Source organism: Felis catus, chromosome A1 (genome assembly GCF_018350175.1).
Source record: "Felis catus isolate Fca126 chromosome A1, F.catus_Fca126_mat1.0, whole genome shotgun sequence".
NCBI lineage: Eukaryota > Metazoa > Chordata > Mammalia > Carnivora > Felidae > Felis > Felis catus.
In genome coordinates, this window is record NC_058368.1 from 137,299,886 (window position 1) to 137,421,781 (window position 121,896).

Genomic DNA, 121,896 nt, shown 5'->3' on the forward strand with positions numbered 1-121,896 from the left:
AGGCTTCCCCAGAATGCCACCAAATGAGGGTCTTTAAAACAATCTCGGTGAAACCTCCAAAAATGTCCAATGAGACCATCACTCAACACATGAAATGAAAAGGCTAAACTATTTGCTTCTTATGGTAAGAGATGCCAGTTAGTCTATTCAAGTGGAACAGATTGCCGGTCTTGGGTAAGAGGGTCAGGAATGGGTAGACTCTCAGAGGCGTAAGTGAGTTGCCATCATCTGTAGAAACATGCCTATTCCGGGGAGGCTTTTGTTGGTTGGGTACCCCTCAGAGGTGTGCTGTTGGAGTGAGCCTGTCCTTGACTGGCTGAGTTTCAGGAGTGAGAGACTGACAGAGTGGTTGGCTTATGAAAGTGTGTTTACCAAAGTGACTTGTTGTTTGACGGAACAGGTTTAAAAGCAGTGTGATGGGGACTTGTTACACGACTTCAGGATCATCAGCCTTTCCTACATTTGTAAGAACTTTCTTAGTCTCAAGTTAAAAAACGAGATAAAAGAAGGAAGAGAAAGTAAGAGAAATACTGGAATCTACTCATGATATCAAAAATGGTCCAGCTTACCACTGTTGAACAGGTGCCAGACTTGGAGTTGGACAGCGAAGTCTTTGGTATGAGCAATACTGCTGTGTTTGGGTACTTTATGTGGTTGAACTAGTAGAAGGAAAAAAAAGGGGGTGCTTCTGGAAAAAGAGTTGTGATTTAAATTGGTACATATTTACATAATTCCAAAATTCCATTCCCTACTGTCATCAATGCTTATTGTACATAATATGCCTTTTTGTGAAATATATTTGTAAAAAAAATACATAAATTTTTAGAAAAGAGGAAGAAAAGACAGCATCACTATGATTAACATCTTGATCTTTGGTTTCAGACAGATCTGGGTTTAAGTCCTGGCTCTTCCATTTATGAATTGGGTAACCTGGGGCAAGTTACTCAACTTCCGCAAGCTTCTGTGTTCTCATCTGTAAAATGGCGATAATAAATAACACCGACTTTGCGTGGCTATTGAGAGGATTAAAAGCAGTAAATTATGTAGAGAGCTTCGCATAGTTCCTGGCACAGAGTAGACATCTAACAAATGGGATCTATTATTTTTGTAATTAATAGGAAAAAATATGAAGAACCGCACTAAAATAATTTATGTGTTTTTCTTCTCTTGTTTCAATTTTGTTACTGTGTAAATAAAAATTACTTTTACTACTTTGAAATTTTTTTCCTAACATTTATAACACAAAACCCTACTTAGATCTTCATAGCCCTTTAAGGTAAGAAATATGTTGATAACTATGTTAACATATTAATAGTAAGAAAGTGCTTTACTTGGGTAAGGTAACAAGGGTGCGAATAGGAGGTCAAAGAAATGTATGAATTCATTAAATGTAGCTTAAGTATCCAGGACAGATGGTAATTTATACTCCTAAAGGACTTTCACTCCAGCCACACTTAGTCCCTCTAATGACATAATATGTGGAGGCATGGGCTTCTGCAGCAGAAAATAACAGAGTGGCCAATTAGGACTTGGCCTCCTGATCCTTATGAATGGCTCTAAGATATAGGGACAGTGAGAAGGTTTGCAAAAGGACAAGTAATACTTTTGTGAAGTTGGTGGCTCGTTCCATTGCCCCCTGGGAGAACAAAACTTCTGCACAGCTCTGGTTGAACAATTATCGATTGAATGAATATACTATAATATGTTTAATCATTTCCCTTGTGGAATAGGTAATTTTCCCCCAACTTTTTTATATTATACATGATAATGGTACAAGCATCTTTGTGTATAGAACTTTTTTCTTCCATTGAAGCATCATGTTGCCCTGATGATGAGTCCAAACCCTGGAGCTTCAAATCTCAACTCTGCCATTAGCCAGCCATGTGATCCTAAGCAAATTTTTTTTAACCTGGGGCATCCTTCAGTTTCCTCATCTCTAACATGACGAATAATCAAAGTATGTACTTTATATGGCTACTGTGAAGACTAAATGAGTTAATATATATGAAACACTTAGAAATGTCCCTGGCACAAAATAACATTCTAGGTGGTAATAACTACCAATGGTGACATTTTGTCTTGGGATGAATCTGAAGTTGCAAAGGCATTTATATTTTTATGCTCTTAATATTTCATGCTAAGTCACTTTTTAAGAATTCCTGTTATTCCATCGATTTAGGCCGACATAATTTCTTTTTATTTTTCTACAGCCTTTTTATAGTTTTATGATTTTCCTTATACTTTTAAGTTCATTAAATGTGAGATAGCACCTTATTGTTGTTGTTTTTTAATTAAAAAAAAATTTCTTGGTGTTTATTTTTGAGAGACAGAGAGAGACAGAGAACAAGTAGGAAAGGAGCAGAGAGAGAGGGAGACAGAATCCGAAGCAGGCTCCGGGCTCTGAGCTGTCAGCACAGAGCCTGATGCAGGGCTCGAACTCACAAACCACGAGATCATGACCTGAGCCGAAGTTGGTGCTTAACCGACTGAGCCACCCAGGCGCCCTATTACTGAAGGTATTTTTTAAGTTTTCCCTTGTTTGAATGCTCCTAGTGTCCTTTTTGCTCTTAGGGATTTGGTGTTACACTTTAGCTTTGACTAAAGACTGACATATTTAAAATGTTATTAGCTTATCTGTCATATTTAGCACAACTCTCTTAGTTTGTTTTCCTCTTTAGCTTCCTTTATTAATTTTCATCTTATAGAGATTTGAAATGTTTCTATAGTCATATAGATCTATCTTCTATTTTTTTCATTTCTGTTTCCTCTCCTATTTTTCTTATTTTCTTACACTTTGACTTGTTAGTATTTAACTTCCTGGAGTTTTCTCCTAAAAGGCAGAGACTCACTTAGTCATCATTGTATCTATATGCCTAGCCCAGTCCCAGCACAGGGTGAACAACTGAAAAATACTTGTGGAATGTATGAATAAGTGAAGGGGCAAGTTCACAGACTACACAAAACTACGATTGCTTAATAAGATCACGTTTCCTTCCTCTAGGAGTCCAGAGGGTCCAACCATCTGATGACCAGGTTCTCCAGAATGCCATTGTCCCCACCCAGTGTCTCTCCCAGGACTGGCACTGATTTCTCCCTCAATTCACCAAGGCACAGTTAAGACAAGAGTAAAACAGTTAGGAAAAATGTACTGTAGATTCAGGGACGCAGTAACAGCACAATACAGTATAGGTTACAACCACTTCTAGGATGTATTACTTTCAGAACACCCAGTACGGCAGTGGCCAGCTTACCTCCACCCACAACAGAAAATCTCCAGGCATCTCCAAGCACTGGAATACTGGCCCTAACAACCCATATAGCAGCAATGGGAGTGTGACTGAGTACGTGTTCATCATTGTATGCATGTGGGTGGGTGTGTACTTGCATATACAGGAAAAAGAGAGACAGAGCCAGAGATAGTCACAGAGAGATGTCTCCTCTCAAAATCCATGCCCTGCTTCATATGATGCTTGTGAAGATTCAGTGAGTAAAATAAATTATACAATTGACAGTGGAAACACCCATTCATTCAGAGTGTAATCTGGTTCCCATGGCTCACACAAGGCAGTGATAAAGGTCAGCAGTGTGTTTCCCAGATCGGAGTTTTTCCATCTTAAATAACACTATGTGAAAGGCACCAATGGTCCAACCCAAGTGTTACTGTACCAAGTTCAATCTTGCTGATTCCCTTTCACACTTTTTATCTCTAGTATAAAAAGATCAGGCCTACCCAAAGGTCCAGTATCACAGTCTCCTATAAGCAATCAGTTAGCCAAAACACACACACACACACGCGCGCGCGCACACACACACACACACACACACATGCATGCAAACTAGCTATCTAGCTATCTAGCTATCCAAAAAAAAAAAAAGTACTTGCAAGGGCAGGTCAGCCTAAATCCACATTCTAAGGTGCTCTTGTTTGAATATTTGCATTCCTCCCCACCAAAATTCATATGTTGAAGTCCTAACACCCAATGTGATGGTATGGAGCAGGTGGGACCTTTGGGAAAGTACATAAATTAAAAGGTGGAGCCCTCATTGAGGTGCCTGGGTGGCTTAGTCAGTTAAGAGTCTGACTTCAGCTCAGGTCATGATTTCACAGTCCGTGGGTTCAAGCCCCACATCGGGCTCTGTGCTGACAGCTCAGAGCCTGGAGCCTGTTTCAGATTCTGTGTCTCCCTCTCTCTCTCCTTCCCTGCCACCCCCCCCCCCCATGCCCATGCTCTGTCTCTGTCTCTCAGAAGTGAATTTAAAAAAACATTAGATAAAAATTAAAAAAAAAAAAAAAAAGGTGGAGCCCTCATGAATAGGATTAGTACCTTATAAAAGAGGCTCCAGAGATACTCCTGGGCCTTTCCACCATGTGAATATACAATGGGAAGTCTGCCACCAGGAAGAGGGCCCTCATCAGACAGGCTGACACCCTGATCTTGGACTTCTAACCTCCAAAACTGTAAGTAATAAATTTGCCTTGTTTATAACTACCTGGTCTGGTGTTTGGTTATAGCAACGTGAACAGCCTAAGACACAGGGACATATTTTTCCCCCTTGGTTTCAAAAGGACATACACGAGTCAATACAAACAATTTATGCTTCAAAATTAAACTTTTCAGCTTACTGGAGACTTCCGTCTCCTCCAAAAGCAACAATCATGTCCTTGTTCTACATTTATGTAATTAAAAGGGTTTATTCTGATGCTTTTCTCAAAACTAAGAAAGTCTTCCCCAAAAATGAATAGATGACTCCATCTCTACAAGAAAAAAACTGGAAACTTTTCAATAATGCCAGCTTTCGAAAGTGGTAAAATCCTGATAGCCTCTTGAGGAAGGGATAAAAATGCAGTTTGAGGTGAAGGCCTAAGTTGATTTTTCTTCATATTAATATCTATTATTCTTATGAGTTCTTAAATCATCTCCTTTCTCCCTCATTTGAGAAGACTGGGTTTATGTATTAAGCATCTGTATAAGCTAGGTTTTCTATTCCTTTTGGTTACCCTTAATTTCATTTATGAACTCATATCATATCATTTCCATTCATTTCCTTTAAAATTCTAGTATCTACCAAATATTGTTCCTCCTCATTGTTCTTTTTTTATAGAGAGAGAAGGTAATATAGTTGACCTTTGACCAATGTAGGGATTAGGGGCACTGAACCCCTGCACAGTTGAAAATCCACATGTAACTTTGGCTTCCCAGAAACTTAACTACTAGTAGTCTACTGTTGACTGGAAGCCTTACCCATAACATAAACACTCAATTAACATGTATTTTGTATGTTGTATGTATTATATACTGTATTCTCACAATAAAGTAAGCTAGAGAAAAGAAAATGTTAAGAAAATCATAAGGAAGAGAAAATACAGTTATAGCACTGTACTGCATTTAATTTTTTTAAGTTTTTACTTAAATTCCATTTAGTTAACATACAGTGTAATATTAGTTTTAGGGGTACAATCTATGTACTGTATTTATTTTTAAAAATCCATGTGTAAGTGGACCCACCCAGTTCAAACCTGTGTTGTTGAAGGGTCAACTATATTTGATAATTCTGTTCATTTGTTTTGCCAAAACAGTTCTGGAGTCATTTTATTGAACTCTCTAAAATATTCTTTAGTTTTTAGGGGCGCCTGGGTGGCGCGGTCAGTTAAGCGTCCGACTTCGGGACTTCGGCTCAGGTCACGATCTCACGGCCCGTGAGTTCGAGCCCCGCGTCGGGCTCTGTGCTGACCGCTCAGAGCCTGGAGCCTGAAATGTTTATTTATTTTTGAGACAGAGAGAGACAGAGCATGAACGGGGGAGGGGCAGAGAGAGAGGGGAAGACAGAATCGGAAACAGGCTCCAGGCTCTGAGCGGTCAGCACAGAGCCCGACGCGGGGCTCGAACTCACGGGCCGTGAGATCGTGACCTGAGCCGAAGTCCCGAAGTCGGACGCTTAACTGACCGCGCCACCCAGGCGCCCCTATTCTTTAGTTTTTAATGGGAATATGTTAAATTTATATATTTATTTGGGAAGTGCCATCTCTACTATCCACAGTCACGGTATGTCTCTATATTCATTTGGTTTTTTGAATTCTTTTGTTAAAGTTTTTTTTATAATTTATTTTATGTGTCTTACATTTTCCACATTAATATCCATATATTTTATAATTTACTGCCCTTGTCAATAAGATCTTTTTAGTTATCTTTTCTAGTTGGTTTTTACTGATTTTTAGGAAAGATATGTGTGTTTATAGATTTATCTTGTGTTTTCCCATCTCATTAAATGCGTTAGACATTTCAAATAGTTCTGAGGAGGGTGAGAATGGCTTAATTTGGGTCTTTTATTTCTTCAAATAACATTTCTATTTCTCCTCCCCCACCCCACCTATATTTAGTTTTCATTTCTTTTGGAGATCCTTCCATAATAAAAATAATTTTGGGGTACCTGGGTAGTTCAGTTGGTTAAGCATCTGACTTTGACTCAGGTCATGATCTCATGGTCCGTGAGTTCAAGCCCCACATCAGGCTCTGCACTGACAGTGCGGTGCCTGCCTGGGATTTTCTCTCTCTCTCCCTCTCTCTCTGCCACTCCCCCACTCACCCTCTCTCTGTCTCTCTCTCTCTCTCTCAAAACAAATAAGTAAACTTAAAAAAAAATAACTTTGAGGGGCTCCTGGCTGGCTCAGTTGGGAGAGCAGATGACTCTTGATCTTTGGGTCATGAGTCTGAGTCCCACATTTGGCACAGACATTATCATATATATCTATATATCTATATATCTATATCTATATAGATATCTATATAGATATATATGATAAAATAAATGTTTTAACATTATATTGGCAAATACTGAAGACAATTTCTTAAAGGAAAATATTGCTAGATTTGCTCTACATTATAAAATTGACTCAATATTAAATTCTTTTTTTAATGTTTATTTATTTTGAGTCAGAGAGAGAGCATGAGCAGGAGAGGGACAGAGAGAGAGGGAGAGAGAGAATCCCAAGCAGGCTCCATGCTGTCAGTGGAAACCGGATGTGGTACTCAGTCTCACAAACCACGAGATCATGACCTGAGCCAAAATCAAGAGTCAGCTGCTTAACCGACTGAGCCACCCAAGGGCCCCAATATAAAATTCTTTTTTTTTTTTAATTTTTTTTTTAACATTTATTTATTTTTGAGACAGAGAGAGACAGAGCATGAATGGGGGAGGGTCAGAGAGAGAGAGACACAGAATCCGAAACAGGGTCCAGGCTCTGAGCTGTCAGCACAGAGCCTGACGCGGGGCTCGAACTCACAGACTGCGAGATCATGGCCTGAGCTGAAGTCGGCCGCTTAATCGACTAAGCCACCCAGGCGCCCCTAAAATTCTTAATTTTTCCTTTTTTATGTCAAGAAAGAGCAAGCCTACATCTCACTTTTAAGGTGTTTAAGTCTGAATATTGAATTTTATCAAATATCATTTGGGGCTTTTATTGCTGTGACTGTATGGTTTTATTATTGAAATTATCGATATGTGGCTTTTATTTTGATAATTTCCCTTTGATTGAATCACTCATTAATTCAGAGAGAATGTCTTTGATTCCCCAGTCTTCAGTAACCTCCCACCTCTCTGTCACATTTCTCACTATATTCTCTTCATAGCAGTTACTGCTATCTGGAATTATCTTATTTATATGTTTATGCATTTATTGTCTGTCCCCTACACGTAGAGCCCTAATTGGCACTGCTGCTTTGAAATCCTGACTGGTCAGACCATCGTGGCCACATTACATTGTCACATACCATGATCTAGCATTACAGTGCCATCTTGGAGCTAAGGAAATCCAAAACTGCTTCCTAAATCCTGGCTTTTCCTGCAGACCTATTTGCAAGGCATCTCTGTGCAGAAGTGGCCTTTGACTCAGGAGACAGCACTATGTAGAACTGACAGTTTTCAATTTCTGAGCTAAAGTTCTAAGCTGCTGTTAAGTCTTGCCGCCACTGGACACAGAAAGATCCAGAATTTATATATACACTTTTATTCAGAGATTGTACAAATAAGAAGACATCATCCTTAAATATTTTTAGCAAAATAGAAACCATTTCTAAGCCAATAATAAGATCAAGATACCCGCACTGGATAAGAAGTAACACTTGGATTCCAGCCCAGATATTTCCATTTATTTACCATGTGACCTTGGTCAAGTTATTTATCCTCTTAGATTTCTCCTCTGTAGAATGAGGGAACTGCATTAGATTTATCAATGCCTTCCAGCTGCAATTCGAAATGAATAATTCATTAGAGAAAATTTATAAAATTAATATTAATAAACTACTCTTTTTAAATCTAAGAAGTTAAAATAAACCTTGGTAAACCTTCGGGTACTGCCATCTTACCACAATATGATGGTAGCTTTGTGGGATTTTTATGCCCAAAACCATCAAATCATCTCTTCAAATTAAATCACATGAATCAAACGATTTAGAGATATATTTCTGCAGTGGAAAACTCTGGTCATTGCCTGGGCCCTAATGCTTATTCTAGAAACTGCTCCTCCCTCTTTTGTCCCCCCTCGCACCGCAGTGCAGTCACAGCAGGGCAGTCCTATTGCAACATGACTCTTCCTTCTGGCCACAGTTAATCACCTGTGGTCCAAGGTGGACACCTCATTCCTAAAGGCCAGGAAGTCCCATTCGCAGGAATTTGGGTCTTAGGGAGGAAAGAAAATGGAGACTTGGTCCCGAATGCTTGAAACCATAAATGTACACCCTGGGGATGCCAGGCAGGCATGTTCTCCATGGGAAAGATGGTTTACAGAAACAGGAGGCAAGCAGAGGATCTAATATTTCTGGTCCGTAGACAAACTGTATTACTATCCCTAGAGTAGACTGTTTAACTCTTCTTTGAGAAATACCCCAGTGTACTTTCAGTAAGTTATTTTTGCCTTAGCTGGTGAAAATCTGCTTTGTTGCCCCCTACCCTCACCAAAAATCTAAAGTAATACAACTTCTATCCAAATAGATCAGAATCCCTTGTCTTCAGATAATCTCCCTGCCAGGGATGACTACTTCTCTCATAGCCTTGTTCATCTCTGTGACTTCTCTAATACTGCCTTGAGTTATCTGTTGATGCCACTTCTTTTAAATTGAAGGATTCCCATTAGCTTAACTAGCAAAAGATGTACTTTCTGAACTACAACTAAAATTGACCTGTATGATTTCGAGACATCTTCACCTTGTTTCTTTCACTACTGAGTCCTTCTCCTTCAGATTATGTTGCATAGAGCACTATAGTTTCCTTAAAAGAAAATTCTATAGACGCAGATCAGTAGATGGTATTTATATCTGCTATCTATATATTTCTGTTGCACTTGTAAGAAGGGCCTTAACTTCATTTCCTTAGATCTTGAGGTGAAAGAAAAAAATAAAAGATGTGTAAGAAATCATTATTGAGGGATGCCTGGGTGGCTCAGTCAGTTAAGTGTCTGACTTCAGCTCAGGTCATGATCTCACCACTCTTGGGTTCAAGCCCAGTGTTGGGTTCTGTGCTGACAGCTTAGAGCCTGGAGCCTGCTTCGGATTCTGTGTCTCCCTCTCTTTCTCTGTCCCTCCCCCACCCATGCTTACGCACGCTCTCTCAAAAATAAACAAACATTAAAAAATTAATAATTATTTGAAGCAAAACAATTCAAGATATACTAGAATCATGGTAAATCATCAAAATAGCACTGTGGTGGCATCCTGCCTCCTCAGCAATCCAAATTCCAGTAATACATCCATTTTTAACAGTGTAATTATGCACTCCATCTATTGGAACATTCTTCTGAGGAGGGAACACAAATTATTTGAGCAGAAATATTACTAACAGGCACAGAAAAAAGGTTAATGAGGAAATGGGAAAAGTGTTAAGGGATATAAATTAAGGGCTTATCCACAACTATTATTGAAATTTTCCTTTGTTTTGATTTTTTAGACATATTATCAGCTTACATGGTCTTCATAATAATTCCCTAATGGTTTTCTTTCTAATTGATGTGAATATGCATCCCCTCAGAAAAATCCGATTCCAAGATTAGAAAGCTTTCCTTCTGTTTAGTCCTTAGAGACCATGAGATATGTTTTCCCCCATAGGCAACACACGTCCTGTGAAATGGAAGCAGAGCTTTTATGCCTTAAAATTCATTTATCTGAATGTACAATCATGACCAGCGTAGGCAAAGCAAATCCAAATTACCACTTCTACTTTACGCCAACAAAACAAGAGATAGCCCTCATTTTAGAATTCTCTAAATGTTCCCCGTCAGGGGCACTGGGAAGCATAACATACGGAATCACAAATGGGTCTTCTGACAAGCTGCCAATCTAGTGACTCTTATAGGAAGAACAACAGTGAACACCAAGGACGAGACAAAAGTAACAGCTGAGAGATGCGGTTGAAAATTGAACTAAACAACCAGAGAAAGGTCGAGGTGGGAAGAAGTCAGTCCAGCATAGATGTAAGTTTAGAGCACCAAGGGAAAATTTCATAAGGAAATCTTATATTGCTTTAAAATTTATGAATAAAAAGAGCAGAAAGTCTCTGTGGTTTGGTGGAATGCTTAGATATTATAACCCCTGAATTGCTGGTGCAGAAATTAAAAGTTAGAAAAAGATTTTCCTATTTTCTGTCTCCACGGAAATGATTTATTCGAACAGATGTGCATATGTATTTAATTTATAAGTTTTGCTATGACCGTCTATGTTTAAAAACATAAATCTGTCTCTGGCCCCCCGGGTGGCTCAGTCAGTTAAGCACCCGACTCTTGATTTGAGTTCAGGTCACGATCTCATGGTTCATGGGACGGACTCCCAGGTCAGGCTCTGTGCTGACGGCACAGAGCCTGTTTGGGATTCGCTCCCTCTCTCTGACCCTCCACTGCTTGCTCACTCTCTCCAAATAAACAAATAAACATTCTTTAAAAAACATAAATTTGTCTGGATACAATGTCTTCCTTGTATGAAAGGTGAGGATTCACTTGTAAATTAATTTTGAGAAGAATTTTCATGACATACAAAACATGAAAGATTCATCGGGATTGATTTAATGTAATCCCCAATGGGCTATAATACAATCATAACACTGACTCCTAAGATATCAGTGGAATTAAGCCTAAATTTTATTTTCTTAATATTTAATTCTCAGTTGCTAACCTAACCTGACTCAAATTACATACACTGAAATTAAAAAAAATTTTTTTTTTTAACATTTACTCATTTTTGAGAGTGAGAGAGGCAGAGCATGAGCAAGGGAGGGGCAGAGAGAGAGGGAGACACAGAACTGGAAACAGGCTGCAGGCTCTGAGCTGTCTGCACAGAGCCGGACGCGGGGCTCGAACTCCCAGAGTGCGAGATCATGACCTGAGCCAAAGTCGGACGCTCAACCAACTGAGCCACCTAGGCGCCCCAACCTTACTCAAAATTTAAAATGAAACCATGCCCAGTATCTCATTTAACATTTACTTTTTAAAAGTAGGATCAAACATTCTGAATTAACCTGTTAGACATATTTTTCTCCCTCTTAGGAAATCCCCTAAAAATGGCAGAAAGGGAAACTTTCTAAAAGGTCTGTTAAATCCACTGGCACAAAGAGAGCTGGAAAGCCACTACCGCAGGCAAGGAACGTTAACAAATGCGTGGAGATGGAAAGCAGATGAAGAAGTGGAAACCGGCTTAGAAGAACGGAGAAACCTCAAATCTAAGTGCCGAAATACCAAACTGAAGCATGCTGACTCTCCATAGACCCAAGGAAGAGCTCAAGAATTGGACGTAGTGAAACAGGCAGAGATGCAGAGTCTGAATGACAACAGGAAAGCCCATTGATAAGAACTCTGGAATCCTCTCCTGGGAAGCCAGATGACAACTCCTGTCTTACCTTAGAAAAAGGGGGAGGTTTATTCTCTCTAGTAATTGAACTAGAGAGGTCCTAGACTGGGGGACTCTTTTTATTTATTTGTTTGTTTGTTTATTTATTTAACTGTTTATTTTTGAGAAACAGCGAGCACGATTGGGGGGGGGGGGGGGAGGACACAGAATCCGAAGCAGGCTCCAGGCTCTGAGCTGTCAGCACAGAGCCCAGCGCGGGGCTCTAAACCCACAAACCGCAAGATCATGATCTGAGCCAGAGTTGGAATCTTAACCGACTGAGCCACCCAGGCACCGGTAGACTTGAGGATTCTAGACACAGTAGAGGGCAGGGATGAGGCACCAAAATGAAAATAAATCTGAGTTAGGCTTAATGAACAATGCAAGCTCCCACGTCCATCCCTGCAATCCTTCCCAGGGCCTGGAACACCAGAAACCATGCTTATTCTTCCCAGTCAAGACATGAAAAAAGTTGTCAACGTACAAGTTGTCTCAGAGCCCTACCACACAATGAAGATGCCCACTTGTCCACAATTTCTCCAGCACAGCAAGCTTCCAATTTGCTTTTCAGTGCCTTAGTCTTAAACATGCCTGAATGGTGAGCAAAGTCTCACCAGACATTTGAGGAAAGCTCTGAAGTGAAAAGCTGAAAGGCAGAGAGAAAAATAAACAAAAGGAATCAGGGCGGGTGGTGGTGGGGGGAATGCAGGCAGTAGAAGATGATTTCAATTTTAAATTTTTTTTTTCAACGTTTATTTATTTTGGGGACAGAGAGAGACAGAGCATGAACGGGAGAGGGGCAGAGAGAGAGGGAGACACAGAATCGGAAACAGGCTCCAGGCTCTGAGCCATCAGCCCAGAGCCTGACGCGGGGCTCGAACTCACGGACCGCGAGATCGTGACCTGGCTGAAGTCGGACGCTTAACCGACTGCGCCACCCAGGCGCCCCTCATTTTTAAATTTTGATTAATATCCCTCAAGAGATGAGAAGACTAACCCAGAATTTTTCCTACAATGCCCTCCATAAAAGAGCTGGGTTTGAGATCCCTTTAGGTACCACTGTCACTAATTCTGCCACTCTTTGCCACTATTTCTGCCTTGTTGGGACTCGACGATCTGCCCAACTCATCTTTATCTTTACTAGAGTAGAACACAATTACTCAAAACATTTATCAAAACAGAGACATTTAAAAAAAAAAGTTTGCATCCCTCTATTATATGGTTAATAATATTAGTAGAATTAGCGTTATTTTCAGTTCACTCGGCAAAGATCATTACCCATTCCAAGCAGTAATAATGATGATGATGGTGACGATGGTGATAGCTGGCATGTAGCGAGTGCTTACTTGTGCCAGGCACTGTGACAGACTGTGTACAAGGACAGTCTCTTTTCATCTTCTCCACAGCCCTAGCAGGTGGGCACCTACTATTATTCTCATCATACAGATACAGAAACCAAGGTTTCCAAAGGTCACTCGACATCTTCAAGATGACAAAGGATTTGAAACCACCTATTCTGGGCATTAAGGCTTTGCCTTTAACCTCTATGTGCATTACTTCTTAAAGAAGAAAAAGAAAATCAAAGTTATATCGTGAGGGAACAAAATGGGGGGGGGGGTTAAATGGTACACTGGTGACATATGTCACGTATTCCTCAAAATTTTTACAAGTTGAAGATAAACGTAAACCTAGAAATGTTACAGAGGAAGCAGAGCTGTTCTCCTAGGCAAGGCCTCACAAGGGCCTCTTCCTTGATATGGTGTTGATAGGTCCAATGTTGGCGGTCCTGACTGCTGTTCTAAGAAAAGGTGTCCAGCAAAATCAGGGGTCACCTGGCAAAACTCTAAACCCAAAGAGAGATCTGCCTCTCGGGAGCAAACTCCCATTAACCAAATGCAGGGAAACCTATGCATTATGAACCAGAATGTCAGTCAATGTCCAAACCTGCCTAGAATGTTTCTTTCTTCATTAACCAAATTTGTGTGGAAAACTAGGCTATAATCAGAAAGTTGCTTAGTGAGCATGGAAAAAAAAAGCCAAAGAGTTAGATTCTCTTAATACCTAGTTTCACCAAGTGTTAGAAGGTGGAGACGGGGACAGTAAAGTATCCTCCAGACTGAGAAGGCAGTTTGAGCCCCAGAAATGAAGCAAGCCATTCCATACCATTTACAAGGAGTTTTTCTCAAGGTAACTTACTGATGAAGTAGGGGAGGGGATTGGGTGGACAACAATCTAGCAGCTACACAGCTATTCTCTGGAAAATTTGGACCTTAATCCACATATTTATAGAGCAAAGGGATGTAGTTATCTAAGATGGCATCATCCACGTGCCAGAGGAGAAGGAGGGGAAGCTACCTCTATGAGCCATCTAAACTTTACACAAGATCAGAACAAGCCTTCCTGTATTCTGGTCAAGGCATACATTAACCTCCAAGGAGCTTGGAACATTATAGCCCAGAGGGAGGTCATTGAAAGCACATGAACAAGATGGAGGGCCGAAGTTGGAGACAGCATTGTCAGCACTCCTACACCAACCTAGTCATACACTCATCCATTAGTCCACTCAATTACGATTTACTGAGTACTTACTTTATGTGAGGACGTGATTGTTCTTAATGCTGAGGATGTGATTGTTGATAAGAGAGACAGAAGTTCCCATTCTAATGAAGTCCACAATTAAGTGAAAGAGATGGACAGTCTCAAACAAGTAGAGAATGCAATTTTAGATACTGATAAGTGCAATGCCTAGAATTTCATGGTAAGAAGATAGAGGTTTAATAGGTTGGTCAAGAAATATCTAACGGGATATTTGGCATCTGAAGAGGTAAGAGAGATTAATTGTCTTAAGTCCTGGGGGACAGCAATCCAGCAGAGAAATCTTCAAGTGTAGAGAGTCGAAGGTAGAGGTGAGCTCAGTATGTTTAAGGCCAGTGTAACTGCAGGCAGGTGAGCAAGTAATGGACAGGTGGGAGCTGAGGTCAGAGAGTAGGCAAAGGCTAGCTCATGTAGGGTTTTGTAATTATCATAAGAATTTTATTCTCGGAGTTATTGGAGGCCATTGGGGAGGTTTTCAGAAAAATGACAGAATGCAATTTCTGAGAGATAAGCCTTGGACTGGAGTAAGAGATAAACTTGTACTTTCCTTTGGCAGTGGAGTTAGGCCGAGATGCCAAGCTAGGTATGTGACATGTGACAAGTGACAAAGTTTTAGCTGATAACAAAGGAAAGTGGTATGTGCAATTTTTTAAAGGGTGGGTCATGCACCTCTCCTTATTTTTTCTCCTTCCCAGTGGCTGGGATGTGGTTGTAAATCGCTAAGCAGAAACCTAGGAATTCACACTGAACCATGAGGAGGGAGCTTATTATTAAGGATGGAAAAGCAGCAAGATGGAAGAGCCTACTCCCCTGATCAGATTATTTTGAACCTTCTAGACCAGCTGTGAACTGCCTATATTTACAAGAGAGATAAATTACTATCTTGTTACTAGTTTTCTGTCACTTGCAGCAGAATCTAATCCTAACATGCTTTGTTCTTAGCTTGCTTGAGAGTGCATAATGACTAGAAACTTAGGGCCAAGACACTTACTGGAATCTTCCCAGCAACGCTGATGGAACATACTGAGCCCTATTTCTAGTTTATAATAAAGAGGCCATAACTTGGCAGAGTGCTCATTGGGACACCCAAACTCCACTTAGTAAGCGGCCCTGATCTATTCTCTTCTGGTGAACCACTTGAAAGACTGTTGTGTCTGTTTGACATAAGATTTGCAAATACAATCTCTCTCCAACCCTAGAAAGACTTTTGAATTTGATAGAATCTCGCTCTCTGTCTTAATGTAGGACTCCACAACTCTTAAAATATTAAAATATATCCGGTTTAAATTTGGAAACATTTTAGGGGCGCCTGGGTGGCTCAGTCGGTTGAGTGTCTGGTCGTGATCTCACAGCTTGTTAGTTCAAGACCCCCGTCAGGCTCTGTGCTGACAGCTTGGAGCCTGCTTCAGATTCTGTGCCTTTCTCTCTCTCTCTGCCCCAACCTACTCGCATTCTGTCTCTGTCTGTCTCAAAAATAAATAAACATTAAAAAACTTTTTTTTTAATTTGGAAACATTTTGGATCCAATGAAGAAAGATAGGTTGAAGATAAAGGAGAGAGAAGCCTGGAAGGAGATCAAGCAGAGGGGAGTGGTCTTTGCTAGAAGAAACATCAGGTTGTCTTTTCTCACTCACAGTTCTGTGGAAATTCTTCCACGTTGTTGTGCATATCAGTAGTTTATTTCTTTTTATTGCTGAGTAGTATTCTATGGTAACCATTCATCCACTAAAGAATGTATGGGTTGTTTCTAATTTGGGGCTGTTACAAATAAAGCTGCTATCAACATACAGGTTTTGTGTGAAAATAAGTTTTCATTTCTCTGGGATAAATGCTCAAGAGTCCAATTGCTGGATTATATGGTAATTACATGTTTAGTTTTTTTGTTTGTTTATTTTATTTTATTTTTATTTTATTTTTTATTTTTTTAAAATTTACATCCAAATTAGTTAACATATAGTGCAACAATGATTTCAGGAGTAGATTCCTCAGTGCCCCTTACCCATTTAGCCCATCCCCCCTCCCACAACCTCTCCAGCAACTCTCAGTTTGTTCTCCATATTTATGAATCTCTTCTATTTTGTCCCCCTCCCTGTTTTATATTATTTTTGCTTCTCTTCCCTTATGTTAATATGTTCTGTATTTTAAAGTCCTCATATGAGTGAAGTCATATATTTGTCTTTCTCTGACTAATTTCACTTAGCATAATACCCTTCAGTTCCATCCATGTAGTTGCAAATGGCAAGATTTCATTCTTTCTAATTGCCGAGTAATACTTCACTGTATATATATATACCACCTCTTCTTTATCCATTCATCCATCGGTGGACATTTGGGCTCTTTCCTTACATTGGGTGCATATACCCCTTCGAAACAGCATACCTGTATCCCTTGGATAAATGCCTAGTAGTGCAATTGCTGGGTCGTAGGGTAGTTCTATTTTTAGTTTTTTGAGGAACCTCCATACTGTTTTCCAGAGTGGCTGCACCAGCTTGCATTCCCACCAGGAATGCAAAAGAGATCCTCTTTCTCTGCAGCCTTGCCAACATCTGTTTTTGCCTGAGCTGTGAATGTTAGCCATTCTGACAGGTGTGAGGTGATACCTCATTGTGGTTTTGATTTGTATTTCCCTGATGATGAGTGATGTGGAGCATTTTTTCATGTGTCGGTTGGCCATCTGGATGTGTTCTTTGGAGAAGGGTCTATTCATGTCTTTTGCCCATTTCTTCACTGGATTATTTGTTTTTTGGGTGTTGAGTTGGATAAGTTCTTTATAGATTTTGGATACTAAGCCTTTATCTGATATGTCATTTGCAAATATCTTCTCCTATTCTGTCAGTTGCCTTTTAGTTTTGCTGATTGTTTCCTTCGCTGTGCAGCTTTTTATTTTGATGAGGTCCCAATAGTTCAATTTTGCTTTTGTTTTCCTTGCCTCCAGAGATGTGTTGAGTAAGAAGTTGCTGTGGCCAAGATCAAAGAGGTTTTTGTCTGCTTTCTCCTCGAGGCTTTTGATGGCTTCCTGTCTTACATTTAGGTCTTTCATCCATTTTGAGTTTATTTTTGTGTATGATGTAAGAAAGTGGTCCAGGTAAATTCTTCTGTATGTCACTGTCCAGTTTTCCCAGCACCACTTGCTGAAGAGACTGTCTTTATTCCATTGGATATTCTTTCCTGCTTTGTCAAAGTTAGTTGGCCATACGCTTGTGGGTCCATTTCTGGGTTCTGTATTCTGTGCCATTGATCTGAGTGTCTGTTCTTGTGCCAGTATGCATGTTTAGTTTTTTAAGAAAGTGCCATACCGTTTTCCAGGGTGGCTGTAGTGTTTTATATTCCCAACAGCAATGTGTGAGTGTTTCAGTTTCTTTGAATCCTCACCAGATTTTAGCGTTGTTGCTTTTTTTTTCTTTTTTCACCAGCCATTCAGATAGGTAGATAGTGATATCTCATCTCTTGTGGCTTAATTTGCATTTGTCTGATGGTTAATGATATTGACTAGTTTTCGAATATTGAATCAGCCTTGCATCCCTGGAATAAACCACACCTGGTCATGGTATACTATTCTTTTCATATGTTGCTTAATTTTATTTGCCAATACTTTGCTAAGAAATTTTGAGTCTATGTTGAGCCTATGTTTGCATCTGTAAGAGATACCAGTTTATAGTTTTCTTTCTTATGCTGTCTGTCTAGTTTTGGTGTCAGGGTAACAGTTGCTACATAAAATGAATTGGCATGTGTTCCCATGTCTTTCGTTTTTCTTGAAGAGGTTGTATATAATTTGTATTAATTCCTCAAATGGTTGGTAGAATTCTCCAGTGAAACCATCCGGGCCTGGAGATTTCTTTTTGCAGACTTTTTAAATTATAAATTCAATGTCCTTAATAGTTATAGGGCTACTCAAATGATCTATTTCATGTTGGGTGAGTTATGGTAATTTGTACTTTTTAAGGAATTTGTGTATTTCATATAAGTTCTCAAATTTATGTGTGCAAAGCTGTTCATAACATTCCCTTGTCATTCTTTTGATATCTGCAGGATCTGTAGTGATATCTTCTGTTTCATTCCTGAGTTTGATAATTTGTGTCTTTTTTCTTTTTCAATCTTGCTAGAGGTTTATCAATTTTATTGATTTTTTCCCCCAAGAAGCTTTTTGTTTCATTGATTTTTTTCTAATGTTTTTCTGTTTTCAATTTCAGTGATTTCTGCTCTTATTTTTGTTATTTCCATTTACTTTTAACTTGCTTTTATCATTATATTTGAAGTGAGTTTCTTATAGACAACATACACTTGAGTCGTGTCTTTAGATCCACTTTATCAGTCAAAATACAATGTTTTAGACCATTTATATTTAATGTAATTATTGATATGTAAAGGCTTTAAGTCTGTCACTGTACCTTTTATTTTTTGTTGTGTTTTTTATTTTTTTCCTGACTTTCTATGGGTTACTTGTATATTGTTTTGAATTCCATATTGATTTATCTATATAATGTTTTTGAGTGTATCTCTACATAACTTTTTGACTTGTTGCTCTAGGTCTTTAGTTATAGTTGTTATAGTTAGTTATATAAATGTAATATACATGTTGTATATATAATATACTTTATGAACGTATAACTTATCCCAGCATACTGGTAGTGTCATTTTACCAGTTCAAGTGAATTGTAGAACCCTTATCCCCCTTTATGTCTCTTTACCTTCTCCATTTAAATACTATAATTGTCTTAAATATTTTTTCTTCATACATTTAGAATCACATTGGACAATGTTATAATTTTTGTTTCTACCATCAAACATAATTTAGAAAACTCAAGAGGAGAAGAGAAGCCTATTATATTTACCCATATTTTTGCTTAGCCTATTCTTCCTTCCTTCCCAATGTTCCTATACACTTTCTTTTATAATTTTCTTTATGTTTAGCCATCCTTTTAGGAAAAGTCTGCCAGTGACAAAAATCTTTTAGTTTTCCTTCATCTGAAAATGTTATGATTTCCCTTCCATTCCTAGGGATATTTTTTCCACGTACAGGATTCTGGGTTGATAGTTCCTTCCTTTCAATACTTGTAAAACATAGTGTTATTTCCCTTTGGACTCCGTGATTTCTTATGTGAAATCATTGTCATTCAAATTGCTTTTCCCTTATAGGTAAAATGTCATTTTTTGCTCCCTGTTTTCAAGGTTTATTTCCTTTGTGTTTAGTTTTCAGGAATTGAACAGTGTGTCTTGGCATGGATTTCTTTGGGTTAATCTTTTCTTCAGTTTCATTTGTTTATTTTTTTTTAATTTTTTTAATGTTTATTATTACTTTTAATTATTTTAATAATTAAATTAAATTAATTTAATAATGTTATTATTACTTTTATTTTTTTTAATGTTTATTACTTTTTTTAAAGTTTATTTATTTGTTTATTTTTTTTTAATTTTTTTTAATGTTTATTACTGAGACAGAGAGAGACAGAGCATGAGTGGGGGAGGGGCAGAGAGAGAGGGAGACACAGAATCCGAAGCAGGCTCCAGGCTCTGAGCTATCAGCACAGAGCCCGACGCGGGGCTCGAACTCACAGACTGCGAGATCATGACCTGAGCCGAAGCCGGACGCTCAACCAACTGAGCCACCCAGGCGCCCCTGTTTATTTTTTAAAATAACAGTTATATTGATATATAATTCATGTACTATACAATTTGCCCTTTTAAAATGTACCATAAAGTGGTTTTTCGCATATTCACAGGATTGTACAATCTCTACTATCTAATTTTAAACCGCTTTTGTCACCCCCAAGAGAAACCCTATATCTACTGGTAGTCACTCTCTATTTTCTCTCCTCTAATCCTTGGAAACCACGAATCTACTTTTTGTCTCTGTCTTTGCCTATTCTGGAGATAGATGGAGATTTATGTACATCTGTATAGATATATCTAAGGAGATATATATTTTACATATGAAAATTATATACCCATATATTTTTGTATATCTCTCTCTATATATTTTATATATATCTCTATAGAAATATAGAGAGATATATAGTGGTGTCACATAAATATAGTCCTACAGTATGTAGTCTTTTGTAACTGGATCTTTTCACTTGGAATGATGTTTTTGAGGTAGCATGCATTAGCACTTTATTCCTTTTTAATATCAATTAATATTCTGTTATATGGATATACTATATTTTGTTTATTCATCCATCAGTTAATGGACATTTGAGTTATTTCCACTTCTTGGCTCCCACAAATAATGCTGCTGTGAACATTTGTGCACAAGTTTTGTGTGGACACATGCTTTCATTTCCATTAGGAGTGGAATTGCTGGGTCATATGGTAACACTATGTTTAACCGTTTGAAGAATTGCCAAACTCTTTTCCAAAGCAGCTGCAGCATTTACATCCCCACCAGCAATGCATGAGAGTTCCAATTTCTCCCCATTTTTGTCAATACTTGTTATTATCTGTCCTTCTTACTATAGCTATCTTAGTGGGTATAAAGTGGTATCTCGTTATTTTGATTTGCATTTCCCTAAAGGCTAATTATGTTGAACATCTTTTCTTATGCTTATCAGCCATTTGTACATCTTCTTTAGAGAAATACAGATCCCTTGCCCATTTTTTTAATTTGGTTATTCATCTTTTTTATCATTGAGATGTAAGAATTCTTTATTCCAGACACAGGTCTCTTCTCTGATAAGTTCTTTGCAAATATTTTTTCTTAGTCCGTGGATAGTCTTTTTACTTTCTTCCTTGATAGTATCCTTTGAAGCACAAACATTTTAAATTTTGATGAAGTCCAACTTATCTACTTTTTTCTTTTGTTGTGTGAGCTTTTGGTGTCATATCTAACAAGTCCTTTCCTACTGAAGGTCATAAAGATTTATTTCCATGTTTCCTTTTAAGAATTTTCTAATTTTAGCACTTATATTTTGAGTTAATTTTTGTATATGATATGAGGTAGAGGTCCAGATTTATTCTTCTGCATTTGGATACTCAGTTGTCCCAGCTCTATTTGTTGAAAACCGTCTTTCCCAATTTAATTGTTTTGGCACCTTTGTTGAAGCTTTGCTCAACTTCTTAAGTCTGTGGGTTTATGCCTTTTGTCAAATTTCCGAAGTTTTCAGCTATTATTTCTTTGAGTATTTTTTAATGTCATTCTCTTTCTTTTCTCCTTCCAGGACTCTGAGGACATGAATTTTAAACCATTTGTTAATTCCATGAGACTCCATCCATTCATTTTTTCAATTTACTTTCTCTCTGTTGTTAAAATGGGTAATTTCTATTGCTCTGTCTACAATTTCACTGATTCTTTCCTCTGTCTCCTCTACTGAGAGAGTTGTTGAACTCATCCACTTAGTTTTTTATTTTGATTATTGTATGTTTTAGTTCCGAAATTCCTTTTGGTCCTTCTTTATGTCTTCTATTTCTTTGCTGAGACTTTCTATTTTTTCCCTGTGTTTCAAGTGTTTTTGTAGTTGCTCAAAAGTGTTTTATGTCTGCTTTAAACTCTTTGTCAGACAATTCTAACATCTCTGTCATCTTGGTTTTGAAATCTGTTAGTTGTCTTTTGTTTTTTTAAGTTTATTTATTGAGAGAGAGAGAGAGAGAGAGAGAGAGAGAGAGAGGCAGAGAGAGATGGAGAGCGAGGATACCAAACAGGCTCTGTGCTGTCAGCGTGGAGCCAGACCCTGGGCTTGATCTCACGAACCATGAGATCATGATCTGAGCCAAAATCGAGAGTCAGATACCTAACCGACTGAGCCACCCAGGCACCCCAATTAGTTGTCTTTTTAAATACAGTTTGAGATCTTTCTAGTTCTTGATATGATGAGCAATTTTCAACTGAGACCTAAACATTTGGGGTATCATGTTATAAGACTTTGGATCTTATTTAAATATTCTGTTTTAGCTGGCTTTTTCTGACAAAGCATTGGAAGAGGAAGTAGGGGTGGGCAGCAGGCTCCACCTCATTACTGCCAGGTTGGAGAGTAGTCTAAGTTCCTCCATTGGCCTCCACTGACACCCAAGAAGAAAGTCTCTGTCTCTGTCTCACATTACTGGCCAGCAGGGAAAGTCTGGGCTGCCTACTTAGCTTCTCTGACAGCAGAGGATGGGAGGTAGGGTTGGGGCACCTTATTATATAGTCTGGTGAGGGTGGGAGTCTGGGCTTTCCACTAGGTCTTTGTTGACTTGAGTTGGGGAACGAGGGGAAGGGGAATCCATGATTTTTTTCTGTAGTTTCCACTTTTCCTTAGTTTTAGCAGTTACTGTCTAAATGTTTTTGTTTTTGTTTTTGTTTTTGTTTTATCTCTCATACTACCTCTTTCCTGGTTCTTCAGCTAAAGAGAGCAGTATTTTGTGGGGGATTTTTTTGGTGTGTCTGAACCATTGGCATTTCCAGGTTACCAGCTCCTTCAGTTTCGAGTCTGGGATATATGAGGCAAAAACAAAACCCTGGGGAACTAACTAGCGTGTTGTTCCTTGAGTCCTGAGGGCACCGGCTGGCCTGTCTTCTCTCCATCTTTCAGAGTCTCCTTATGTTTGTTTTATATGTAATGTTTAGAGTTTTAAGTTGTACCTACAGGGAGGAATAGGGCGAAAGTAGGTCTACTCCATCTTCCCATAAGTAGAAGTCTAAGTAGAACTTTTCATAAATAGAATCATATTTTAATCACTAGGGGATATTAATAGTTAAAGGAACTTTGAAGTTAATCCTTTTAACTCCCTAATAACTCTCTAATTTATCTTTTTTGTACATTCAAACTATATAGGGGGTTTGCTTCAGAGGAAAATGCCTATAGATTATTTACACATTTCTAACTATTGGCTATCACTGTCCTCTTTTGAAATTTGAATTACATTCTTCTAAATATCACTTAAAAAAATTTTTTTTCCCTTGATGTCAGTCTGAAGATATTTCAATGAAAGGCAATTCCTTAAACTGTCTACTATTAAAGAATATAATGAGAATTCCCACATCTTTCAGAAGTGTAAGGTGGGAACATTACTCAGAAGCATTCTGTTTTTTAAGATCACCTGTATCTAAAAGATGATTTTACTTCTTTTACTGTGTTTCTGTACGCTCACCAACAATTGCCTATTAAAGATATTTAACAATTTTTGGACTTTCAAACTTGTAATTTTTATTCAATCACCGTTCCTCCTTCTCAAACATCTGTTCTTTCATATGTATTAACATCTAGTAATAGTATCTTTTATTGCCTTCTAACTATCTGCCAGGCACTCTGCTAATGAGCTCTTAATATACTTTATCTTATTTAATCCTGTTTAAGACAAGGAAGTGAAGCTCAGAAAGACTGAATTGGAAGCATTCAGAAGAGGTGAAGCCAGTATCGGCATACAAGCCCTGTGCCTCCCAGTTTCATGCTTGTTTGACAATGCTACATCTGACAGAGTGAGCATCTTTTCCTTCCGAGGGGAAAGCTTATAGGTAGGTTTCTCAATGTATTTTGTAATTTCTACCATTCTTTGATTTTTATCCTCACCAATTTGTTCACCTAAAAAAAGAATTAATACAGAAAATTTAAATATGAGGTATCTGTAGTAGGGTTGGGGGTTAAAATCTAAGGCATTTACTGTTTTTAATTTAAGTGTACGTCCTTAAAAAATACGGACCAAGTTTTACTACATGAGCTTTGCTGCTTTGTATTCGGGTCTAAAGAGAAAACACTGCTGGGCAGCTGCTATTTCATGTGCACACTGTGCAAAGGATTAACAGGTAACAGGAAAAGTAAAATAAAATAAGCCATGTTAATAAGCCCTTCTTAATGGTAAGAAGATTTACTGTTTAAAACATGTATTTTTAATCTAACCTAGAACGTAGAGACAAAAAGGCTATACGTACAAGCAGCTCTTCATTCAATACAGAGCTATTCATACTAAATTTTAATGCGCTTTCATTTAAGTTTCATAAAAGTGTGGATATTTAATTTTCTTAGGCTCAATTTCACAACATTTGATGATCAGTATTTTTTTATTTCAAAAGATTTTGGTCAATAAATCCTCTTACATACACTAAATAATACTTCACCTTTTAAAATTAATTTCATTTACTTCCAAGGTATTATTCAGGTGAATTCCTGACTAATTGCTTTGTCAGTAGTTCTTTACATCTGTCATTATTTGCTAAACCTTTACATTTAAAAAGTATTCCTGTTGTTTTTCCTTAGCAAAGTAAATTGCAGAAACCACACATCCCGTGATTTGCAAGGATCAGGGCTCCCTTGATGTCCCAAAAAAGTCCCATGATGGGACTTTTCAAATGCAGAAATAAGCTCTTTTTGTTATTTGGATAAATGTATGTATTCTGGGTAAATTTTCCTGCAGATACACTAACCTACATTTCGGAAGGTTTACATTAAGTTGTTTTCTTAGTAATATACTCCCATCTGGAGACCTCTTTTGGTGCGTGATCCTGTATCTAACTGCTATCAAATTAACATTAGAAAATGTTGGAATCCTAATTATGAGTGTCTTAGTTATGTAAAATATTTTTTCTTCGTATGTTCCATTTCCTAATGATAAAAAATAGTCCTTCTAGATTCAAAATTTAAGTGAAATAAATTGTTTTGTAAAATGACTTGTTGCAAATGAAAACTATTAGCAAGTTTGTTACCAAATAAGCTTTATCAATGTAAATAAAAAAAACCTTTCTAGTATTGGTACTATAATTTTACCTCCAATAAGCCTGGAAGGCAACAACTGCTACACATTTTCAAAACATAATATATACAGCACTTACAAATAGGACAGTAAAAACTGCCGGCATTTTACACACGTTGATCTTATGAGGAAGGATATTATCAGCAGCAGCATCACCATGGGTTATAATGATCATCTAGGTATGCAAATTTAAAATAATAATACATAGGAAATTTATATATAAGAATAATGTGGGGAAAGGAACTGTTATTTATCAGTTCATTACCATTATTATAATTGAGTATAAAAACATCTATGTCTCCCATTTTGGATTATGCTCTGTTTAGAAAACAGAAGGCATTTTAATTTCTCATGATGGCTGCTTACAAAGAGGAGGGCTTCTTATTTCTAAAAGGAAGACACTGGTTTTAACATACACCTGGACATGTAAAACTTAATTTTATAAATCCTTTAATTTTGCATAGAAAGCAGTTGACATGCTAGATACAGCATACCTCAAAAGTCAATCATGCAACATTCGCAGGCAGCCCTCTGCCCATATCCATCTACTGAAGTCGTTCCTGTTTTTTACCAGCAACGTTGGAACTGTATTATTGGGGGATATGCGGCATGTTCCGTGTTAAATAGGCTCCCGGGGCAGGGCTGTCACTTTGGAGATTATCCGGAAGTATGGAAGTTCGTCTGGGGTAGGGTCGTCACGCTTAGGAGGCCCTGGACAGCCCCTAAGCGTCCACACTTGCAGGGCCATTTTTGGTCGAGGCCTCACGGCGCAGAGCAGCCGGCTGCAGCGCGGCTTGAGCCACCGCTGGCGCGCGCCGCCGACCGCAGGTCAGCGGACCTAGCAGGCCCAGGCCGCGGTTTTCCCCGCCGCGCCGCCGTTGCCTAGGCGACCGCCGCCGAACGTTCCCGCGGCGGGCCCCGCCCCCCGGCCAATCGGACCAGCGCTCGTCCGAGCCCAGATTCTCTTTGTTCCGCAGCCATTTCAGGCCCCGGACGGGAGGCAGCGCCGCTTCGGCAGAGGGCCCGAGCGCCGGAGGCCTCTGGGATGGTGTGGGACCGGGTAGGTGGCGTGAGGGTGCGCGGCCCCTGACTGGAGGGCGGGAGCGGAGGCAGGCTGTTCCGAAGCTGCTTGAGGGGCCGCGGGAAGAGGCGCCCGACCCGCCGCCCTCCCGGCCGTTTGGAGCCCGGCGGCGGCGGCGGCGCGGTTCTAAGGCCAACAGCTGTCCGGCGGGACGCCGGCGGCGGTCGGGCAGCGCCTCCTCAGGTGTCCGAGGTCGGCCTGGGGGCCAGTAAGAGCGGCGAGGAGGGGAGCGTCTTCTCGCCGGGGAGCTGTTACACCGCGGCGTTAGAGGGCCTTGGTGCCGCAGTCGCTGCGCCAGGACGGCTGCTTCTGCCGGTTCTCGGCGCTTTGGGGCACTGCCTGCCTCTGCCCCGGATGGCCCGTCTTTGTCCCCCGCCCGTTCCCCTTTGCCCGGGTGTCCCAGGCCCGCACACGCCTTCCTCTCCACACTCCGCTCGGGCGGATCGCTTTCTCTGGGCGGTTCTTGCCCCTTGTGGCCTCTTGGCCTCACGACATATTTACATAACTTTAATGTTAGTAACTGCACGGGCTTTGCGTGGGCTTGTGTTTTTTTCACTTCCACCCTTTTGTACTTCTCCCACGCGAACACGCGACAGGGAACAGCTGCCGAGGAGCAGACCAGCTACCGCAATTAAGCCAAGGCTTTCTTCCTTTAAAAATGATCGCCTATTTGTCTACTGATGTAAAAACCAGCTGGATGCGGCAAGGACTGCTTGCTACCTAAATCTAAGTCCGTTTTCTTAATCACTAATTAGTTTGGTCCATCAACAGATTTGGATGTAGAAATGTAAACTTGGCGGGATTCACAAATTGGTTTTGACAGTTGTTTTAAGAAGCTTCATAACAATCCTACCTTGAAACAGTGATGACTTCATTGATGAGTTTATAAATGGTAATTTTTTTAGCCTAAAGAAAAGATGTCTATAAAAAAAACAAGTTGTATTGTCTAATCGGTATTTGGAAATATAAGGTGGTAAAATGGCTATCCTTGAAAGGCTTATTTTCATTTAGGGTAACAAAAGTTCCTTTTAGATTTTAACTTTCCCTTTTGTATCAAAGCTTTCATACTAGAATGGCAAGTAAGTTCCACTTACTGAAGCAGGGAAGTATTCGGTCTTGGGGGAGAAACGATTTTGTTTTCCACTTGAACCCTGCCCTGCACACCCTTCTTCTTGAACAATGACTCCACCAGGTTGAAAACTTGCAGTCGCAAAAGGGGAATGTTAGTTTGAAGGTGCAGATTTCTCTTTTACTCCCCAGCATATGCATTCATAAATGCCTACCAGTTTACCAGTCCAGTTTTTACGTCACCTGAGTTAATGTTAGCCTAATGAACTACTAGTGCTCCATTTTGTTTTTCCTAAAAGGGCCCCACCTGGGTCACCCTTGAGGTTACATTTTTGTCTCAGGCATTCAGGGAATTACTAAATTCCTCCCACAGAAATACCTATAAAAATGTTTTAAAGTAATCAAGCTTATTACCAAAATATGTTATGAGCAGGATAAGATTTTGGAAAAAAATGCACATGATTCTGGTTGTAAATATTTCCATTATCAACACTTGATACTGTATTCATTGTTTTTATGACTAGTTTTTCTTTTTTATATAACGTTAAATCCATCACATGAGCTCAAGTTTTCTAAATATTGTAAATGAACTTCACTGAAATGTAAATGTACTATATTTAGAAGAATTGCTTGCTTTTATCCATGTTGGAATCTGCAAATACTGTTTTTAAAAGAAATTTGATTAATAAAGGAAGGCAAAACAAGTAACAAGTCTTGAAATAAATTTATCAAATGTAAACCGCAGAGAGGAACACAGCAGTAAGTGGGAGTTACGTTTATTGCCTGGAGTATAAATTGTGACTGTTTTGTCCTGGAGTTGATACTTGAATTTATACTGGTGCCAAAAAGGTCTTTCTCCCAGAAAAACAATTTGGTCTACCAGCAAACGGGTGAGAAAGCTGAAAGAATGAAAGTGATTGATTAACTGATGATTGTTTTCAAAAACAGTGGAGAATAATGCCATCTTCAAAAATCGATCAGAGACAAAAAATTCCCCAAATGTTGGGAGTCTTTCTTAATTGGTGCCGTTCATCCAGTGTCGCGGCAGATATCCAGTGAGTGTTGGCAGGTGAAAGGAGTCTCCTGGGTTGCAGGGTGAACTTTATGATGGAGGACAGGTATAGTGGTAACTGTATAGATTTGTAGTTCTGTGGTTGGGTGTTGGTGTAGGAGAGTTTCTAGAAGCCTCTGTTCATTTGGTTGCCTCAGGACCTCCTTACTAGAATTCTTTGAAGTACTGAAAGTGGGTGTAATAACTAAGAATGGTTAAATGAGTTTCAGTGATTAAATGAGATATTGGAACAGGAAATAGGGATGCAGATTTGTCTTGGAATTTTCTGGAGTGGATAGAACCCATACAGGAATGGTGGCTACATCTTGTTCCAAAATGGCACCTGATGGCAGAGCAAATAGTTGAACTCAGAACTAAAAGAATGCCTAGAGCTAAAAGAAAGCTGTTAACTGAATGACCACAAGATTGGAGTTGACATTTGCCTTTTTAATAGTTAAAATTTAAAAGCAAAGCAAATCTTCAAATGTAGCGGTTAGGAACAGGAGCTCTAGAGCCAGACTCCTTGGATTCAAATGTTGGCACCTTCTGAAATCATGTGTGGACTTGGGCAAGTTACTTCATTTCACTGTGCCTCAGTTTTTTCATCTCATAATGCTGTGGGGATTAACTGAATTAATTTGGTAAACTCTTAGAACGGGGCCTGATGTGGTAAACACTCCATAAATAATAAGTGCTATTATCATCATGATCATTGATATTTTAGAAAATAACCCATCAAATTATAATCACTAATATCTAGACTTTGAGATAATTACTGTAAACCCATTGATATATTTCCTTTCAATATTTTTTCTCAGTTTATTTGATTTTTACATAGTTGAGACTTTATGAATAGCTTTTTTTTTAATTTTTTTTTTAATGTTTATTTATTTTTGAGACAGAGCATGAACGGGGGAGGGTCAGAGAGAGAGAGGGAGCCACAGAATCGGAAGCAGGCTCCAGGCTCTGAGCCACCAGCCCAGAGCCCGACGCGGGGCTCGAACTCATGGAGTGTGAGATCGTGACCTGAGCTGAAGTCGGACGCTTAACCGACTGAGCCACCCAGGCGCCCCATGAATAGCTTTTCATTCTGTTTTTTCACTTAGCAACATTAGCATTTTCTCCTGTTAATTTGTTAGCACTTAAAATTTTTTTTTATTTTAAATTTTCTTTTTTATAAGTTTATTTATTTATTTTGAGATAAGAGTGCACATGAGCATTGTAGGGACAGAGAGGAGGAGAGAAAGAATCCCAAGCTGGCTCCTCACTGTCAGTACAGAGTCCGACACGGGGCTCAAACTCATGACCATGAGATCATGACCTGAGCCAAAATCAAGAGCTGAACACACTCAGCCAATTGAGCCACCTAGGTGCCCCTGTGAGCATTTTTTAAAAATGACCTCATAATGTGATTTTCTCATAATTAAACAATGTCCTAGTGGACAGTTAGCAAGTTTCTAATTTTTTTTTTTTTTTGGCAGTCTAAGAAATGTTACAATGAACATCCTTTTACATCAAACAGCTTCTGTGTTTTAGCTTATTTCTTTAAGATAGATTCTCCAAAGGGAAAATACTGGGTTGGAGTATATGAATATCCAAAGCTCCCATATTGTTTTTACTTAAGAAAATTTACTAATGGACTTAAAACTGAGGAGCACAGCATTTATTGCCCTTATTGCTTGAGATGGGAAGGAAGAGGGAGTGAAATAACATTTTTTCCATATACTATACCAGGCATTATTTGTAGGTATTTATCATACTTTTTTACTTTTATATACATGCTGCTCGGTATCATAGTTCTTTGTTACACTTGGGAGTTACCTGTAGATAAGCAAGTACTTTGCCCATGGACTCAGAATGTTCAAGGCTGAATCTGAATCTAGATCTACCTGATTGCAAAGCTCATATCCTTTAATGGTAAAATTTCATGTAATATACATATTCAGAATCTTATGAATATGTACACATTGAATAAATACAGAACCTTGTGATGAATCTTATAATTCACTATAACTTAGTGGATCTACACATTATGAAAATAGTAAACTTGAGCTGGAGGTAATGAATGGGTAAATTACAAAGTTAAACCAGGAGGCCTTAACTATCTGCATATATTTTACAAAAGGAAAAAATATCCTTACCTGAAAGAAATGTAATGAGGTGTACCTGAATGGTTTCTAAAATGAATGCAAAAAGTATTTGTGGTGAAACACTCTTTGTAATGACCTCAGCACAGATAGGGGAAGAAAAAACAAATCCATCAAATTTGGGAGATCTGTATAAAAAGTGACAATGGCCTGGGTGACTCAGTTGGTTGAGCGTCTGACTTTGGCTCAGGTCGTAATCTCACGGCTCCTGAGTTTGAGCCTCATGTTGGGCTCTGGGCTGACAGCTCAGAGCCTGGAGCCTGCTTCACATTCTGTGTCTCCCTCTCTCTCTCTCTCTGTCTCTGCCCTGCTCACCCACACTTTCTCTCTCAAAATAAATAAAACATGAAAAAAAAAAGTGACAATGGCCTATTAAGAAACCAAATTGAAAAATAAACTTAGTAAAACCCCTGCCAAACTAAAGTCTTAGTAGAGAAATAACAAAAAAAAAATAGTAATAATAAAAGATACTCCCGTTAAGGAGAATAAGACTGCAAGCTGTAGGGAATTAATTATATGCTGAAAAGTGAAGGGAAAAAGTTAACTGCGTTTTATAGTTGACCATGAAGGACTCTGAAGCCTTTAATAAAATAATATTCAGCAGAGCCTCTTAATCCTCAGGTATAGAAGTGGCTGTCATAGATAAAATGGTCCATCCCAGAAAGGCCAAGTTTCCATTGCTTTTGTCTTTACTAAGGAAGGGATTAGAGTAGAGAAATACTTCACCAAATCGTGACCGTACTCAATAAATAAACGATTAGGAATAGGTGGTATCCACTAAAACTATAAAGAAACACTTAGAAAATTGATCACTATGCTGTCATTAAAAATAGTATTTTTGAAAAATAATGACATAAAAGTAAACATAGTTACTTTTAGCTGGAGCATAGGAAAACAGGAAAATGATGAGAAAGATGGCAAATTATGAAGGATTGATTTTGTGTGCCATTTATTCATTTACTAAACATTTTTTAGTGCTGGGATTGTCCCTTGTCATTTAGGGATTTACATACTACTGGAGAGAGAGATGTGAAGAAAAAAGTGTAACAAAGTGTAGTTACAGCTTTACAGTATAAATCTGTGGCCATATCTAGCAGGGCTAGTAATAGAGTTCATGCAGGGAATAGGAGCAGCGCTTCAGACACTGTCAGCAACGATAAGGACCTACCGTGTTCTTGAAACTGCAAGCAGTTCAGGGGCCCTAAAAGATACCGAGCAGGAGCCCATGAACTTTTTCTGTAAAGGACTAGACAGTAAATATTTTCTGCTCTGTGGGCCAAACCACCTCAAACGTAGTGCAAAAACAGTCATAGTATGGAAACTCATGGGTTTGACCAGTAAGACTGGTGGGCCTTAAATGTCTCTAGTAGATAGTAGAGGGATTTGAGGAAGAGATAACCTACTGGGCCTAGCATGAGCCATAGGAAGATTTGAAACAAGGAATTTGTAACATTTGTGTGAATCATTAAGAGCGGAATGAATTAGAAAAAGTTTCTTTCTAAGCACTATAAACCATTAAGAAAAGAGAAGAAGGGGCACCTGGGTGGCTCAGTTGGTTGAGCGTCCGACTTTGGCTCAGGTCATGATCTCCTGATTTGTGAATTCGAACCCCGTGTTGGGTTCTGTGCTGACAGCACGGAACCTGCTTTGGATTCTGTGTCTCCCTCTCTCTCTGCCCCTCCCCCAGTCACTCTGTCTCTCTGTCCCTCTCAAAAATAAACAAACATTAAAAAAAAGAGAAGAGAAGACAACTCCGTTTCTTAACAGCCATATTCACAAAAGAGGGGCGCCTGGCTGGCTCAGTCTTGGTTAAGCGTCCGACTTCAGCTCAGGGCATGATCTCGCGGTTTGTGAGCTCGAGCCCCGCGTCAGGCTCTGTTCTGACAGCTCAGAGCCCGGAGCCTGCTTCGGATTCTGTGTCTCCCTCTGTCTCTCCTCCCTCACTCATGATCTCTCTCTCTCTCAAAAATGAATACACATTAAAAAGATTTTTTTTTTATTTTCACAAAAGAGAATCTCAATACAGCTAATGCTCTGCCCCACCAGTAGAGAAGTGCAAAGTAAAACGGCGATATTTTGTTTGCTGTCATACTGGCAAAAGTGAAAAAGTTTTGCTAGTGTGTATTGACAAGGTTGTAGTGGAAACTCCTACGTTGAGTAAGTCAGTAGAGCCATTTTAATTTTAAAGCAAAAACATTTTGACACAGCAATTTCCATTTCTTAGAGAAGCATGGGAATGAGTGTATCAGGGGTCCTGTGTGTTCGAGAATGTCAGTAGCCACAGAACCTCCAGACTTCCATCCCACCTTTAATTGTCTGCACTCCAGTTCATAAAAGGGTCTATATATGTCTTTCTAAAAAACAAAACAAAACACTAAAAATCCCTCCTAACTCTTTATACCCTTCTACTGTGCCCACTGGAATTTACAGTCCTTCATCTGCAGAGTCCGGTCTCAACCTGTTCTTAAACATTTCCTTCACTTCCTTGCTCTTCTGGAAAGCTGACTTTTTGTGCTGTGCAGTTGTGGGTGTTGTTTTCTATAGCCCTTCTAATCAGTGTTTCTAGAGGTGGGAAAGATGTCTGCCGTGCAACTCCTTGCTGCTTTCAGTCTCTTCTCCCTTCGTCCTCCCTAAAAATCCTCAGATTATATAATCCATTACTCCTCATGGTGGTTATTTACTGTTGATAGTATAATTGCTATCTGTGACCTCCAGATCATTCCTCTTCATTTTTCAATTGTTTTAGCTCCAGGTTCATTGCCCCTCTCTTCAGTACTGTCTCAGTCTTTATATTGAAATTGAAAAAAATGTACATAACTGATATTTCCAATATCCTGGCCTCTCATTCCTAGACCTTTCCTCCAGTGCTCGTCTATCCTGTCTCAGTCACTCACTCCCATAGTGACACCCTTCTGCCTTGTCAGTGACTACAGTCCTTACATAGTTACAATTTTATGTGTTCTATTTTGTGACCCCACTTTCTGTTTTTGTAGTTCACTCCTTCTGGTTAATATCTCAGCCCCAACCATCTTTTGACCCCAGCGTAATCTCCATTGTATCGATCCTGTTATTGTTTCCCTGCCACTCTTGATATTTTCACTCCCCTTCTTAACCCGGCTGAAATTTCATGGTTAATCTTTTTTAATTTTTTTTTTTTAATTTAGTTTTGAGAGAGTGAGCACATGCACATGAGCAGGGGAGGGGCAGAGAGAGAGGAAGACAGAAGAGAGAGCCTGATGCAGGACTCAAACTCACAGAACTGTAAGATCATGACCTGAGCCGAAGTCAGACGCTCAACCAACTGAGCCACCCAGGCACCCACAGTTTATCATTTTAATCACTCCTTTGGATCCACTTCCTTGCTCTTTGCTTGTTTGGTAGAAACACAGGCCTACGTAAAACCAATTCTCTGCTTTGTACCTGCCATTATGCAACTTAGTATAGCTGGAAGAAAACACACAACCATACCTGACCACTTTACTCAAGGGGACCCTTGATGCTGCCTGTTGGTTGCACTGTGTTTTCTTAGTCTGTTCACTCTCCTATTCCTGTATGACTATTTCATATCTTCTCTTTCTCAAACCTTCAGATCTCTTTTCCCATCCTCACTTTTAGCTCATACGTGACCTTGCTTCCTGCTTTGCTAACAAAATAGAAGCAATCAGAAAACTTACACAGACTGCCAGCACCCTGTGTACCTACCAACATCTGTGTCAGTACATGCTGTCTTCCTGCTTATTACTTAGGTTAACTGTTCATGTTCTTGTGTCTGCTTTTGTACTAGATCCCATCCTTGTTCATGTGCTCAAGGACATTAATTCAGCTTCTCTCCTTCCACATCATGTTTTTCCTTTATTGAATTATGTCTGTCAGCAAACAGACATGCTATTATTTTTCCCAGTATTTAAAAACAAAAATCTTGATCCATTCCTCACCACCTGTTTCCCCATTTTGGGGGTTTCCTTTGCAGCATTATTCCTTGAAAGAGTTGTCCGTACTTGGTAATGCCAAATTCTTCCCTTTCGTATACTACACCAAACCCACTCCGATCAGGCTTTTGCCTGCCCCATTCCTGCTGAACGGCTCATGTTCTCCAGTAACTTCCATGTTATCAAATGCCATATGCCATCGATTCTGTTCATCTTACTTGGTCTATCAGCAGCATTTGACAGGGCTGTTTGTTCCCTTATCCTTGAAACACTTTCTTCTTTGCTTTCCAGTATACTACACACCTCCTGCTTATCTTCTACCTCCTTCCTGGCCCCTTGTAATTCTCCTTTCAGACCTCGTTTGTTGAAGAACCCAGGGCTCAGTCCTTGCTTTTTGTTGTCTTGTTTTTCCTATCACTTCATTCATAATTTTACTCAGTCTCATGGCTTTAAATACCATGTAAATGCCAGCAACAACCAAACTAATTCTAGTCTCCTATGTACAGCTGCCTCTTCAACATCTCTACCTAAATGTCTAATGATATACATCAAACTCAGCATTTCCAAACTAAACTCCTAAACATCTCCCCAGTACCTACTCTACACATAGACTTGCCCCATTTCTATCTGTCAGTAGCCACTCCTCCTCCTCCCAGTAGCTCAGGCTGAAATCTTCGAGTTATCCTGGACTTTGCTTTTTCTGTGACTCTTCACATCCATAGTTTCAGGACAACCTGTTTTTTCTATATCATCAAAATATATCCAGAATTTTACAGTGCCTTGTCCTCTCCACTACTATCACCTTGATGCAAGCTACTACTGTCATAAATACTGTTTAAATAGGTTACTCAGGTGTCCCCATTCTACCTTAGTCCTTCCCGATAGTCTTTTCTTAATACAGTAGCGAGAGCTAGTCTTTTGCAAATTAAGACAGCCCCAGTCACTTCCTTATTCAGAGCACTGCAGTGGCTCTTCTTTTGATTCAGAGAAAATCTAGTCCTTACAGTAGCCCACAAAACTTTTTATAATCTGCCCAAACCACTCCCCTTTGTCCCTTACCTTCTTGACCTTATTTCCTATTACCAGTTTCCCTCTTTGCACACTGGTCTCCTTGCTCTATCAAAAACATATCAGTCATGCTCCTACTTTGGGACTTTTGCTTTAGCTACTGGTTCAGCTATCTGGAATCTGCTTTTCCCAAATATCTACTTGGCTCACTGGCTTTACTGTCTAGTCTTTGCTCAGATGTTACCTCCTTTGAACACCTTCTTTTTTTTCCTTTCTTCTTTTTTTTTTTTTTTTTAATTTTTGAGAGAGAGAACGAGCATGAGCAGGGGAGGGGCAGAGAGAGAGAGGGATAGTGAGAGAACACCGAGCAGGCTCTGTGCTGTTAGCCTGGAGCCAGATGTGGGGTTCGAACTCAGGAACGGTGAGATTATGACCTGAGTTGAAACCAAGAGTCAGACACTTAACCGACAGAATCCCCCAGACACCGTTTTTAATATGGTATCCTACCTTCTCCCACCCCCCGCCCCTTATCCTGGATTCTTTTATTTTTTGCATAGCTCATACTACCTTTTACACTGCTATATCAGGGGTCAGCAAGTTAGAGCCCCACTACCCTCTGGCTTGTTTTTGTACAGCCTGTGAGCTAAGAGCAGTTTTTACATTTTAAAGTGTTGTAAAACAAAAATAAAGAATCTACAACAGACATGTGCTCTGCAAAACCTAGAATATTTACTATCAGGCCCTTTGCAGGCAAAGTTTAATGGTATATTCTGTTTATTTTCTTTCTCTTCCCACGCAATTGTAAGCTCCAAGAGGGCAAAGGTCTTTGTTTTGTTTATTGCTGTATTTACAGCAGCTAGAACAGTGCCTAGAATACAGTAGGCATTCAGTAAATATCAGTTAAATGAATGAATTGCTTGTAGTGGTACAAAATTATAAATAGGTTAAGTATTCAAGGACTCATACTGCAATTAGTAATGAAGTAGAGTTATATATAATGAGTAGGAAAGCAAAGGCATATTTTAAAAGAATTTTTTTAATTATTTAAGTAATCTCTGCACCCAAAGCAGGGATCATATGCTCTACCAACAGCCAACCAGGCACCCCTGAATTTTATAAAACAGAAAACATTACTTCTATAGAAACATACGTATTTAGATGCACAAAATAACCGCTCTATAAGCTTATGCATCAGGTGAATATTAGAATACCTCTGGGGAGGAGATCAAGGTTAGGAGAGATACTTCAAGGGAGCTAGAATTTCATTCATATTGTTTCCTTTTTTTGTATACAGTGAGAAGCAGTCACATGTCTATTTTTCATTTAAAGATTTTTTTTTTTTGAAGAGAAAGGGAAAAAGAAAGAAATAGGTACTAACTAAACCAGTAAGAGAAAATAGTAATGCAGTGGAAAGGGAAGAAAATGTTGCCTTTCTTAAATACTGTATTTTGCCAACAATCTGAATTAGAAGGAATGAGCATTATGAATGCTGAGGAAAACGTGCAAAAGTAAAGACTCTTGGGTAGGGATAAGCATAACATCAGGGAACTGCCAGACAATCAACATGGAACATAGTGAAAAAGGATCAGAGACTACTAGGAGATTAGTTCAGAGAGAGGCAGGAGCCCAGATTAGTTACAACTATGTAGCTGTGGTAAGGATATGAGGTTTTATTTTAAGTGTGATGAGAAACCATTGGAAAGTTTTGATGGTCAGAAGATGTGATTTAATTGCAGCTTTAACATGGTCATTTTTGCTGCTCTGTCTCAGAGAATGGGCAGTAAGGGAACAAAACAGAAAGGTAGGGAAACCTATTGTAGTAGACCATTCTCTTGTAGAACATGGTGGTTCCCAGACTAGGGACGTGAGAAGTGGTCAGACTCAGAGTGTATTTTAGAATATATTCTGATAGCCCTAGCTGATGATTTGGATGTGGGATATAAAGGATGATTTGGATGTGGGATTAGTATTTTGGCCTAAACAACTGGATGAACACTTACTATAGGCAAGTGGAGGAGAACTAGGTTTGAGCAGGATGAGGAAAAGAATCAAGAATTGTGTTTTAGCCAGTGAAGTTTAAGATGCCCATTTCTCGAACAAATGAGTATGTCTTATAAAATATTGGGTGTTTGAGTCTGGAGTTCAGAGTGCTATTTAATGGCACAGACTGGATGAGGTTATGTATAGGTAGAGAAAAGAAAGGGATATTTAGGGGTAGGAGAGCCAGCAAAGGAGACTGACAAAGAGTAGCCAGTGATACAAGAAGAAAACCTGGGAGATGTGAGGCTGGGAAGGAGAAGAGTGGTTGCCTGTGTTCAGCACTGTGGAGGGATTGTGATAAGGCCAAGAAATTGTTGGGTTTGGCAAAAAGGAAATCTCCGTCTCATTGGAGTGGAGTAAAGATGGGGAGATGGGGACTGTACACAACTTTCAAGATGTTTCTGTGAATGGAAGGAAGTGGATCAATGGAGTAGTAGTGGAGGATGAATGGAGTCAAAGCTGCTTTTTTAAGACCTTATTTTAAAATAATTTTAAACTTAGAGGAAAGTTGTGAGAATAATTTAAACAGTTCCCATGTACATACAGCTTACCTGGATTGACCGGTTGTTTACATTTTGCCACATGCTTTCCTCCCACTCCTACACACACACACACACACACACACACACACACAATTATTTTTTTGATCATTTCAGAGTAGGCTTTATACATCTTGCACTTTTATCCCTTAAGTACTTTGATTTGTGGGTCTTAAGAGCTGGGATATTCTCTTCTAAAACCACATAATAGTTATCAAATTCTGGAAATTTAGGGTTTTTACAGTCTATATTACAGTTTTGTTGCTTGTCCCTATAACATTCTTTATAACATTTTTTCCTCCAGTACAGGATCCAGCCCGTGGTTTTATATTACATATAATTGTCTTTTTTAAACAGAGTTTTGGGTTTGTTTTTTTTTTTTAATGGAACTTGACCGTTTTATCCTCTTAACTACCCCTTGGTTAATTATTCTTTCTATGACTAATAAGTGGCAAGACAGGAGCTCAAAGTCAAGCAGAGGAACTCCAGGGTTTGCACTCTTAAGCTCTGTCTTAAAATGCCTCTCAAGTGATGCACAGAAAAATGTGAAATTCCCTGTTTGAAGTGGACAAATAAGTCAAAGATACAGATCAGAGGCAATGATCCTTATATTGAAAGAGTGATTGTAACTTTCTAGATCTGGATTATACTGTTTTAATGGTGGACCAAAGTTTAATATATCACCTCGATGAGCATTAGGACAGAGAGAAAAGCAAGAAAAGTAAAGATATTTAAACTTTGTATGTGAAAGTTATCAGACTTTGGTATAAATTATATGTTTTCAGAGTTCTTGGTGCTAATGTTTAGAAAGGTAAAATGCTTGGATTAATTATTTTGTGATAGAGTTCAGTTGGCACTGTCTGGTTATAAAGAGTTCTGATCTGTGAAAGAGTTTGTCTAAGCTCATAAAATGCTACCTGTCAACATTTATTAGAAAATATTATGAGACGTAATTTAGGGAAAGAGCATTAAACAGTGAATCATTGAAACCACAGGTGCTCCAGAACAGGAACTAGAATGCTCCATTGGCTTTTAAAAAAAATTTTTTTTTCAACGTTTATTTATTTTTGGGACAGAGAGAGACAGAGCATGAATGGGCGAGGGGCAGAGAGAGAGGGAGACACAGAATCGGAAACAGGCTCCAGGCTCTGAGCCATCAGCCCAGAGCCTGACGCGGGGCTCGAACTCACGGACCGCGAGATCGTGACCTGGCTGAAGTCAGACGCTTAACCGACTGCGCCACCCAGGCGCCCCTCCATTGGCTTTTTAGTTGAATAATGCTTTTACATAGTTTCTGTTACAGTTTTAAGGAGATAATGGGTAAAAACTTGTGTGGGATAGAAACCGAAGTTATGGTGAAAATTTTTCTTTGGCATTTTCAATTAAAGATTGTTCTTACTATTGAACGTGATTTCTGTAAGAAGTGACCTAAGCCTGACATGGGAACCCAAGTATTTGCTGAAAGAATCAAATGACATGTAACTTAGTAATCCCGCAACTACATTTGAACAGTTGAGTTCAATACAAGTTTCCCTGAAGGCTTGGAGAATTTCAGTAGCAAGTATAAAGGAAAGAAGAAAGTCTGGCTTTTGTACGTGGAATATGACCAGACTGATTGTTTATAATCAACTAAATGTTTCACTTCTAGAAGCTGAAAGGACCACAGTCTTTAGTTGCTTTATAGGTGAGGAAATGAGTAGAAGTGATTTGTACAGGGTCGTCCAGCCAGCTCTTCTGTCTGCAGAGAAGAACTGAGACAAACATGTCAGATCTCTACCACTCCTTTTTTTTTTCTGATATTATTTTGGCTCTTCATGGCACAGAAGAGTTAAAAGACCCATGGTCAGGGGCACCTAGGTGGCTCAGTCAGTTAAGCGTCTGACTTCAGCTGAGGTCATGATCTCACAGTTTGTGGGTTCAAGCCCTGCATCGGGCTCTGTGCTGACAGCTTAAAGCCTGGAGCCTGCTTTGGATTCTGTGTCTCCCCCTCTCTCTCTACCCCTTTCCTGTTCATGTTCTGTCTCTCTCAAAAATAAATTTTAAAAATGTTAAACAAACAAACAAAAACCATGGTCAGAGACAGTTTGTCCCCAAACCCCATGGAGTTAACAGTGGTTTTTTGTTAGCTCCAGAAGGGCTTTGGCTGTGATTCAAGTGTCTATCGCCCATCCTTCTCCTGACCTGACACTTTATCCTTCCATAGGTCAAGGATGAAATAGGGGAGAAACTGTAAAGGTTAGGAGGTTTTTCTGGACTCTTACTTCAGCGTAAATACTAAGCTCAGATTCAAGAGTGTGGTATAGTAGTTTAAGGTCTGAGGTAGGAATTTGATGGGGAAGCTTAAAAGCCAGTAGAGAAATAAAATACTGAAGCGTAAAAAGGAAAAGACTGTAATAAAAATCCTAGCTTTACTTGCCCCTTACATCCTAGTGGGCTAGAGGCTTTTGTGTTGGTGTCAGTATTTGCTGATCAGGGACACAGCAGGCAATTTTTATTTATAAAACAGATTTGGTACAGTCATACTCCCATGAGATTCTAGTAGAGTTTCATTTGCTCAGCAGGCAGGACAAAATTGTGATCTCAGGTAAAAGTATCATTTTCTGAATTGTGGAAATACAAACTTCTGGCCATCTCAAATGTTTTGGGTCATGTTCCTCAAATGCCCCACCACACATTGAATTATTGAACTTAATAACATAAAGAAACCTTAGGAATTTTGTTTTTGTAGTTTCCAGCTATAAAACCCTGCATATATCAGTGGTTAGTAAGTGTTGGCTTATTGATTTCATTTCTGGAGTTCCTTTCTTCTAGAATATGCATACTACTCCTGTAAGAATACATAATGAAGAGTTGACTAGAGATTGTGTATTTTATTAACTGTAAATAATAATATGGATTATTTGCTGTATGAAATTTTTTTAATTATAATATCATTTCATGTGACTTAAAGATTTGGTTTCTGTGTACCTAACCCAACTTCAAGGAAATTATGTAGGAAAAGGTTTTTTTATAATAAATAAATAATTTTTTTTTAAGAATCACTTTGGTGTAGGGGTGCCTGGGTGGCTCAGTCAGTTAAGCGCTTAGTCTGACTCTTGATTTATGAATTAATTTTAATGTTTATTTATTTATTTTGAGAGAGAACATGCACATAGGAAAGGGGGAGAGAAAGAGAATCCCAAGAAGGCTTCACGCTGTCAGCCCAGAACCAGACACTCAGCTCAATCTCACAAACTGAGGTAATGACCTGAGCCAAAATCAAGTCATGTTTAACTGACTGAGCCACCCAGGCATCTCATGAATTATTTTCTTAAAGAGTAAAATAGTATGTGACACAAATGATTGAATAGCAAAGTAAAAAGTACTAGAACTCTAACCTTTATCAGTTTAGTATATGCTCAGTGACAAATTTATTTGTAGAATGTACTTATTTCTGCAGTTAGAATTTTCTTTTTTTTTTAATTAAAAAAAATTTTTTTTACCGTTTATTTATTTTTGAGAGAGACTGAGACAGAATGCGAGTGGGTTAGGGGCAGAGAGAGAGGGAGACTCAGAATCCAAAGCAGGCTCCAGATAGTGAGCTGTCAGCACAGAGCCTGATGCCGGGCTCAAACTCAAGAGCTGTGAGATCATGACCTGAGCCGAAGTCGGATGCTCAACCAACTGAATCAGTCACCCAGGAGCCCCTGCAATTAGAATTTTCTTATCATACATTAGTAAATTTTGCTTGTAATATTTGTAGTTATGATTAGTGAGGGAATCTATAGAACTTACTGCCACAGAATTTTTAAGAATCATTGTAGAAGAATTATAGACCCTCTTTTCTGAGCTATATTTTAATTTGCTTTTGGCTTTTACATTTTCATGAGATTTTTTTCCTTCTAGTTCAATATAAGGTTTAATCAAGCTATTCATTGATTTTTTCTTAAGTGGTATTTCTGGAATTATGTGCCAGTGTTTTGAAAAATTAGGAAGTTGATGAGAGGTGATTGGAATTTTTTTTAAGGAGTTTCTAGGTCCAATGTGGGGCTTGAACTCACAACCCTGAGATCCAGTGTTGCATTCTCTACAGAGTAAGCCAGCCAGGCACCCTGAAACTTTTTTTATGTTAAGCAAAATTTTGGTATTCTTGTTTTAAATTTTGTAGTAGTCTTTTCTGTATATCTTTTCTTAGTATTTAAACAGTTTAAAAAGTCCTAATATTAATTTATCATAACATAAAAAATTTTCCACACATATAAGATATTTAAACTGTAATCAAATTAATTACAAATGTAGAAATCGTAATAATTTCCATTATCTAGGTAAAAGTAAAATTTCCATTTTTTCTCTGAAACTAGGTGTCTGGGGTTATAAAACATCTTTGTTGGTATAATTCTTTTGCTTTGCAGAAATTGAGTTTTTTTCCATTGGTAATAAAGATATTTTTCTTAATTTCCAGTATCTTCTTTATATCATTATGTCTACTCATTTTAAAGACATGATCTGGGGGAAAGTTCTGCGAGTATATCAATTTTCTGTAACTAAGATTTAACCCTTTAAGTGCCACAACCTTTAAGCATTTTCATATAAAACTTTCTAAATTATATTTCACACGTTTTTGCCTTTTTAACAAGTAAAAAAGGTGTAATTTAAGCTCTTTGATGATTCTTTTTTTATTATGAATAGCAAGCACTGTATCATAATATGGTAACATTCCCTGGGATCTTTTGCCCTGTCCTATTTATGACTTCCAACACTTACACTTTTGGAGATCATTATTATTTATTTTCATTTTAAAGGTAATTTAACCACAGTAGTGAAATTTTTTTGAATAGAAAGGAAAAAAGGCTTATAATCTTAACCCTCTAATCTGCTGCTAGCTTTTCATTGTTTCCTTCTGGTCTTTTTCATTTAACAATTCTGACTTTATCTTATACATATGTTTTACTTATTTGTTATTGTTCTCTACATACAACTTTTGATTAGTTTCTTTACTTCCTAACCATAAACATTTTCCATGTCATTACAGAAATTAACTTTTTTTTTTTAATGTTTATTTATTTTTGAAAGGGAGAGTGTGAGCAGGGGAGGGGCTGAGAGAGAGAGGGACAGAGGTTCCGAAGCAGTGCTCTGTGCTGACAGCAGTGAGCCTGACGTGATGCTCGAATTCACTAATCGCGAGATCATGACCTGAGCTGTATAGTTGGATGCTCAACTGACTTGAGCCACCCAGGTACCCCCTGGGATTACTTCTAATTCAACAATAAATATATGGGTAAACATTCAACTGTTCGGTTATTATGCGGTTATTAAAAAGATGACTGGGGCACCTGGGTGACTCAGTCAGTTGAGCGTCCAACTTCAGCTCAGGTCATCATCTTGCTGTTAGGGAGTTCGAGCCACATATCAGGGTCACTGCTGTCAGCACCGCTTTGGATCCTCTGTCCCCCTCTTTCTCTGCCCCTCCCTTGCTCACACATGCTCTCTTTCTCAAACATAAATAAACATTAAAAAATAAAAGAATCCCAGGATTAAATCTTTGGGAAACACTTTTTTTCCTTTATTTAAGATTCTTAGGATATAGTCTAAGAAGTATAATCATGAGGTCAAAGGTTATTAAAATGCACATGGCTCTTGATACAGGTTGCTGAGTTGATTTCCAATAGGTTATATTAGTTTACCTTCAATAATCTGTTGGAGGTGATTCATATCTTCAGCACCATAGGGTGTTATTGTTAATAAAATTATCTTTGTTAATTAGTCTAAAATTTTTACTTCATTACATTTATTGATTATTAATAAGATTCAGTATTTTCCAGGGTTTGTTTACTATTATATTCTGTGAATTTTCTTTCATGTATTATCTGTTTCTTCTAAACCAGTTTTCCAGATAAGTAATTAATATATTACTGTCTTGTTGCATCATCTCACTTTGTCTAACTTTCTCTAACATCTCACTTTCTCTAACATGAGAGGAGCTCCCTTTATATTTGCTCATATAAGACATGTGTTTATCTTCCATACTTGTAAATAGTGGTGCCTCTGGAAATGTTTAAGAGATATTGTAAGTTCTTTGACATGTGGACTGTCTTAGTCTTGGGAAGCCAGTATTACTTGAAAGCTAACATCATAGTGAGGGTAAATTGCCACTATTCCTACATCTCTCACAGGTATAAATATGAATGAAACAAATATGAAGCATTTTTTCCCTTGATGACAGCAGAAGCAGTGATTGCTATTGTTCAGAACCAAAATAGTATAATTTGGAATAGGCAAATTATAGGCAAGGGAAGGGTAGAAGTAGATGAATAAGGAATTCTGTGTCTGGAAAGAGGATGTACACCTGAACTGGCAGCTGGCTTTATTGGTTTTCTCTGTTTTCCTACTCAGTTTATTCTCCACCCATTTTGATATATTCATTATACTCAGTATCTCCCAGAGACTTCATGTCAGCTCTCAAATTTACTCTCGTTGTTCAGTCTAAGGAAATTGATTTCCACGATAGTCATCAGCTTCACTATACCAACCCTACAGTTCCTAGAGAACTCCTTAAAAAGTTTAGTTCCTTCCACTTAAATACATTTTGGGAATAGCTTGTTATAATATAACATTTAATATATAATCATGTGATTATATCTATAATATTTAATATTTCTATTATAATTAAGCTCTTTTGGTTCCAAGGAAGAGAAACCCATTCGGATTGTCTTAAGAGAAAGGGAAAGGTTTATTTTAAGTCATTTGTGAAAGTCGAAAACCATCAGAAAACACGACAGCTCCCAGGAGCAGTTACTTCTCACTCTGGTAGACCATGTAATCTTGCTCAGTGCGTCCCTCCTCCTCTGTGTGCTGTCCGTTCTCCTTTCTGCTCACTTAGAATTTCTGCCCCTTTATAATTTTGTCTTGGCATACGGAACCTAATGATGGCCACATCACTGACATTTTAGCTTCTTTGAGTACTGGTAAATGATCCTAGTGCTTTCTGTTCATATTTCTGAGAAAGGAAATCCACTTGATTGAGCTCACCTTTTTATGCCAGGATTCATCATATGGAAGGTCACGTACCCAATCTTGGTTTAATCAGTTGCATTTAGGAAATGCAAAGTGTCAACCTTGCCATTAGACCCAACACTTAGGCTTGGCCATGGACTATCCAGTTCCCTTTAGAGAAAGGGTTTGAGTTTACTGGTAGATACCTATCAGAAAATCGGTGTAGTATGCAAAAATGAAGGACGAAAAGAACTTCATAATATAGAACTGAATGTTCTATGTTTTTATTTATTTTATACTTTTTTTTTTTTTTGAGAAAGAGGGAGCAAGTGAATGAGGGGCAGAGAGAGAATCTTATGTGAGAGAGATAGCGGGAGAGAAGCAGGGCTCACCCAAAGTGGGTCTCAAGCTCACCCTATGTGGGACTCAGACTCACGATCTCTGAGATCCTGACTCACGCCAAAGTCAGATGCTTAATGACTGAGCCACTCAGGTGCCCCTGTAACTATGTTTTTAAAAGTTGAAGTTAGGGGCGCCTGGGTGGCTCAGTCGGTTAAGCATCTGAATTCATCTCAGGTCATGATCTCGTGGTCCGTGAGTTTGAGCCCCGTGTCGGGCTCTGTGCTGACAGCTCAGAGCCTGGAGCCTGTTTCAGATTCTGTGTCTCCCTCTTTCTCTCTCCTCCCCCACTCTGTCTCTCTCTTCTCAAAAATAAACGTTAAAAAATTTTTTTTGTTGAAGTTAAATTTTTTCCCTTAATTGAGTTGTAATGTTTCTAGGTCTTGATTTCCCCATTTTTGTAAATAAAAGGATTGGATATAATGTTTGCATTCTGAAAATGTTATGATTGCTATTCCCTAAGGACAGTTAAAGTTGATGAATTCCAATTTCATGGGATGAGGGGGATGGATGGTGATTAGGACATGATATTCAGTTGGCCAATAACTCAGTATCTCTGTTTGCAAGAGGACAATAAGCTTTTTAACACAAGATTCACTTTTAAGGGTATATTTTTATAAACCAAACACTTTCTTAGTATGTATAGTAGATTAGTATTATTCTTTGCGTGTCCAGTATGATCTCAGATTCCCTTAGCTTCACACATTTCATTCTAGATTTCTATATTCATTAATTTGTTTATGTCTCAATCTTGGTTGAGTCTCGCTGTCACAGTAAGAGAAAAACAGACTTGAACACACAGAATATGTGCTACTGTTTTTTGTGCTAAATTGTTAGTCATATAGTACTATTTGTCATACAACATTATTTCTTGCTATTTTTTTCCATTTGTGAACTATCTCTATAGAATTTGTTTTGTGATATTCTTTTCCTCTCTTCATACTGCGAAGACTACTCTCAGTCAACTACTTAATTTTTGCCCTTATAAAATTTTTGCAGATTGATTACATTCATGTCTGATTTAATATTCAACATTTGAGGGGCGCTGGGGTGGCTTAGTCAGTTAAGCAACCGGCTCTTGATACCAGCTTAGGTCATGATCTCACAGTTCGTGAGTTCGAGCCCTGCATCTGGCTCTGCACTCACAATGCAGATCCTGCTTGGGATTCTTCTTCCCTCTCTCCCCCTCCCCTGCTTGCACTCTCTCTGTCTCTCAAAATAAATAAGTAAATAAACTAGAAAAATATATATTTAGCACTTGATTTCTGATACTTTTATTTCTCCTTCAATATTTCTATTTTGATCTTTACTTCTTTAGACTCTCATCTCATTTAAGTGATTCAAGCAGCCCATTTTGTTGCATATTCTTTGATAATACAAAAATAATTTCATCTTTGGCATGCCTGGCTGCCTCAATTGGTGAAGGATGCAACTCTTGACGTCAGGGTCATAAGTTCAAGCCCCACGTTGGGTGTAGAGATTACTTAAAACTAAAATCTTAAAAAAATGTCATCTTCATCTTAATGGGTATCTGGTGGTACAAACTGCTGTCAGTAAATCTGTTTTACTGATAATTTTAGTGGGTGGTGAAGTGAGAAGGGAATGAACATTACCTACTATTGCAGCAGTTTCCATTCTCATTTAATCTTCTCTTCAACCCATTTCACAGAAAACTCAACTGTGGCTAAGAAAGTTAAGCTACTTTCCTAAAAAAGACAATGAGGAGGATTGGGATTTCAACCCCTGTGTGTATGACTCTGGAACCCATGCTTCCTGAACTCTATCTTCCTGCTTAGCAACAATAAATAGTGTAGAACAATATTCAGCATAGGAACAAAAATTGTAAAAATTGATCTCCTCTCATAAATTGTTTCTCCTGTCTCTGACTTCTCACACTTGAAATCTGAATGATATGTGCCCTTGTTATATGTGAGAAAGATATCAATCTTTCAGGCTAATAATAATCAGCCTACCAACCACTTTTCTATTTTATTGGCTAAAGGACTCTGACCCTTTTCCACTTCAACCCTTGCCAGTGAGCATACTGCTATGTTCCTTTTTCTGTTTACACTAGAAAATGTGAAATATTCAATCCACTCATTACCCCATAACAATCAGGGATAGTTCTAGACATGACTGAGAAATTCCTAGGGCCCTGTCACTTGAGAACTTTAGGAGCAATCTAACCACAATGAAACAATATACTTGTAGTTACCATAATGATCTGTAATGGTTGTCCTAATGTGCTCGCTCTGATTTTTCTAAAATTTATCAGCTTAGATTTCTATCAACTGTACAGTCAGTATCTCACATTATAAACACATAAAGTAGGGACACTTGGGTGGCTCAGTCATTTGAGCATCTGACTCTTTGACTTTGAGTAGGGGAGGGGGGTGAAGGGAGAAAGAGAATTTTAAGCAAGCTCCCACTCTGCTTGGAGCCTAACCCAGGGCTCATTCCCACGACCCTGAATCATGACTCGAGCCAAAATCAAGAGTAAGACGGTCAACTGACTAAGCCACCCAGGCACCCCGAGCAATGTTATTATTTTTATTTACTTATTTATTTTTTAATTTACATCTAAGTTAGCGTATGGTGCAACAGTGATTTCAGGAGTAGATTCTTTAATGCCCCTTACCCATTTAGCCCATCCCTCCTCCCAAAACCCCTTCAGTAACCCTCTGTTCTTCATATTTAAGAGTCTCTTAACCAAGCAATGTTATTTTAAAACAAGCTACTCTTTTAATTATACTTACATATTTGTGAACGATGAATTAAAGAAACAGTTTAGAGTGGAAGAAACATTGAAATAAGAATAGGAAGGCCTACGTTCCAAACCAAAGTTGTTTTTGGGGGTGGGGGAACAGTGGTAAAACTTATTTCTTACTCTTATTTCTTATTCACTTATTTATTTAAAAAAAATTTTTTTAGGGGCATCTGGGTATCTTAGTCATTTATGTGTCTGACTGTTGGTTTTGGCTCAGGTCATAATCTCACAGTTGTGAGATTGAGCCCCACATCAGGTTCTGCTCTGCACTGTTAGCACAGATCCTGCTTGGAATTTTCTCTCCCTCTCTGTCTCTCCCCTTTTCACACACTCACTCACTCTCTCTCTCTCTCAAAATAAATAAACTTAAAAAACATTTTTTTAGCTTTATTGAGATAAAATTGCCATATGACATTGCAGAAATTTAAGATGTACACATAATGATTTATGTATGTAAGATGAAATGATTACCACAGTAAGGTTAGTTAACATATCCATTATCTCATATGGTTACAATTTATTTTTGTTATTATTAATATTATTTTGGTGAGAGCTTTTAAGATTTACTCTCTTAATAACTTTCAAATATAATAATACAGTATCGTTAACTGTAATCATTATGGTATACATTACATCCTGGAACTTGATCAGCTTAGAAGTGGAAGTTTGTATCCTTTGACTATCTTCACTCATTTCCCCTCCCCGCTTTTACTTCTGGTAACCACCAGTCTGCTCTCTGTTTCTGTGAGTTTGGTGGATTTTTTTATTTCTCAAATATGTGATACTATTTATATATATATATATCTATATATCTATATATATCTATCTATATATCTCTATGTATAGAGATATATAGATAGATATATAGATAGATATATACACACACACAAACATAATGTGTATATACAGTTGACCTTTGAGTAGCATGGAGGTTAGTGGTGCTGACCACTGTGCACTCGCAAATCCACGTATAATTTTTGACTCCCTCAAAACTTAGTTATCAATTGCCTGCTGTTGACCAGAAGCCTTACAGATAACATAAAAAGTTGATTCATATATATTTTATATGTTACATGTGTTATATACTTTATTCTTACAATAAAGTAAGCTAGAGAAAAGAAAATGTTATTAAGAAAATACACTTACACAGTACTTGTATCAAACAGATTTTTGCATCTAAGTGGACCCATACAGTTAAAACCCAACATGTTGTTCAAGGGTCCAGTATATATCACATTTCCTTTATCCATTTATCTGTTGATGGACACAAGTTTATTTCCATGTCTTGACTATTGTAAATAATGCTACAGTGAATATGAAGGCACAGATAACTCTTCGACATAGTGATTTTATTTCCTTCTGATAAATACCCAGAAGTGGAATTGCTAGATTATATGATAGTTCTATTTTTAAGTTTTTGAGGAGCCTCCATCCTGTTTTTCCATTCCCATCAATATGAGTTCCCTTTTCTCCACATCCTTGCCAGCTCTTGTTATCCCTATTCTTTTTGATAATTGCTATCCTAACAGTTTTGAGGTGTTAATGTTATTGTGGTTTTGGTTTGCGTTTGTCTGATGATTAGTGATGTTGGGCATCTTTTCAAGTACCTGTTGGCCATCTGAATATCTTCTTTGGAAAACTGTTTATTCAGGTTCTTTGCCCTTTTTTTTTTTTCAAATTATTTGGGCTCTTTGCTATTGAGATGTAGGAATTTCTTATATTAGCTCCTTATCAGATACATGGTTTGCAAAACTTTCTCCCATTCTGTAGGTTGCCTTTTCATTTTGATGATGGTCTCCTTTGCTGTGCAGAAGCTGTGCAGTTTGATGTAATCGCACTGTTTATTTTTGCTTTTGCTGCTTGAGCTTTTGGTGTCATACCCATGAAATCATTGCCAAGACTAATGCCAAGGGGATTTTTCCCTGTTTTTTTTTTTTTTTTAGGAGTTTTTTTTGTTTCAGATCTTAATGTTCAAGTCTATGTTTAATCCTTTTCGAGTTAATTTTTGAGTGGTGTAAGGTAGGGGTCCACTTTCATTCTTTTGCATGTAAATATCCAGTTTTCCCAACACAAGAGAAGAGACTGTCTTTGCCCCATTGAGTATTCTTGACCACCTTGTCAAATATTAGTTGACTGTATATGCATGAGTTTGTTTCTGGGCTCTCAATTCTGTTCCATAAGTCTGTGTGTCCATTTTTATGCCAGTTCCATACTGTTTTGATTGCTGTAGCTTTTTAGTATACTTCGAAATCAGGAAATATGGTAATTTTAGCTTTGTTCTTTCTTAGGATTGCTTTGGCTATTCAAAGTCTTCTGTGATTCCATATAAATTTTAGGATTCATTTTTCTTTTTCTGTAAAACAAATGCCATTAGAATCTTGATAGGGATTATATTATCTCTGGATAACTTTGGGTAGTATAACATTTAAATAATATTAATCCTTCCTACCCATGAACATAGGATATCTTTCCATTTGTTTGTATCTTCTTTAATTTCTTTCATCAATGTCTTACAGTTTTCTGGTGTACAGATCTTTCACCTCCTTGTTTGAATTTATTTCCAATTATTTTATTCTTTTTGATGTTGTATATGGGATTATTTCTTCTTTCACATAATTTAGTGTTACTGTATAGAAACGCAACTGGTTTTTGTATGTTCATTTTGTACCCTGCAACTTTACTAAATTAGTTTTTTTATAGAGTCTGTAGGATTTTCTTTGTATAAGGTCATGTCGTCTGTGAATAGAGACATGTCTGTTTTACTTCTTCCACTCTGATTTGGATTCCTTTTCTTTTTTGTTGCCTGATTGATTTGGCTAGGACTTCCAGTACTTCGTTGAATAGGAATGGTGAGAAGGGGCACCATTATTTTGTTCCCATTTTAGAGGGAAGGTTTTCAGCCTTTCACCACTGAGTGTGATATTACCTATGGGTTTGTCATACATGGTCTTTAGTATGTTGAGGTATGTTCCTTATATACTAAATATGTTGAGAATTATCATGAATGGAAATAGAATTTTGTTAAATGTTTTCTCCACATCTCTTGAAATCATATGATTTGTATCTTTCATTCTATTAATATATCACATTGATTGATTTGTGTATGTTGAATTGTTCTTGCATCCCAGAGACTAAACCCACTTGATCAAGGTGTATGATTTTTTTAATATGCTGTTGAATTCATTGTGCCAGTGATTTATTGAGAATGTTTGCATTTATATTAATGGCCTGTAGTTTTCTTCTAATGTCCTTATGTGACTTCACTATCAGAGAAATGCCTTATTAAATGAGTTTGGACGTGTTCCCCTCTCTTCAGTTTTTTTTGTAAGAGTTTGAGAAGAATTGATGTTAATTTTTCTTTAAATGTTTGGTAGAATTCACTAGTGAAACCATCTGGTCCTAAGCTTTTCTTTATTGGGATTTAACTTGATTCAGGCTCCTTATTATTATTGGTCTCTTCAGATTTTCTTTATTCATGATTCAATTTTGGTAGGTTATATGTTTCTAGGAATTTATCCATTTCTTCTAGGTTGTCCAATTTGTTGGCGTATAATTGTTCATAGTAGTCTTTTATGATCTGTTGTATTTCTGTAGTATCAGTTGTAATAGCTCCTCTTTGATTTATAATTTTATTTATTTGGTTCCTGTCTTTTTTTTCTTGGTCTAGTTAAGGGTTTGTCAATTTTATCTTTCCATAGAATCAACTCTTTTCTATTGTTGATCTATTGATCAAAAGATCTATTGATCTTTTCTATTGTTTTCTTAATCTGTATTCCATTTATTTCTACGCTAATCTTTATTATTCTTTCCTTCCTTTTTCTAACTTTGGTCCTACTTTGTTCTTCTCTTTGTAGTTCCTTCAAGTGTAAAGTTACGTTGTTTGGTATATTTCTTTTCTTGATATATATATGTGCCTATGTCTAAACTTTCCTTTTAGAACTGCTTTTGCTGCATTTTCTAATGTTTGGTATGTTGGATTTCCCTTTTCATTTGTCTTAAGATATTTTTTATTTCTCTTTTGCTTCTTTGATCCATTGGTTGTTCAGAAGTGTGTTGTTTAATTTCCATGTACTTGTGAATTTTCCATCTTTCTTCCTGTTACTGATTTCTAATTTCACCATTGTGATCAGAAAAGATACCTGATATAATTTCTATTTCAAATTTATTGAAACTGTTTCATTGTCTAACATATGATCTACTGTAGAAAGTGTTATATGTACTCTTGAGAAGAATATGTATTCTGCCTCTGTTGGATGGAATGTTTGTTAGGTCCATTTGCTTTATAGTGTTGTTCAAGTGCACTGCTTCCTTATTGATTTTCTGTCTGGATGATCTATCCATTGTTGAGAGTGGGATATTACAATCCCCAACTATTACTGTATTGCTGTTTACTTCTCCTTTTAGTTCTGTTAATATTTACATTATATAAGTGCTTTGATAGTGGATGCATAAATATTTACAATTAATGTATAAACTCTTGATTGACTTTTTTATATTACCATAATGAAGTTATTTGTTTAGAGCATTTTTAGTTAAAATTCTGTTGTGTTGGGGTGCCTAGGTGGCTCATTCGGTTAAGCATCCAACTCTTGGTTTCGGCTCAGGTCATGATCCCACGGTTCCAGGAGTTTGAGCCCTGTATCGGGCTCTGCTGATGCCTGCTTGGGATTCTCATTCTCTGCCTCCCTCCCTCTCTTTTTCTCTCTCTCTCAAAATAAAGAAATAAACCTTAAAAAAATAAAAATTAAGAAATAAAATCTATTGTGTCTAAGTACTGCTGCCCTGCTTTATTTTGGTTACCATTTGCTTGAAACACCTTTTTCTATCTCTTCAGTCTCTGTATGTGTGTGTTCTTAAAGCTAAAATAAATCTGTTGTATGCAGCATACTGTTGGCTCTTGTTTTTTTAATACATTCTCCCATTTTTTTTGTCTTTTGATTAGAGAATGTAATCCATTTAAAGTAATTACTGATAGGTAAGGACATATTGCTGTCATTTTGATAATTGTTTTTTGACTGGTTTGTAGAGTCTTTGTTTCTTCCTATCTTCTTATGTGAGCTGATGACTTTTTGTAGTAGTATGCTTTAATTCCTTTTTCATAATCTCAGATTTTTCCTCTGTGGTGACCACGAGGCTTACATACAATATCTTATATTTATAACATCCTATTTTAAGCTGATGAAAATGATGTGACCAAAAGTTAAGCATATGGGAAATATTACTGCTATCAGTCTTTTATTTGATTAAAAATAAAAAGTTTAGGGGCACCTGGGTGGCTTAGTCAGTTAAACGTCTAACTTTGGCTCAGGTCATGATCTCACAGTTTTTGAGTTCAAGCCCCGTGTTGGGCTCTGCACCGACAGCTCAGAGCCTCGAGGCAGCTTTGGATTCTGTGTCTCCCTTTCTCTTTCTGCCCCTCCCCTGCTTGTGCGCTCTCTCTCTCTCAAAAATAATAAACCTTTTTTTTTTTTTTTTTTTTTTTTTATGAAAAGTTTAAACCCTCTGGGCCACCTGGCTTGCTCAGTTGGAAGAGTATGCAACTCTTGATCTCAGGATCATGAGCTCGAGCCCCATGTTGGGTGTAGAGATTACTTAATTAAATAAAACTTGAAAGAAAGAAAGAAAAGTTTAAACCCTGAAAAGGAAGGTGCAGTTATCACACTTGCACTGAAGAAAGTAAACACTAATCAAGAGAGTTGTTGTATTTTGGTGATGCTTAAAATAGAGAGAAGAGAAATCTACCCAGGAATTGTGTTAATGGTTAGTCACATACTCATGAAAGTAGCAGAATGAGAATAATACGACAGACAGCATGGTTCAGTGCACAGGCTCTGGAGTCAGGTACATCTGGGCTTGGGTCCTGCCTTTGTTCATTGTGACCTCTGTGACCTCGAACACTTCATTTAAGCCTGTTCTTCTTCTGTAAAATGGAGATGATAATAGTCCCTATTCATGAAATTAAATGAGATCATGCATTTAAGGCACTTAGTAAATAACTGGCATATAGAAGTGCTCCATAAATGATAACAGGGTTGCTGTTATTGCTAGGCACAGTACAGATTTTGAAAATACACAGATTTGGTTTTGAGTGCCTATACCTGCCACATATTGGCCAGGCAAGTACTTAACCTCTCCCAACCTCAGTTAATATAAAATGGAGTTAGTATCTACCTCATAGTGCTGCTGTGCATGTTAAATGAGCAGAAGTATATAGGAAGTACCTAGTGTAGATTGGATTGGATTTTGGGATCAAGTTTTCCTTATTACCACCTGCTTACTGTGATACTAGACTTTTTTTTTTTTTAATATTTGTAAACTTTAGCATTTGAGTCAGATGTCTAGTCGTCTTTAAAGGTCTTCTTGAGGGGTGCCTGGGTGGCTCAGTTGGTTGAGCATTCAACTTTGGCTCAGGTCATGATCTCACGGTTCATGGGTTTGAGCCCCGTGTAGGGCTCTGTGCTGACAGCTCAGAGCCTGGAGCCTGCTTCAGAATCTGTGCCTCCCTCTCTGTCTCTCTGCCCCTCCCCTGCTTGCGCGTGCTCGCTTGCTCATGCGCATGTGCACGCCCTCTCTCTCTCTCTCTCTCTCTCTCTCTCTCTCTCTCAAATGTAAATCAACATTAAAAAAAATGAATGAAGGTCTTGAAAGAGCACTCTAAGAATATATTTAAGTTTTCCTTAGTGCCCATTTTCCATTGTCTTTTGTTATTTCTTATTAATCTTTTCAGTTTTTAGATGACAATACTTTGTGCTTGAGGATTATAATTTTAACTTGTTTTTTTTTAAAGATTTTTTTGAGGTTTATTTTTTTATTTTTTTATTTTTTTATTTATTTTTGGGACAGAGAGAGACAGAGCATGAACGGGCGAGGGGCAGAGAGAGAGGGAGACACAGAATCAGAAACAGGCTCCAGGCTCTGAGCCATCAGCCCAGAGCCCGACGCGGGGCTCGAACTCACGGACCGCGAGATTGTGACCTGGCTGAAGTCGGACGCTTAACCGACTGCGCCACCCAGGCGCCCCATGAGGTTTATTTTTAAGAGAGAGAGAGAGAGAACACAACCAGGGGAGGGGCAGAGGGAGAGAGAGAGAGACAGAATCTGAAGCAGGCTCCAGGCTCTGAGCTGTCAGCACAGAGCCTGACATGGGGCTCAAACTCACTAACCATGAGATTATGACCTGAGCCGAAGTTGGACACTTAATCACCTGAGCCACCAGGTGCCCCGATATAATTTTCCCTTCTTAGCATAATTCTTCAGAGTGGTAAACTAGATCATTCACCCTAATCAGTCAATCAAGGATGATTTAAAACCAGCTCAGTGCCTTCCACCTTGTAACAGCAGAGGGTCCATAAGCTGTGGTCCCTACCCTTCCATCTGTTTGAGCTCCTTTCTAGTAGCTTGGGCTGAACAGTTGGGTTTTGCTTTTTCCGCTTTTCTTTCTTGAGGCTTAATCTCTGATTACTTTATAAATCTCTTAAAGGACTTTCTAGTTTCACTGGTAGCTATAATTTAACAAGCCTGTTGACATTTTGATTCTTTGACATTAAATGGCTTCATTTTTTAAGTTATTATTAATCGACTGCCTTTAGACTTTGTCTTTTTTCCTTTCATACCTGAGCTTTGATTCAATTTCTCATAAAAGTTTTATTAAGTAACTTTAAAAGAAATAGGAGGATCTTTTTCGCCTTTTGGATTATCTCTGATTTTTTTCTTCCTTGTTCATCCTAGCATCTTTTTGTAAAAAGCCAGTGTAAGAAACATTTTCTTTGGAAGTCTACAAATCTGATTCACATTCAGCAAGTAACTTAAGCTGTATTTTGTTTTATTTGTTGGTCAAATGAAGATAATACTTGCCAACTAGTTCCTGTAAAGGGATGTTCTAAAGATTAGATTTAGGATGTTTTGAACTCATGTACTCAGTGCTATTGAAATATCTCATTTTTATTATATGTTCATAATATACATACTGCTATATTTACTGTTTTATTTATTTTACAATAGTGAAATAGGATTTTTTAAATTTGTTTTGAGTGAGAGAGTGTGGGGGAGAGGGAGAGAGGGAGGGAGAAAGAATCCCAAGCAGTTTCCATGCTGTCATTGTGGAGCTCACCATAGGGTTTGATCCCACAAGCTGTGAGATCATGACCTGAGCCAAAACCAAGAGTCAGATGCCTAACAGACTGATTAACCCAGGCGTCCCAGTGAAATGTGATTTAAAATTTTGTCTTTTACCTCACTACAAAGGTATCAAATACTTGTCATTCTTTTAGAATACAAATGGTTCTATTTATGGTTAGTTTCCTAGTTTACAGAAATTGATTGGTTTTTTTAGAAAGACTAATATCAGGTGCTTAGAGACTGGACTCTAGAGCTAGATTAGTTGGGTTTGAATGAGGGATTCATTTATTATGTAAGTAACCTTGGGCAAGTAACTTCTGTGAGCCTCAATTTACTGATCTGCAAAATATAGGTAATACTAATACATGATAAAGTTCTGAGGAATAAATTAGTTGGCATATGTAAGTGCTTAGGACACTGCCTAGTACTCAAAAGCATTAGCTGTTGCTGTTATTGACAAAATAATAGATGTGTTTATGCCTTTACTATTTAGCCAGATTTTTAGTAGTATTTTTGGTAGTGAAATATGGCAGACTTTCCCCTAACAAACTGGAACTCCATTTTAAATGCAGATTGGAGGGGCGCCTGGGTGGCGCAGTCGCTTAAGCGTCCGACTTCAGCCAGGTCACGATCTCGCGATCCGTGAGTTCGAGCCCCGCGTCAGGCTCTGGGCTGATGGCTCAGAGCCTGGAGCCTGCTTCCGATTCTGTGTCTCCCTCTCTCTCTGCCCCTCCCCCGTTCATGCTCTGTCTCTCTCTGTCCCCAAAATAAACATTGAAAAAAAAAATTTTTTTTTTTTTTTTAAATAAATGCAGATTGGACAGTTAGGTCTTCTGTGGCTCCTACCCCTTCCAGGGATTTCCCACATAGCAGTCTGATGGGTTTTATACATAAGTTATTTTTGTTCTGAAAATATTATGCTTACTGTGAAAATAAACAATCCTGAACAGCAGAAGATTAACCTCTCCTTCCTCATTTCTACTTCCTAGGAAGAGTAATTATTTTCCATATTTTTATTTGGTTTTGTCATCTATTAATTTATAACCCCCTTCACAAGCTCTCTATTAGCTTCAGGATGAATTCCAACCCTTACCTTGGTCTGTGAGGTCCTCCTAGCCCCTGCCCTCCTCTCATTTTTACTTTTTGATAATTCCTGTTAGATTCTCAGGTAAAAAGTCACTTCCTCAAGGAGGTTCAGCTTAATGTCCCCACAGCCCCTGTACTTTCTCTACCATAGTGCTGTCCGGTGGGGCGAGGGGGAAGGGTCCTAGAATTTGGGAGGTGCTTTTGGTATTTAGTGGGTAGGGCAGAGAGATTTTAGATGTTCATCATTAAGAATTGTCTTAAACCCTGAACGACTTTTGAATGCTCCACTACATAGTCACATAGGGGAAAAAAATATCAGCCTAAAACCTCATATAATTTTACATATGCACGTGGAATTTTTTGCAGGATTTTAATTAAATATTGAGGTTTCTGGGAATAAAACTTTTGTATTATTGAAGGAAGAGTATACCTTGTTTTGTTTGGAATTGTTCACTATTTTGGGAAATCATGTCAATGTTAACATTTACCACATTCATAGTAATTCATCATGTTGGTGGAAACATCTGGCTACTCAGTAAATATTTTTTTGAATGTAATTGAAATTAGAAGGAAAAAAAGCTCTGAACCAAAGGGGGGTAAAGTGCTTTTCTCTTTCCTGGCCGAATATATTTGTGTTCCTCTCTCTTCCTATTGTACTTTATTCATATGCTTCATTCATAGACCACACATCTGTCTCTCTCACTAAATGAGAGCGTGGGGTGGGGGGGCAAGAACAATATTTTACTTACTTTTGAATCTTCATTGCTCATTGAGCACATGGTAGTTACTCACCTTAATATTCAGTTGAATTAATGGCAACAGCAATAGTATTTGTTCAACAAATATTTATTGACTCAGACTCTTCTGGGCAAAGAGGGCAAAAACACACTGTCCCTCTTCTCAAGGAACACATGATCTATTGCTAAGACAGCCCTGGAAATAATTATAATATGATAGTTTCTGAAATGGAAATAGCTATAAACTTTGGATCTCTAATGAAAAAAACCACTTAAGTCTTGTGGGGAGGTCCTAGAATAATATCATGGAAGAGAAATAGTATCCAGTATCAAGCATAGTGCCAAGGAAGACGCTCAGTAGATATTTAGAAATTGAATAGATGAGCATAGCTCTGAAGAATGAGAAGGAGTTTGCCAAATGGCCAAATGTAAAGAGGACGTTCCAGTGAGGAAATCCCTATTCAAAGGCTCAGAGGTATGAGAGGCTCCGTTGGTGTTTGTGGAGCGTAAAGTTTGAGGTTAAGTCATAAGAGATCAAGCTGTCTGTAGAGGTGATAGACCAAATCATGAAACCAGATCCATTCAAAAGAAGTTAGATTTTATCTTGCAGGCAGTAGAACACCTTTTGTGTGACAATTAAAACTACTATATTTCAAATCATACCATATGCCAGGCAGGTACATACAGTCCTATCACAGAGTTGATATATTCTCATTTTAGAGTTGACAAACTAAAGCTCAGAGAGATTAATTAACTTGTCCAGGTTTTTACAGCTACTAAATGGAAGAACTAGGATTTAAACTTAGGTTGGTTGAGTCCAGACTTCCTATCTGCTTTTTAAACTATAGTTTACAGCCCCTCCAGCAGAGAAGAAACTAGATTTATTATTACTTTTTTCAACCAGTCTCTACCTCGCATGATTCTCAACTCTAGCAAATTCTTTTATGTTTATTTAGTTTTTGAGAGAGACAGAGCACGAGTGGTGGAGGGGGGCAGAGAGAGGGGGAGACACAGAATCGGAAACAGGCTCCAGGCTCTGAGCTGTCAGCACAGAGCCCGACGCAGGGCTCGAACTCAAAGACCAGAAGATCATGACCTGAGCCGATGTCGGATGCTCAGCTGACTGAGCCACCCAGGCGCCCTGCAAATTCAAAATTTTTATGTACATTTAAGTTCTTAACAGTTTGGGACTCTTTGGTTTTCTGAAGACCCCAAATAGTATCTTACAGTAACTTAGTATTCTTAGTAACTTTGTATTCTGGTCCATCTTCTGTCTAGCTAGTTCAGATAACTGTCTTGGCTAATGAAATGCCTTTGGTTGGGGGTGGGGGGGGGCGGTTTCACCATGGAATGTTGTGGACTAATCAGCATGATTTGCATACTCTAAAAGAGAAACATTTGAAGTATTACTTCCCTTTTTTGAAACAGTTATATCCCAGTCTTCAACATGCAAATAGAATAGTAATTACTTCAGGAAAATCCAGTGTTCATCTTGATATTATTACAGATGTAGTTTACTATTTAAATAAATGATTTCTGCCTCAGAATTCTGGTGTCCTTGGTTAGCTTAAAGTACTTTAGATGTTACCTAAATAACCCTGCGATACCTCTGGCTACCCTAGCAGAAGACTCTTGCTAATTTTAACATTTATTTATTTTTGAGACAGAGAGAGACAGAGCATGAACAGGGGAGGGTCAGAGAGAGGGAGACACAGAATCTGAAACAGGCTCCAGGCTCTGAGCTGTCAGCACAGAGCCTGACGCGGGGCTCGAACTCATGGACCGTGAGATCATGACCTGAGCCGAAGTCTCATGGACCGTGAGATCATGATCTGAGCCGAAGTCGGCCGTTCAACCGACTGAGCCACCCAGGCGCTCCAGACTCTTGCTAATTTTAATGGCTATTAAAACGTGTAAGTTCTGCAGATACAGGTGGTGATTGTTGCACAACAATGAGAATGTACTTATCGCCATTAAACTGTATACTTAAAATGGTTAAAACACCACATTTTATGTTACATGTTTATTTTACCACAGTAAGAAAAATGTGGTATAGAAGTTCAAAATACTTGTTTCCAATAATTTGAGTAAGTTGTGAGGAAACAGTTTCTCTTCATTATACCTATCCCATCCTCATGGGTGGATCAAATTAAATGTTTTAAATACTAAACTGTTTGAGAAAAAAAAGAATTCTACTTATTTGGGTGCAGGAATAAAGATGGAAGCATGATAATGATCTTATGGGAGCTCTTATCCTCAGGATGGATGTAATGAAGATGCCTTTCCAACCTGGCTGCTATTGGCCCTGACTTCACTTTATTCAAAAGGGCAGCTAGGGAGTTAAGTAGGCTATCCAAATGTCACCTCCACTGGTGAGATGTGCATGGTTACAGCTCCCATTTATAACTGAAGTCCAAATTTTTAGGTTCCCTCCCTTTAACTTTCCCCTGCCCCCTACCCTAATATTAGTAGCAATTAAGTTTTCACCCATTAGATTCACAAAAATGAAACGAATATGCTGGTGGAGATGTGGGAAACATTTGTATTCTTTGTGAGTGTGAATTGCATAAGCCTAATAATCCCACTGGGGTGCCACTACTGTGTAGAGACATTAATACAAGAATGTTTTTTTGTGTGTTCAAAAAAAAAAAAAAAAGCATCAGCATCCTGGAAGCCAATCAAGAAGGGGTTGAACAAATTATGACCTATTCATTCTAAATACCTATGTGCATCTATTAAAAAGTGCCTTAAATACATTATATATATATATATATATATATATATATATATATATATATATATATATATGGTGGCGCAGTCGGTTAAGCGTCCGACTTCAGCCAGGTCACGATCTCGCGGTCCGTGAGTTCGAGCCCCGCGTCAGGCTCTGGGCTGATGGCTCGGAGCCTGGAGCCTGTTTCCGATTCTTTGTCTCCCTCTCTCTCTCTGCCCCTCCCCCGTTCATGCTCTGTCTCTCTCTGTCCCAAAAATAAAATAAAAAACGTTGGGAAAAGAAAAATTTTTAAAAAATAAAATAAAATAAATAAAACAAAACCAGAATGATGGGAGCGCCTGAGTGGCTCAGTGGCTTAAGCTTCCGACTTCTGCTCACGCCATGATCTCCCAGTCCGTGAGTTCGAGCCCTGCATCCAGCTCTGTGCTGACAGCTCGGAACCTGGAGCCTACTTCGGATTCTGTGTCCCCGTCTCTCTCTGCCCCTCCCCTGCTCTCACTCTTTCTCTCTCAAAAATAAATAAATGTTAAAAAAAAATTAAGAAACAAAACCAGAACTATATGCATGTTTGAGAATACAGAAAGGTGTAGCAGGATTAATATCATACTTAATACTGATTCTGTCGTGGACATAAGCTTGGAGGTAGGATTGAACTAACTTTATGTGTATAACCATATTGTTTGATTTCTTGTCATTTTTGTAATTGTTAAGTTTCTGAAGTAAAAAGAAGAGGGAAGGCGAGATCTGTATGATAGAAATTGTAATAGGAATTAATTTGGATGACTTGGGATGGGTACAATGGAAACCTTGGTACTGGTAATGATCATAATATATTTTGATGTGAGCATTGGTTACACAGGCATCTTCAGTTTGTGAAACTCCCATTTAGTTGTATGCCTATGATTTGTACAGGTTATGTGTATTTGAAAGTGTATTAAAATTGTGGCACAGCAATACAAGGGAGTACTATCATGTTTTTAAAAAATACTTTCAATAAATATTTAATATATGAAGTTGGACAAGAAACAGCAATCCCATTATAAAATATAAAGTACATATAAGCACACAGAATAAAGACTGGAATAAAAACATTATAATATTAATAGATATGTTTAGATGATCGTTGTGGGGGGGGGGAGGTTTGTTTTAAGTAAGAACAGTTTTTTGCATTGGGTCATTTAGGAAGTCCATAGGAGATGGTGAGCAAGCCACATTACAGGATATTAACCAGAAAATAAGGGTGAAGGAGAGAGGAAAGTTTTAAAAAGAAAGGAAAAAAAGGAAGAAGGAAAGAAAAACAGTGCTAACTAGAGACCTACAGTAAGGTCAGGTAATTTTAACCCCTACTAGGGAGGGACTAATTTCAGTTGTCAAACCATCATGTAGTAGTAAAGCCTTATGAAAAATTCTCTTTCAGCATACTCAGTTTGATTTTTACAAATAATTTATGCTTGATACTTAAGTTTTGTTTTTGTCTAAACATTTAGTTTTAATGAAACTGTGTCACTGATATAATAGTTTCAACTGATTGTAGCAAATGCAACTCTTAGTAGCTTAAGAAACCCATACTCTGCCCAGTCTTTGCTAATTAACTGTGGTAATTTTGCTCAGACCTTTTTGATCCCTAATTGGCACATGGGGTCAAATATACGTCCCCAGGTTGGCTAGAGAATCAAATGAGAAAATGTATGTGAGAACACTTTAATAGAATTAAACACCATCCACTTATAAAATTACGTTACTTGTCTTGTTTTTCCTTCATCCCAACTAAAGCCCTTAGTTGTGAAATGTGGTTATTTGAGATGTAATTTATTTCAGTTAAGAGTTCAAAAGTTTAAGTTTATAAAAGAATGCAGTTTTTTTCAATCACGTGCAAATGTAAATGCAGTATTTGGTGTTTATCAAGATGTGGGTTGTGATTGCAATATATTTTTAATGTTTTAGACTAAATATTAGTGCCAGTTATATCGAGTTGAAATGTAAACATTTTTATTTTTTCTAAGTATTGTTGAATTGTCGGGGGAATTACCAGGCTTTTCCCTCTATTTCAGTCATTTTCCATTATTCACCATGTTAACTTAAAATAACTAATACCCCATATCAGATCTCTTCAGGTGTTTCTCCGGGGTTTTGATAAGGACTCGACTTCTGATTAGTCCTTAAATCAGTAATAAACTGTACGGAACTCTAGTTAGGTTGGGTTGGGGAAAAATGCGTGGCACTAGGACCCAGGGGGCTCCCGTGAGCGGATCTAGGGGCCAGATTGCAAATTCGCGGTGACTCAGTCTGGTCGGCTCCTTGCGCTCGGCGGCCGCGGCGGCAGCAGCAGCAGCAGCACCAGCAGACGTTGGCGGCCGAGCTGCTAGGATCAGTTCCCCCGGGTTTCGCCGTCCGAGACTTCTTTCGGGGCACCCCAAGCAGGTCCGAGGCGTGTGGGGAGCAGAGGGGTCGTTCTGGCGGGGAAAAGGGGGTTGCTCGGCGCGGGAAGCCCTCGGGCCTGTGCACGGGGAGTAACATTTGCTCCGTCTCTTCCTGTGTCTGGCTTTATTTGCAGCAAACCAAGATGGAGTATGAGTGGAAACCTGACGAGCAAGGGCTTCAGCAAATCCTGCAGCTGCTGAAGGAGTCCCAGTCCCCAGACACCACCATCCAGAGAACCGTGCAACAAGTATCCTTTCCGAGGCCTTGCCGACGCCCGCGCAGCTCGCCCCGCGCGGGGCCCGCTCCCGGCGGTCGGGTGGCCCCCGCCGCCCCTCCCCCTCCTCCCGCTCCCCGGATCCCTCCGCCCTCCGTCCGCTTGCCCGCCCGCGGGGAGAGGCCCGTCCGCCGCCGCAGCTCTTGCCCGGCGCCTCGCGCACGCGGCCCTCGAGCCCGGGTCTGGGGTGTTGCCGCGGCCGCCGGCTTCCGGCCCGCGGGAGGCGGGGGCTCCCGGCCGCCGCCCGCGATCGCTACATGTGCGCCCGCCCGGCCGCCACGTCCCCGCCCGCCCACCGCTGACCTGCCCATGGGGCGGAGAGCGGCGCGGGCGGGCGAGGCCCGGGTGCGGCGCGGACCCCGGCCCCCCGGCTCCACACAATGCGCCCCGCGCCGAGGGGGCAGCGGGTCGAGCGAGAGTCCGGGTGGAGTACTCTGCGTGCCAGACGGGACTCGCCGGCCGAGCGTCCGACCAGAAATGGGGTGGAGCTGGCGCGGGGTTTAAACTGCCGCCGCATTGGGCCTGGGGTTTTTTTAGGGCCCTTGCCCTAAAAGTGCTGGAGACCTACAAGTAGGGGGTCCCAGGCCTCACCCCAGGGCTGCTCGTGCTCACACCTGTTGCAGGCTTCCTGGCTCCCGAGTGAAATAGTCTCTGTGGCTCAAAAGGTTGACTGCTCAGGTACCCAGTATTTAAGGAGTTTGCTGGGGTAGCGGTCATGTTGCTGTGATTTTAGAGACCGAAAAGGTTAAAAGCAGCAGCAAAACCTCTGTTGTGTTTTCTATGGTGCCCTGAACTGTGGGCAAATAAATATCGGATCATTGGATCCGATAAAGGAGACAAATTTACTCACCCAGTCATAAATAACCTTATCCCTGTTATGTTGAGACCAAAGAAGTGAATTCTTTAAACAATTTAAGTCTGCTTTTTTGCAGAAAATCTCTTGATTTTTATTGTTAGTCAACAGCAAAACTAGAATTTGGTAAGTAAGCCCTTTAGGGCTTAAACATAATAACACTTGTAAACATGAAATTATATACAATTCCATGAGAAATTCTGTTAAATAAGTGTCGAAGTACTGCATTGCTGTAACTTAAAACCTTTAATAGAGGAGGAAGCACGTAGCTTCTTGGTTAATATAATACTGCTCATTTAAAACCAAAGGGGATAATGCCAGTACCAAGGGAAGGGTAGAGTTTTGGGGTGTGTGGGTGCTTGTATCTGAAACCCTGTGGTGGCCCAGTCTTAATTTGTGTTGTTATAGTTGTAGGAATGATAGAAGTTGATATTTATTGAAATAATTACGGATATTGTATGACAGTTATTTCTTAAGGGAGCCAAGGCTATAACCACCTTGTAATTTTTTTCTGTAGCACTATAGATTCCTGTCTTGGTACTTATTTATTAAATACCTTTTATATGCCTGGAACTGTGCTTGGGCTAACCATCAAATTTATAGTTTATTCTGGGTGCCTGGAGCATAGTATGCCTTCTGCAAAAGAAACAAGTTAAATTTCAGTAAGCGAATAGTATTTAAAAATACGTATTGCTTTATATTTTCTAAGTGCCTAATGATGGATGATCTTGTTCCTTTGTGACCTTAGGAAAGCATTTATTTCATTGTTGTTTTTGTATAGGCCTAATTACCTCTTGCAAGACCATTAATAAAATTTGGATAGAAAGCTCAAGTAAATTTTAGCAGGAAATATTTATGAAAAATTACCACATCAGTATGCTAGTCTTTGCCATTGACTAAAGAAAAACCATTGGTTTTTTTCTTGGTCTAAGAAAGTAGACTTTGGAAATTTTGTAGAGAATGCTTTTGCTAGTTAATCTGACCACTACCTATTGAGGGTGTTCTAGTATGTAATAAATAGCTAATACAGTGTACCTAGAGTTTGTATCAGGGATTTAATTTAAAAATAAATTTAGGTCTGCTGAATAAAAACATTTGAATATTACTGTCTAAGAAAACAATTAGTGTTAAAAAAAATTACAGGTTAAGAGAGCATGAAGAAAGATGTAATAGAGTATCATGCCACTGTTGACTGCCAACAGAATGAAATACCTGCACATTTATGTCACTGGAAATGTTAGATCTTGGGGAGGGGGCACAATTGTGGAACTGTTGCATTTCAGTAATTTCATACTGACCTTACATAATAAGATTTGATAACAGACTTGTGTTTAAGTGGCATTTAATATTCAGTAGAATGAGTCTAGTAAATGAGTCTAGTAAAAGCATTTTTGATTTCTAAGTTGAAAAGCCATTTTATAAAGTTCTGTAAATGATCTTTAAAGACCTGTTTTCATTTCTTTGCGATGCTTTTCATTTTTGTCATTATTTCTATACATAAATACCTTTCTGGTTAAGGTTTTTAAAGTTCAAATAAAACATTCTCTTTTGAAATTTTTTTTTTTGCTACGTTGAGCATATACCCTGTTCAGAACTTGGCTTATGTTGTATTGAATATAATTGATATAAAGTATTAAGTTTAATGTTTCAGCCATAAAGCACCAAAGAGATTTAACATAACCATTAGTGCATTCTTGGAATAGTGTATTGATGGTTTTAGTAAGAAAATTTTATTCTTTCTAAGAAAATGCAAGTTTTAAAATATCACAAATGGGATTCCTGATTTTAGATTGAAAATGCTTAATTTTTTCCTTAGATACATTGAGAAGTTTCCTTAACTACTGTTTGTTCTAGAAACTGGAACAACTCAATCAATATCCAGATTTTAACAACTACCTGATTTTTGTTCTTACAAAATTAAAATCTGAAGGTAAGTGAGGTTTGTATTGATAAAACTACTTGGAAATGTCTTCAAGATATATGAAAATTTACTGAGAGTTACTAATTTCAAAGGTTTGCGTTTTATAGTAACCACTGGTTTACAGATGTGGAATGGACAGAGAGATTTAAGAGTCCACTCTAAAGTTTAATTTAGATCCTTAATAAACATTCGATTGTTAATCGGGTGTTTTTATCATAAACTCCTTCATATTCTGTTAATGAAAAGAGTATTACGGAGTCTACTTTGGTATTTTGCTTGAATCCTAGTACGTGAATGTCATAACAGATTGAATGCAGGATTTACTCATTAACTGAATATATGTGGATTCATAGAAAACAATTCAAAGTTCATATAACCAAAATGAAAAAATCACTTGTCCTGTCACCCAGAGAGAATTTATTATTATTCTTGATTAATTAATTCTACAGTCTTATATGGCTATTTACTATTTTAAAATTTAATTAAAATTGGGATCATTCTGTTTATAAACTTTTGCGACTTTTTTAAAACTTCTAACTGTATATATTAAACAGTATAATGAAACTTTATTAACTATTCTTTTACAACGATTTTATTTAAAAATTTTTAATGTTTGTTAATTTTTGAGAGAGAGAGTGTGAGCTGGGGAGTGGTAGAGAGGGAGACACAGAATCTGAAGTAGTTTCCAGGCTCTGAGCTGTCAGCACAGAGCCTGACGCGGGTTTCAAACACACCACAAGATCATGACGTAATCCAAAGTTGGACATTTAATTGACTGTGCCACCCAGGCACCCCAGTCTACAATAATTTTAAACTTAAATTACTTTTGTGGCAATTCAAAGCATGAAAACTAGTTTTATTTTTTAAATGATATGGTCATTTTATCGTATATATGTCAGTGTTACCCACTAGACTTTATTCATTCATTTCTCAAATATTTATTGAACACCATTTCATTTCCAGGCTCAGGGGCAATGAAAGTGAACAAAAAAATAAGAATTTCTGCCCTCATGGAACTTACATTGTAGTGAGCTGTTTTTTATCGAGTTACCTGAATATTGAAGATTCTCTTCCTGGAACATTGTCAGACACACAAAAGGCGTGAAAATACTTATTATTAAGCAACTGATTGGCCTCTACTTGAAAGCACTATACCCTGTTCAGTGATTAGTGTTTCAGAAGCCATAGTGCAATTATTTAAAAAACAAACAAACAGAAAAAAAAAAAAAAAACAAAACAGGGCACTTGGAGTTGGGAAGTCTTACACTCTGACACTGATTCTGACACTGATTTTACCTGTCTTACTTTTTCCAGCTATATAATGCCCTGTGTTAGACTGCCAGACCGTCTTGTCTGTAAGGGTTAGACATCCAAGGCTCTAGTGGGTTAATTGCCTTCATGGGTAGTAAAATCTCCCTAATCTTACAGATTTTAATACTTTTATCAGATTTAATATTTTTATACAGTATAGTAATTTTTTTAGATTAATTTTGAATGTTAATTTTAGGGATTTTAATTTGTGGTTGAGGGATGTAATGGCAACTTTAAAACTTTCTAAATCTGGGTTTTAAGAAACTGAAAATTCCTTCAGCATATCTTGAAATTAAGCAACGAATATTCCTAGTTTGATAAATGTACTTGATGCTTTGTTTCTTAATATAGAAATTTATTTTTCCCACATACTAATTTGTAATCAAGTCAGTGTTACTCATTTTTTAAAGAACTTTATATTTAGGAAATGAATTTTTCTAAACTAATTGTTTTACTTGAAAATTTTAAATTTATTTTCACCAGTTCATCTATTCTCTGTCCTGTCCATCTGCACATCCTAAGTTCCACATATTAAAGATGTTTAAAATATTCTTTCTGAAAGCTTTTTTGAGATGTTAAGAATAAATAAGTATTTTTAAAAGCAAACAATTCAAATCACGAGCGGTTGGATATAACTGCCTCCAATTTATTAGTCACCATTTTTCACAGGACACGATAGAAGCTTAACATTTGTTTAACAGTTAATATTTCTTGTGCCTTATTTATTTGGGACATGAGCTTGCTATATTCCATTTTCTATTTAAAGAAAGACCTGGCATTGGGATCATCCTATTAGTGAAGGAAGGTAAATAACATCTTGAAGTGGAAATGCTTATTTAGTAATCTTTTGACCATTTCTCTTGTGAATTTGTTTACTCTGAATCATGGAGGAAAATTTTAGATCTGGAAGAGACCTCAGAGATAAGCTCATCTAATTCCCTCGCTGTACAAATCAACAAATTGAGGCCCAGTAAAGTAAAGCCTTAACTTTAAAAAAAAAAAAAGAAATGGATGATCAGTGGCTCTTAATGCATTTAGGAGAGAGGATATTTTTTATGTTAATGAAGATAAATATTTTAATATAGAATGCTTTATATTTTTAATTTTAAATCACTTCTACCTTGTGTTGTGGCCTATTAAAACTCGTCTTGTATCATTTATTGTAAGAATGATAGTGTATATTATAAACAAATATGTTATTTGAATTAAAACTATCTGAATTATTAAGGGCTAACAAGACAAAAAGGATTATTGCTTGTCGAAGTTAAATATCTAGCTATTCATTTATTATATGGCAGCTTTAAACTTGCAAGTGAATTTAGAAGTGTTTTTGTTTCATTTTAACTTACTCATTGGAATGGGTTGTAATTGAAACCAGAAAGAAGTTACTAGATGGTGACAAAAGCTTTTAGCCTGTATTACTGTGATGGCCTGAGTGGGGTTTATGAGCAAAGAAATTTTGCTATCCTTTTGCCTCTCCATATGCTTCACCCTTTAATATTTCAGTGCCAATCAGATGATGGCAGCATGCTACAAAATAGAACAAGCTCGTGGTATTTTACTTATTTATTTTTTTAATGTTTATTTACTTTGAGAGAGAAGGAATCCCAAGTAGGCTTCGTGCTGCCAGCACACACCTGACATGGGGCTTGAACTCAGGAACCCTGAGATCATGACTTGAGCCCAAATCAAAGTCGAACACTTAACCCTAAGCCACCCAGGCGACCCATGGCTATTTTATTTTTTTAAATAACGTGTGTAAAACAGTAGTGCTGTAATAGCATATTCTACTCACCACAACTTCATGTCTTCCAGTGCTTTGAGGAGGGTGATACTGTAGAATGCATCAAGTGTAGACTTGAGCCAGACTCCTGAGGTTCATATTTTGACTTCCTCACTTAATAGCCTTGTGTGACTTTGGCAGAGCCCTCAGTTTCTTCATTTGTGCAGTGGGATAATAATTCCTGTCTCATGGGGTTCTGAGGATTAAAAGCACACTATTTGCAATGCACTTAGCAGTGTTTAGTACCAAATAAGCATTCAGAAGATCCTAACTATTGCTAATATTGGTGGTGATGTCAGTTGGTAAAGCATCAATTACATTCTACTAGTGTTAAATTTCTTCTTAAAAATTTGTTAACACCCAGCTTTGGACTAAACGTTTTAATGTAAATTGTATTTAACTTCTGGAAATTTTAAAATTGTTTTACCCTTTTTTTTTTTTTTTTTTTAGCTCAGAGTCAAGTGAAAAACATGATATAAATGAACGTCACTTATTTGTATGTGAAGGTGATCCCGTATTTTTTGTCGACTTAATTTTTTTAATAGATATTTTTAGTCACTAATACTTTGAGATCTGTAATTTGATGTTTATATCAGGTCCCAATAAAACTTGTGTGCAGTGGCCCTATGTAAACTAAATTAACTTTTTAAGTCAGTGGTTCTCAACCAAGTGCAATTTGGTCCTCCCTTGCCACCTACCCCACCCCTGCAACATTGCAGACATTATCTGGAAACATTTTTGTTACAACTTGGAAAGGTAATACTGGCATCTATGGTCAGGGGTACTGCTCAACGTCATAGGATGCACAGGACAGCACCCGATAAAGAATTATCTGAGCCACAATGTCCATGCCAAGGTTGAGAAACCCTGAACTACACATCATGGAGCTAGTCTTCTGATAATTATTTATGATAATTTTTTCCTGGTTATAGCAAAATTATTGGAACGTTGGAATCAATTTTTGAGGAGTATTTTAAAAGTTAGCGTCCTTGATACATTTTGAAATGAAAACTACTTTGAAACTCAATAATATTTTATTACAGACGAACCCACAAGATCATTGAGTGGTCTCATTTTGAAGAATAACGTGAAAGCACATTTTCAGAACTTTCCAAATGGTGTAACAGACTTTATTAAGAGTGAATGTTTAAACAATATTGGTGACTCCTCTCCTCTGATTAGAGCCACTGTAGGTAAGTTATACTGTTACAGTTTTGCTTATTCTGTTTGTAACTGGGTTGTTTTTTGAGATGATAGGCTGTTTTTTTTCAGCTTTATTTTTTGTTTTTTTTAATTTTCTTTTTAAATGTTTATTTTTGAGAGAGTGAGAGAGCTCGTGAGCAGGGGAGGGGCAGGGAGAGAGGGAGACACTGAATCTGCAGCAGGCTCCAGGCTCTGAGCTGTCAGCACAGAGCCTGACATGGGACTCGAACCCATGAACCGAGAGATCATGACCTGAGCTGAAGTCGGACACTCAACTGACTGAGCCACCCGGGTGCCCCGAGATGATAGACTATTTCTGTAGGAATTTTTGTTACCCATTTCATGTTGAATTGTGAGGGAGGGGGGAATTTTTCATTGCCACTTCTAAATGCTTTGGAAGTAATATTATTTATTATAGTAAAATCCCTTATTTAGTGAGACCTTACTCACTGGTGGTTGGTTTAATCAAAGCTGGTTAAAATGGGGCATTAACAAATGGTGTTAATGTAGGATCACTGCCTTTTGCTTGCGTTCCTTGTTACCTGGCTTCCTTGTGTAATGCATGGAAGCTTTCTTTAAACGGAAAGGAAATTTTATTAAAACAACGTAAGAATGGGACCTTAAATCTTATTATGCTCTACTCTTGTTTTTAATATTTGCTTTGTCTAATTACAGCAGTTTTTTTAGTCTTTTCAGAGTGTTCAGCTTGAGTGAAAGAACGACTATCCGTTTATTGAATTAAGATGTTTAATTTTTTAATTATAGCTGGTGTAAATAGGTTTGGGAGTGAACACAACTGACTATTGGTAACATCAGTTCGTGGAAGCAGAACTAGGCAGGTGGAGTCTAGAGGGGCCTAGTAATGGGCAGTGTTCAGTATGCTATGGGGCTTAAGCAGCTCAATTTTACAAGGACCTAGAAATAGAAAGCTTCTGTTAATCTAGCAGGTTGGTTGAATGGAAATTGGTTACTGAGAACTTCCATAATGATTCAGTCATTTTCATTAAAAGTTCTCTACTTTTGTATTTTTTGTCTCATGGGTTTGAAAAGTGCCCAGTTCATCTTTTACTTAAAATAACCAAAGGCTCTGTGGCTTCTCTCAAAATATTAACGTCTTAATTATGCACACTGATTTTACATGGGATGGGTAGAGGTCATTTCTGTTTTGAGAAAAGGGAATCCCTAGTTTATTCTGATGGACCCTCCTATGCCTTTCCAGTGCTCTGCCAGCTCTTGACACTGGTAAAAAGAATGGTGAGTGTATGCCAGACTTTAAAATTTTTTAAATCTTCACAGTACATATTAGGAATCTTGCCAAGGAAGTTTATTTGAAAAGACTACATTGCACTGACTGTGATAATTCTTTAAGCAAATATAAAATTATTTCTCTTGTTTAAGAACATATGGTTGGTTTATAATTTTATTATTTTAGTGACTGTCATTTGTGTTTCAACAATGTGGGAACGTTTCTGTGGAATGAATTCATAGAAGTAGCATTACTGGGTCAAAGTGTGGTGTTTAAGCATTTAAAATTTTAATAGGTATTGCTAAGTATACAAATTTTCACTCCCACCTTTGCTATATACACTGAGAATTACAATTTTTCTCTTTTTACTGGGATGCTAGGCATTAGAAGATTTTTTGGGAGTGGTTGAAATTATATGGGCCAGTTAAATTTGAATTTGTTGGTCTTTGACCATTTAATGCTTTTCTAGCAGAAGTAACGAATGTCAGCAATCTGTTAGTGCCAAATTATAGGCTGGCATTTAATTTTTATTACTGCTTGTTTTAAGACATGGTTGGCTTTATTGAGGCAGATCCAGAGCTTTCTCTCTCCCTCACTTCTTACATATTTTAACTTCAGGAAAGAGTAAATGGCGAGAAGGAACAGCTCTACTATTGGCCTTGCTGCTTCTTGATTTTATTAGAATATTTTAAAGGTTATGTCTGAAAATGCTATCAATACATTGATGACCTTACCATGTAATTTAGAATGTTTTTAGTGCAGAGTACATATTGACCAACAACTTTACATTTTTTAGCTCTTTGCCATTGAGAGCAACATTCTCAAAACTAACAGTGGAAAATTGAAAAACTGTTTATACGCCCAAACTGTAGAATTTGCTACGGTAATGGTCATTGAGTACTTACTGTATTTATTATGTGCCAGGCATTTTGTTTGCATATCTCACTTCTCAAAGTAACAAGAGAACACTTTTTTTTTTCTTCACTTTTACAAATTAGTAGTTTGAAGTTTGGAGTACTTGTAATTCACCTACTGTCAGTGTTTATACAGATCTTATGGTACTAAAAGATCTAAATCATCAAACATCCTGTATTATCTTATGTTAAATTTGCTAGGGCAGAGGAAAACACTAACACAAAATTTATTGCATTATTACCGTGTATAACAAAACTTTTTTGTTACGTATTTGTATATTTGCAAGTTCATTAACTATCACAACTGATCTATACAACACAGTTGAAACAGTCTAGTCAGGGTGACATGATCAGTCAGCATGTGCCCCTCAGCCTTCAAGATGCAAGATCACTTTGACAGTGATTCAGTTCCGTAAGTGGGAACTGTTGGAGAAGTGTGTGGGTCTTCCACACCAGAGGGATTATTGGGCACAGGATTGTTTTCACTTGATGGCTCATCTGCTTTCACTCTCCCTACCATGGTCTGTGGCTGAGATCCTAGCTTAAGTCAGAGAGCAGATTGCAACTTTCTTAATGTATTTTTGTTTGAAACTAACAGACTCCTACTCATCACCCAGTGATTAAGCACATTTTGGTATATTTCTTTCTACTCTTCTGTAAAAGAGGAACACTTTTGACCCTTGAAGAACACAGATTTAAACTGCATGCGTCTGCTTTTAGGCTAAATTTCTTTTTTCAATAAATACAATAGAGTATTCTAAATGTGTTTTCATTATGATTTTCATAGCATTTTTTTTTCTGTAGCTTACTTGTAAAAACAGTACAATACATGTAATACACAAAGTATATATTAGTCAACTGTTTATGTTATCACTGAGGATTCCGGTTAGCAGTAGGCTATTAGTTAAGTTTTGGGGAGTCAGCAGTTATATGTGGATTTTCGACTGAGGGGAGCCAGTGCCCCTAACCCCCCGCATTGTTCAAGGGTTAACTATAATTTTTTTTTTTAAAGGAAGAAGCAAAATTGTTTTTATTCAAAAAACACTATTAACTACATAGAAAGTCCTAAGGAATCTAGGAAAAAAATCTAAAACCATTATGTGAATTTAACTAGATTACAGATTCCAAAAATCAATAATCAATTGTATTTCTGTATATGTACTGGCAAAAAAAAAAAAAAATCAAGCCTTGCTTTCTCATCTCTTAATGGTATTATAATTTTAATGTAGCCCAGTTCACCAATCTTTGTGGGTTAACTTTAATTTTAATGAGGGGAACTACTGGTATTGTTAGAAAAGGACAGCAGTAGTTGTTGCCCTTTTTGTAGTACAAAAAGAGTAGTCTTTTTGTTCAGATAATTGTTAAAATACAAAAGAGGGCAAAGTGTTGGAAAATAAGATTAGAAACATCTGATTTATGCTGTGGTTTTTCTACAGGTGTGCTGTTGTGGAAAGGGGGGTCCTGGGTGAACGTTACTATTTACATGGTATGGAGGTCCTGGGCTGATTTGAGGCGTTTAAGTGAAAGTGTGTGCATGTGTGCATTCACATGGCGGTATCTGACATAATGCAGTCAGATTTCCTAAATGTGTATGTTTTCTTTCAAGGTATTTTGATTACAACCATAGCCTCCAAGGGAGAATTGCAGAATTGGCCTGACCTCTTACCAAAACTCTGTAGCCTGTTGGATTCTGAAGATTACAACACTTGTGAGGTAAAGAAATTTGCTTCTTACATACTTTTTCTTCTCTGTTTTTCTCATCTAGTTGTGTATTTGTAACCTTTGAGAAAAATAATTCTATGAAACACAGAACTTCAAAACTTAGAAGTTTCAAGTTACCCTTTTGCTTTACATTAGTGACCATTTATCTTACTGTTTTCTATAACGACTGTTAAGTTATAAAGGTTCTTTACTATAATTCCTACAAGAAAGTGCAATTGTTTAATCTGTGTAGTAGTTTTCAAAGATTTAAATTTACCAACCATGATTACTTTTTTGCTTTCTCTAGATTGTTTCTGTGCCTCTTATGACATGTCCACAGTATATGTAATCTAGTTTTTATCATGTAGTAATTATAATCTCGTTTGCCACTCACTGATCAAATTAACAACAACCTTTCCATATGGGAAAGGGAGTCTGTGTGGATTCCTCATTTTATGTATCTCTTTTATTAGCCGGCTTCACATTTGTGTAGAAGTCTGTTTTGAATGGGAACCATTTTAGGTGTTTTTGCTTCTTCAAAGGCAGGGACTCCTCTCCCTCTCAAGAAAGCAAGCCTTGCTCGTAGACAGGACAAGCACTGAAATAACCTAACAAAATCAGGTGGCCTTTTGACTTGACAGTTTGTCGCCTGATCTGAAAGAGGAAAAGGAGGGACTGGAGAGAGAGGGAGTAAGCAGAGGGGTCTTTAAAGTCACACTTTTCCCTCCCTAAAAACAAAAACAAAAAAGACGTACCTTCCCATATGTACATTTTCCAATAGTGCCTTGGAAATACACTGGTAAGATTACAGAAGAACTGAAATAGTATTTGTATTCAGCCATTAAGTAAGAGTTGATTAAAATTTAAATCATGCTTTGGTATAGTGGTAACAACACGAAAGGAGATCAAAATTTTAGAAAGCAGTTACCAAGAATAAAAAAATTAAAACCACAGTAATCATGAAATTATGGAGCTTCTATAGAAGTCATATTTTAAATATTTATTTTGAGAGAGGGGGAGAGGACGTGAGCGGGGGAAGGGGCAGAGAGGAGATCCCAAGCTGGCTCTGCGCTGATAGTGCGGGGCTTGAACCCACAAACTTGAGATCACAACCTGAGCAGAAACCAGGAGTTGGACACTTAACCGACTGAGCCACCTAGGCACTCCCATAAGTCACATTTTAAAGAGAAAGTATTCTTCTGTTAATTGTACGAGGAAAGTAAGTACCAGGTTTCTGCTCCTGATGGAATTGCAAGCAATAAATGAGATGTTCAAGGTGGTTAGTAGGTTGCATGTTGTGTACTGGCAGGAGCTCTAGGTTAACCCCTTTGGTGTAAAATGGATGTAGGGAAATAGTTGCTAATTTGAATTTTTTGCCCGTTTACCATGTTTTGTCACCATTACCCAATGAATGGTTTTACCTATAAGTAATTTTTAAAAGATATTAAGACTTCTTTTTGACCTAAAATTGAAAAGAATATTTCAGGAGAAGTGAGCTTTTTCAGTTAGATATTTATTATAGTCCCTCCCAACCAAAATATCCTTTAATTTTAAGTCATTAAATGCTAGGATAAAAATGTACTATTATGTTTAAGCTAAGATTTTAGATACTTCAATGGTAAAATGATTTCTGTATTAAAATTGATGACTAAATGTATGGGTTTTATGAGAGCTGAAAACATTCATACAAATTAGTCAATATTCTTCAGTTTGCTTTTAAAATGGCTTCATTTATGGGGCACCTGGGTGGCTCAGTTGGTTAAGCGTTCGACTTCGGCTTAGGTCATCATCTTATGGTCTTTGGGTTCAAGCCCTCTGTCAGGCTCTGTGCTGATAGCTCAGAGCCTAGAGCCTGCTTGGAATTCTGTGTCTCCCTCTTTCTGTGCCCCGCCCCCCTCCCCCCACTTGTGCTCTGTCTCTATCTCAAAAATAAACATTAAAAATAAAATGGCGTCACTTTTAATTAATTGTAATAATTTAAATATCTTTCACAGGGAGCATTTGGCGCCCTTCAGAAGATCTGTGAAGATTCTGCTGAGATTTTAGATAGTGATGTTTTAGATCGTCCTCTCAACATCATGATCCCCAAGTTTTTACAGTTCTTCAAGCACAGTAGTCCAAAAATAAGGTATCTGTGTAGCCAGTATCAAATTAATTTGTAAACTGTAAGCCTGACCACTCTCATTTTCCATTACCTAATATTTTTGTGATTGGCAGAAGATGCTGATATTCCACAAAGGTGAACTTCAGTAGTTGAAATGTACTCCTTTCATAGCAAAACACATGAAATGTGAACTTTATCTGATGAAATTTTCATCCAATACGATAGTTCTCTACCTTCTAGATGGTATGCTTCAAAGATCCTTTGTGTAAGGCTGAAAGTTACTGTGTTTTGGGGATGTTGTCATGTTGTTTTTGTTTTAATTTATGAATCTTGCCAAGTACAGGTACCTTCATTTGCAGCTTTGTGGTAAAAATTGCTCCAATACGACATCTGAATTATTTAGTAATTTCAGTTTAAGCGTTTTACATCTAATTTAAAACACTTTGAGGGTGAAGGTAGAAGAATTTTTGAGTACACTCAGATCAGTAGGGCCAATTGGCCACAAGTTAACCTTGGCCTGCTTTGTTTTCCTGTTACATCCCTAGTTCCTTGAGAAGTGCCTAGCATATAGTTGTTGAAATATTTTGGAATATTAGCCTTTGAGTAACTTGATTATCATCACTTGTCCTGTTGAGCTATAATTATCATGATGCTTTCACACTTTTGAGGTGTGTGAGACTCCTGTAACTTCACCAAAAGTTCCCCAGGCTGCTCTACTCGTTTTTTTTGTGTTTTTTGTATTTTTCTTTTTGCTTTCTGCAATTAATACTCCTTTTGTCTTTTGCTTATCATTAGTATGGAAAAGTCAGTGCTTTTCTGATTGTCAGTTGCTCTGATTTTTATTGTTTCCTATTGTCAGTGCTTCATGCTTTTAGGTAGAATGATCAAACACCATATTACTATTTAAAGTAGAAATTGTGCAGGATCCCAGAGGCAGAGATATCCAGCTGCATGAACTTTATGCATAGGCTGTAACTGTTTAGATGTTCATTGGAGTTTATTCCAAGATTCCAAGCTGTATTCTGAAGGATTCTCATTTCAACAATGTGACCAGAGGGTAATCAGGAATCTTTTTCTTGCTTAAATTCTTTATTTCTTTTTCCTTTATCTCGATCTAATTTTAATTACTTTTCATTGTAAGTCATACTTAATACAGTGTTCTCACAGTGGAAACTTAATAGATGCTTAATTTATGGTAGTGTCATGCAAACAAATAATGACTTTTTACTCTTCCTGACATAGTTAACTAGAGTTCATGTTCCCTAGGAAGTCTTCTCCTCTTAATCTTTCAACTAAGGTGATGAAAAAAGGTATAGTTATTTGCATATTTTTCTTTACTCCTAAGAAAGTCACTTTTTTTGTGACCCAATTCTTAACAATTGAAAGAAAAACAGAAAAATCCAAAAAGCATATTCCTGGCAATTGGCATACCATTACTAGATATAACAGTGTTTTGTAATTTTAATACATTTTTGTGGGTGGACATTTGTTTAAAACTTGACTAGGTGGACTTCAGTAATATAGAAATGTTTCTGTTTAGTGACTCTTCATTACTACCCATTTGAGATTCTGTTGTACATACCATTAAATTTTTTTCTTCATTTTAACATGTATTTGGGTAAATGTATTTGCTATGTATTTTAGCAATGTGTTAAGCTTCATCTTTATATTTTATTCTATATTATTGTTTAACGCCTTATTTATACTGTTTAACTGATATTTTTTATGTACTATTAAAAGTGGTTTTCCATCTCAAAATAACTGCTGAACTTTGAGAATATAGAATGAGGCAAAGGATTATAGTTTTATCCATTACAGGATTAAGCAATTGAAAAATCGGAGCCACTTGATTTTTTATAAATCCTACCAGAAATACACAAAGTTGGGTTATCATTCTTAGCTCATGACCTTCTCATCTTGGCCCACTTGCATTTAGTCTTTAGTTAAATATTAGTTATTTTTAATAATAAGCACTCCAACCTACCATCCGGAATGAAAGCTAAGGTCTTGAGAGCAACCTACATCTAATCCTGACTTGACCCTTCCCTTGGATTGTTAAAAAACAATTATTGAAAATATATATGATATGTAAAAAAAATGTATATATATATCTGTATGTGTTTTTAACTTTATAAATAGTATTTTACTGAACTTAATCTTTGGTGACTTTTTAAATTTAATATTTTGCTAGGATTCGTCCATATTTTGTCATTATAGCTCATTTGTTTTGACAACTGTATAGTACCTCATACGAGGTTTACACAATTTATTCATGGTCTTCCCCTTGAACCCCCCCCCCTTAGCCTTTGGGTGGCTTCCAGGTACTTGCTAGTGTGGATAGTGCTGTTGAAAACATTTGCTTGTCTCCTTTTGTCTATTTGCAAGAGTTTCTAGGAAGATGTAAAGTCTTTGGGGAGGAATTTCTAAGACACTGGGCACATAACAAGGAAAGAACCCCAAACTCTTTTCCAGGGCGTTTGCATCAATTCATACTTTCTATTAACAAAGGAAAAGTTTCTCTGGGTGCATATATTCTGCATTTAGTATTGTCACGTATTTTAATTTTTGCCAAATAGAAAATTGTGTTTCATTATGAGCTTGATGGTTATTTCTGTGTCATTGCTTATGTTGAATATCTTGTCATAGGTTTATTGGGTATCTGGTACCTCCTTCTGTCGCCTTTTTCTCTTGGGTTATCAGAAGAAGAGGCAGACAGAAAAAAAAACTATAGTTTCATGATAAGTACTGTGGAAAAATGAGAGTAAGGGCTTAGAGGTATTTTACATAGAAGTTTCACTGTACAGGTAACATTTGTGTAGAGATTCTGAACAAAGTAAAGTAACACATCTTTGAAAGGTCAAGGGGAAAGACATTTAAGACCGGGAACAAGTATAAAGGTCCTAGAGTTAGGAACAAGCCTTTTACACTGACCAAAAAAGAAAACTTTGCATCATACTAGGAAACGTAGGGAGTAACCACACTGTAGTGGAATGTCTAAGCCAATAGTCAGCAAACTGTGACCCATGGGGCCAAATTCAGCCCATAACATATGAATTAAGAATGATTTTATACTTAAAAAGGTTATGTGTGGGGGTGGGGGTGAACGTGCCACAGAGGTCTTATGTGACCCACAAATCTTAAAATATTACCATTTGATCTTTTGTAGAAAATATAGATTGTGTTTTATTGGAGAAATCTGAACAAGGGTATAATGTGATCTTATTGGAGTAATCCTCATAGGAAATCATGGCTTGGACTAGGGAAGAAGTGAAGGTGGTTAAGAAGTGATTGGATTATGGGTATATTTTTTACAGGTAGTGCCATTAGGAGTTGCTATGGCATTGAGTTGATTATGTCTTTAGTTTTAAAGGAATGTGTACCCATTATATATATCCATTATGCCCCTGCCCACCATCCCACTGTTCAGAGGTATCCACTATTAAAAATATGCACATGTCCTTTTTGAGTCTCTCCACTTTCAGAGAAGTACTAATATTCTGCACCCTGTGTTTTTCACTTAAGATTCATACTCTGTGTGAGCTACACAGAGAGTTTGACTCATTCTTTTCAGGGTGTGTATACATATATGTGTGTGCCATATATATATAAATACATATATTTATGGCTCTACATACACCATAATTTTTTTTACGGAGGAGTATTTAAGTTCTTGTCAATCTTCTGCAGTGAGCATGTGTTAAATGTTAAATTTTGTTTCTAGGTCTCACGCTGTTGCATGTGTCAATCAGTTTATCATCAGTAGGACTCAAGCTCTGATGTTGCACATTGATTCTTTTATCGAGGTAAGATTGTCTCTCTCCCCTTCCCCCCACCCCCATTTGCTTTTGGGGAAGTTAGAAAATGTTAAATTATTTGATAGTATTAAAATTGGATACAGTGTAGATTTTGTGGTTTTTGTTAACTAAAAATAAAAGCACTTTTCCTCTATTACTGATTTTTTTTTTTTTAACGATACAAACATCGATTATGGAATTTGGGTGTTTAATATCTTGAGTATTTTGTTTGTCAGATTTTATCAAATTTTTTGTTTGAATATACTATTCAAATTCCAAATGTAAATTAAGTCTCCCAGCTATTTTGCAGTATTTGAAACATGAAACATTGGTGAGTTTGAATCATCTTAACTTGATAAAGAATCTGAAGGCATAGACTAAAAGGATGGTGCTTCATTTTCCATTGGTTTCCATTGTAAAATTAGAGGTGTCATGGAAAAAATTGTCTTTTAAATCTCGTCAAGCATTTCTAAAGGCCCTTTTACCTTTTCGATAAAAGCAGAAAGGCAACAACAGCATTATTTTCTGGCCATGAACCCTAAGGAACAGGATTTTTTCAGAACTGCTACCACTTGATCACCACAGTTGTAAACAAGTTGTTAAAGTTCCTTAAGCATTTCACTTTTATTTTCATTAAATCAGAGTTTAATAGTTCATTCCTTTCCAGCTATTAAAATTTTTAGAGGCCATCCTGCTAGAATTTTTGTTGGGAAATTATAAGAAAGGAGGGGAAAATGGTGTCATCTTTTCCCTCATCACTTAAATTGACAAGCTTTTTTCTGAACATATCTTACCAGTAGACTATGATTAGTAGCCATAAGGATCCTCTAGCCATTTAAAAGTTGAAACTAAAACACTAGTCTTCAGTGGATATTGCCGAGTCCTGTGAATTAGGCATTGTGCTTGGTGCTAGGGATAGATACATAAATAAATGTTATGCCTCAAGGTGTTTTCAGTCTGGTTTGGTGTAGAAGGTAGTGGATTATCTCAAGGTCTGGCGTCAGCCTGCCTGGGTTCAAAACAAAATTTCCACAAGACCATACTCAGCAAGTGGAGCAAGAACATCTCCCAACATTTTAAAGTCTTTTCCATTAGTGTTCCATTACCATTTTAGCAGTTCTTTCCTACTTGATAATCCTACAAGATTCAACTAGTTCTCCATCCTACGAGAGCAGTCAACAACCATAGGAAGCACCTGACACATAGTAGGCCCTCGATAACCATTTGCTAAATGAAGAAATGGATCATTTATTTCTTGAATTACTGTTTTTATCAGGGGCAGGTGTTACGTCTGCTGAGTCTGACAATATTGACTGAAAAGTGTATTGGTTACTATTATGTGGCTAAGACCTATCTTGGCAAAGCTAAATACTCATACTTAAGACAACATTAAATTTAACGAAGAATGTGTATTGAACCTATAAGCAACGCTGTCGGAGTATTCTCTGTGTAAAATATATATCTATCTGGTGAAAAGAGAAACTATAGAGGTTTCAAAGCATCCGATGCAGAGGCAGAACTTGGGGAAATCGAAGATCGAAGTTTTTAAAATTCTACATCAGTACTTCACATACTGTCACATTTGATACTTGAACTTCTCCATTGTTTTATCCGTTGTAATAAGATTTCAAGTTCATCTGTTTGGAGATGTTTCTCTGGTTTTTGGTTTTGGTTCTGTTTCTTTTTTTGTTTTTTGGCTTTTTGTTTTTAAAGATTGTGGGACATCGAAGTTTTCTTAATGTTTATTTATTTTGAGTGGGGGGGTGGTGGCACAGCACGAGTGGAGGAGGGGCAGAGAGAATTCCAGACAGGTTCCACACCACCAGCACAGAGCCCGATGTGGGGCTCAAACTCAGAAAACCATGAGATGATGGCCTGAGCCAAGATCAACAGTGGGATGCTTGAACCGACTAAGCCATCCAGGCTCCCCCACGTTAAATATTTTTAAATAATCTTTTTATTATAATTCATGTGTATGTGTAGATAAAATTCAGGAATGAGATGGGGGAGGGTTACTGTTTCTACTTCTTATATCTCCACTTTGCAACCTCTACATAACACAGCTTGTTGGTATAAGGAAATGAATCTGGACTTAAAATTCCATGAAAACCAAATTCAGATGCCCCCTGGGTAGCAAGTTATGTAACTTCTAAACTTCTTTATCTGTAAAATTGTGTAACAACATCTTAGAGAAGACTAAATGAAATAGTCTGTTGTTTATTCAGGCTTTTTGCCCCCTCACCTTGGTGACAAACCTGTTTGGGAAAACATAATCTTGATTGCTACTTTTACTATTTTTTCAGTAGTTGGCTTGGAGAACAATAAGTAGTTTGGGGTTAAGTTGTTGGAAACTCAGCATACATTTCCCAGTTATTGATACTTTTAGAGAATTTGTACCTGTTACTACCCTAAGAATTGGGATTGGTAGAAATAATCTCTTGACAGACCGTAATTTTGAAGGAAAATTAAATTGTATTTTGAAGATTATCTTCTTCTGGGTGAGGGAGATGAATGCCCCATGTCCTAATGACATGGTTTTATTCTCACAAACTAAAATTACCTTAAAACATACCCAATCAGTGGTACCTGGGTGGCTCAGTCAGTTGAGTGGCCAACTTTGGTTCAGGTCATGACCTCATGGTTCATGGGTTTGAGTGTGGGCCCGTGTCATGCTTAGCGCTGACAGCGAGGAACCTGCTTCAAATTCTGTTGCCCCCTCTCTCTGCCCCTCCCCTGCTCATGTTCATTCTCTGTCTGTCTCTCTCTCTCTCTCTCTCTCTCTCTCTCTCTCTCTCTCTCAAAGATAAACATAAAAACAAAAACAAAACCCACAACCAATCATACTGTCTCCAAAAGAATGGCTTTAGGTCATTTACCAAAGTCATGGGTTTTGACAATTATCATCCTACATTTAATTAATTGTCTTATAATCTAATATTTCAGGCCAATTAATTCCATCTTATTTGTACCTTCTTAGAGTTTCTTTAAATGTTACCAACTTACAGATGACTGGTTATTATGTATAAACCTTTCTAATACATTGAAATGCTTAACAAGAGAAAAATTTCTCATGCAATAGAACCTCTTTGCATTGGCTGGTGATGAAGAACCAGAGGTACGGAAAAATGTGTGCCGGGCACTTGTGATGTTGCTTGAAGTTCGAATGGATCGCCTGCTTCCTCACATGCATAATATAGTTGAGGTAATACAAACAACTTAAAGACACTCGCCTCATTTTTCCCCCAAGAAAATCCTTGAGATAAAAATGCATAATATCAAATTTATTTAACAATTTATTTAACACATTTGTTGGGGATGAATAATGAAAACAGTTATGGCCTTAAAATTATAAGTTATCTTTATGGTGACTTTTCTCTCATGAGATTTAAGATGTGTATAGAGAGGGAATATTATTTAAAGGAATAGATGGCTTTTAACCAGAATAACTAGCAAATATTTAAATTATTTGTGTTTATCAGATATGGGTTAGACTAAGTGATCACTAAAACCTGTGGTACATTAAGTAGCACATTCTTGTGTCATTGGAGTTTGGAATTACAGTGTTTGTTTTCCACCCATTACTGGTAAAATTATTCTGATCCACTTGTGATTTATGGTAACAGTGAAATTTCTGAGAAGACATAATCGCTATAGTTTTTTTTTTTTTTTTTTTAAGACTCTTTCAATCCCTGTGCAATTAAAATAATTTTACTAGGAAATTCTGAGTATGTTGATCATAGATTAGCCATATTTAAAGGAAGTAGTACATAGCACCAAGGTAAAATTATTATTAGAACAAAATAACTTGTTTGGGCAGTACTCAGTACTGCTAGTGTCAAACTCTAGCACCTAGTTTTCATATTATTGGATATAGTTGTGTGTGAGTAGTATATAGCTTGGCAAGTGTGTGAGAACGTTATTTAGATCCTTTGTATGTTAGAAAATCTTTTTTTTAAATGTTGGGGTCTAAGACCTGTTAGGAAAAGGCTAGCATTGATAGTGCACAGCCAGTCCTTTTCTGAAGCGTATGGAAGGGTCGTTGTAGAAATAAAGGTATGTAGCAGCACTAAATGGGAATAAGGTACATTTTCTCTGATGAACTTATTCTCTCTGCAGTGCTTAGAAGAATCAGGTGGAGTTAGTTGAAAGTTTAGTGAAAGCTGGAGCTAACCAGAAAGTTAAAGACCTTTATTTTATCATTTGCTAGGGCCATGTCATAGCTGGGAAGCCAGCGTAGAACCGTAGAGTTCTACAATTCTTCAGCGATACTGAGCTTGGTAGTAGGACATGGTATGGAATGTAGTAGGAGTTGGCCTATCCTATCTTTTGTGTTGCCATGTTTAGCCCTGTGAGATGTTGCAGTCAGGGAGAGAGTGTGTATAAAAGCTTCATCCATCATTTGACGCCATTTCCACGCCCATATACATTGGGAAATGCTATGAGTGCCTTTGATTATATTTATTTTGTTTTTTGCATATTTTAAAAGATTTTTTAAAAGATTTAAAAGATTTTTGGGGCGCCTGGGTGGCTCAGTCAGTTAAGCGTCCGACTTCAGCTCAGGTCACCATCTCACGGTCCGTGAGTTCGAGCCCCACATCGGGCTCTGAGCTGATGGCTCAGAGCCTGGAGCCTGCTTCCGATTCTGTGTCTCCCTCTCTATCTGCCCCTCCCCCATTCATGCTCTGTCTCTCTCTTGTCTCAAAAATAAACGTTAAAAAAAAAAAATTTAAAAGATTTTTTAAAAGAGGGGTAGACACAAAATTTGGATAAATTTTATGATCAGGTGTTCCTACAATTAAGAATGAATTTGGCTTGGCATGTTCAAAGGACATGATAAACCTATTTTCTCTGAAACTATAAATTATAGTAGCACTAAGAAATGTCGCTAGTTCTTTCCAAATTAAAAAAAAAAATTAACTTTTGTAATTGTATAATATGTATATGTCACTTTATATTCGTGAAAATACAAAAGACAGCTTGAGTTGTTACATTATAAAAAGATTCTTCGTTTTAAAGAAAGGTATAATGGACTTTCTTATTTTGATGTTTCTAAGAAAACAGTGTTTGTTAATACATTTCATAAACTAGAATACACCTGTACAGAAGCAGATAGGCCAGACATGCTTAGGACACTTTTCATTAAGCAACATTCTATACCAGTGGTTCTTCAGTTTGGCTGCGTTTTAGAATTGACTCAGAAACTTTTAAAAATCCAAAGCCTAGGTTGAGAATCACTATAAAGTTCAAGGCCACAGCAGAGGATGACCATTACCTTGCTAGAAAAAGGTTAGGTTTATTTTAATTGTGTGATTTAAACTGATTAATACTAATGCTTTGTTTGTAGTACATGCTCCAGAGGACGCAAGATCAAGATGAAAATGTGGCTTTGGAAGCCTGTGAATTCTGGCTCACTTTGGCTGAGCAACCGATATGCAAAGATGTACTCGTAAGGCATCTTCCTAAGTAAGTGTTCGTTCTGCTGAATGCTACCTTGTTCTTATATTTAACAGTGAGTCCTCGTTTTTGCATTTTTAGATTGCATTCTTCTGCCGTTAGGGAATGAAATTCTAAATGAGTTAGACTTAATTTTACTTGGTATAACTGTCGATTATAACTAAAGAGATTTTTCAAGAAGCGGTTTTTGGGGTTGTTTTTTTGTTTTAATTACATGTGAGTGGTTTATTCTAAATCATAATCTTAATTGTGGGTAATTTGTGGCACGTTTCTTTCTTTCCTTTTTTTTCTTTTTTTTTCCCCTTTAATCCTGTTAATTTGACTGGACTTGGGTGGGGTTTTCTCCCCAAAAGTAATTTTCCGGTAGTTGTGATGCTATCGGGTTTTTGGTTAGCCTATTATTAAGCCTATTTCTAACTCTGAATGTTGTTTTATCAGGTTGTTTTTTTTATCTTTTTTCCACTTTTATTGAGACATAATTGACCTAAAACATTGTATTAATTTTGCTACATATTGATTTGATACATGTGTTAAAGTTAATTACTTTTAAAATTTTTTTTTTTTTTCAACGTTTATTTATTTTTGGGACAGAGAGAGACAGAGCATGAACAGGGGAGGGGCAGAGAGAGAGGGAGACACAGAATCGGAAACAGGCTCCAGGCTCTGAGCCATCAGCCCAGAGCCCGACGCGGGGCTCGAACTCACGGACCGCGAGATCGTGACCTGGCTGAAGTCGGACGCTTAACCGACTGCGCCACCCAGGCGCCCCAAAGTTAATTACTTTTAAAAGTAATGCTTGGGGTGCCTGGGTGGCTCAGTCAGTTGAGCGTCTGACTTCAGCTCAGGTCATGATCTCATGGTTTGAGGTTTGAGTCCTGCGTCAGGCTCTGTGGGTTTGAGTCCTGCGTCAGGCTCTGTGCTGAAAGCTCAGAGCCTGGAGCCTGCTTCAGATTCTGTGTCTCCTTCTCTCTGACCCTTATCCACTCATGCTGTCTTTCTTCAAAAATAAATTTAAAAAACATTGAAAAAAAAAATTTTTTTTGAATAAAAAAAATAAAAGTAGTGTTTAACTTTCTTTTGAAAAATTTTTTGTGTATGTTAGTGCCATATGCCAAATAACATTTATTCAGAGTGTTTGGGGAGAGTTAAATTTGATAGTATGTAAAAGCACTTCACATGGCATCTAGCTCTCTTCAGTACTTAAAATTTTGATTATACTGTTTTGTGCTTTGATGTTTTCAGTTGTATATTGTGCAGTTTCCCCTTCTCAGTTTTTAAGCTTTGAATACTATTCCATCATGTTGTGCATACTGTTTTATATTCGACCCTTCTATTGTTGAATATTTACATTTGCCTTTTTTTTTTGTTTATTTGTTTTGAGAGAGAGTACAAGCAAGGGAGGGGCAGAAAGGGAGAGAGAGAAAGCATGCCCTGCAGGCTTCATGCTGTCAGCTCAGACTCCAGAACCATGAGATCATGACCCGAGCGGAGATCAAGAGTTATATGCTTAACCAACTGAGCCACCGAGGCACCCCTGCCCTTTTTTAAAAGTTATAAGTAATCCTGGAGTCAGCGTCTTTTCTTTGTCCATAAGTGGTTATCTCTTTCAGGTAGAATTCTTACAAGTGATGTTTAAAAGTCAAAGGATCATAAATACTCCACAAATTGTTCTGTAGTGAAGTTACACCAATTTATAAGCCACCACCACCATCCCATCCTGTCAACCTTCTGCTGGCCATTACCATTTCTGTAATCTTAGTCATCTGGATGAGCAAAACAAAACCACTTGTTTTAGTATGTTATGGTATCGGTGGGTTAACTTTTTTTTTTCCAGATATTTATGTTACTTGGATGTTCTCATTTTCATATCTGTCGCATTCTTTTTCTTTTTCCACCAAGAAAGCAGCAAGTTGTACCTATATTTTATTCTAGTCAGTCTGGAGTTTATTAGGGAGTAAAGTGCAAGGTGGTGTGCTAAATGGATTTTCCTCCTTTAGGAAATCCAGATAATTAACTTTTTTTCTCCTTAACTTGTGATGCCACTTTTATGATGTGCTTAATTCTTACTATAGGACCATATAATTCAAAAAGTCATATAAACGGGTGCCTCAGTCAGGTAAGCATCTGATTGTTGATTTCAGCTCAGGTCATCTCACGGTTGGTGGGTTGAAGCCCCACATCAGGCTACCTGCTGACAGTGCAGAGCCTGCTTGGAATTCTCTCTCTGTCCCTCCCCAGCTCTCTCTCCCTCTCAAAAATAAATAAAACTTTTTTTTTTAGTGTTTTATAAGCAGACATTAATTCATACAAAGACTGAAGAAATTCTATCATGAAAACCCAAGCTATAACATTAGGAAGTATTGTTAATAAGCAATTATAACTTCATGCTCCAACTTGGTTATTACACTGATAAAACCTAAACATCCTTAAAGCAAGGAAGAACTTGGTATCAGGCTAAAAGAGCAGAACTTAATCTTTTTTTCTATGCTAATTGTTGCAGACCTTAAATAACCTAAGGCAGCCATAACTGGGTTTGATACATATATCTTCCGAACCATTGGTTTGGGAACCATATTTATATAAAACAAGGCTACTTTTATTTTTTCATTATAAAAATGCATTTTGAGGACTGGAGAATAACCACACTTATCTGATGCTGAAATAGGAAACATAATAAAAGCACTAGTTTTTCCTAGCACTGTTCATCAGCCCCATGTTTATTATGAGCAAAAAGTGTTTGCTTAGGAGTAAAAATTGTATATGCAATGAGAACTGTGTTGTTATGAACTCACATAGAAAGCACCCGAGTGTCAAGGGATGACAGTAAATTCTTTTATGTGTTTCTGGGCTTTGTAAAATCTGTTCCTTTTTTTTTTCTTTTGTTTTAACCAATATTATTCTCTTTTGATTACTGAATATTTGATGATATATTTTCTTATCTGGCAGAGCAATTCTTCATTTTTTTTTTAATGTTTATTTATTTTGAGAGTGAGTGCGTGCATGTGTGAGTGAGGGGGGGGGGGGGGGGGGGGACAAAGAGACCAGGAGAGAGAATCCCAAGCAGGCTCCACACTGTCAGTGCAGAGCCCAACATAGGGCTTGAACTCAAACTGTGAGATCATGACCTGAGCTGAAATCACCAGTGGAATGCTTAAATGACTGAGGCATCCAGGTGCCCCTCATTTCATTTTTTATTCCCAGTTATTTTGGCTTTTCCCCCACCTTTATTCTTATACATTAATATTAGTACCTCCTGGCACTGTTTCGATTAATCTATGTAAAGCAAGTAATGCTAAGTACGTATTTAAGGACTCAGTAAACATTCATTGTTGGTATTGACGTCGTTGCCTTTCCGTGAAATTGCATTAAAAATTCTCTCTTGGGGCGCCTGGGTGGCTCAGTTGGTTAAGCGTCCAACTTCAGCTCAGGTCATGATCTCTCAGTCCATGAGTTCGAGCCCTGCGTTGGGCTCTGTGCTAACAGAGCCTGGAGCCTGCTTCAGATTCTGTGTCTCCCTCTCTCCCTGCCCCTTCCCTGCTCTGTCTCTCTCTGTCTCAAAAATAAATAAAAACGTTAAAAAGAAAAAATTTCTCTCTTTACTGGGGTGCCTGGCTGTCTCAGTCAGTAGAACATGGGACTCTTGATTCAGGATCATGAATTCAAGCCTCATGTTGGGCATAGTGCTTAATTTTTTTCTAAAAAAGAAAAATTCTCTTTTTTCGGGCTACATGAGGCTTCAGGAGAAGGCTCCTTAATAATTAGACCTAAAAATAGTGGTCTGCCTTGAAAGATGGGAATTCTTCAGACAAACGCCATATTGCTACATGGTCACAGTTAATGTCCATATCTCACTTTCCAATTTGATTTGCTTACCCAGCTTTATCAGTCCCTTATTGCCTGCATATCTTTTCATTCTGTCTTTCTCTGGCACAGACATCACAATTCACAAATCAACTATATTGACCATAAACTTCTAGCTACCCTGCATCTCCCCTGCTCTGGATTAATAAACTGTCTTTGCTTCCTGTCAAATGCTTTTGGGAAGTCACACCACCAGGATTGATGGTTGTAGAAATTCATGGTTTTCGATGTCAGGTGGCCCCTTCACACTGCCAGTTTTTCTTATTCCAGGTCACTTTTTATCTTCCATTGAGTAGAGCAGCCATTCAAACCTTTATCACTCTTCTGAATTCTCTTCATTCATTCTGAGCACTTCTGCTTTATAGGAAAAACAAGTGACCCTTCATCTTGCCCCAAAAATTAAAGATATATTTTCACGTGAGTGGTCTTGGACAGCATAATTTTTTCTTCAGATACCTCGTTCCATCGAATATATACTTTTCTCTGTTTGAACTTTCTTTCTCTTTCTCCATAACTTGAATTTTTTCCGTCTTAAAAATGATTCAGAAGAACAGATGAGGCTCACTGTCCTTACTTCTTTACCTCACCTCATGTTATTTCACAGTCTGCCATCTGTCTCCCCACTTCCCCCAAATTATTGACAGAGATGACTTAATTGTTGGTGATCCAAATGGATCTGTCTCTGCAAAATGCCTGTAGCTTATAAAATAGGGTTTTATTTGTTATAAATTTTATATAGCTGTGTTATATTAGCTGTAATGTTAAATTGATATTAATCTGTATTTTAGAATTTGAAAGGATTTAAACATGAAAGTGTGGCTGGCCCATATTTTTTCTACCTGTCTAGGAAATTTTGAATCTTACTGCTTTCTTTTCCCTATTATTATTCCTTTAGTTAATGAGGGCTTACAGAATTATCTCATTGATGGTAAAGTTGTACCCAAAATTAGTTGTGCACATGTTTATTTAATTGGTGTCAGATGATGTAACTCTTTGAAGCAAGGCCTCTACAAAGGCCTAAGACATTATTGTAGAGAGTGAGAATTTCTTAGATCTGTTGTAGGGAAACAAAATTATTTTTGGAGTCACGCCAAACTGGTTTTGAATTCTGACTCTCCCATTACTTAAAATTAATGACCTTGTGGAAATAATGTAACATCTCTGAGGCTTAGCTGACTCATCTGTAAAAAGGAGATCATAATATCTTTTTCACTAGATTATAAGGAAAGTGCTTACTAATAAGTCCCACAGCTGGTAGTCATGAGTATGAGTTTCTTTTGGCTATTCACACTTCCCAAGCCACCCAGAACTATTAAAGGTAGAATTCAGAAGCAGAGAACTGTGGACTTTTTTAATGTTTCCAAAGTGTTCTCATAACCTTTTATCCTCAGTAGACTCTTAAGTGTGTAATGGGCCACTGAGAAAGGAAATCATCAAAGCTTAAGAAACCTATCAAAGCTTAAAATTCTCATAGCTACAAAGGAACTGTAGTGTTTTGACCTTTTTATTATGTTTTTTGATAATTTTTTAACTATTCTTACATACCGGGGATTCCATATTTACAAACATCTTGGTTCTGATTTAATAAGTACATTAATACTGTAGATTGGATATGATATCCTGATTTAACTATTTTCTTATTGGAAATTTGAGTTAATTTCTTAAATTAAAATTTCTAACTTTTTAATCAAAGGCTATGATCTTCTTGATAGAGCTCTTTTTTTTTTTTAAGTTTATTTTTAATGTTTACTTTTGAGAGAGACAGAGAGTGAGAGCAGGGGGTGGGGCAGAGAGAGAGGGAGACACAGAATCCAAAGCAGGCTCCAGGATCTGAGCTGCCAGCACAGAGCCCAACCGCGGGGCTTTTGAACTCATGAACCATGAGATCGTGACCTGAGCCGAAGTTGAACACAACCGGCTGAGCCACACAAGTGCCCCTAATTTTTTTTTACTTTGAGAGAGACCATATGTGCACAAATGGGGGAGGGCTGAGGTGGAAGGAGGGGAGGGGGAAGAATGCCAAGCAGGCTCTGTGCTGTCAGTGCAGAGCTCCATTCAGGGCTCCAAGTCATGAACCATGAGATCATGACCTGAGCCGAAACCAACAGTCAGACACTTACCGCACTGAGCCTACCTCATGTCTTTTTTTCTTTTTTTTGCATTATTTCTTTTGGATAACTTACTTTAGATTTAGTATATTTAACATTCTGAACATTATCCTCTCTTTTATTAAAAGAAGTACAAATAATGTAGGCTCGTTGTAAAAACGTCACACTATTTAGAAATAAATGATGAATTTTATCCCTTTTTAGTCTGTTCAGCTTCTTCTCCAGATACCATTTTCTTGTATATCTTTCCTAGATAGTCTCTTTATACAAGTAATTACATAGGTAATCTCAATACTTTTAACTTAAATGGAAACTCAAATGCTGTATGTGTTTTTACACGTTTTTGTTTCATTTTAACTATACTGTAATTTATTTTGGTGTCTTGTTCTTTTTCTAACCACTGTTGACAAGCTACCTTATCCTAAGATTCCATCCAGCAGATCCCATGCATGAGTATGTAAAAGGCCTGGGATATAAATGAGGAACACTTGTCATTTGAAAAGGGCAGACATCACAGAATATGCCCTAAGACAGTACTGGCAGGGATGGTTGGCTCTTCGATATTACTAGTATACAAAAGGTCATTAAGGTTGCTTAAAAATTCTTATGAAATCTTTAGTTCTTTGTTTCATGAATTTCTCTCTTTATAGATTGATTCCTGTGTTAGTGAATGGCATGAAGTACTCAGATATAGATATTATCCTTCTTAAGGTAAGGAAACTTTTCTGATAAATAGGGAAGCTTTTTTCTTTTGACTTAGAGAATCTTTGAAGTTGACTAATAGAACATTTATTTAAAATAGACCCTGTGTAAATCTGTTTCCTGTTACGTATAATGTGCTGCAAAGTGCAGAGAAGCAGACGATGAATTTGAGTGATAACGTAGGCTAACTTCATTGGAACCAGATGGTGACACTAGTAGAGAAATTTCCTCTTGATTCAAATTATTTGTAGTTTATTTTAAGCTATATTGAATATGATCTCAGTCTTATTCAGGTACTCTAGATTATACCAGTTGATGGGAGGCAATACTATAATGAGATTAAAAGTGCCTGATACCTGACATGTGTTGCATGATAGTTCCTTCTCCCCTTAACACAGAACTGTTTTCTGCACAGGGGAGAGTGGTTCTTAACAAAGAGGTGTACTTCAAAACCATGTGCATGGCACCATCTCTCCTTATTCTGATTTTTTTATGCATGTACATGTTATTAGCTTATAGTGATGTTTGAGTATTATCAAAATCTTTCTTAAAACAGGGTGATGTTGAAGAAGATGAAACAATTCCTGATAGTGAACAAGATATAAGGCCACGTTTTCATCGATCGAGGACAGTGGCTCAGCAGCACGATGAAGATGGAATTGAAGAGGAAGACGATGATGACGATGAAATTGATGATGACGATACAATTTCTGACTGGAATCTAAGTAAGTCAGAGGGAAGAATACAGTTGTCTGCTTTGATAGCAACTTCATTGAGAAATCATACACATAATTGTACAGTGCCCTCATTAAAGGGTACAATTCAGTCGTTTTCGTATATTCAGAGTTATGGAACCATCACCCCAGTAAGTTTCGGAATGATTTCGTCACCCTAAAAATAACCCCGTTCTTATTAGAGGTCGCTCCCCATATTTCTTCCAGTCCCCCAGCCCAAAGCAACTACCAGTCTCTATTCTGTCTCTCTGGAATTGCCTATTTTGGACATTTCCTATAAATGGAATCATACAATATGTGGTCCTTCATGACTGCCTTCTTTCACTTAGGATGTTTTCAGTATTTGTTCGTGTTATGGTGTGTATCAGTATTTCATTTCTTTTTAATTTTTTTTTTAATGTTTATTTTTGAGAGAGGGAGAGACAGAATATGAGTGGGGGAGGGGCATCGAGAGAGATGGAGACACAGAATCTGAAGCAGACTTCAGGCTCTGAGCTGTCAGCACAGAGCCTGACACGGGGCTTGAACTCACAAACCGTGAGATCATGACCCAAGCCGAAGTCAGACGCTCAACGGACTGAGCCACCCATGCGCCCCACTTCATTTCTTTTTAATGTGGAAAAATAATTCATTGTGTGGATATGCCACATGGTTTTTATCCATTCATCACTTGGTGGACATTTTGTTCTCCCTTTTGGCTATTGTGAGTAATGATGCTAAGAATGTTAATGTAAAGTTTGTGTGTGGACATATGTTTTCACTTGTGGATATAGACAGAAGTGTGATTACTGGGTCATATGGTATATCTTTGTGTTTAAGCTTTTGAGGAACTACCAGGCTGTTTCCCACAGTGGCGCCATCATTTACTTTCTTACCAGCATTATCTTGCATTATCTTACGGTTGTGGTTTCTACATATGCTTGCCAGCATTTGTTGTCACTTATTTTATAGCCATTCTAGTAGATGTGATTATGCTTCTTAAATACTTCTTACCTCAAACTGCCATTTTTCAAAAAGCCATACATTTTGTTTGACATTATAAAATAGGAACATTGGCTGCAAGATTTTTCTGTTTTCTTGATATAAACTTATTTTTCATGATAATTTGCCTGTTGATTATCAAGGATAACACTAAAATAATATAAATTGTTTTCTCATTCTCAAAGTTACAAATGAAGTTTTTAAAACTTGTTTATTTTCAAACTTAATTGCAAATCGAAATCATCTATTGAGCCAGCATTCCGCCCCACACACTAATGAAATGAGGAATCTAGACACCCGTGTTTTGTTTTTGTTTCTGTGCTGGTCCTTAAAGTTTCATGCTCTAGTTCAAGGTTTCTCAACCTCCACATTGTTGACATTTTGCCACATGGTTCTTTGTTGTGGTGGCTGTTGTGTACATTGTAGAACGTGAAGCGGCACCCACCCCCCCACACACACAGTTGTCATGACCACCATTGTCTCCAGACATTGCCCATTGTCCCCTGGGAAACAAAATTATGCCTAGTTAAGAACCACGGCTATAATTCAGAGTGTTGGGATTTCTAATAACTGATGAAACAGTTAAATCCATGAATTATCAGACTGAACTGTGTAATTCATTTGGTTAAATAATGCTAATTCCTCTGTTGCCCATTTAGTTTTCTGTTCCTTAGAGTGCCCAATGTGCCCAGCACTAGGCCAAGGACTTGGCATGTGTATCCCATTTAATCTTTACAACAGCCTTAGGTTGGTAAGGAAACTGCAAAAAGAGAAACTTGCCCAAAGTTGGTTAACATAGCTAGTACTAATGGCATATTTACTCTTGGACTCCAAATCTCCCACAAGAGAACACGAGGTCTTCACTGCTGCCACAAATTATAGTAGCCCCCTGTAATCCACAAGGGGATATGTGCCAAGACCCCCAGTGGGTGCCTGAAACTCACAGATAGTACCAGACCCTCTAAGTACTATTTTGTGTGTGTGTGTGTGTGTGTGTGTGTGTGTGTGTGTGTGTGTGTGTGTGTGTGTGTATGTACATACATACATACCTATGATAAAGTTGAATGTATAAATCAGGCATCAAGAGATTAACAATCATAATAGTAAAATAGAACAGTTATATTGGGTGCCTGGGTGGCTCAGTCGTTGAAGCTTGTGACTTCAGCTCAGGTCATGACCTTGTGGTTTGTGAATTTGAGCCCCATGTCAGGCTCTGTGCTGACCAGGTTAGAGACTGAAGCCTGCTTCAGATTCTGTGTCTCCCTGTCTTTCTGCAACCCCCTGCTTGGCGTCTGTCTCTCTCTCTCAAAAGTAAATAAACGTTAAAAATTTTTTTTTAAAAGAGGATCATCTGCTTTTAGACTGCACTTAACCAAGGGTAACAAATCATGAAGTACAAAAAACTGCACAGTGAGGTGCTACTCTACCTCCCAGTGTATCCCTGTAGGCTGGGAGCAGGATGGATTCAGATTATAATATAGATAACATTATAAAAGTAATAATGTTCATTGAGTTGGGGGAAAGGAACTACTTCTACTTCCCCTTCACATCCCACCCATTTTTATATCTTTCCAGAAGTTTTTCTGTGTACCCTGGAGAAGAGGTTGACTTTACAGCAGTGAAATGAAATTGATTTTGTGTACTCTCTTGGTTCTTTTCCATTTACTGTATAACTCATTCTATATCAGTATATAAAGATTTCATTCTCTTTCATGGTAATTTAATACTCATTGGTATGGTTCTGCCATACAGTATAACTAAGACTCTTACTGTTATGTAAGGTGTTACTTGTAGCCAGTTTAACAGCCTTTTTTAAAAAAGGATTTTACTATTGTTTAACAGTTTGTGATCAACTATTTAGTATGCCTAATCACATTGGGAAAAAAATTTTATACTTAATTTTTGTTACCATTTTGTTTTCTTAATTATTGCATTAAATGAAATCTGAATTGATACATGGTTCCTTGGCTAATAGTTCTTTGTCTGGAGAGAGTGCTTTCCAGCATATTTTATGCTTCATGCGCTGGTGATTTGTTCAGATTTATTTGCTTAACCTCCCGCTAAGTCATTATGTATTTGATTCTGAATGATCTAGCCCTAAGAATGTTAAGTAGAAGTAATAAATGTACACATTTTGCTGCAGGTTAGTTTGCTCATTCTTGGTCATAAAAAAGTATTTCTTGTTTATAGAGATAGACTGTGTCCTATTTAATTAAATTCTTTGAAACGGTAAATATATGAATAAAGTGTCATGCATGTAACCAGTAGTCATGATAATAGAGTTAATGATAATAGAGTTTAATATAAAATTTTTGAATTAAATATTTCTTCAGGAAAATGTTCTGCTGCTGCCCTAGATGTTCTTGCAAATGTGTATCGTGATGAGCTTTTGCCACATATTTTGCCCCTTTTGAAAGAATTACTTTTTCATCATGAATGGGTTGTTAAAGAATCTGGCATCTTGGTTTTAGGAGCAATTGCTGAAGGTAAGTCTAAGTCAGAACTGAACTGTGAAGTCCTTACAGGCACTAATGCAGATGGCCTACTTTAAAGAGTGTTACCCTATAAGCAGACTCTTCAGTCTGGAATTCACATACTCTCTTGTGTTGCTGATGTGAAATAGACAATACTGTGATCTACATTAACTTAAAAAAGATATTTGAATTCAGAAGCCATCTTAGGATAAGTTTTACCTTGAACAGTGAACTATTCTTTAACAGCCATCGGCTTGTCTCTAACCCCACCCAGATAGTTCACAAATGCTTCTGTTACATTAAAGGGAACAGAATGAGAGGACTAATGTCAGAAGCATCCCCATTGCTAGAAAAATCATGTTCTCTGTAGATAAGTGTAAGAAACATGGTAGGAGAGTCTCCTCATTCTCTGCGAAGCATTATTATGTCCTAGCTGTAAGCCTGTATATACAAGAAATTGAAGTATTTTACAGGCACTTCTGAAAGCTGTAATTTGTGTAGCAGAAGTAAAATGAACTTTCCTAACCCTACTAGAAGATACTTTGGAGCAGTTAGCTCTCATTCCTTTTTTTTTTTTCCTTAATTTTGAACAGATTATTATAGTATATTTATTGTAATGGAGATAATCTGAGTGTTTTTGATGGATGCTTGTATGATTTTAGTATTCAATTGAAATAATTGTAACCGAATGTTAGCACTTTCTGCAATATTTGTTACTTTTTATTCCAGGTTGCATGCAAGGCATGATTCCATACTTGCCTGAGCTCATTCCTCACCTTATTCAGTGCCTCTCTGATAAAAAGGCTCTTGTGCGTTCAATAACGTGCTGGACTCTTAGCCGCTATGCACATTGGGTAGTCAGCCAGCCCCCCGATACGTACCTGAAGCCATTAATGACAGAATTGCTAAAGCGAATCCTGGACAGCAACAAGAGAGTACAAGAAGCTGCCTGCAGGTGGGACAAATCCATAACAGTGTTCATTGTGGGGCATTCGACTGGGTATTTCAGTGAGAAATTAATTATCAACTCCATGATGGAATGTTAGTATTAAACCATTAGTGGAGCTTTTGTCATCTATACGTTTTACCTGGTGGTTTTGCAAATTCAAATGTAAAGCAACTAGACCTCATTCTTTGCTGGTTCTTCAACTCATTCTTTTTTCCTCAGTGGCTTTGATAACAGTAGAATTCTCTTTTACCCTGATTCTCACAGACACCTGGAGTGGTGATGTTGGGAGTCTTGCTTTTGAAGGAATAACAAAAGTTTGGGTAGATTCACATCATTAGTTTAAAGGTCAACAACTCCATAGAAAGTCCCACAGTGCAGTCACGTATCATCTGTCACTTAGTGAATCTACCCCAGTAGCTACTCTGTTGGTCATGTTTGGAGCTGTGTTTTTATATCACATGAGCAGTTAGTTTCATTACTATAAATATTCCAGTTTTCTGGGACAAACCTTTGTGTTCTAAAAAGGCCTGACATATTTATAGGTCTTAACTTTTTAATTAGAATTTCTTTACTGTTGACTTTGTTTATAAGAAGAAACAGTTATTGAATAAGTGTAAATTTAAGTAGAGTTGGACTTTACCAGATGTGAAGCAGAAATACCTGGGAGATACCTCTAATTCGTAATAAGATGAAAGAAAGTTGAACCAAAGGGAGTTGGGTGATGAATAGCACTCTTTTTTTCTTTTTTTTTGAAGTGAGGGGAGGATACAAATTATATTTGCTTTCCTACAAACATAATCTGTATTTTTTTTAAACTTTCTACTATTTGTTAAGCATATATTAAATGCTGGGTTTACATTCCCTGCCATCTTTAAACTTAGAGGCTAGTACAGAATACTAAATAACTATATAATTATAATTTCTGGCAAGTCCTGTAAAGGAAATACATAAACAGTTTATAATTTAAGATGGGGCTTTCACTAACAAATGGTTTAAGCCTGTCATTGTAGGAAATCCCTGAGTGGGTAGAATAGAAGCTAATACAAACTTTAATTTTAGAAGTGAAGAGCCAGGTATACTTTAAGAGTCCAGACAAGTTTAGGTCTAAATTGAGGTAACTACTCCGACTCTGGAGTTTTTTCCTTTCTTGTACATTTGTGTTAATAGATAAGCCATACATAAGGTAAATTTGTAGTAATAAACGCACTATGCATTCTGATGTATAATGTAGAACTTAGACCAACATTTTTAAGAATTGTGGAGGAAAAGTTGGCAAAAATAACCCACATTTAAAATGTACAGTGGTATGACTTGATAAAAATATACATTATGGAACAGTAACCAAGATCAAGATAATTAGCACATCTCTCACCTCACGTAGTTGACAAAGACTTTGTCTTTTTCTGTGTGGTGAGAAGGGTTAAGATCTATGCTCAGCAACTTTCAAGTATACAACACTGTAGTATTAATTATAGTCACCATGCTATATATTAGGTGCTCAGAATTTATTCTTGTAATTGCAAATTTGTGCCCTTTGACCATCTGCATCATCCCATTTCCCCTCTCCTGCTAAGAGAAACATTTAAGAGGTCATGATGCTCTGTTCCGATACATCTCAAACTAACTGTTAAAAATGTCATTTTGTGACTCTTGGTATGTAATCTGAAGGGTAAGGTGCAAGTTAGTTTCACATTTTTAATTCTCATTTCATTCATCTGGACCGGTCACTAGAATTTAAGCTCCCTGAAAATGGGGACATTGTTTTCTTCATTGTTCATTGCTGCATTCCCAGCACTAAGTGACTAAATAGTAAATACCAGATAAATTTGGTGAATGTATGTCTGAATATAAGAAACAACGATAGTTTTAGATTTTACCATTGTAGTGAAGCAGATGCACATAGGTGACAGCCTCTTTGAAGGAAATGAAAGAAATGGGGGAGAAACAATAAAAATAAGCCTCTGTTTTGGTGAGGTAAGGATAGGCATTTAAAGTGTAAATAGATACTGTATAAACTATAGAGGTAGCTTCCTATCTCTATTATAACCTATTCCTTTTCTACAACAGCAGTAATCTCTCTCTCTTTTTTTTAACTGTAGTGCCTTTGCTACCCTAGAAGAGGAGGCTTGTACGGAACTTGTTCCTTACCTTGCTTATATACTTGATACCCTGGTCTTCGCGTTTAGTAAATACCAGCATAAGAACTTGCTCATTCTTTATGATGCCATAGGAACTTTAGCAGATTCAGTAGGACATCATTTAAACAAACCAGTGAGTATCTGTTCTTAACTGTTAAGAAAAAACATTCTAGCATAGTTAAAATCAGTAGGTTAACATGTATGTGGAAATGAAAAATGTTTGGGGAGATGTGAACACTTAGTTACTTTAAGAATGTATATCTTTAAAAGGCAGCAAGTATTTTTACTTTTTAGATGGTATTAATAAATATGTTCTTGGTGTTGAAGTTATATCAGTATATCACATGAATGCACCAGCACGTTTTAGAAAAGGGATGGGATGCCTGGGTGGCTCAGTCGGTTAAGCGTCTGACTCTGGCTCAAGTCCTGATCTCACAGGTCATGAGTGCAAGCCTTACATCAGGCTCCATGCTGACAGCGCAGAGCCTGCTTGGGATTCTCTCTCTGCCCTTCACCTGCTCTCTTTCTCGGTCTCTCAAAATAAATAAACTTTATTCATTTAAGTAAATGAAAATTTTTTTATAAAATAGAAAAGGGATAAAGGATTTCAACTTTTAATTCCAAGTATTTTTCTGTCCACCACTTCATAAATATTGTAGCTTTAGATACCATATCTAAATGTCTGTGTTTTCTTGCTGGAACTTAGAGGAATGGGGAGTATATACTAAGGTAAAACAACGAGAAATTGGATAAGTTAAAAATGCTAAATAGCAGTATAGAAGAGGAGGTATGTTTGGCTAAGAATCCAAACTCTTGTTTCTAGTAGTGTTAAGAAGAAGGTGATGGAATTGGATTTGCTTAAATAGGATTAAAATAATAGAATTTCATGATAGCTCAAAATTCCCAGCAGAAAAATAGATTACATCTTTATGATTGCTATATAAGAAGTCTTGAGAAATTGTCTGTGTTTATAAGTTATACTTAAAACGGTGCAAGACACTTGGTTCATGGGTTTGCTTTGATGTTGGTTTTGCTTTGTGTGCTGGGGCGTGGGGAGTGTTTCTCTGAATGTCTTAGAGCCTTTAGAATCTGTGCCTCTTGTTTACATGATTACTATTGTTTATTTAGTATTTAGCTGTTTATGGATTCTAACGTTTAAAAAAGACACGTAAATGACTGTCGATCTTTTTCTACAAATGCCTCTGTAAGTTTACGTATCATTTATAACATGCTGTACAGCAAGAGCCATATTACATGTTGCAAGTTCCAGAACTAAAAAAACTCAAAATAAAATTTACAGGAATTATCCCTTATTTTGATCAAAGGATTTTTCTGTAGTGGTGTATTTTATTTCAAGAAGGATAGAAGATGACTTAAGAATAGAGTAAGATTATATAAATTAAAAGATAAGGCAGAAAGTAAAAATTTTAAAGGTGCTAAGAGGAACAGACTCAGTCTTACAAGGCATTCTGTAATGATTTTACACAATTACTCTAAGTGGATTTTAATTTTCATAGACCCAAGATGGACTTATTTACATATGATAGTGGAGCTTTATGTGTTTTTCATCATTATAAATAGGAATATATTCAGATGCTAATGCCTCCACTGATCCAGAAATGGAACATGTTAAAGGATGAAGATAAAGATCTCTTCCCTTTACTAGAGGTATGCTAAGCTGGCAACCATTACTCTAATAGTAGTGTTTCAGCAAAAACATGTCTAAATACGAAGTGTTGAGTGTACGTGATAAGTAAAATGTTAATACGTTTGCATTCTGAACCATTTCTGTTAAAATGCTGAATAAGTATGTAACTGCTCTTACTTTAATTGTTACAACCATACTAAGAAATACTGTTAAATAGAAAAAGCGTAATGGATCCTACCACATCAGCATGCATATATATATATATATATATATATATATATATATATATATATGTCATGTGAATTTAGCTACATTTCTTTGTATGGATACAGAGCTATACCATGATAATTAATATAGTTCAAATTATTTTATTTGTTAATGTAATGTATATACACACATACTCAGACTTATGTGAAGTAGCATTGGGACTTGGTGCTAATAGGAGGGACTTTACTTCATACCCTTTCTGACCGGCTTGAGGTTTGATATTTATTTGTTGATGGGTGGGGAGGGGGGCTTCCCCTTACCAGCAGCAAACTTAAAGCCATGGCTGGCATCCAAAGGAGAGGTTTGAAAAGATAACCTGCTAATTATAGAATAGTAGAGCAGGCTAATAAATGACCAGAATTATACCGAGTACACTCCTAAAGCATTTATCATAATTTTATGGTACCCAGAAATTTACTTCTGTACTTTATTCTTTCTAGTGCCTATCTTCAGTTGCCACAGCCCTTCAGTCTGGTTTCCTTCCATACTGTGAACCTGTGTACCAGCGTTGTGTGAACCTCGTACAGAAGACTCTTGCACAAGCCATGGTATTTTTAAAAAATACTTATATCTGCCCTCCGGGCATCATAAACATTTTTCTATGGATAGGCATAATGTATACACATTTTTTTCATGTAATTGATTCAAAGTAAGTCTTTTAAAACTTTGTCTAATTTCAGCTGAACAATGCTCAACCAGATCAGTATGAGGCTCCAGATAAAGATTTTATGATAGTGGCTCTTGATTTACTCAGTGGCCTGGCTGAAGGCCTTGGAGGCAACATTGAACAGCTGGTAGCCCGAAGTAACATTCTAACACTAATGTATCAGTGCATGCAGGTGAGACTCGTTAAATTAAAATTAATTAAGACCTGATTCTCTGTGTTACATTGGGGTTAATATCTTCTTATTCCTTGTAGGATAAAATGCCAGAAGTTCGACAGAGTTCCTTCGCCCTCTTAGGTGACCTGACGAAAGCTTGCTTTCAGCATGTTAAGCCTTGTATAGGTATGAATATTTTCTACTGCTGTGATGTGATGTTTAATAATAGTTTTACATAAGCTATGTTTTTGTATTAAACTGAAATGTCATGGAATCCCAACATTCATAAACATGCATTTTACTGGTAAAAGGTGCTCTGAGTGAAGCAGGTGGGATGGGAACCCCCTTGCTCCTTTGAATTCATCATCAACTACAGCAGCTCATTAGGCACTTGTGTGACTGGAGAAAAGCTGGAAAAATATTTAGTATAAAGGACATGCCACCTGTGAAGCCTTGGGACTGTATGCCAGTTTATGGATAATTTTTGAATAGCCTCTTTTTGGATTAGAGGTAATCAAAAATAATAACAATCAGGTTTTCTCATGATAAAACAGTGTACTTTGTCGGATATCCTAGGGAACTTTTCAAACGGTTTATGTCAAAAGTAAATAATGATTTGTTTTTATTTTAGTAGGATAGCATTTGTCTTAGCCTTTTGTGATGATAATAAAGGATTCCTTAAATAACATCAACTATGACTTGACTGTCAAAATCATGGATTAAATGGGTTTTGGGTTTTCTTTCATTTCTGTATCCCAATGTTTTGAATAATACTTATTTATGATACACTTTTTTGGGTTTTTTTGGCATCCCCCCCCCCAGTTTTATTGAGATATACTTGACATATAACATTGTATAACTTTCAGGTGTACGACATAATGATTTGAAATAGGTATATTTCAAATGTATATTTGCAAAATCACAGTAAGTTTAGTTAACATCCATCGCCTTAATATAAAGATTTTTTTTTCTTACTGAGAACTCTTAAGATCTGCTATCTTACAATTGGAAGTTTGTAGCCTTTAACCAGCTTCGTCCAATTCCCAATTGTGCTTTTGAATAACAACTATATTTCTGAACTTTGAATAATATTCTGTATTAAACCCTCAAGTTTAAGCCTAATTACTCTAAATGAAAGTGTAATCAATTCTTGTTTTATGGAAAGCTTGTTCTACAGATATTTACCACCTGATTTAGTTTTTATGAATTTAAACTTGTATGAAGGGTTTCATTTTTTTTTAAGAGTATATAGATGTGTATCTTCTTCAGGAGGTACACCATGTCTAGTTATCTTTCTCTCTCTCTCTCCCTCTCTCTCTCTCTGTGTTATCAGTTATGATTGTTTTCTAGGTTAGGGTTTCTCAAGCAGGGGCAGTTTTGACACCCCCGACCCTCCCAAACATTTGGTAGTGTCTGGAGACATTTTGTTTACCACTGGGGGTGTGTTACTGATATCTAGTAGGTAGAGGCAAATGATGTTGATAAACATCATACAATGCATGATACAGTGCCCTGCCCCTCACCAGCCCCTCACCCCTGCCACGACCCCTCCCACCCCTTGCCCCACAGCAGAATGATCTGGACCAAATGATTGGTATTACTGAGATTTAGAAACGCTGTCTCAAATCCATGAGTTTATTGGGGGTTTAAAAAAAGGATGATACTCTAATTCTTCATTTAATAGTGAGAATATGGACATAGAGTCCTTTTTCATACCGGTATATTTATTACCGAGAGATAAAAACCTTATAGGGGAGGCAGGATAATTACTTGATTCTTTCTCTTTGTTTACCAGTTTTCAAAATAATGAATTGATTCCCAGCATCTTCCACAGGTATCTATATTGTGTTTCAGAGTTTAGTTTTTGTTTGTGTTTGGTTCTTTTTTGAGTGTCAGTATGAATTCATGATGCTCAAATTGTCCTACCACTGGCAGTGGGAGCTTAATCAGATGGGCTCCTTAGTCCTTCCTGGTATGACAAAATAGTCCAGGCTTGTTTTGTACATTTCCTGCCTTCAGCCTGCCATGAGATGTTTTCTCTGATAGCCTTTATTCCTTTCAGTGGAAAATGATATTTAGAGACTATAATCTGAGCACTAGTAAAAGTTAGTTTAAAAGCCAAAACCATTGATGTAAAGAAAAAAAAAAATTTGTGTGTGTGAAAAATGAACTTTGAAGAAAGCTGTATCCTGTTTTCCTCATTTTTAATTTGAATTTTCTGTCTCATGATGAGAGATTTCTTGACCAGCTCTTTTTTTAATAATATCGCAAACAGACCAAAACTTCTGTTTCCTCTTCTACTTCATAGAAAGTTCAATGCCCCTTTCACTTTCTTAAAATAAATGCTCTCCATACCTTTTAGAAATTATTTCTTGCCTAGATTTCAGTTTCCACCTAGTAGATTTCCTTTAAAGCACAGTACACTACTGTTGAGAAGTTTACTACATAGTTGTTAAAAAATTTTTTTTCTAGCTGATTTCATGCCTATACTGGGAACCAACCTAAATCCAGAGTTCATTTCAGTCTGCAATAATGCCACATGGGCAATTGGAGAAATCTCCATTCAAATGGGTAAGATCTTTTTCCCCTTTAAGCACTGTATAAATTGTTAGATGCCTTAGTGTATTTAGAATTGTTTTTTCTTTATAATTTAAATGAATTTTATATACATATATTTATTATTAACTTGTGTCACAGTGAATAGAGGGAGCAAAGTATTTTCCATTGATATTTTAACATTCAAATTTTTCTTTTTTGTTTTCTCTTTTGGGGATGATTTAGGTATAGAGATGCAGCCTTATATTCCTATGGTGTTGCACCAGCTTGTAGAAATCATTAACAGACCCAACACACCAAAGACGTTGTTAGAGAATACAGGTACCATATGACTGAACTGTTATGGTGAAGAGAAAATTATTTGCCTTTAAGGTTAAGATGCGTAGAGAAACCAAAGCAAAGCTAGCTTTAGAAACCCAGCTTATTAGTAAGAGCTATTTTAGATTCTCCGTAATGATACGTACTGTTTTAACTGTATTCCATAACCAGTTTTCAGAGACTTTGAAAAACACTTCTCTCCTATTCTGTGTGTTTAATACTCCCTAAAATGGACCCCAGCTAAAATAACTACTGAACAGTATGAATTTTAATTTTACATTAATTCAGAGAGTAACTGGCAGCTGGGAAGTAATTTTTCTTTTTAATCTATAAAAATGTGGCCAAAAATATCCTTCACTGTAGTAGTGGATAACTGGTTAACAATGGCATGTGTATTTTGTATTTTATTGTATACTTTCCTTCAAATTGAGAACTTAGGCAGTACCTTGTAGGATTTTTATTCAGGAGGCTTGTTTCTCTTTTGCATTTATAGAGAGCATGTTGATACTAAAGAGTACCTTCCATACTATAGAACACATTTCTGGGTGACTTTTTTTTCCCACCCTCCCTAATTTTTGCTAATAGTGATAAAAGGTGTAAATTTTATTTTCAATCAGGCACATCCTTTTCTTTTATATACCTAAGATAATTTGAATAAATATAGCCAGTGAGGGTTTTACCGAAATACTGGACAAAGATTAAAATAAGGTTTTCTAAATAAGGAAATTTGTTTTCAAAGGCATTTTAACTTTATATGTTTTAATTATAGAAAGCTTATATTTTAATGTGATGAAAATTGATATGTTTATTGGTATGGAAGGAAATCTTTCAATTATGAAACAGTTTATATAGCTGTTTGGCTGTATGGGTACTGTTTATTTTATAAAGCGAATTAGATTTTTCTTGCTGTAAAGTACAAAAATGTATGTATTAGGATGGTTATGAAATCTTGTCGGGTTTTTATCTTTAGAATGCAGTACCTATACATGACATTCAGATTTGGAACACTTACCATTATAAAATTACTGTTGAACCTAAAGAAACTTCCTATTTATTTTTAAATGTGAATGCATAACAGCAAATAAATGTTGAATGTAATGTATATTAAAGTTTCTTGTGGGATATCAGCTTGTGAATTTGTTACAGCTCCATTTACAAATTGGCTTTATTATAAGTTTATGTTCTAAGTATGATTCTACTCTAAGTAAACCAAAAAGTAGTTGATTATGCTCATCAAGTTGATAGCTTAAATTGATAAGAGATTCAGTGGATTCATTTTATCACAAATGGCTGCAGAAAATGTTTCCATTATTCCTTATCCAAAGGGCAGGGGCTAATTATTAAAACCACTGTCAATGACTGAGGTCAATAGATTTTAGCAATTTAATTACCATTTTCTTAATATTTCATAAAGCCAATTCCTTAGTGTATGCCGTTATTTGCTCTTTTTCCAATTAGTATATCCTACACTGAACTTTCTCAATGGACCATCATCTGCTTTATCGCATGTTTCATTGGATCGTTCATACTTGCCTGTTTAATGAGAATGTTGCATAGTTTGTGTCTTTTGAACATAGGTTTTCTTTCTCTTGCTTCATTATGAATCTGCTGGATTTTAGTATTATCTGTGTAGTTTGCTTCAAGTAATCCTTAAACATTTTTCTTTACCCCCCCCCCCACCCTTTTTTTATGAAAGGTTAACCTGTAAGTTTTTGAGAGAACACCATTAAAGCACCTTATGGTTTGTTTTCTGTTTGTATTTTTTTTCCCGTTGTGTATAAATGTATTTATATGTATGTACCTTTGAATTGCAGAATGCAGTTCTGAGTTGCACTTCTTTTAGCTCTTTGTAAGTTTAAGGACTTCCTGAATTTTGATGGTGAATGTTTGAGTAATTCCCACTTCGAAATTTTTTTTTTCAGTAAAATATTAGCATGTAATCAGTATGATGTCTTATCTATTTTGTGCTATTGCCTTTTATAGCAAAGACAGATTATTTGTTTATTCCTTTTGTCCACATATCACCTCATTACAGTGGACTATCAATTTCCTTCCTGTCAAATACGGTTTGAAAATAGTGGGCTATTATCTGAGTTACCATTATCACCATCAGAGGATTATTGGAATGGGATTTGACACAACACAGCAGTTTTCCAATTCCTTCATTTAGTGCATTACTGCAAAACCTAAAATTTGACCATTGATTTGAAATTACGCAATATGGCAATTTGCTATCAGTCCACTGGTTTTAGAAATCTTAACAGACAAAAAAATCTACCTAAATTGGAATTAAGTTCCTCGATTTTCAAAGATTGGAAATCACTTATTTAAAAAGACATAGAGAAGTAAAGAAATTTTAACTGGTTTAACTTCTGAGAACTGTGTTTGAGTGAACAATTCAGAAATGTAATCTTTCACATTTACTAATATTTCTTGGGGGAAAAAACATAGATTTCATTATTAAATTCTGAAATTTCAACTGGCCTTGAATGGAGAATCTCTAAATCCATCTATTTAATCGCTCATCTTTTTATTAACAGAATGTCTTCACACTTGATTGAGCGAGAAAAGCAATTCATCCTGGTTTTTGGTGTTCTCTCAATCTTTAAAGTTTTTTTTAATTCCTTTCGTTTTCCTTTTTCCAAGAGTATGCCATATATGTTGCTGCCCCTTACTTTAGGGGGTGGTAATAAACAGCACTGGTGAAATCTTATGTTTATTATCATACACAAATTCTGTTGGTTTCTGTTTCTGAGTTATTTGTTGTTTTTTCTTTATTTTTTCTCCTTCCCCCTCATTTGCTCATGTCTTGGTTGGCGTTTGGTGGTGTATAACCGTGATTGCGTTACCTTAGCAATAACAATTGGTCGTCTTGGTTACGTTTGTCCTCAAGAGGTGGCCCCCATGCTACAGCAGTTTATAAGACCCTGGTGTGTATTATTCAATCTTTTTTTTTTAATTCATTTTTCTTCACTCTTTCTTTCTCTTTCTATCTCACTTTTAGATATATTTTCAGTTGGTTACAAAAATCACAATCCTTAATCATTGCCAACCATGTGACTAATCTTGTCCTATCAGGTTTGTGAGGTTTTTCAGTAGCATCGTCATGTATATTTATTTTTATGTTGTGGCTAACGACTAATTGATGCATGGGATAAGATTGTCACATGCTTGCTGTGTTAAAAAGCTTGATTATACATGAAAAGCATTTAAATATCCACCAGTAAAATAAAGATGCATGCAAATTCTATAAATTTAGGTTTTTGCATTGTTTCTTTTTTAGAATTAATTTGAAAACTTGGATTGCATTAAGAAATACATGTTTAAATTACGTTATGTATAAAAACCTTATTTGCTTGTTAATGTTAAAGATAAACATCTACACCATAAGTTGTATAATAATAGTTTATATTGTGGCAGTATATCCTATGTTCTGCTTCTTTCGATTGATAATCTTTCAATTCAAGTCATTTTTAGTAGTGTTTAATGGAATACAAGTCATAATACAGTTTTAAAAATTAATAATTTACTCTTGGCTCACCCTCCTTAATAGTTAAACGGGGGATTAAAAACCAACTGTCCATTTTATAGATGCAATCTATTAATAAGAAAATGTGAATTTCGAGGTTTCCACTATACTGAGATTAGATGGGCCCAACATGCAGGAAGTATGAGAAACTTAAACTTTATGAAAATTCTTTGAATATAAACATTATACTGTGCTGCTTATTCCATTAAATACTGTCCATTAGTATTGTGATTGAACCTGCTTTTTACTTAAATGCTAAACTCAATTCTATAATTTAATAGGTGCACTTCTCTGAGAAACATAAGGGACAATGAGGAAAAGGATTCAGCATTTCGTGGGATTTGTACCATGATCAGTGTGAATCCCAGTGGAGTAATCCAAGTAAGATGTTCATAAAGATTTTTTAACTTTTAATATTCTGAGTAATGAAACTTTTTAAAGGGTCACCTGTTTTAAAGCTTTAAATCATGAAAACATACCATATATTACATATATTTTCAAAGGTACTAAAAACAAATTATGTTTTTAAAAAGATGTGTTATTTCTTAATATCTTGAAATGGTAATGCTTGTTTGTGATTTCTTAAATCTTTTTTTTATGAAATAAATAGATTGAGGTAATAAAGTCAGATTCTTGTCTCAAATTAAGCCAAAGCGTCTTTCATCTACATCCACTTTGTACGTGCCTCCTATCATTGAATATCAGTTTGTTGAGTTTGCAGATACCTACCCTTAACAGTGACCCAAATAGTTTAGGTTACTCTTTCTTAAGAGTAGGTTACTCTTTCTGTTATTTAGAATTAAACTTAGAAATTCAGTAGTGAACAAAAGAGAATAGTGAATTAGCCATTAAAACTGCTTTAACTTGGAGAGCTTATGATTTATTCATCGTTATTTTGTTTCTTATCTTAGTTTTATATAATATCTAGATATTTTTAGCATTTAAAAAAATTATTTGGCAAAGTATAAGATATGAGTCTGATAACTTCGGGACCCAAGTGTCAATTTGCAAGACACAAAACAGGAATGTGTTGATTGACACCACGTGTATGAAATTAACAAAATGCAGGCTGTAGAATTCTAGGTTAAGTATCCCAGGTTCCTCAACAGATGAATTGTAAGGAAAAGTATGGGAGGGGTTTTCAAGAAAATACCCTTTCATTTCCAAGAGATAACATGCTTTGAACATCTTTTAATTAACACTTTTTGATATTTCCTGTCTTCTGTTAATGACTGTTGTTTGTTAGTTCAAGTTTAGAAACATTATGTGAATTACAAGTTTATAAGATTCAAATTGATATAGGTGATCAGCATTGAAAAGTTAGAAATGGAAAAAATCTTTTGACTAATTTCTCATAAAACAATAACCTAGTATTAAAATAAGCCTGTACTATTTTTGGAAATGGTCCCTACTTACAAAATAACCTCCTGGCATTAAGTTTCTGGTTATTTTTTTGTTTTTTGGGGTTTTTCCCCTCAATACCAAAGAACTTTATGTCATCTTTAATGTGTTTAGAGTTATATGATGTATACTACATTACAAAGAAACATTTTCCCATCAGAATTTTGTTGTTTTTGTTTGGTTTTGAATTCACATTTTAAGCCCTTAAAACTAACACATACGTATGTGGTCATGAAATCACTGCCAGTTTAAGAGCTGGTAGAAATCTCTGTTTTTTACATTCTTCACTTATATGTGGTTAAAAGAAAATATCTTAAGGTTTATTTTTTATGTTTAAATTTTTAACAGAGTGATATTTGGAAGACAAGGAATCATAATTCTAATAAAACAGATCCTCAGGCACATGGAATTTTATTTGCTTAAATATGTGTTTTATGCACATATTTCAGTCGGTAAATTTTGAAATTTAAGAAAGTGCCCTGAATTTAATAGAATTTTTTTTTTTTCAACGTTTATTTATTTTTGGGACAGAGAGAGACAGAGCATGAACGGGGGAGGGGCAGAGAGAGAGGGAGACACAGAATCGGAAACAGGCTCCAGGCTCTGAGCCATCAGCCCAGAGCCCGACGCAGGGCTCGAACTCACAGACCGCGAGATCGTGACCTGGCTGAAGTCGGACGCTTAACTGACTGCGCCACCCAGGCGCCCCAATAGCAGAATTTTAAATAGTTGACATCAGAACATAAGCAATATCTTAAATGCTGTATATTGAACTGCTGTTGAAGTATGCTAGTCAAGATTGAAAAATACTTAAATGAAACATTTAAAGCCTATACCTTTTGTCACCTTGTTTTCATAGTGAGAATAACCCAATTATCTTTCAAATAATAGAGCATTGGATATTCTTTTTTGCTTGGGTTGGGTTAGGTTGGATTGGGTATTATAACTTGATATATAATTCGTTTTTCTTCTAACTTTTGGTCATTTTAAGTTTCGACCTGAAGTTTAGATCTGTTAATTCCTATACTCCCAAGCTTATTTGGCTTCTACTTAGCTAGCTTTAAATTATTTCTAGGCCAGTCAGAATTGTAAGATTATTGAATTTATGTATTTCCCTTTTTTTTTTTTTTTACTCCAGTTTATTTATTTATTTTGAGAGAGAGGGAGAGAGAATCCTAAGCAGGCTGCACATTGTCCATGCAGAGCCTAGTGTAGGACTCAATCACATGAACCGTGAGGTTATGACCTGAGCCTAAATCGAGTTGGATGCTTAACTGACTGAGCCATCCAGGCACCCCAATTTATATATTTAATTCATTGAATGAAGGTTTTTAGAACTGGTGTTCATTTAATATTTTCAGTCCATTGTTGATGCTCATTAGACTGGGGTTTTGGAATAGGAAATCTAATACAAAGGGCCATTACATTCCAATATAAACTGAATGAGTAGAGGTTCCTCGATGGTGGAATAATAGGGATATCCATTAAGTAATCCTTTATAATTCCTTATAAAAAAACTTGAGGTAGGATTTGGTCGTGATAGGTATGTTTTGCTGTGTTTGACAAATAACAATCTAAGATGTGTTTCCTGCTTGTTACAGGATTTTATATTTTTTTGTGATGCTGTTGCATCGTGGATTAACCCAAAAGATGATCTGAGAGACATGTTCTGTAAGGTAAGGTAACTAAAAAGTTTTTATGGTAGATACCTTGGGACTGTTACAATCCTGGTTGGAAAGTGTAAATTACTTTTATATTTCATATGAAACTTGGACTCTTTGAATCCGTATTGATTGGTAGACCATATAACCTTTGGTCTTGGCAAAAAAGTTGGCTTGATCTTTTCTTAAGGTATAGCAGTGACTCAATAGAGTACACACTTCAAAAATATTTTCTGAAGCATTACCACTGATTTCATGTGGTCCCCCTATCCCACCTGTACAAAACAGCATATATTTTCAAAGATGACTGACTGAGATTTGAAGTATAAACTGTTGAACAAAGTAAATTTTAAGTGTTTTACACAGGGATTAAATCTATATAGTTGTTCTGGTAGTGTCCCTCTGGATCAACTCCAGTCAGTACTCAACCATTAACAAAATAAGAAATACAGTGTTACACATTTGAATCACCTATTACTGAAATTAGTGAACTGTGGTTGCAGATGTGAACCCAAAAATTTATATATTTTCAATTTGAAAAAACTTAATGTGCATAGGAATTTTATCCCTTGATTGAGTTCTGTACTTTCTTGTATTAGGTCAGAGTTTATTTAGTATATATCTCTTACTAGGTCACTTGCTGAATTCTATCTAAACTTTCCAAAGCCAAATTTATGTGGTGCTTTTATTTTTTATTATTTTTTTTTCAACGTTTTTATTTATTTTTGGGACAGAGAGAGACAGAGCATGAACGGGCGAGGGGCAGAGAGAGAGGGAGACACAGAATCGGAAACAGGCTCCAGGCTCTGAGCCATCAGCCCCAGAGCCTGACGCGGGGCTCGAACTCACGGACCGCGAGATCGTGACCTGGCCGAAGTCGGACGCTTAACCGACTGCGCCACCCAGGCGCCCCTTTTTATTATTTTTTTAATGTTTATTTGAGAGACAGAGACAGCGGGAATGGGGAAGGGGCAGAGAGAGATTGAGAGAGAGAGAGAGAGACAATCTGAAGCAGGCTCCAGGCTGTGAGCTGTCAGCACAGAGCCCAACATGGGGCTCAAACTCAGAAACTGTGAGAGATCATGACCTGAGCTGAAGTCGGGTGCTTAACCGACTGAGCCACCCAGGTGCCCCTTTTATGAGGTGCTTTTAGACAGGATACACCAACAAAGTTTGAGAATCACTGCTTTAAAATGGATAAAATTTTTTAAAAAGATTGGAGTTTTTCTCTTGTTAGTGATAAATTAATGATTCTTTTTCACTTTTTGCAGATCCTTCATGGATTTAAAAATCAAGTTGGGGATGAAAATTGGAGGCGTTTCTCTGACCAGTTTCCGCTTCCCTTAAAAGAGCGTCTTGCAGCTTTTTATGGTGTTTAATCTCATACACTTAAGCTGCAGTCCCATAATTAGGGGTAAGTTGTAAGAAGTTTTGAGTTTTTCAGGGTGAAGAAACTTAGGTCTGCAATCTAAACCTACTGAGTGAAATTAAAGCTATATGTTTTTCTACAGAGGTTGAGTAAAACATTCTTAAGCTATATTAGACTTGAAATTTAAAATCCTTAAGGCTAGAGAATTTTTTTTTTTAACTGACAAGCAAGGGTTAACAAAATGCATGATTTTACTTTCAGTCCTGAGTAGAAGGAAATCTAAGTTGGTATGCTAGTTAGACTACTCGACATAGTAATCCTTCTTAAATTTTTTGCCCTGTAAGAATTCTCCCCACATTCACTTTGGCACAGGGTAGAAATGATTTTGAAGTATGAATTTATCGTCTGTGATATATGAAGGACTTCTGTGGTTGTGAGCTTCAGGGAAAAGCCCACTAGAATTGGAACTAGTGTAGGGCTCAGTAGATAGGAATATTTAATATTCATTTTTCAAGGTTGTATTTTACGGAGCACCTGCCATGTGACCAGCACTGTTTTAAAATGGACAATGGAAGAGTGTATTTCGCTTTGGGGTGGTAGAGGGGTAAGTCCATTTGGACTCTTGTTCCTCGAGTTTTTCTTTACTTATGTAGAACTAATAATCCTGATCTCTTAGCTTCAGTTCCATCATTGAGTTATTTTGAAGATTAAATAGTAAACTGTATGCGATGCCAGAACTTAGTGTATATTGCTTAACACACTAAGTTGGCTCAGTAAATGTTAGGAATATGGACCAGTACAGGGAACGAGAATACCCTTCTTTAGGTGTTGAACATGAACTGAGACATATTTGACTGGAGGGCCAAGGAGTATACTCACTGGTGTCCAGAAGATGTCCACCAACTTCAGTCACCTTTTCTGTTGGGAGTTTTTGTCGACTTGCTTGTTTACTTTGAACTAGATTTTAAACCTGGAAAGATTTCAGCTTCCAAGTTGTCAAAGCTGCAGGGCAGTAGAAATGGACTTGTAGTCTCTGGAATATCTCAGAGCCCTGTATGCATCTTATCCCCCTGTAGTTTTGAGTCCTTGGGGCTATTTTGTGGCTTTAGCATTTTGGAAAAGTGTGTAATTCACTTTATGTTAAATCGTGAAAATGTAATAGATGAGAATGATTCTTAACATCAAGGGTTGAAAAATAGAACAGTGAGCTGAATCTTTAGCAAAGACTTTTCAGATTTAATATCTTCTGTGATCTCTGTCCTGTCACCAATTAGGAATTAACTGAGTTGATTTACTCTAAGACGATGTATGACGAAAGTATTCGTTATCTAATTAGAGATAAAAGTGGATCAGTATCTTTATTCCTGCCTTTTTTATAATGTTCCCTTTTTTCAGAGGCAGAGAAAAGGTGTTGCATGTACTTCTCCACAGATGGGCTAATCACACCCTGAATTTACATCAGTCTTCATAATAAATGTCCAGTGTTTGGTACGAGTGGTTAGTAGATTTTTGTTGTGAAGACCACTGTCAGGCACTGGTTACAATCTCCTAGGAATCTGTTTTATTTCTCAATGTGCTTATCGTTAAAACTGCTAGTGTCTTTAATAGGAAAATCAAGAGGTCTGAGAACATAGGAAATGACTGAGCAGGATAGGGCCCGAAGAATTATTAATAAGGAACATCAAAGAGGCAGGTGTTAAAACTTACTTTCTGGTATTTGCTGAATATAGTAACCTTAGTACAGTTCAAACACCATTAGGGCCTCCTAAGCTAAAACATCAGACAACCAAAAATAAGTAATTCTTCTTTATTTTTTCATGGATTGGATTTTCATGTGCATAATATTGGGCATAGTGGCCCCCAAAAAAGATCATGTATTCATTCTCACTGAGGAAAGAATTATTTTAAAGCAAGTGTTATTTGACTTTGAAGAAGGTAAGGCAACTTGTTACATGTGGAATAACCGATTCCCATTGGGGCCCATTGTGCAAAGGGGGTTAAAGAATTAGATTGATAGCATCCTACAAGATGTCCATCTAAATTTCATCTATATAAGGTGTTCCACACCTCTCTGCATGTCTTCAGCTTGGTGTCACTTCTCATACCTGATGCAGATGACAGTTGAAAGCCATAGGAGAAGGCAGTGACATGGGTTATCATTGACTACTGGCATGATCTTAGACAATTTATCGTGTTTGTCATTTTCTGTAGTTAGAAGTAGCGCTCTCACTTGATTAGTTATGTGTTTCACTGGCTTTAAGAGAAACAGTTGTTAAAATATAAAATTGTTTTCTTTTCTTATAGGTCCTTCAGTCTTGGAGACTATGAGGGAGCCTCTGCACCCAGGGAAAATGTTACCCTTTACAGGGGGGAAGGGTAAACCAGTAGGGAATACAGTACAATCCCAACCCTACTGGGAGGGGCGGGAGGGAGGTGTTGCCGTCACTGTATTAAGTCGATGTTGGGAAACGTTTTAACATCTGGAGCCTTTGTGGGTGGAAATCTGTCTCCAATTACAACTCCGCACTGGATGTGAAGAAGCAAAAACAAAAAACAAAACAAAACAAACAAACAAAAAAAAACCTATTCAGTCTACTCACAAAACAGTACATCCTGGAATATTATGGGGAATTGTACCAAAACAAGAACCACATAAATGATGCATAGGGATAAGAAAGAGGAAAAATTCTATAGCGCACAATAAAGGAAACCTAAGAATGGGGTTACAAACAGTAAAGAAGCTTTTTTTTTTTTTCTTAATTTAAAGATTTTTATAAATTTTCCCACATGATGGGGCCTTGTTTTTGCATGCTGATGAAGAACTACACAAATGAAGCTAATAGAATTAAAATCAGCTTGCCTACCCATAGTAGAAGCAGGTTCTTGGAAGTTACAATTTAAGGTACCCCAAAAAAGTTGGAAATAAAACCAAGCAAATTTAAACAATGAAGCACCCTGTGAAATGCCAAATGAGTCACTCCTTTTACCTTTGTGGGATGGGCAGGGAGGGAGGAATAAATGGGGTTGGGCATATCAGACTAAAGATTGACATCTTGATTTTGCATTAAAACATTAATGTAGTGGATATAATTTGATGGTTGTACTTCATTAGATTTAATTTCTAGGCCAAGACGTTCTTTTTAAAGTGCAGTTTAAGGTTCAGGCATGCATTCTGGCTCATAGTGATTGAAAGTACTTTAAATTAGTGGGGAAGTAGCATGCTTGCATCACATAGAGTGAGATTGGTATTCATTTACCTCTGGTGCGCCAGTGTGTGTTGCAGTTTACCAATTCAATATAGCCCTGCATTTAAAATTCCTTTTTAAGATTTGTGGATTTTTTATTTTTATTAAGAATATAGATATAAAGTACTGTAGTTTACAGCTAGGCCTTGAAATATCTTTTTAGGATCTTGTTAGGAGTAAGATTGATATTGTATTGTGTGTAACCTGCACAATGTGGAAAGCTGATATACCTGTGCAAAATCTTTGCCTCCGTGCTGTCAGTGTGATGTGCTTTCTGCATGGTTATATACTACTAGTGATTTTATCAAAACTTCTAAAACATAAAATACATGGTAAAAGATCTGTAAGAGGCTGCATAAATGTTAGTTGGCACATAAAGACAATTGTAGAAGTTGAAGACATGATTGCTATATCTCAATGTTTATTCCCACTCAACATATTGCCTTCTAAGCTTTCTTTTTTTGTTCAAAGCATGATCTTAAAGATGTTTAAGTTAATGGATGTAATGCAGGGTTCCTACACTGTATTGGCGCATGTTGGTGGCCCTCTGTGCCCTAGACAGATGCACACAGGGTGCAAGTAAAAAGCTACAGAGTGAAAGTTGGTTTGGATCCTCTTCATTTCATTTGTTTAGCTTTTCTGTTATTTTTCTCTACTTACATGTATTCCTGTGAATAAATCCTTGTTAAGTTAACCCTTTACTTTTCCTTCCATGTGTATTTTCTTATATACTGTGAATGTGAAAACCTAACTGGTACACTTGATCTTGTGTCCATATGAAAGTGCAAGTCTTTATTAATTTGGATTGCCTGAACAGTGTATCCCATGATGATGAAGGAAAATGGAGAGATTTTTCTTTTTAACTCTGCTGGTCAGAGATGAAGCCACACCTTTCCATTTTTCAATGCTGCATATTTAATCTGCAACAAAAATGTTAAGCCATAACAACCTTTTTATATTTTAGTTTGTCACCTTTGCATTGCAGAATAAATCCTGAATAACCATTTTTATAAGCAGTTGCTCCTCTTTGCATGGTTCTGTTCTTCTAAAGGTGTTGAATGATACAGCCATTGCACTGAAGTTTGAGCTGTATGCGTGTGAATTTAAAAATACCGTTTCAAACAACTTCAAATGCATGGTAGCATGCAGAAAGGTTTTTGTTACTGTGTGTGTGTGTGTATGTGTGTGTGCGCGCGTGTGTGTGTATATGTGTGTATTTTTTTAAACATGTTCTTTCACCTTTTTCCCTCTACTTTGGCTTTGCAAATTTCAGTCTGTAGAGCCCAAAATTAAGTCCTATTTTACAAATGTCCAGTTTGTTTTTTTATTTTTTTTTTTTAATTATAAAGTTGGATCCAAAGGGTATGTAGCATTTTGCTTTCTAGTACCTTGCTTCATTGGGAGCTCCAATTTTGCTTCAGTCTTCAAAACCTGATTAGTATAGCCATTTTATCCTTAAATCCTAGTGACACTCTGTAGTTTGTCAAATACTTCTTAGAATTTAGTGTTGGAGATATTTTAGTATTCTGGAAGAAGTAAAATATAGATTGAAAGAAATGGCAAAATTCTTCCCTAAACACTTTAAAACAAACCTATAGAAACAACCCTCAGTAAAATTATCTGGACCTGTGATTGACGGTTCCACACTGACTGAAAAGCGATTTGTTACCTCTTTGATTAAAAATTGGTTTTTAATTAAGCAGATATGTAAGATGGAGTGTGCCCATTTTTGTAGTCACTTAACCTGTTTTAAATTTAAAAGAAATTTAATTTAAAAATAGTCAAATTAAGGAAATATGATTGGCAACCTGAGATTGGGTTGGGTTTTTTGTGCTTTTCTGCCCTTGAGGTTATTGTTTCTCCCTAATTTATATTTCAGATACGTAGTATAGCCTAGGAATTTGCAGAAGCCATTTAAGTTCTCTTTTGAGGTAAGCTCTGATTTAGCATTTATTATTCTGATAAAACTTAATACATCATGGGATATATATAAAGCAACTTAATTCTTGTGGTGTAGTCTTAATAGTTTTGAATGTTGACTGAATGTCTATGAAATCGTGTTTGTCTTTGTTACATTCCAGTGTTTCTGCCTCTTGGCATGCTTAAAGCACGGCTTACTTCATCTGCTCCTTCCACACTAAAGTGCTGTTAGTGTGCTCAACTACAGAAATAGCCGCTGCTAAGTGATGTAGATTTTCTACTTGAATATTTTTATGTTGTAGGAACCTCAGGAGGTCAGTGTTTACTGTTTTATATATGCCTTCTTTTTCCTGTTCGAGCTTCTCTCTTTGAAGGATTCTAACAGAACAAAAGCTGCTGATCAACCTAAGTTGGAAACAGAAAGTGTATTTAATATAATTTAAATGCATGTTTGGCAGTTCAGTGTTGTAGTCGGTTCATTAGCAAGTGAACTTAGTGCCACAGAATTCATTTATTCAGGAAAGAATTTTGCTTTTTGTATTGTCTAATCTCTTTAATAACTTCATACCATGTAAAAAAAAAATCACTTTTTTATATTTTTTAGTTGGTTATTTCCCAAATAATCAACATGTAAATAATCTTTAAGAGCCAGTTCTGATGCTTTACATTATTGCTACTTGATTTGTGACGCAAGTTAGGTTTCAGAAGAATAGATTTTAAGACACTTAACCAAGCCATTACATCTTAAAAATGAAAGAAGTAGCATACATTTTGTAATTAACATATTGATAAACACTGTGATTTTTTTTGTTAAGACTTTTTCATTGATCTGAATTGCTTAAATTGCATATATTGTAAAATAGGATCAGATGTATATTTTAAAATAATTTGAACTGACTTTTCCTCTCTTGAAATGCTTTGTCTACTCAGTTATGAAATATTCAGATACAAGTTTTATCTCAGGTGAATACTCTTGTATCCTTTTTGCTTTGGTGACATATGCTATAAAGGTTCATCGTACTTAGTTTGTTTTTTAGTGTATTTCATGAAGAATCTTCGCATTTAGTCAGATTTTCCAATCCTTACTCTAGCAGACTAGGGTGGTATAGATCCCTCCTGGCAAGCCTTTTGCATGCAGGTTTACCTTGAAAGTGAGTTCAATTTGGTCCTCCTTTTCTCCAAACCCTCAAGATAGGAAAAGGGGTTTTTCTGTCCTGTACTGAATTACCCTGCATAGCTGAGATGCCAGAATTAAACTAATTATATCTTAAGCTCTTTAGTCTAAATTTAACTTTAAATCCTTTGCCATAAAGAAAAAAGTGGTTTTTTTGCTTCATATAATTAATCTATATTATTCATATTGAATGTATTAACAGATAACGGTGCAAAAGACATTCTTCCCAAGAGAAGAGTGTACCATGCGTAACTGCAATTTAAATCCTTCTTTAGTAGTACTTTAAAATACAGCTTTGCTTATTGAGTTATTTTTGCAAATATTACAAGGGGGAAAACACTAACTGTTGCTACTAGTACTGTTACTGAAGTGTAGGCATTGAAATCTTAAAAACTAGGGTCTTCAGATTAAGGGATAATCTAGGTGAAAAATCAGATCGATAAAGAGCTGTGTAACAATATCATCTAGTAATAATACCATGCAAGAGCATTGTATACTTACTTAGTAGACTTCATACTGTATTAAATACGGAGATATTTCTAATGCCTCTTAAAATTAAATTTTGCATAAAAGTTTTCATTCACTTGTACACTTTCCAGGTGACTTGTGACGAATTTTTTCAGTCTTAATTTAGACCTTTCCCCCATTGGTATTACTTATATGTAGAGGATTCTTTACCTTTATTCCTAATTCTTATACATGTTAATTTTAAGGTATACATTTAAATTAATAGCAACTGTTTATTGTGATTTGTATCCCAGAATGTATTGTGTTTTTAAAAAAACTGTATGCATGATTTTAAGGGAAGTTAAAATGGTGATTTTTTTTTTCTCACCTCTTGTACATTTTAAAACCAAACCAAATCTTTTTGCCAAGCACTGTATCACTAATTAGGAAAATAGTATTTTCCCTTTTGTTGAAATTTTTGTTCATCTACCATAGAATCCTCTTTTACTATGGCTTGGTATTATGCAGAATTAGCTATTTTGCAAGTCTAATTATCTTCCTCAAAGCCTACTATAACATGGTTAGCCTGTAAGGCAGTGTTTGTCCCCTCCTAATACCAGCCTCATAAAGGGGTTTCGCTGTACTTTCCCCATATTACCTTACTGATGTTTTCCTGTGTGGATATATAACCAAATTAAGATTGGATGATTTCTATGGAGATAATAATTAGACAATACTGTATAATTAATTTTACTTAGTAGATGATCATCTGTGAGAAGAGATGTTTAAACGTGGTTAATGACTTCACTTCATATTATAAAGCAGTTTTACAATTAATATTCATGTTAACATTGGGTGCAATAATTTAGTAGTTTTAGCGTTAGTTATAAATAACTGGATCTTTCTGCTGACAACTTAGGTTGTATGAGTTATGCTTAAAAGCTTTAAATCTGATGTTTCCTGTACCTGCCACACTATGTTAGAATGTGTCCTTCAAATAGATCCTCCTGCAACTTCTCAAACTGTACTAAATTGATATTTCTTGAAGTCTAACTCTGTGCTAACAGATCTTCATTTTAAATAGAATATGGTTTTAATTTTTGATAAGCTGCTGAATTTTAAAGAGAGTTTTTTGGGGCCACCAAATATTTTGGATCATGCAGAGAATATATATTGTACTGTAGTAATTTTGTATTTACATTTGTATGATGTGACATAATAGATGTGAATGTTAATCACTGCTTGACTATGTTAATAAAGTTGTTTAACTATAGATGTTTCACTCTGATTTTTAATGAAAGGAAATGAGCTTTCTTTCCCTCCCTACCCCCCATTTTGGGTCCAGATCAGTCTTGTTGTGTTGTTTTTTGTTGTTTGGGGATTTTTGTTTGTTTCAGGTTTTTTTCTTAGCTTACATATAGTGCACTCTTGTTTGGCAACCATTTTTAAATTGAAGTATTTTTTATTTTTATAGTTCAGTAAAAATATCTGTCCCACATTTTAATTTAACTGCTATTGTTGGTGTATTTTCTAAACAGATTCTAGGTTCAGCTTTTTGTGGACAAGGAGGGAAAAATAGTGCTCTGCAAAAGGAATTGAAAAGATGAAGTCCTGAATAAAACATCGTGAGGATAGATTGCCTGAATGTGTATGGATGTGTGTCCTATTAAGGCGAGATTCCAGGGTTTAGGACTTAGATTGTGGGAGAAAATACTCAAAGGCAGCCTAATTATTGGTCATTCAAGATCCTGATTTGCTGCTATAATCTCAAAGAAACTGTGCCTGAAAGTAAAAACTTTTGGGTTTTTTGGTAAGTC

At 37.0% G+C, this 121,896-nt stretch overlaps 1 protein-coding gene across 4 annotated transcripts; it reads left to right on the forward strand.

The window, feature by feature from the left end:
- The first annotated feature begins 23,776 nt into the window (after window positions 1-23,776).
- On the forward strand, window positions 23,777-121,352 carry TNPO1 (transportin 1). Of its 4 annotated transcripts, XR_006600790.1 has the most exons (26): window positions 26,032-26,181; window positions 63,352-63,465; window positions 66,200-66,275; window positions 70,404-70,553; window positions 74,330-74,436; window positions 76,419-76,552; window positions 80,250-80,331; window positions 83,402-83,524; window positions 85,667-85,785; window positions 92,396-92,456; window positions 93,004-93,172; window positions 96,496-96,648; window positions 97,366-97,591; window positions 99,685-99,856; window positions 101,305-101,391; window positions 102,079-102,186; window positions 102,319-102,477; window positions 102,558-102,645; window positions 104,932-105,030; window positions 105,241-105,336; window positions 108,188-108,263; window positions 109,144-109,243; window positions 111,865-111,939; window positions 113,196-113,338; window positions 115,598-118,469; window positions 118,620-121,352. XR_006600790.1 is itself a non-coding variant. In XM_023257308.2 (25 exons), the coding sequence occupies exons 2-24, from the start codon at window positions 63,361-63,363 to the stop codon at window positions 113,301-113,303; spliced, it is 2,673 nt and encodes an 890-aa protein (XP_023113076.1). In that variant the 5' UTR covers window positions 23,777-23,889; window positions 63,352-63,360; the 3' UTR covers window positions 113,304-113,338; window positions 115,598-121,352. The 4 variants fall into 4 exon arrangements, 3 of the variants coding, with proteins under 3 accessions (XP_023113076.1, XP_023113070.1, XP_044917880.1); XM_023257308.2 differs by lacking the exon at window positions 26,032-26,181 and adding an exon at window positions 23,777-23,889 and having other exon boundaries at window positions 115,598-121,352; XM_023257302.2 differs by having other exon boundaries at window positions 115,598-121,352.
- The last annotated feature ends 544 nt before the right edge of the window (window positions 121,353-121,896 follow it).

Coding starts and splice junctions, on each gene's coding strand:
- TNPO1 (XM_023257302.2), top strand. Junction 83,525..85,666: donor ACATGCATAATATAGTTGAG/GTAATACAAACA, acceptor CTTTGTTTGTAG/TACATGCTCCAGAGGACGCA. Junction 97,592..99,684: donor GTACAAGAAGCTGCCTGCAG/GTGGGACAAATC, acceptor TTTTAACTGTAG/TGCCTTTGCTACCCTAGAAG.